This window comes from Acanthopagrus latus, chromosome 9, assembly GCF_904848185.1.
Source record: "Acanthopagrus latus isolate v.2019 chromosome 9, fAcaLat1.1, whole genome shotgun sequence".
Classification (NCBI taxonomy): Eukaryota; Metazoa; Chordata; class Actinopteri; order Spariformes; family Sparidae; genus Acanthopagrus; species Acanthopagrus latus.
This window is the reverse complement of record NC_051047.1, coordinates 4,390,879-4,530,300: the sequence shown is the minus strand read 5'-3', so window position 1 is coordinate 4,530,300 and position 139,422 is coordinate 4,390,879. Positions and strand designations below refer to the sequence as shown.

Here is a 139,422-nt window from a genome sequence, read left to right as displayed (position 1 = left end):
ATAGCTGCAGTTTTATTAAGGATCTATTGTATAGATGTATAATTTAATAATAAAAGTGAATATATTGCTAATCCTCTGTTTTAAAATGGCTTGATTTCAATAACGTTCAACAGGATCTTGTTATCAAGATGCTTAAAGGCTCCCGTGGCAACCAAAAAGAAATCCTAAGGAAAAGTCTCACATTGTTCATGGTTTTTGCAGTGAAGAAGCCAGTGAGGGATCACGTCTTTGTTCCTACACCAGTTGGACAGGTTTATGTCCCTACTATAATGTTGCATTAGTTGTTTTGTTTACCAGATACAGCTGCCAAAAGGGTCGAGTGGTTGAAGGAAAAGACCCCCTGTCTACATCGTGTGGAGCTAAGATGGAGCTGGTGAACAATTTTATGTTCCTGGGAATCAACATAGACTTGTTGTGGCTGGCACACATCACCAGGGAGATAGCAAGAAAAAAAAGCAAAGAATTAAGAGGGCTAAGTTCCTGCTTCGACTTCATCAGAAAGCATTCTGACTGGAAACATTGCAAACTGACATGGTTCATCAAGGCCCAGGAGAGGAAGGCTCTACAGCGGTTGATTAAAACCACCAGAACATTACTACAGAGCATCAGTGACATCAGTGAAGTGAAATGTCTGCACAGAGCCCAAAGATACTAAAAGACAACACCCACCCAGCATCTAGAAGTATCTGCTGCCATAACACCAGACTACAGAGCAGGGTGTTTAACTCCTGAACTCATCCTCAATACTACAACATGACTAGTTTATCTATTCACTAGTCTAGTTTTTAATCTTCGTGTGTGCAATACACACCCATTATGAAATCAGAAGATGAGCTAAAAATCCTTAAAACTAAGACTGCGATGATTTCAAAACCATAAAAGATTTTAAAAAGCTGAATACATGCCCAATAGTTCAAGCCAAAAACGCTTTTGCATTGAAAATAATGTCACCTGCTGGTCATTTTTGATGTGTGAGTTACAGGGGCCAGTCTACACCACCTTTTTGAATTTCATTGACATAAGTGTTATGGTGTGGGTACAGTGCCAGATATTAAATTACACTGCCACCACAGCGCCACCCAGTGGCAGATTGGTAAGTCCTTCGTTAAATGCCCTCAGGAGGCCATTAGCAATGATTATATCAAATTTGGTGTCAATCCGCCCAACCGATGTGGAGATATAAAATACTTAATTTAAAGAGCGCCACCTTGTGGTCATCAGCCAAAATCTTGCACAGTCTCAGGGGCTCATGTGGAAGTAGAAACCTGAGTTTCATATCATTTGACCATACCAATGTGGAGATATGCATCACTTCCTGTTTTTATCCAAATCTGCAGGAAGTTGTTATCTAATAACTTGAGTATTGTTTGTTTGGAGTATTGTTTGGACTTTTAATATTTTTTTGTCAGGAGGGTCCACAGATGCTATGCGCAAAGTTTCGTGCACATCGGTGAAATCTCCTGGGAGGAGTCAGTGAAAAAGTAGGTGTGCGACATTTCGCGAATTTGCGAAAAAAAGGCAGAAATGAGTGCGGCTTATATCACAAAATTCAGCACAATTCAAGGAATGCGTGGAAGGTGAATGTGAAACAAAGTATATGGGAGTTCTAAGGCAAAACCCACTTTCTTTGATTATAGCGCCACCTAGTGGTGGAAATTCACAATGATAGATTGTAAAAAAATTTAGCAGGTGTGACATATATCCCAAGTTTGATGAGTTTTGGGGCATTTTCAGGCAGTGGAAAATGCAATCATTTGGGACAAGGAATAAAAAAAGAAACCCTTGAAAACTTTGCTTGGGCCCTAATTATATAACTAAATTTCACACACTATTATGTTGTTGTCATTGCACAGAAACATTGGTGTCTAAAGCTGCTATTTCATTTCTTTTCCATCTCATGGATTCCATCTCTTACAGAGTGTTTGGTCAGTAACCCATGTCTCTCCTCCTCCTGCTCATGCATAAAAAAGGGAAATTAAATGGTCTGGTATCCCTGCCCACTTTATCCAATCAGGACAGGGAACTTCATGATAGGCGGTCCTGTTTGCCCAGGCATCACACAGAGAGCAGGATCTTCCTGTTCTGGTATCTGGCAGCAATTTCAGCGCTCACGCTGGCAGCTTATACTACAAAATGGGTAGAGAAGGGAGGAGAGTGATCACTGTAAAACTGACAGGAGGTCAGCTAAAACGACAACACTTACAGCAGCTTCAAGAAGTTCAGAACTGCATCAAAATACTCGTACTGATGGATAATTATGCTAAGTAGCTGACCTAAATCCCATCCAAATATCAGAGGGCTTCTTGATGAGGATGAATTAAACCAAACAGTGTTACATTTACGCTGTTGTGATAACTGAAAACGCTTCAAGATTTGTTGGATGGCTTGAAGTAAAATGTACTTGCAATTTCACAATGTGGCCATGACTTACAGTAGTTTACACCAATCAGGCACAGCATTAAAACCGCCCACCTAATGATGTGTGGGTCCTCATTGTGCTGCCATGGATTCGGTGAAGGTTCTTTTGGTTCCTGTGAGTTGGGGGCTGGGGCCTCCATGGATTGGGTATGTTCCAACGCAATTCATGGATGCTCAATCGGATTGGGATATTGGGAGTTTGGAGGCGGGGTCAACACCTTCAGCTTTTTGTTATGTTCCCTAAGCTGTTGATGAGCTGTTTTTACGGTGTGACCATCAGGGAGTGCTTTTGGACTTGGTGTGCAATGATGCTCTGGTGGGTGGTGCGTGTCAAACAGCATCCACATGAATTTCAGGGCCCATGAGTGGTCACATGGTTGTGCTTATCAACTACTCCTTCCCTCATGGCCTAACTTTTCTCCAAGTGAAAATGTAACCAATAGGTAATGGTAGTTTGGAGCATACTAGTAAAGACTTCAGTGGGTAGCTGCTACAGTCAAACATCAATGGCAAAAAACTAAAACAGTTTTGACTTGCATCCCTGTGACTTGCAGGACTGACATCAGTAAATTAATTTGACATTTTTAGGAGTTACAAGAGTTTCCTTTTATCAATCTTTTGGGGTTACCCCATTTGCATTTGCTTCCTTTCAGTACTTATGAGCTGAGTTAATTACAAGTCAGCAAATAAGTACAACTGCATACATAATTTCCCTTAAAATAGGTTTTAATGATTACATAAAGTATTTGGTATATCCATCAGTGAGGGCTACTTACACCAAGCAGCAGTGAAAGCAACTGAAACTCCATCCTTGCTACATCCAACAGCTATTATTTTAGAATCAGTGGTAATTATAGTTTAGAACCAACCAGTACCCTCTGTGTACACATGAAGGACCGGCAAATTATCAGATGACCTTTAAAAAGCATCTAGCATAAACATATGTCTACACATACTGTATCCTCCAGTGACAGCATATCAGGAGTGACACATACAGAGAGACTTTAAAAAGCAGCCAACAGGCTAAACCAAGTTCAACTGTAGCTTATGTAATTATATTCATATCTACTTAAACATGGACAATTGAGGACAACCACTTGATGTGTTTGAGTGCACAAACAAAAACAAGTAAAATGTCACGTCTTTGTTGGTTTGCTTGTTTGTTTTAATTCACTGAATTCATTTTTAACTGTTGTAGATTGATGCAGATTTCCACAGTTTCTGTGGCAAATATCTGGTAAATCCTTCACGTTTGGAAGCAGGTTACATTTTGCTCTTCATAACCTTTGGACTGGATGCACGTTTTCCTGTACATAGTCATTTGACTGTCACTTTGAATCGCATTGGATGTGCTATGTTGAGTAACGCTTAAGATTAAAGCCTGCAACGCACAGTGTAATTGTTCCCAGAGTACAGGGTAATGCGACTGCTGATGACAGTTGCACTGTGACAGGACATAAAATCAATCATCTTCTGCAACAGCCTCATTATTAAAAACCTCTTCTTCTATCTCTACTCCATAGTAATATTAATGAACAGCACTCTGTCTAACAATGTCAGTCCACATTTACCTTAACCACCTCAGGCTAAAGATTGTGGTGGTTATTCATTACAATGTCGTATGACTTGTTTTATGGAAATCTTTCTACTGGTCTGACGCACTTATTCTGTCCATCAGGAACTATGAAAGGCATAGGAGAAAGACATGTGGAGAGGTTAAACATAGAATATGAGAGAGAATATAAGAGTTTGCCCTAAAATGTCTAAGAACAACCAGACCTTTGTTGTATACTTTGTTGAGTTGTGTACTTTATCATACAAAATGTTTCCAACAGTTGTCAAACCAGATAAATCTACAAGTTTACTCAAGGTAACGGGATGTTTAGTTTGGACCCTCGTTGCTACTTCCAGGATAGGGAAATTGGCTTAAAACACTAAACTTGACAATGAATACAATTTCAAAGGTCCCATATTATGAAAAGCATGTTTTCTCTGGTTTCTACATAGATAAGCTGGTCCTCCCTAAACCTGCCAACACCCAGAATGAGGAAAACAAATGAGTCCTGCATGGCCTCTGCAGCCCACCCACTGGTAAAACAGCGCTCCTACAGGCTGTTCAGATTCAGCTCCTGTCCTTACGTAATGAAAGGAGAGATTTTCATAGGCAGGCCTCCTCCCTGGATGATAGGAGATATCTGAGAGGGGGGCGTTCATCCCCGAGGTGAAGTTCGGTATGTCCAGTGGTGAGACAGAAGTGTTTCGCAATGTCGTCACTCAGAGTTAGACACGCAAATTACTCTGTTGTTGGCAGTAAAAATCGACATCAGTGCCTATATTCTGTCCCAGCTACAGAACAACAGAGGAGCCAGTGGTTGTGTTTCATCTCTAATGACAACGTGCCAGCTGCGGTTCATGTTGGCTTGCATGTGTGTGCTAACCACTTCACATCGTACTGTTTCAGTAATGAGTCTCAGTACAAAGCTGGCTTTGCCTCAACACTGACCCTCATAAAAGGATCAGTTCCAACCATACCGGACCCAGCAACTGCACCTGAGCCACAGGTAAGTGTTGCTGCGGTTTGATAGTATTTACAGTTGCCTACGAGTGGTAAGGTCAGCTGGAAATTGGCTAACTAGTTAGCTCCGCGTCAGTCTGCTATGCAGTGACATTTGAACCAAGTTTAAATAACATTACGATGGAGCCTGGTTGTCACAGTAAAAAGTCTGGAAATGTGCAGACTGGAGACACAGACAATGTGAACACTGTCCAAGAGTTGTTGAGACTGTGTTGGAGACAAACAGCTTTTGCAAGTTGGTAGCCATCAGCTACATGGTTAACTGTACCAACACATAGAACAAACTAACATTATTCAGACACACTAACCATTCTGAAACGTCCTGCTGCAGCCACAGAGTCTGTACTTCTTCAGGAGCCTCTCCTTCTGGGTCCAGTTCTGGGTTAAACTGGTAGTGTTGAACGAAAGCTTCTTTGCGAGCCATAGCAATACATCCACCATAAACATTAGCGCATGCTACTGCTAGCATAAGCAGCTGAGAGGGGCGTGTAGCAGACAAGGCAGGTGTTGACAGACGGAGCTCATTAGCATTTAAAGGTGCAGGCACAGAAACAGCCTGCTCTCAGTAGAGCTCACTTGAGTGACGTTTAGACAGCTGAAATTCAGGACCACGGATGGGTCTGGGGCAATGCATATCAAATACAGTGTTGTTGAACCTCTGACAGCTGTGTGAAATTGATGAAAAACAGTATAATATGGGACCTTTAAAACATTACCTTGTTTGTGAACATTTGTGCCTGAGTTACATCAGATAGATTTTCATCAGCAGTGGTGTTTTTTAATACTGTAGTCATCAACAGCAAATGTTAAAAAAAAAAGTATCTTGGATGACAGAATGTCTGTCATTAGGACAAGGTTTTTGTCAAGTACAAGACATCCAAACCTAAGCAGAGTTATGTAGTTTATGCTATTCAATGCAGCCAGGACTGCACAGATGTGTACATTGGACACAAAATTGGTCTATTGGAGACGAAACAATCTCTTCATAAACAAATGGCACAACACAGTACGGCCAACTCAGGTCAAAACTCTCTGAACTCATCTGAGGGAGAGAAGTCATTCCTTTGAGGACAGCGATGTAAACATCTTGGCCAGAGAAGGCAGATAGTTTGAAAGAGGAGTAAAAGAATCCATCTGTGTCAAACTAGACAGTCTTTGGTCAGCGTAGGCGGCATAAGACATTACTTATCACCCACCTACAATGCAGTACTGAGTTCTCTCCCCAGAGAGCTTAACAACCATTCACACCTGGGCTCACCTAGACCTAACATCCCACATGAGGGCCGGTTGGGTCAACGAGCCACAAGTGTCCTCCACAAGAACCCATACGTGTCTGTAAGGACACTCCCACACAGGGTTTAAAAGCCTGCAACTCCCCTCCAGTCAGAGAGAACTGAAGAAGCCTCTTGGATGAGAGGTGAAACATCTTCAGGAAACTGAAACAAGTCCACTTGCCAACAATACAACACTTAAAACTACCATGACCTGTATGACTGAGAACATTCGTCAACATTTTTCATTTGGTTCAATATTATGTTTCTCGCATGCTTACTATTGCTGCTAATAATGAGCAAATATGGCACAGCAGGGCTAAAAGTAAACACAAATTCCTCACACTATTGCTACATATTTAACTGGCTTATACCATAAGCATCTGAGTGTACATGAGAGGAAGGAAAATACTTAAACGGCCTTTTGAAATCAGCTCTCATAACAGTTTTGGGGGTGTAGTGGAAGACGGGACTTTCCCACCATTGCTGTGGGATTTCTGAAGTGCTGGAACTATTAAACAGGGGTTTATAGTGAGATGTGTGTTCATTGGATTAAGTCTGCTGCACTATGGTATCATTACATGCATACGCCTGCCATATTATTAATCAGTCATGCGGCAAAATGCAAAACTATGCACATTAGAGATTTGTGCAATATCTGTTGATCCTAGGTCAAGTCTAATCAGCCCTTTGCCCTCCAGACAAGTTGAATCTTCACGTCTCTGGGCAGAGGAGTTTAGCTCAAGCTACAAATTCTCATTTTCTCAAGTCAAATCCAAAATCCCAAGTCCACAACTTTCCATGAAAGGGTAAGGATAGCTATTTAAAACCACTCTTACATAGTATAAAATCTGACATAAAATTGCATGAGACCAGCACATGCAAAGGTTGTGTTTTATCTAAATACAGAAGCATTCCTGTGAAGAGTGAACCTTGTTGGCAGCAGGGACATTATCAAGTTGCCATGCTGACAAAAACTGCATGTGACTATGTAACATGCAATTATGTGTACTTCACCTCTGTAACGGCTTTTTGTCAACGGACGGGTAAAATTGCCAGTGTGAGAGACTTTGCTGGGTGCTTTTGATGTGCTCTGCTCCTCGCCTGCTGCACGACAAAGGTGTTGATGCCTGTCAGCTTACAGTCTCCTGTTGTCTAGCCAGGTTCCCATTTTGTCCACCATTCATTGAATATGCAGCAAATACAGTGCAACCCTGTGCCCCAAGAGCCATGCTTGTATGCAGCTTTTATGCATAGCATAGTATGTCATAGAATGCATTAGTAATTACATTCAATGTGGTAACATATGGTGGCTTGAGGAGGTCAAGGTGAGGAGCAGGTCACTCTTTGTCTGTGTCCAGCAGTGTGGCAGCAGTTTCACATCGTGTCACAAAGGTGCATTTGTTGACAGCATTATCCTTTAACCCTCATTTTCCCCTGACCTTGCCCAAGAGGTGTGAGGATCCTGTCCATACTAACTATGCTCAGGCACATCCAATTGATCCTGCCACCCTGATTACTACATCTGTCAAGCTTTGCAGTCTTTCTTGGCATATATTCAGTCTACGGTCCGATGGCAGCTTTGCAATATGAGGTCTTTGTTTAAATAACGTGTCCTTGATTTAAGACAGAAGCAATCAACACCACCCTCTCATTCGTCAGCTGAAAGTCTCACACACACTGACAAGCAGGCAAGCAGGTATTTTCTCCACAACTCAGACTTTCTTTCTTTTTTTTTTTTTTTTTTTTTTTTTAATCTTGTCTCCGGAAACAAATTACGGAACTTCCACAGCGGCCACTAAGCAGGTAGGCGGCTGATGGACATCAGAAGCAGGCCCAGAGACGCAACAGACGCCAGCAGAGATGACAGGCAACCTCTCTCTCCAGGACAAAACCCTGCCTTTCCACCATGCATCTGTCCCTGCAGTCTCTACCATTACACAGTGAGAGGAAATAAAAGTACTCTCTCACAGCAACGTTGAGGGTTATCTATGTGCGAATCAGCCACCCGCCAAATTCAAACTACAAACAAGTCCGAACATAGCCGCTAACAATCCTATTAGCTGATTAATCTCAACCATAATTTAAGATCACCACATCTAGAAGATGGAGAAAAATCTTGATTTAATCAGGTACAATCATACAGTGTAGAACATATTGAAACTGGTTCTCTGCATCTAACCCATCCAGAGGCAGCAGTGGGCAACATACAGTGCCCAGGGACCAACTCCAGATTCTAAGCTAATGCCCTGGTCAAGGGCACTCACTCAGAAATTAACCTATTGTGCGTGTTTTGACAGTGGTGGAAGACGGAGTACCTGGAGGAAACCCACGCAAGCAGAGAACATGCAAACTGATTTGAACCCAGGACCTTCTTGCAGTGAGCCAACTCTGTGCCACCATGCTGCATCAGATTATACTCGTAGATACCAGGATACCACTCCGGAATATTTTCGTCAAGATCCGTGCATTATTCCCTTACAGATGAACGAAGATGTATTAAAACGATATTACGTTACAGCTGATATAGACAACTTTTCATATTTCCCCCATCCCAGACTGTGGCAAACGTAGTATCAGCTGCATTGCTACCACTAGCAGCATGGCTACAGTGTGTCTATCACTGGCCTTCATCACCTTCTTTGCACCATCAGCGAGTTCTTTTTATTTTGCAGTGTGGCATTAATACAGTTGTTCCAGCTGATCCACCACGGAGATAGCAACTGGGGGAGAAAATGCCCCTTTCTGTTTTGGTTGCACAATGGCAGACACATTTCCTTTGAGCCGTAACGTGCCTTTGCTTTTGCAGGAAAAGTCCTTCTTGGTGGGCAGAATAACATAGTGAAAGAGCTTTTAGCACCTTCTGAATGCCTAATTGGAATTAAATTGCTTAGTCTGAACTACTTATCATGTGCATTTGATGGTTACATGCATGATAATACATGTATCACAATATGCAGTAATTGCTGTAAGAGTGAAGGCTACAGCATAGCAAACAGTCAGCATTCTCACAAGTTGCTGATCTATAGGAGGCATGGAAACCCAGGAGCAGGTGGATGGAGGCAGATTAAAAGGCAAAAATGTAGGACCACGTATAATGTTATTTCATTTTAACACTGCTTTGTTTGGATGCTTCATGTTTCACATAATGGTCAGATTTGTGCTCTATCTGTTACAATATGTCTCACAGAGAAAGACTTGATGAGGGCTTATCGACGTGTTCTGCAAATGTTTCTCAGATGCACTTCTCAAATCCAATAAAGAGCCGGACAGAGCCACTAGTGTTACACTGAACTCTAATATAGAAGCATGTGGGACCAGCTCCCACACAGTGAACGCTCTAGTGCTGAAAGAGGCTGCTGTCTGATGTAACCTAACCCCCAAAATAATGTGGTTAGCAGTGGTGGAAGGTAACAATGTTGAAGAACTTGTACTTCACTACACTTTAGAGGTAAACATTGCTTCTGTGCCACTACTGCTACATTTATGGACACAGCTTTTGTTATTTTTCAGGTTTCATATAAAACCGATCTGGTTATTTGTTTATGAAATACAATGCATTGTTAAAGATCAGTTTCCAGGATTTGTGCCTTGCAGCCCCTTACAAGAAGAAGGTATCTGGTTCTCATAGTTCCGACACATCCTCATACCATCAATTGCCAGTGACTCCAAAACAACGTGACCACCGCAGAGTACCAGCTACAAGTGTACCGGGATCTTTGTCAAACACTCACAGTTTGGTAAGTCTTGGCACTAAAACTACTTGGTTGGTTTTTGGAAAACATAACAAACATACCGCAAACAATGAACCTACCTTCATGACGTAAGTATGTGGCCTCCTGGGTAAAGGTCTTGTGTTTGTTACACCCAACCATCTATCCCATCCACCACCTTATATGCCCTATGTTGCTCTCTGTACTTCTCCTGACTTCCTCCTTTGCTGCTGTAATAATTACTATGGCCCCTATAGGCTGTTGCCTAACAAGAATTTTAAATATGAGGGAAAAAAAGCTGCTTTCAACAGTCGACCTATCGTTTTTCTGATGAGGATGGGCTGTTTATTTTTCATTTACATGGCTGTTTGAGGCCAAAAGAAAACTTGTCTTTCCTCTTCATCTTAATAAGGAGGTTTTGAGGCAGTTTAATTGGTTGTTTGGCTGGATTTGACACACAGACCTGGCAACCCTGCATCAGATTCATCTTGTGATCCTTTAAGTTGGCCAACTCCAAGGCATATGTCATAAGGCCAAAATAAGTTGTATTGCAGAGGAAATTCATGATACTAATAATAATAATAACAATCCAACTAAATCAAACAAAATATTCTTTAATAAGAGTATTTACTGTGCCTGTGGAAAAAAAAACTTGGAAATGCTATACGGAAAATGGAATATGCACAACACTGTATACACTTAAATGATTAATTGTAATTATTAATCGCAAGGTAAAGGACAGAACAAAATATAGCATGGTTATAACTGTGTGTTTTCACAGTGTGTCAGAAGTAAATAAAATGTCGGCCCATCTTTATATTTTTAATTTGCAAAGTAGTTAGTTGATGGAGGTTGGCGGGTTGGTGATCATCACCACCAAAACACTCCGCTCTGCTCTACAGACACTTGCACTAAACACTGTATTGTTTTGGGGCGGGGTGGGTCGACAGTGGACCAATCCTCTGTGAGGCAAGAGGGGGACCGGACCTTTTAAAATAAAAACAAAAAAGCATTGTTTAGCATCTCTAATTGGCAAGTGTTTTGGATACATTTTAATATATCATCTCTAAATTATATGACCCCCCTGTCCACCCCTGTGAATTCTGCGTATATCTGGTGTTGAAGGGTTGTGCCTTTGTTTTACCTCTTGTTGGTTTGTAAAACAGGCAGTGCTGATGAAGTGGCCGTAGTTGCCCTGGTAAAAACACCAACCACTTAAGCTGTCACAGCAGCAGTGTGTCGGGCTTGTTAGGCAGAGATAGGCCAGGGGGCAGGATAGCGGCAGCCTGCCCTGCAGACAGCCAACCTGTCTATTCCCCCTAACAAGCCCAGAGACACTCAGCTACTGTAAGAGCAGCTCCAGTGGATGAGTGATCCTGATAAAAGCAACTGAGTATATGTTTAATACAGCTCAAAAGATGCAGGAAATTGACATCTGAGTTATCGTGTGAGTTAATAAAGCCCTTATAAATAACATCTGGGTCACACAAATCGGACAAATTAAATATCAAAATCGAATTCAGCCTGGAGCTTCTCCTTTTCATTTCCTATTTTTGATCTGAGCGTGAAATGAAAAGTACAAAAAATAAACGGGGCTCTTTTTTTTTTTTCATTTCCCAATTTAGGATTCTCACTTTAATAAGGAAAGAACAGATTGGTGATGTTCGTTCATTTTTTAAATTCTAGCCATGTCTTATAAATTGCCCCTCCAATGTTTCGTATTAAGAGGATGTTGAGCTGGGGAACACTGGAGCCGAGGAACATATATACTCTCCCATCAGAAGTCATAAAAGCTTGTAATATGCTTGTGAATTTTAGCGCACAACTTTGCATAGACGAGTGGTGCAGGCTATAGAGGTCCGAGAGAAGGCTCCATCTGTGCATAAAGAGGTTAAAATGCACAATTATCCATGCCAATCATGCTTAATTGGGCAGAAAATATATAGTACCAGACACAAGTTGTGATAAGTGATCCTCTATCAGTTTGAGGTGATGGAATGATAGAAGTAAAGTAATGACTCCATGTTGGTAACAGCCTCACAGCTGGTACTCATTTTTAAATCACCCCAGATGGATTCACATGTATCCCATTCGCCAACTGTTGCCCTTCATGTATTTGAATTTCTCCCTCTTTTGTTCCCGACACACTAACGAACACAAATACTCACACATGCCCTTGTCAGACAAAGCCGAGAAATGAGATGAAGTGGATAGAATCACCTCGGCTGCCTATTCATTAGACTCTGTACTTCCTGTTTTGACTTCAGGACCACCTACACAAACTCCTGGGAACACAGGTACTGTTTTTAGCATTAAAAAAAAAAAATGGGAGACAAAGTTTCTTCTCCACCAAACTCTTGAGTTAATGAGCTGTGGTGTATGGGATTCTCTTTTAAGCGCACTTTTAACTTTCGGCGTGTGAACTGCGTGACAGTTTTCAAACCGAGATATTACAGGATTCAATGTAAAGATGTGCATAATGACGGCAGCGCGGCTACATTTTCCACAGCACCAACCTCCCCATGAACCGAAACACAGATAACGCAGCAGCTCTATATGTGTGGGAGCCGTGCAGAATGCTGCAGGCGCTCATATTATATCTAATGACAGCCTGCAGATACGGAGCCAGCAGGGTTGAGGGATGGACAGACTTTTGAAACTAATTAAAGTGCTAAAAACATACACAAACTTCAGGATTATTTAGGCCTCTAAAAGGCAGAGTGCTGCACACAGACAGGTAGGAAACCACAGGAACAACATCTCTTTAGGACGAATGACAAGAGAAGCCCTCCATATGTTGATGCAGGTGGAACTGAGCCAACCTTAGTACTTTTCTGCCTGCAGACGTCCACTGATGAAATGCTTCCCGTGGAGGCTCCATACTCGGGGTAGAGATACACAGAATACAGCGAGCCACCAAGAGCTTTCGACAACTCCCACACTTGGCTGCCTGTGGGCAGATCCATCGAGCTGTCAATCCTAATGCAGTTCCCTGCTACCTCTGCTGTTGTTGTTTTCAGCTCACAGTGTAAACAGACTATTGCGGGAGCAGGTTCTGATTGGAGTTATTCGAGGAGTACGAAAACTAGGCTGCAAAGTATGGCTATTGAAATAAAAATATATGAGAGTCATCTGCCTTCATTATGTGCGTGGGCGCAAAAGATGAGACACCAGCAACAGTCTACACACTGTTAGATTGCTTACGTTGTCCCATATGCCAGGAAATAAGGAAATATCACAGCTAAAGTTTAACATTAAGCCCCCACGTGAAGTACAACACAGTAAACACACACTCTGTCGGTACATGCTTCTAAAGGACCATGTAGGTTACCACTCCTGCATGAAATGAAAAACATCCTTTCATTCTCCAGCGCGTATCGCTGAGGACGAAACGTGCCTGTGCGTTTTCCTGAGCGCGCTCTCGATGTCAGTTCTCAGCCGATCACCTGAAAGGCCTCCTGCAGATGTGCACATTATGAGCCAGGCAATTGGCTCCGGTGATTGGCGATGATTAGTGTATAATCACCTGAAACTAAGAGTTGTTCTGTTGTTGTTCCCCAAGAATCTGCAGAGGGAGTCGGCCATGTTTCAGCACCGTGTGAAACATGTATGGAGCCAAAACAGTGACAGGTAATTTTGGCATCGCAACCAAAAAGCCTGAAAGGAAAGACTGGCAGTGAATACACTGAAATGCTTTTTGTGTTCCTTTTTCTTTTTTTTTTTCAGTGACAATATGCATGTCTGTCTTTTGTCAGTAACGAGTCACTGCTTCTCACCTTCCTGTCACTGCTTTGGCTTGGAAAGGAGTGGTTGGGGGGGCAAGGATTATATGATTTGCATATCTGCATACTAATGAGGGAACATCAATGATTACCATATTAAACATTGCATAATGGATGAATGATTTGAAGGGAATTCTGTGTAATGATAATGCTAATAAAAGAAAAATAATGTATTTACAGTACAGTTTACATTCAGTTTGTCTGACTAATTGTGTGACTGTCAATATGGCTAAAGTGCAGCTACATAGCTGAGCCGTCCATGTCTAAAGCAGCAACAGGTTGGTCAGTGCCTGTAAATAGTCTGCGCCATCAAGTGTGGCAAACTAAATGAGCCACCAGCTGGCATTATCAAGTAAAATTATACATTCTGTAAAATGGAGTGGGGAACGGAAATACAATGGACCCATGACAAAACAAAGTAAACAGAGAATGACAGAGAAACAAGGCTCCCCATCACAGCCTGCTATTACTTTTTTTTTTGTTCTTTCCATAGCAGCACAACTGTGTCCTTAGGTGGTGGCTAACAGCTGCCAGCACTGTGAAGTACAAGAACAGCACAGCAATTAGGCACAAATATGCAAACTCGCATTGTCTCTTAAAATGCACCAAACGTCATATTAGCGCTGCCAACTCTGCCGACAGTTGAAGTCCCCCCCCCTTTAGAGATTGGAATCAAATCCCGGTGATATTTCTCCCACTGTGTGTCCGCCTGCGGTGTTCCGGTTCGCGGCGTTCCGGTTCGCGGCTGCGTCTCCATTAGGGCGTGTCACGGGTGACCTCGTCATGGCAGCCAGGTCATTTTATTTGTAGATGAGTTATAACTCGTTGTCAAATGTTTTTTTCTTGATAAGGGCCATGGACAGACGTTAAAAAAAAGAAAGAAAAGAAAATAGGCTTTGATATGGGGCACTCTGGACACCGGGGGCAAAGGGTCAGGTGCTCGAGCAGCCTCAGCTCCCCCCTCTCTCTCTCTCTCTCGAGTGACGGCATGCTGCAGCATTAAACAACTTAAACAGGCTGTGTGGCGAAAGAAAATAACTCCATGCTCGACCTGTTTCACCTCAAAAAGCCTATGCCCGCTCAGCGTCTTGGGCAGCCGAGGCTTTCCCTCGAGCTACTGGGGCGGCAGAGAGGCTGCTGATGTTAATGACAACACAGAGGAGCGCTCTGCCTCCCCCTCATTTTGTTATTCTCTTACCGGCAGGAGACTGTGAAATCTGTTCAAATCAATACATTTAACTTTTTTTAAAATGCAAACTCTGCAGACCATTAATCTTAATTGCCAGTTATATTTCAATTTCTATTTTGTCCGATGTGAAGCGTGGAGCAGGCTGTGTGCTAACGCAGTTTGTTTAAAAGGTTTAAGCAGTTTCTCCTCAGTCCATCAATCAAGAATTGATTCTAAATCAAATCAGACACTGAAGAACAATATTTGAAGCAATTGGTGTTGATATATTGACAGCATTTTAGCAACTTTACGGTGAATAACATTCTGCAATCTGATTGGTTGATTGCGAAGAATTCAACGTGGAAACAATCCCTTTGTCTGAGATATTCAGGAATAGATAAGTAGTAAAAAAACAACTGCATGGTTATGTCTGCGACAACATTTGGCCACTGGAACCGTCTTTACAATCCGATTGAACTTTGAAACGGGCTGTGCTACATCTTAATCATACTACATGTTTAAAATTAAGAGTTTGCCTCAGCAGGGAAACCAAAAGAAAAAGAATCAAGATTGTTTTTTTCATTCTCCAGCATGGTGCATGCACTCCTCCAAGTCAGAGTGGGGTGATTTAAGAGCATGATGTTTTATTCATTGCTCTTATTGCATGAAAGCCTTTTATGTACCCTCAAACTCTGTTTCTCCAATAATTAAGGAATTAAAGCAATAGTCTTCTCTTGACCGGCAGTGGTTCTTGAGTTCGTGGTGAGAGTGGGCAGCACACCACGGGTCACAAAATGGAACAGTAGGGCTTTAACACAATGAAACCAAACAAGTCTTATGATTAATTTGCACATGCATGTGCAGACTGAAAGGTAGCTCTGTGGCTGCTTAACATAGCCGATACATCTGATCATATTTACAGCGTAATCAGTGAACGATGTTAATGGCTCTGACTCTGTAACCTGCTTCCTCTCACTCACATTCACATCAACCCCTCATCAGCTCCATCACCGTAATGATAGTGATTACAAGTACAGAGTGCACAACAATGATAATTAGCATATTCTCAAAGCAAAATGCTAATGGCGCTGGTATCCGGTGTGTGTGTGTGTGTGTGTGTGTGTGTGTGCGCGCACACAGCGTACCCCTGTCACAAGCCTGCATGTCTCCTTTGCTGGCCAAGAAAAAAAGAATTCCAATTAACCAGCAGCTTGCTCTCAAGTGGAAGTGAGAGATTGAGAAATTCAGACAAAAGCACAGGCCCGGAACAGACTGGAATAACAATACAGGTCGTTGAAAAGATCTGTGGGAGCTGCGAGACATTTCTTTAACAACCGGCATTGTTTACCTCGGATGAAGTGAAAATAACCTCACTTGTGCTCACGGTGTCTTTAATAATCAATCAAAGTCAGCATAGCTGCACTAATTAATGCTTTACATCAACCATGTAGATAAATGAGAGAGGCGTCACACATGCTGACAAACTAAAAAAAAAAAAAAATTAAAAAATGATCATCCTCTGCAGTTCCAGTGTATTCCAGCTCATTGTTGTGCTGCTCACGGCAGGTGGACAAGGTTTGTCCAAGTCCATTTTGCAAGAGAAACGGCAGAAAATACGGGCGTATGGTGCGGCACGTGGCACAAAGCGGTTGTATTTAGACTCTGAATTAGCCGTCATCGTGCCCCCTTTTTGAAAATGTAATGCCCAGTCACTCATACGCTTCTGCCGCCGGGTCTGCCTCCGCTCTTACACTTCCTCACTGAGTAACAGTACCGGAAAGTGCTGGCTGTACATCAGCTGACTGTGTCCAAACTCACTGCGTAGGTACTATTTGGTGCACTGTACTGTTCACCATTGCATTTGAGCATCCAAGTCCTGAGTGTGAAAGTGTACCCGCAGTGTAGCGCCCTCAAAGAAGCCACACAGAAAAAGTAGTGTTTGAGGCAGTGCTCTCTGCAAAGAAACCCACGATGCAACGTGCCACGTACTACAGATGTGATAATTATGCCGTGCGAATCAGCAGCTGTTAGTATTGAAAAATGACAAGATTTGTCTGGAATCTCAGACAAATCTTGTCAAAATTACGGCTCATTACTGACTGAATCACATGCTCGGTGACTGTTAATTATGCGGCGAGTAGTTAATGAACGAGCAAAGGTTTTTTTTCAAAGACAGCCCATATGTTTACATGCATATGGAGGTGCATCTATACATACAGTTACTAGTTCAAGCAATGCCAGAATCAGTGAATAGATACAGTGCCTGATCTTGCCTTGGATGGATCTTTCTCGCACACCAGATGTTTCACCACCTCCCTAACACACAAGTAATGTCGGCTACATGATGGCGACGTTGCTCTGTCATTTTATAAATGACGTGATAATCCTTTTCACTCATTAGTCCAGCTCAATATGCACTGTTTGTTGTTGTGTCAGTATGTATCTAAAATACACACAATGATGATGTATTTTCTCTATCCTGGATTTTTCACTCAGTTGTTTTCTCGCCTTTGTTTCTAGTTTGCTTTCGTTTTCTTCAGTGTCACGTCATGAGCGCGCACACACAATGAATGCCCGGCGATGGCTTTAATGTGTTACAAGAAAAGGCAGGTACCTTCTACTGACACGGGGATTGAACGGTTATGCTGTCTGTCTTTTTAATGGGAAGGAAAGGTGTCCAGTTTGTGTTTCTGTAATTTTCTGTTTTAGCCTGATGTTTTGTCTCTTGTGTCCTGCGTTGCTGTTCAGTTCCTCCCTCTGTGTGAATTTCACACCTTTTTTCTGTGTTCACCTTCTCTTGTCTGTAGTCAGCCCTCGTGTGTGTGTGTGTGTGTGTGTGTGTGTGTGTGTGTAGTCTGTGTGCTCCCTCTTGTCTTTGTCAGTCCGTCCATTTCTTCTCCTGTGATTCTGTGTTTCGCCTGTTCCAGTGTCTTCCACTGTGCTCCTGTGTCTCCCCATGGTATATTCCTGTTTCATTGTCTCTTGTGTTTTCATTGATTTGTCTTTTGCTTTCGTGTTATACTCTACATTTTCAGTATTGCCACTTCTTGTTTGTTTTTTTCTTGTTTGTTCTTCAGCTTTTCATTAAAAGCTTGTTTTTAGTTCCCAGTTCTGCTTCCCTCTTTGGTGTTTTTGTATTTGGGTCCACACTGTATTTGTGTTAAACGTGCCAGAAAGGCGCCATTTGTGCATTATTATGGATCCCGCTGCCTGTCTTGCGAGACCCGTCCCGTTCTGCTTCTGATTGGCTTGTGTCCATTGTTGTCACATGAGGAAAGCCTAAGACAGCTTTGTGGTCCTAGTTCTACGTGCAAAACACATCCATCAAGTTTTTCAACCGGAGAAGCCGAGAAAAGCCGTAAAGTTCCCATGATCGGTGCCTTGTGCCCATCAAAAAGCACTTGAGATTTTCGTGGCCCTGGTAGTCTGCTGGACAGCAGAGGGAGGGAGACAGGTGGGGCCCATGCCCAGTGCAGAGTGTCTGTTCTTGGGTGTGCTCCCATGTCCACACACCACTCAGCGCCCTGGTAGTCCGTGTGTGTGTTTAATCACACCACAAACGAGACACGAAAATAGCTTGCTAGCATGCTAAGCATCAGTGTATGTTCAGTGGTTGTCTGGTGTGAATAGGTTGGGCCAGTGTTTGCCAGCAGATTAGGAGCTATAGAGTCTCTGGTAAGCACACAACCTATCTGGTGGTCACAGCTGCAGTTTCTTAGGACTAGGTAGCACACCAGTGGCAGGGCAGCATGGCACCAGCCCTCCGGACAGCCAGCCTGTCCGCTCTGCCCAGCCCAGAGACACTTTAGCAGACCCATAGAGTCAAAGGTACAGTGTGTAATATATAGAATATTTAGTGGAATCTAGCGTAGCAACAGTCCCTCGCTCATCCCTCCCTTTCCGTAGACGTTGGAGAAGCTCCAGCAGCTACAGTGGCCCTCAGAAACAAGAAACTCATTTGAACATGACAGCTCAGGGAAGGTAAGCAGCAGACCAGGAAGAAGGCCCAAGAAGTTGTTTTGTTTACAGGGGAAACTCCAGCTCATAAACCGCCATGTCTACCAGAGCCACTATGAGTTAACAGTAAGAGTGTAGAGAAACGCGTCAGTGTTCATAACAACATGCATGTTTTTGCAACTGTTAAATACATAGACAGTGTTTCTGTTTGATACAGCACAAACCTTTGTCAATAGAAACGATCTACCTTTTCTTTCTGAAGGTCAATGTCCTTGTGTTTTCTGTTTCACTGTGTTATTTCTGATTTGTTTTGTGAGTTGTTGTGTTTTATTTGCCATTGTGTATGCCTAATTATTGTCCTGCACTGCCGTTCCACCGTAGTGCCTCAAGGAACATCCAAAGCTTGTTTTAAGACAACTTACAGGAATAAAAAACTCTTAAATTAAAACACTTTCACAACATGAGGAACATAAACTTCCGCTGACAACCACAACCACATGGCTCTGTGAAGATTGCATATTACCGCAACGGGACAAACACATCAGTCACTGCTCATCAACTGGTGCAAGCTGTGCAACTTTATTGGAAAAATATGAGTTTGCTTTGTTTTCATAATGTTTCATTAATTGATGATTTTTCAGCTCTCAGAACACCTCAGAAACAGAAATGTATCCAGTGGCTGCATTTCATAAGCAATCAGTCTACAGAACAGAAGCTATTAACTTGTTCGATCAGAATCACTTATGTTTCTTAAATTATAAAGTCATGTAGCAGGTGGTACACATTCACCACTATGTCTCATCACCAGCCAAACATGAAGTGTTTGTTTTGATAACATGGGAAGCCTAGCTATGGTTATTAGAATCATAAATTAACGTCCATCTAGCACAACAGGCAGCTTAATCCCAGCTCCATGCTGGAAGACGTGGAGGTACAGCTGTTCAATCTGTTTGTGTGAAATGTCAGACACACATATCCATTAGGAAGTCATTTTGTTTTCACAACAAGGTGGCTGGCTTGAGATAAAATAATCATTCTGTTATCAACGAAATGAGCTGTCTGGCCCATTTGTTGTTTTTTTTTTTCCTGATCATGTAATGATCATGTTGTTTCACACTCAAAGTAACACCACACTGTTATCTTGTGATCATGACACAGCAAGTGGACATTAGACCAAATGACACAATGAAATGGGACCTGGAGAGACTACAAATAGTACAAACAGGAGGCGTCTTCATTAAATTATGTAAATGAGTAACAATCATGTGGCGACTGTAGATAAGCGGTTGGGAGCATTGTTCGATTTCACAGGAAGTGTGATTTCAGAATATTGTAGCGCTTCACTTATTGAGATCATCAAGGGCCATGAAAAAGTACATCTAAAAGAATAGTTTGGGGAAACACGGTGAAGACAATTGGCTAGAGGGTCTAGGAAGGTTGGCAGGAGGCAGGCTCAGAGACCTTGTCAATGATTTAAAAAGCTAACTTATTTAACAGTGCAACCAAAGTACACTTGTAACAAATAGGAAAAGGAAAAACAAACCGTTAACTCAGCTGAGAAATACAGAACTCATATCGAACTTGAGGCGAAATCATGTGCACAAAGCTCCACAGACATCCCTCTCTCCTGACTGACAAGCAACAACTCCCCTAAACATCGGTTTTTACTCAGAGCCATAGGGGTAGCGAAACCTGAAATGGACCATCTGCCAAGAGACAATCATCACCAAAGAAATAACCAATGTAACATTTAGAGGTGTAATTTGTAAGAAACTGACAGATTTTGAAGTGGCACTCGCTGTACTCTTTGCTGTTGCTTACTTTGGCTGGAGCAACTGTCACTGGCAAGTAGCTCAGTTAGCCGAGGAGCTAAGTGGCCCTGTTAGCTGACGGGAGCGTGCCTGCGCTGCCATCTGGGGAGTCACAGCAGGCAGCAGGGTTCAGCTCCACAGGGCTCATCAGTCTCCTAGTGAACACAGCTTTACACCAGATTGAGACCCAACACAGCCTTACACACAGCCACGAATTATGTCAGTTTGAAAACAGGGTATACAGTATGGAGGTGATTTACAGAAGCTCTGACTCCAATTTTACTCTATGAATGAAGGATTTTATCAACCAAACAATCGTTGAAGGACAAACCAAGACTGTTTGGGGAGTTTTGCTTTGTTTCTGTAGAGTTTGAATGAAGTGTGTTTTATGATGAATGAACAAGGTAAAAGAGAGAAACTTGAATTCAGACCATGCAGCTGAATTTTTTTTGTATGGAAGATGGGTTTTGCTATTGACATTGTCAGTTTATTATGTTCCGTTATCTTTAGGAACACAGTGGTATTAGATATCTCTGGAACACAGTACATAGATGTTATTTACATAACGTCAATTATGTTGATTACATTAGTTAATTTTTGAATGTCTTTAACTAAAATTCTGGCCATATCTTATACTGTATATTGTCCCTTCTACCGACTACAAGGTCTGTATTCCTGATATGGAAGCTCACACATAGAAACTCCAGATTTAAAGGTGCAGTGTGCAATATATTGTGTAATCAGCAGTATCCAGTGGTAAGGTTCTAGAAATTCAACACTCACTTGCTCACCCCTCCCTTTCAAAGATGTTGGATAAACTCCAGAAGCTACTTTGGCCTTCACAGACACAGATTTTATGAATATACACGTTTCATTAATTTGACTGTCTTTGACACACCCCCAGCCCTAAATATCTTGGTTAGTTATCACTCCATGTGTTATCTTAATTCAACAGATAAGGAATAAATCTAAATAAATCTTGCTAATTCTACATTACCTCCGGTCCTATATAATACTGTTGATTGTAATCAGGGGTGTAGTGCTATTTGTTTCAATACCGGAGCACACCTAGACATGCTCATGCATGCATACAAAAGCCTGACTAATCATGGGAATATTTTTTTCATCAAGCATAGTTTATCAGTGTGATAGTCAGATGAAATGATCGATGCCACTCTTTTGTGTCTTCATACTAAGCTAAATAATCATCCCCTGGCTGTAGCTTCAGAATCATTATAAAGAAATTAGGGTGGTATTGATTCTCTCATCTAACTCTACACATGAAAGCAAATATCTGTATTTTCCACAGATTCCAAACACATATGCTGTCACAGTATTACTTTGAATTGGTTTGAATTTGATGACAGAAGATGCAATGTGTGCTGATCAGCCTCTCTGTTTTTACGCAGACATTTCAGACAAGTTAATTCATCAAGTTTCTGCTTAAGAGAGACCAGGTGCCAAGATAAAATGTTGGCAGCAAACCACTCTATGAATCATAGGTTACATACCATATTGACATTTCTACAAAATGAGGTCAGATTCACATTATATGTCAAGGAACTGACTTTCATATCTGGAGAAGAACTTGGGCCAACTTCTAGCCATGTCTATGGCAACAAAACACGCATATTTATTTATTTTGTTAGCTCCAGCCAGTTTTACTTCTTTTTCAGTGGTTATGGTTCTTCGTGAAACAGACAATGGGGGCATGGAAATTCATTTCCAGGCAACCAGCCATTCTAGCAAGATCAACAACAATAGCGTGAATATGCGCATGAATTGCAATACCATGGTTATTAGCACGGATAGCTATAGCATGAATAAGGTAGCAATGTCAAGGATATAAGCATTAATAGCAGTACCATGGACATTATCAGGGATATCAATATGATGGTCATTAGCATGGATAGCAATACCATGGTTATTAGAATGGTGCACCAAGCTTGGAGGATGACATTTGACGGGCAGATTCCATTACAGGTGTACATCTTTGTTCCATTTTAGCCACATTTTATTGAAAAGTTATTTGCCAGAGAATATTAGGCAAAACAATGTGGCTCATCAGGGTTGTCAGGAAGGTGACATTTCCTAACCCTCACTAAGTGTTTTTTTGTGCTTAAACTAAACCAGGCCATAAGCACAACATGAAAAAGAAAATGAACCTAAAGAAACATAATTTTGCAACATAAAGAAATGTGAAGTTTCAACATAACTGTGGTCTGACAGCCACTGCCAACACTTATTGGTGTGATTGGCTTGTAGAAGACCTCTACTTTCCCCCTCAATCTGCCTCATGAAGCAATCATCCCCTCCTTAACCTAACTGTGTTGTCGCATTTTGGTTTAAATCTAGATTGAATGAAATTGTAAGTAAAATTCAGCCTAACATTGTTATTTAGACGGATGAGATTTCACCTAAAATTCCTCCCTTGTGCATCTTAAACGCGATGAAGCACGTCCTTGCACCGTCTAATTCCCAAACTTGACTTCTTATTCTTAGTGAAAGGGCAGTAGGTCCGGCAAGATAATTCCAGCTCTCACAGGGGAAGATTAACAACCCCACAGAAGGCTTGGCTGTAGCCTGTCAATCAGGAGACTCACTGCTCCTTTTCACTGCTTTGTTCTTTGAGCAGATTCAAAGGGCACCTACTCATTTCCATCGCTTGCAACTCCCTTAGAATATCCTCGCTGAAGTGATCCAGGAGAAAGAATTGAGAACGAAAAAAAAAAAAAAAACACCATGGCAATTTTAAGACGAAACAAAGGAATAGTTGTCATTCATCTCATGATCTTATTGCTCCACAAGTATGAGAGGCAAAGCTTTAATAAGAGAAAGCAAGGCAAAGATAAGGAAATGGCGTGGAAATTACATTTGCTATACGGCCATTTGTACCAGTCACAAGATAACGAAGGAAATTTCTATTCACATTGTCGTCCTCTGCAGAGTTATCGAGAAGCAATTGCAAATATATCCTGCGAGCTCATATCACTCACATTAATTAGCAGGAGATTCCAAGACATGAAGTATGTGTATTGGACCATTTGTTAGATATACCCTGTGCAACTAATGCAATCACATTTTCACTCGTGAAAAGATTGTGAGGAAACATCGAAGAACAAAGAAAAGGAAGTCTGCGCTTGAGCAGAATATCCTTTGAAAACGCCAAGATGGCATATTGTCGTGTTACGGGAAGACACAGTGCCAAACGCGAGTCTGTTTGAAAAGGGCTGCAAATCAATCAGTGTGCTCCTCTGTCTTTTTTTTTTTTCCTCTTGGAAGTGTGCTGTCCTCGAGCTGAGGAGCACCTGATTCAGCTGCATATTGCCGGAGGATGCACGGAGAACCCTGTTTCATGTGTCAAAAGAAGTGTCACGAAGCAGTGACTGAAGCAGCTCAGTGACAGACAGCACAGAAGACCGGGGGACAATTACAGCTTGGAAATGGCACACAGGGTGCTGTTTTGCACAAAGAACTAGCTGCATTTAGCCCATTCTTCCAGTGCGCTGTGCATCCACAGTGCCACTTGGGCACCCTGTTCCTTTTATGCTGCCACGTCTCCACTGTCACACAGCAGACAGGAAGTCAACAGCGGTGATGAATGCAGAAAGATAATTGCCACGGAAATTACGTGTTTGTGTTAGTAATGCAATGTAATGTGAAATTACCCTCGAATAACAACAATATAGTTATAACAAAAAACACTGAAATTGAACTCAACATGACTGAATGACAATAATATCCTGCTTTATTCCAATGAAGAGTTAATAAATAGCTGGTGAGTTCTCGAATGCATTGTCAGGACGCTTCCCGCTGGTTTCTCTTTAACTTCTGCTGATCATGCTGTTTTCATTTCCAAACGCTGTCTAACTTCTGCAGGTCAGCGGTGCATTCAAGGACATTTTTAACCATTCACATTTTCACCAATTCTATAACAATGCTGCTCCGTCTGTCACACTCCCAACACAATTATATGTATATATATATATATATATATATATATATATATATATATATATATATATATATATATATATATATATATATATATATATATATATATATGACAATATATGAAAATTTCATAGTTGGACTGATCTGTTGTAGTGATAGAAATTGTTTAAAATGAAAAAGTAAATAGTTAAAAAATGACCAGCTATTTATTAAACGGCTTACTGGAAAATACATGGGGTAATTATTGTAATATAATATTGTGATATTGTGTTATCTGGTTATTTATATTTGAAACAAAGATTTTCAAATATATTGCTTGGTAACTACCACTTACCATGTACTTACCAGTTTGCAAGCCAGTAAAATGAGGTGTTATGTAATGTTCTAATTCAGGAACTGGCAGCAGGTGCCTACAGGGGAAAACATTGATTTTAAGAAAATAGGCTTCAAGAAACTGACATGGAGATACTGAAGCCAGAATACGGGACCCAGAAACTTTTTCATTGATCAGCAAATAAACTTGCCTGAAATTAAAGGCTGCTGGTTGTGCCTCTTCTGCTCATCTTCCATAATCAATATATGGTTATGGTTAAGGTTACAGCTTTGCTCATATTAAAAATTTTGCTGATGTTGGCTGACCTACTGGCTGGCCCTGTTTTTAGATATCAGCAGTGAGCCCACGCAGCTCTTCAGGCTCATATATTCTGCAGAAAAATATCGGTAACACTTTTGAGAATCAGACAGAATGAAAATAACGGGTCAGATCAATGGTGCACGGCATCAATAACACGTACAGTGGAATGCCGCTGGAAACATCTATCAGTACTGGAGGCGCTTTCACTCCAATATCATATTTGAACCACAGGAACACATAAAGTACCGGAGGTGACAGATTGTCAATAATCCTTTTATATGACTTGTCAGGCTGTATGACAGAGGACTCTGTCAAAACAGATGGCTCATGTTTTTTCTTTTCACTCTGTGATGTTAGCTGCCTGTGTGAACATTCAAAATTAACTACAACGAGGTGAAGTGTGTTGGTTTCAAACCAGGCACCCGCCCCGTCACTACATTTACGTTTGCAACAAATAGCGCTCAGATAGATGCACAAGTAAAATCGTGGGTGATGTTCTGGTGCGTCGGGGTTTTGGGAGCAAAAGTTTCAGTCCTCTGCAGTGAAAATGCTAGTTGTCAGAGCTCTAAGGCTTGAATAAACATCAAACTGAGTACAAAAGATGGAGACAGAAGTCAAATGCATGGGCCTGTGGCCATCGAAATGGTTAAGGAAAGGCTTGCAAGTGATAATGATGTCGCTTATTTCTCAGTGCCACAGAAACAAGTGCTGCAAAAATAAACAAATAAATAAAAAACGATTAAAAACACCACGCTGAAGTCACACTGTTACACAGTGACATGTTCCTTCATAACCATGAACATGGGCAAGGTGGTTTGTATTTCAGTCAATCCCACATAAACCATCCTGCTGCTCACTAGTGCAATAAATAACTTCTTGTTCTATTACACAGCTAAAAAGGATTCCCCAACAAGTACACTGTTCATTCCTGTTCGAGTATAATTTGCTGATTCAGGAAACTACCTTGTCTTTCTTTAATTATGTCACTATGTCTTTGTGAGCCATTTTCAAAAAGATACATGCCCTCAGTAGGAAGGAAAGGGCTTCAGTAGCACAGAGTCTGGGCAGCGGGAGAGCATTTGTGGACGGTTGTTTGCTTTGGACTTTTCCTGGGATTTATCGACAATAGGAAAGTAAAGGGCAAATGCAATATGTCACAATTCTGCATTCAAAAATCTAAAAATGAAAGTAAAGTAAAGAATGGTGGTTGGTGATGGTTCTGCTGCTTCCCTTCAATTCAAAGGGACTGAGAGAGTCGGTCCTCACCCGAGGGCTGGCAATATCATATATCAGTTATTGAATAGAAGCATATTGGGTATATAGTCTTCACTCTTTGGAGCCACATGGACTTCTATTGTTTCTCCCTTTCTTCTATGAAGAGATTATATTTCATCATGAGTATATTTCTGCTCTTTGTGTCTGATATTTATGATTTCTTTGGGATTCATAAGCATTCTGACTTTTGTAATGTAGTTATGTGTTACCCTCTTCTAATTTATATTGTTTCTACTTATTTCTATCAGCTTGATGTTTATCTCACAAGGAAAGTGGTGTACTTTGTACTCTGATTTATATTTAGGATGAATTGTGTGCATTATGTATCTTGTTTTCTGGATGGATCAGCCAGTTTTTTACTCAGATACATATTTTTTGTATCCTATTATCTTACAGTTATGAAACTCTGCTGAGGTTTTGTTCAGTGAAGTTGTGGTTGTTGACTCGCTGTATTCTCTGCTCATCAGCACCCGATTATCTGAAGAAACACCTGGTGGCAATCAAGCACGCAGAGCGAATCTGGTAAATCTGATGTTGTTCTTAATATAATGTGTTATAAGGTAGTGCCAATGGTACCTTTTGTTTGTTGGAATATGAATGTTATTTCAGTCCATTGTGGTTTATGCTGCACTGGGTGGCACTCAGGAGATAAGCACAGCTGTGCAAAAGGTATCAATCTGTAGTTTTTGTCTGAAAACAACTAAACCTGTGTTATATATTGAGAAGATGTGTACTGACATTACACTAAATGTTCAAACCCAGAGAAGTCTGTACACTTGTTCTTGGAGAGAGACAGGCAGAGAGGAAAGAGGCTGGTGATCGTGACTAAACATAATGTGACTAAAACTTTGAACATTACCTAATCTATGAACATTTCTGCATGAATCACATAGACACAAGCTACTTACAGGTTGTGTTTTGTTATTGATTGAGAGACCACTCGTGGCAGAAATAACATTCCATTTTAAGGAGAGAGGTCCATTGTGACTATTACAGAGCGTTTATGTAAGAAAGAGGAAAAAAAGAAAATCACAGAGTAAACGGAGAATCAGCTAAATGCAGTTTTGGTTAAAAAAAATAAAATAAAAAAAATACAGCATTTAGTGGTTTAAATCAATACATTTTCAGATATTGAATCAGTAGCAGAGCAAGTCTGTAACTATGGTTCACACACTCCTGTCTACATCAGTGGAGCTGAGGTGGAGCAGGTGAACTGTTACAGGTTTCTGGGAATTACCATCACTGATGGTATCTTGATCATCACACATCACCACCCTGGGAAAAAAAAATAAAATAAATAAAGAACCTCGGAAGGCTCAATTCCAGAGCAAGATACTGGTAAACTTTTAGAGGAGCATAGAAAGCACCCTGTCTGCAAACATCAGAGACTGGACATTAAGGCTCTACAGCGGCTGATTAAAACCACCGGAACATCACTGGTAACATCTATAGAGCATCAGTGAACCCGGAGATACTACAAGACAGCACCCACCCAGCCACAGTCTGTTCACCCTGCTGCCATCTGACAACAGATACAGAAGCATCTGCTGCTGTACCACCAGACTACAGAGCAGCTTCATTCTCCAAGCTGTGAGACTCATCAATTCATCATCAGCACTCCTTTTTTCTAAAACAGATGACTCAAGGACTCAAACATTTCATTTTTTTAAACCCTTGTGATTTGGAAAATAACACTAAATGAACTTTGTAACCTTTACCTTGTGTTTTGTTGCCCATTCAAACAATGAAGCATATTGACTGCTGCTGCTCTTGATTTCACCAGTGAGTGGATGCTCCTCTATAGCACACACTGCTAAGATTAATGGGTGTTGCTGTATTTAGAGCCACATGAAAATGTTAAAAAAAATTTAAAAAGATGATTTCAAAGTTGAAATGATTCAGACTGATATCACACACCTGTATCATTTTCATCCACGTTTCTATTAATGTCCTCTTACCTGCCAAGCTAGGCGTCTTTGTTAGTGAAAAACAGAAGGAAAGGAAAAACTTTGAAGTGGTGATGTGTCGCGGGGAAAAAAATGTTCACGACCGCATCTTCTCACTTCGCAACTCTACGCGCCTATCTTCAGCCAAAGTGAGGAAAGGAAGTGTTGGCACACATTTCACACCCATATCTCTGAAGCGGATATGCCCAGAGCTACCTCCATGCTGTCAAAACAAGGCCCTCTTCTCATCACTGCCCCTCTGACTGCATGTTTCCAGATAGCAACACTGCCATCTGCTGCCCCCACGCTGCAGCCTGACGAGTAATCATTACACCGACTTCCTTTGCAAAGCCTCTCACGCTCAGCCTGAGAATGACATGAAGAAAGGATTTTAATGAGCAGTTATGTTGAGGTGCCTAATGAATGGTAATAAGCCTTGTTGATTTCAGCGACTTCCCCTTCCTTTACGCTCCTGCTCTGGTTTTCTGTTCCAGGCTCGGGGGCTCCCATGATACCGAGCAGCAGCAGCCACAGCTCGCTGCAGCTGAGAGATCAACCCCAGCGCCAATAATCTTCCCCCAGCTTCATCACAGAGTCATGGCAGGGCTTCCCAAGGCATTTTCTATGGTACGAAATTTCCTTTTTGGCGCAACATGTTCAATATCAGTCTGCTGGATAGCGTTAAATTAGTTTTAATCCTGGAAGCTGTGACTTACAGATGAAAGTTTAAAGTCGGCTTTTAGGGAAGTGCTCTGCGGGGATGTCAATTTACCAAATCCCTAACACATGACAAAGTTCCTGTATCATCATTTGCCTCCAAAAACCCAGAGAACCATTCAGTTTCTTGGTACAAGCTCAGGCCAGTGATTAATGACAGGATTTTTTTTAATCTCCAAAATTCTAGTCTTCATTTATATTTAACCGCACATTGCTGAATCTCTTGTGCCAAGGCGAGGCAGGGAGGGATTAGATGAAGGAGCTCCAGCTACATATTCAGTATACGTCAGAAAATGTGATAAATGAATGTTGACAGTTTGGTATTATTTGTTCAAAGTGAAACAGCTTACATGTACAAAGTATGTGATTTGACTACCATTAAGGGTTTGACTAACATATTCTCCCCCCCCATAGTCCCACCATGAGTCATGCATTACATTACTAGAATAAAGTTGAAATGAATTCAAAACAATATGCTGTGAGCCATTTAAATTAAAGCATGATGAAGTGATTTGTTTGGCCACAGCGGGTGGGGAAAATTAGTCCCCTAATGAAGTTAGTTGTGTTGGCAAACAATTTGCTGACTCACACATCTTGCATATGCAGGGCAACATTAACATTTAACTGGAGATGAACGATACAAGACCAACAGTCACTGCTTGTACTCACAGTCTCCATCAGACACAGGACTCAGATCATTTCATCTGAGTCTCATGGGAGACCTAAGACACGTTTTTCATGTGCAAGTTAAGTTTAGTCTAGTCAAGTCCTTAGGTAAAGGCGAGTCCCACCCAGTATCAACAGCTGAACCTGCAGTATCCAGTCTCTGTACAGACAGAAGAGAAGGTATGCACTGAATTCATTTGTTATTGATATTCAGGGGAAAAGTGCATTCAAACAAAAACATGTAACTATAAACAAATAACTATAAACTTAGACATAAAGTGAGCAAAGGTGAGTCATTTTTTCCATTTTATTGGTATTCTTTAATATTGCTTCTTATCTGATATCATTCTCATGTACCCATTCTGTTTATTTGCTCTGTGAATCTGTCCCTTATTTCTTTTTGTTATCACACTTTTGCACCTATTCAGTTTTTCATTTGTGCTCTCGACATCATTGAAAATGAGAACTTGCCCTCAGTGGTTTCTGGGGATTTGAATAAAAGCTGAATGAATGTAAGTCTTCTTGTCCCAAGTCTTAACCTCCTAGTCCAAGTTGAGTCTCAAGTCTCTTGTTTTGTGCCAAGTCAGGCTGCAAGTCATTAACTGTGTCTCAAATCAACCCAACCTCCATTCACATTGGCTCCAGTGTCCACCCACTAAATATGTGATTCTTTAGTTGCGACATGCTAAACTTCTTTTACCAGCTAGCTGCTTATTTCGTTTTCTCTGTCTGGAGCCATTAGCATGCAGTGGATTGAAAATGGGAGCAGTGAACCTTAATCAAAACAGAGAAGTTTAGGCTAAATAATTAGCCATATGATGCTAACATGCTGTGTGGAGTAAAGGGAAACAGCAGATTAGGGTTAATTCTGTGACACATTTCACGTCACTCCATAACTTGGTCCAATGTTAATAAAGATACAGATTCTGAACTCTGAATTCTGAGATTCTTGTGGGGCCTAAAACAGAGGATTCTTTCTTTCTCGGATGTCGAGCTGTCTTGTGTGGATAGTTTAAACTGTGACGTTACCAGTTCAGAACTGGTAAATGTATTTTTTCCAGTAAGCCAGATTGGCTTCATTAAACTGTCACACGCTTCTCGCCTTTTGCGCTTTTTAGTCATTTTAAAATAAGTTTTTATCTGATTATGAAACAGTCTCAGTTTATTTCTGATACCTCTTTATGATACTACATTAGCAGACGAGGCCGTCAGAGTGCAGATTTCTCCAAACTTATTATAGCTATTCCTTAAACCTCACCCTGGGTCTGATTCTGACTTTCTGACTCCGGGTCACATAAGTTACGATAATTAAAACTATTTTTGAGGGTGACGTGCCGAGGATGAACTGAGGAGTCTCACAGCCTGAGGAAAGAAGCTGCTCTGTAGTCAGCTGGTTTGGTCTGGTGCAGTCTTTCTTTGACAGCCTCCGTAGGGGTCGCCAGAATTGACAAAAAATTAAAAAACCCTGCAGCTCACCACCACGAGGTGAACCTAACTCCCAGCGATAATCAGTTTTCCAGTATGTAACTATTGGGCATTAAAGACATGGACTGTGGCTGTATCTCACCCTAGTATAAGCCGCTGGATCCCTGTCCCACTTAAGCTCGCCACTTATGCTTATTTTCTCCTCGTTTTTCGGGTTTCAGTACCATGAAGTAGCAATAAGTTGGTTCTGCTTCCAGATCAGCTCCGCCTATGAAATGTCTATACAGTTACAACTCAATTCTACCAAAAACCGCCACCGTTCCTCCCGTCTGAGAGGACCTCTGTGTTACATTACACCAGACAGGACTCTGTGCCAACTCCTCTCCTCCAGAGTGCATGTTTTCCATCCTCCATTAGCTCAATGTGACTACACCGGGCTGCTGCACTGTCAATTATTCACACTCTTTTTGTCTGAGTAGCCCTGATGCCCTGGCACTGGCAGTTCAACGAGACAACCTCTTTTTTCAGCTCCTGGCAGGCATCTGGCCTCCGCTGTCTGCCGACTGTCCAGGCCAACTAACGGCTGGATTTCTCACTCTGTTACACTTTGAGCGACCTGCGATCAACTTTTGTTTTTTTTGCTTGTTGGTTAGTTTGGTTCACACTTAACTCACAACTTTTTGTTGATACAGCCATCAGTTTGCATTGGATGTACGGTAATGTAGGTCACCAGATACATGAAGTATTGGATTTTGTGTATGGTGGGAAACCTTTGGGGAGCGCGTTTCTTTGTTTTTCCCGCCGCTCCGTTACTTTCACTTCCCTATCATCTCTTTGCCTCTGCAGTTCCTGGGGCAGTTTGAGCTTGTTATGGGGGATGTAAAAGCCTCACCGACCTGAACCATAGCATCTGCTCAGCCAGAAATCTCCCCACTGCTCTCAGAGACTTCCCATTCAACACAAAGTATTTGGATCTGTCCAGGGATGTTCTGACAGAGCTCTCCCGGGGCTCCTTTGTGGCGTTTTTGGGTCTGTTGTAGAGTGCTGGAGAGAGAATAACACAATTTCTGTGGAAGGCAGAGCTTTCATCAACCTCCAAGGTTTACAGAGGCTGAAGCGGCTCTCTGCTATCCGGAGGGAGACTTCCTCACACAACTTGCTCTGGATCAAAACTACTCCGTCTCGCTGTCCTGGAAAAAAGGAGAACTTTTGAGAACCTGGAACCTCTTGTGACGCCTCGTCATCCAGCACGTCAAGTCCAAGCATACTGTGATAATTAGGAGCCAGTCACTTATATGACAATATAATCAAAGGGCTGCTAATTACCGCTTCTTCTTTTCAAAGTCCATGACTGCTCTTTGATATTTTTAGGCCTATTATTACAAATTGCAGATCCCCTCCTCTTTTGGTTGAGGACTCATTTACGGTGAGATGATAGATATCATTTTTAATTAAATACAGGTGGCAGAGTTCTTTTTATACTGCGATCAGCGAAGCAGTCTGGTTAGAGGGTTCAGCCACTATACATCATGCAGTAATTCGGAGGAAAGGGTTTAGCTTTATTGCCTTTTCTTTTCATCCCAGGCAGGAGATAATCGAAAGCAGCTTGTGTTGCAGCATCAGGGCTGTGACCCATGGTAACGGTGGGTGATGTGTTGGTCTAATGTGGCACTTGAGCTCTACTGAATGTGGGTCCTCGTCAAAAAAAAAACTATGGATCAAGACAAGCTAGGATTTCAAAGAAGTTTTCAAAGTCATCTAGTATCATAGCTTGTATCAAGAGTGGAGCAATCGTCAAACTGAAGGCCCCCCATGTGAAGACCAAACAAAGTTCAATAACATAGTGTATGTATGTATGAATTACTGTAAGCTGCTTTGGACAAAAATCTGCAAAACTCCTGAACGTAATTTTCTAATTTCCTTATAAAATATGGATGTATTATGATAATCAAAAGTAGGCCAGTATGACTCGCCTAATGTGGGACAGTGATATAAAGTGTGTGGAGCAGCTGATAACAATAACAATAGTTACTCACAAAGTTTTGGTCTTCTAATTCATTGGATTTGAGCACATTATATTCAATAACTGGGGTGCCTTCATCTCTGTGTATCTCTTATGTATTTTTGTGCTTGTATGTATGCATGAAGGGAGTGTGGCCCAGTCCCATTTCCACGTCTTACCCCTACCCCTCATTTTCGAGTGAACCCCTTGCTACCACAGAACAGAATCAACATGGGCGTCCTAAGCTGCGGTGGTTTCTCTTGTGTTACACTGTTGGTCCTGCCATTGTCACGAGGCCATTTGCGGTCTATTCAGCGGTGATAGAAATCCATGGACGCACCAATTCGTTATAACAATCATGCTATCAATCAAGTCATCAAATTACAAGCCGCTATCGTTAGCAGTGCTTTATGGACCAACATCCTACACTGGCGGTCTGCGCTGACAATACAGGAGCAGTACCAAGATCAGCAACTTCACTGCTGGACTTGAGTTACATTTCAGAAGTCATATATCAAAATGTGGGACTGTCATGCACAAATGTATAGAGACAGTGTTATTATATGAATTCACTTGATTTAGGGCTTATAATACAGACTTTTTCACTGTACTGGGTGTGGATTCAAAGAATCCACACTCACATTAGGATGATTCACCCTACATGAATTGTCATGAATTATTTACCCTTTAAATAGTGGTCCCTCTTTAGCGCTGACAAATAATGTATTACTATTATAAATTTATTAATGTGTTTGACTGTTTTGCCCCCCCCAAAAAATTCAAGTGCAGTTAAACATTTTCATTCGGTTGCACTGGTGTGCCTGATATTTAGCAGGTCTGGTGCCCTAGGCGACATTAGGATTTGGATGGTTGCACTGCAATTAAATGGCTGCACATGCTCGACGGTATGGGTCATTATTTTTCCATATTGGTCAGAGAATGTCAAACACTGTAGGTAGGAGGAGGGACACTGAACAGCAGCAGCTGTTAGCCAAATAAGCTAACTTTAAAAAACTTTAACACATGTGTGAACATGTGTGCCTGAGTCACAGCAGATAGATGCTCATCAGCAGCGCTGGTTGTGTAATGGTGTATACATCAGTGCAGCAAGTTTGACGGCAGGAACGTTGATCTTTACTCGTGCAGTGTTTATCAGCCCCAAACAGCCAGATTACGTTACTGTACACTAGCCGTAAGCAAATGTTAGCGAGCATTCAGTACACACCGAGAGTGTGTTTGTCTGTGTGGTTAAATAAAGAAACACCCATGTTGTGCAAATAGCAAGTGCACTTGTGCCCACCTGTGCGCCCCCGGGGGTGTTGGTTTTAATTTAATCTGGTCTTAAATTAAGACTAACACGGCACTCCGAGCCACACGTAAAATCAGGCCCAAAGGCGCAGTGTGTTTCCTGCTATTTAAAGGACGCATTATTCAGACAGTGAGATGCGCCTTCACAGGAGGGCTGGCAGCGCATGTACACACTGTTTGAGTCAGTGGTGAATAATCAATGAAGTTTATCAGCTGTTCCTCAGACACAAAAGCGCATGTAAATGTATAGATTGCCATGTTATTTCTGCAACTGGAGGGTTGCTACAGGTTATGTCATTTATATTTTCTTCACTGAGGACGCATCACTCCCCTCTCATCCCACTGGTTATTGATCAAGCCGATCAAGCAGCTCCCCCCCTCCTCCTCAGTTGAATATCAGTGTTTTTTTTTCATATGCAGTCACTGTTTAAATGCTCCAGGTCCTGGCATGCTTGACTATAAAAGGGAATGGGATATGACACTTTAGTTAGTTTAATCTGTTAAGCCCAGTACACCCATGACTAGTGGAGAGTCCAAATACGGCCTCTTTATGCTGTGCGCTTCACTTTGCACCCACATCATCTGAATTTAACTAGCAAAATGGACTTGGACACGCCCTTAACGCAGTTGGCCATGGCCAGATGTTTTAGACCATTCTCCAGAAGGGGCTGGCTTTAATTCAGACTGGCCGGCTCAGGCCCACCAGTGGAGAATAAAAGCAACGGAAGTGTGGAGGGGCGCCCACTAGCTCAGTTGGTAGAGCAGGTGTCATGTACAGAGGCTTTGTCCTCGCTGCAGCAGCCCGGGGGTTTGAGTCCGACCTGCAGCCCTTTGCTACGAGTCACCGCCCCCTCTCTCCTCAAGTGTCTTGTTATCTCTGTGCTGTCCTATCAAAAAAGCCATGAAACGGTCAAAAGAAAACTTTATTGGAAGTTTTCAGTAACTTTTTGGTGTCTGTTCACCCAACATTAGCTGTTACTACTGATGATAATAGTAAACATAATTATATCTTATCTATCAGTGTAATCAAAAATGATGCTTAGGTAACATGATCACATGATTTGGAGTTCAACAGAGTACTGCTGTGACTGGTCAGTATTTTGGCCCTGCCCTTTAACTGCAGACTTTCCTGGTAGTTAATATAAAGTACCACATGAATCAATTAAAGTGTTTTCATGCATGAAGGGAAGATAATTCACGTCCCCTTTATTTCCGAAACTCCTATAAAAATTGTTCAGATGGCGGAGAAGAGGATGCCTCAGCACAGGAAGTTCAGCCTGCAGCAGGAGCTGCTGATCCAGTTCTACACTGCATCAGGCCGTCTGTTTTCATTTCATCCATGACCGTCTGGTTTGGATTAGCCACCAAATACGACATGATTTAACACTCAGGACTACAGCGGATATCATCGGTGCCAACTCCATTATATTCTCCTAGAGTGAGGAACCAGGCAGGAAACATCACATCGGACCTATCACAGCCTGGTTACATCACTTCTCTCCTCTAGTAGAACACTCAGAACACCAAAACAACCAAACACAACAGCAGTCAAATGATGTCAACAATCCAGTAACACTAAAACATCCACGTACCTACAAATGACATATCTGCTGTTTGAAATAAGCAGCACTGTGCTTTAACATGTGTTTATATTTCATCGGTGTCAAATGTAAACCCTGCATGTTGTGTACAGTATGTACTCTACACAGATGCCCACTTCATGTTTATAAAGTAATCCATTACAATAGTTACTCAGGTTATTCCAGCTCTTTTTGCACTCTGCACCTCACTCTATTGACCTCTTAATTTGTGTGCATATCACTGACATACCACCTGTCATGATCATTAGGACGTCTTTATGAAGATTTATGGCTGCTGTCAGTGAGTGTCATTGTATCCTTTTTCATGGGGGTTAGGGTAAATTGACCAAATGACACTAATGACAAAAGCCATTACACATAAACATTTACATTTATGCCAGAATCATGTCAGTCTTACTGCTGTTATTTACAATTTACAGAAAATATTGCATATAGACGTTGTATCTTTTTTTATTTTTTTATATTTTTCTATATTTTTCTACATCATCTACCTGAATGTATATTTTAGTTATATGCTTATGCTTACTTCTTTTTTTAAGTTCAACTTTCGTTATGCTACAAAGGAGAAATGTGGCATGCGGAGGATGAGTTCAGAAGTCTCACAGCCGGGATAATGAAGCTGCTCTGTAGTCTGGTGGTACAGCAGCAGATACTTGTGTATCTGTTGTCAGATGGCAGCAGGGTGAACAGAGTGTATCTGGGTGGGTGTTGTCTTTTAGTATCTTTGGCCTCTGTGGAGACATCTCACTTCACTGATGTCGCTGATGCTCTGTAGATGGTACCACTGATGTTCTGGTGGTTTCAATCAGCCGCTGTAGAGCCTTCCTGTCCTGGGCTGTGATGAACCATGTCAGTTTGTGACGTCGAAGTACAGCATCTAAAATAAAGCATTCTTGTGTGTGACATCTGCGTTTTCAGCCCCTCTTCAGCAATGCTCATAAAACATGTTAAACGAACGACTAAAGGGGTGATAGAAATGAAAAGACAAAGAAAAAAAACAGGTGAAAGAAGTTAAAATATAGTTTATATATGTTGTAATGTGTATATATTACCTGTTCACATTGTCCATTTCTGTCTTCCAGGACTGTGTGTTACATAGAGAGGGATTTAAAACCAGAGTCAGGTTCCTTGTCTGTGTCCACATAAATGGCCTACAAGCTGACTGTGACTGACCTGCTGACGGAGAGACTGTCTCTGGTCAGGATTCAGCCCATCATTCAGACTATTCGGTTTTGATCATTATCTAACCAGGCTCATGGTAACATAGTGAGCTACATTTAAAACTCATTAATAATAGCTGTATGCTAATTGCTTCCACAGCAGCACAAGAAAAACGAAACTCAAAGTCTCATTATTCTCTTTGTGTGTCTCTGCGTGTGCTCGGGGCCTTATATGGCCTGAGAGCTAGCCTCCAGGTCAAACTACTCAGCCACCATGTGGCCATTCAACTGCCAAGCACAGCATCATAATTCAGGTCCTACTTACAGACCACTTCCACCTGGAGAGTTAAAAGGAGAGCAGTTCTCCCTCACATCCATGTTAAATGTGTCATCCGGTGCATCCGGTTGAGTTCTTGGCCCTCTATGACTAATCGTTCTCATATTTTGCTTCTCCTTTATTCTCAGAGGTTTTCTTGTGTCTCCAGTTCTCCAAGGCCCTTCATATGCAGGCTGTTGGATGTGTTGCAACCTGTTCACCATTCACTGGCGAGGTATCTATCATAGCTAGATTAGATTATATAGCCTGGGCACTCCACTCGACTGTTGATGTGAAGAGGGAATAAAATGGAAATAAATGTGACAGGCAAAACATCATTATGAAAAAAAACAACATTTTGTAAAAAAATAAACTTTAATTAAACTTGACTAAGAGGATGAAAATGATAAAACATTACAAACTGAGTATGAGAATATTGCATTTTATTGAATCTGTTACATGTAGAGACAGCAATGTGTCGACAGAGAACGGGCTTCTGCAAAAGATCCTAATTGACACCCCCGTATCTGCCTGTGTTCATAAGAACTCGCAATATTCAATTCAATTCAATTAGTGGCAAACCCATCTCTGTCATGGTTTTAATTTGTTTTCGGTATAAATAGTAGGTAGCAATCTTCAACAAAAGGATATGCATTCCCAGTACAATAGCGTAAGTAAGTCATTCAACGGCAATATCCAACACATTGCTGTTAAATATATATACAACATGTTTCTGTCATTACATATGCTGATATCTGCTTTACAGTTTGAGTGAAAGGTTGTATCTTTCAAATCAGATTTTATCTACACAGCCCAAAATCACACAAATCACACTGCCTCAGTGGGGTTTACAATCTGTGCACCCTCTGTCCTCAGAATCTTGATTCCAGTGAGGAAAAACTTGCCATATTAAAAAAAAAAACCCTTTTTAACAGGGAAAAAAGAAACCTCAGGAAGAGCCACAGAGGAGGAAAGACAGACATACAGTAGATGTTGCATGAAATCTTTGAAAAATGTCTATGAATTTCAGAATATGTCAGTAATTGCTGTGTTCCCCTTTGCTTTAAAGCTGTAGTCTGTGGCTCCACCCAGTGGCCCGAATTTGATTTGCAAGAATCCACCGCTCCCGGATCAGTACTACCAATCAGAGCCGAGGTGAGTGTCTGAGAAGTGCCACTCATTTTCATGCATCATGCAGCCCCCCTCCCTCACACAGTGCGAACTGGGTGGTGCCCCTCCCCCATGCAGGCACAGTGCCTGCTCTCACCTGGTCAGATACTCTCATGACAGAACTGTAAACAATGGTGGAGAACAGACAACAACAACAGAGCCAAAGAATGCCCTGCCATTACCCATGTCAAAGAGAAGAAATAAGAAGACTGACGAAGGAAAGCAGTGAAAAAGCAAACAATTAGAGACTCAAGAGCGACGCAGAGTTAGCGGCTCTTCTGCTGGACAAGTAAGGACCCCTGCTTGATAAATGTTTCATTCTATGTTCTAACCACAAGGCTATGGTGGCAGTGGTTACAGTACGATGTTGCAGTCGAGCTACGTAGCTTGCTGCTAAATCTAGCTTGTTAGCTTGTATACTAACTCCGATGTTTAGCTATGTCTTTATGGCTACTGGTTAGCAAAAGTGTCTTTCAGGTGACCGGGCAGTTATAACATTAGTTTGTGTTCAGGACGCTCTGAAATGGATGAATTGGTTTAAAGAAATGTTACTCATGCTTCAGAAAGGCAGCATGGCAAAAATATTGCAGCTGATATTGATTAGCTGGTAACTCCGTCTACTGCAATTAGTTGAATGTGACATCATGGGTATAACATCGTGGTCTGTTGGACTGCCCAGTACATGTACAAGTACTTCGCAACTAGTAGCTAGTGTGCACTAGGGCTGCAAAAGTTGTGAAATTCTGAACACCGATGTTTACAATAACAATGATGGCGGTTTTGTTTTTGTGTTTATTAATTGGTGATTCTGTTACAGGGACACACACACACACAAAAACAACTCATTATATAAAATATAGCTGAACTATTGGAAAGCCTTTTCTCTATACTATCTTTGAATGTCCCCTAAATTAAAAAGTTCAAGTTCAGTAAGTTCAGCTTTTTGCAAACTGATGGCAGGGATCATAAAGCTCATGGATATGCCAGTGTGAAACTGATGTGACCACAGATGAACATTGTCACTGCTGCCAGTGGGTGGTTGTCTGATTTGCAGATAGCAGCCAGCAAGATGTATTTCTGCCAATACAAATGTTCAGTGGATGTGTAGTATTGGAGCATCCCTAGTTACATGTATTTTACTCCGTTTGTGTAACATTGGTCATTCTGGACCTCCAAACTGTTGGCTGACCCATACAGGCATTATATTTTTTGCTAACAAACGTTAGAGAAAATTGTTGCATGCTGTTCTTTTGTTACAGATTACTCTGTCACTACTTTTTACGAAACCTGGCAGAGTAATCTTGTGCGGTGCAACAGTCCCAACTAGATTACAGTTTATGGACTGAGGGACCTTGTGAAAACCAATGGTGATGTTCCTTGACTGTGCTACAAATAGTGCAGTATCTTATTTTTCAGCTCATGTACTTTTTGCATTAAATTGACTTAATTGACTGAGTGGCATGTTTTGGTTGCACTTCACTTATTTGCATTATATGTTTATCACATGGTCACCGTCAATTCCATACTTATCTTCCGCACTTATCTCAGTAAGCTTTAGTTAAAAGGACATATTTGTTAGAAATGTAGATTTTTGAGTCTCAGTCCAAACCCACTTATCCCCTGCAATCCCGAAGTATTGACGATCAGTATTGACAATCAGTATTTGACAAGTCAGGAAATGAGACCCAATTTCTATCTTCCTTTATCTCTGGCATTCAGAGTCAGGAGAAAAGACAAAGACATTTTTTATTATTATTGATTCAAAATTTATTCTTTTAACACATACATATTATTTAAGATGTACAAGAGAAGACAACTGGATCAATTATGGACCAGTCATTCAGGGAGCTGATCAGCCAATGACTAGGGTTGATTCAGAGATGGGCCTGTGGACTCGTTCACTTTAGCCAGACGTATTTGTCTCCCACATCTGTGTTATAACCGCGGGCGTACTTCTTCCCAGGGAGCTGCAAGGACAAAAACAGAAAACAAGACTGAACATTAAAAACAGCAGAATCACACACACAGACGTCTTAGGCTTGCTGGGAAAGTATAATTAAGTCTGGAAGGAGGAAACACCCGAAATATAATTTTGCTGTAAAGTGAACTGATTCTAATTGAAATAGCAGGAAGCATCTAATCAAGATAATTGGGTTGCCTGCAGGGTTCAATTTGATGCTTTTAGCACTAAATATAAAGACATTAAAATATTTTTTTGTTGTTGATTAATCAGTTTGAATGAAATCATGTATATAAAAAGAAACTAATCAACTATTTGCTTGATACAACCTAGACCGTTCACTGTTGCACAATATTTTTCATAAAGTGCACAATGGAAGCTGCAATACATCAACGTTGCAAATGTCCTTCCGTGACTTTACTTTGTCAACTCAAATGTGCTGTGGGAGATTACGCCACCACGTGTCACACTTCTCATTCTCTCCACTGAGAGCCAGGCTCAGAACTAAATGTCAGGTCACAGCCTCCTGTAGCATTACACAGCCTCATTTTTGCAGCAGGGGAAGACAAAAAAAGTCTCCAGTCAATAAACAGAAAGGTCAGACCCAAATGTTTCACTGAAAGACTGATGATACCAAAAGCCTTGCAGAATATTCCACATCTGGCATTTGCCTTCTTGTAACTACGAGGCGTTCAATATTTCAGCAGAAGAAAATTAGTTCCATCGCACTGACAGTGCAGCACAGGCGTCACATGGCAAAGGGTAGAGAAATAAAATGATCCAATATAAAGACAACAGCGAGGGTTTAGGCATAGGCAGGGTACCTCAGAAGGATTTTATAGGTTTCAATAAATAAAGACAATCTTATTTATCCTCTGATAATAACAAAGCATTAAACTAAAGGCCAACTCGCACTCTTGCCTCTTCTGCCTGCCTGACTGACTGACTGAAGGATGGATTCAAAAAGGAATTCTTACATAACAAACTGGCCTCAAAAAGCCTCACTTTTTTCTTTTGAAAAATGGCAGTATGTAGATGCAGGTACCAGGTTTGTTTCCAACACACTGCTTGAGTCTCTGAATCATAGCGAACTACTGCTAGCAACATTTGCAGAGTTCGCTAAATGTGGTGCGGTTCCACCGAGACTTAGAGAGTTAATACTGCTCCGACCAACTCAGCACACGCAGACTTGTTTTTCCTGCTGTAATGGGATTGGGTGTCATACATTTGTTTTCAATTTTCCATTTAATTTCTTTTTCAGCACCGGCAACTATGCCATGGTCAGACTATCAAGTCTCAATTTTTAAGCATCAATAGATTATTGGTTTTATTACATGGCAACTGTCTTTTATTTATTTAAATTCTTCTATAACAAGATATAAGCTGCATTGGATAAAACCACCTTATTTCTTTATTCTAAAATACAGCCCATATGTTCAAAGTTATGTAATTATAATATCACTAAGATCTTAATAACAGTTACGAATATAACAAGTCAATTTGGAACCGGCACATAAGAAATGAGATGAGTTGGGAGGCAGAAGGATTCTGTAACAGTGCATATAACTGGCCTGGGGCTAAGAGCTGACCCTGGGATAACTTAGCCCCTTTTCACACACAGACCGCAGGGTTAACCTCAGCCCGGGCCCTGGGGGGGGTGATCCACACTTCCACACTTCTACTTGCCCTTTATAAAATGTCTGGTGTAACATGCAGCTAATGATAAAGAAAAAAATCCACTGTTGACTGTTGAGCTACTACTGTTTACTGTAGCCCTGTTTCACACTGGAACCTCTCAGCCCCCTGCACTTAGTTCTGATGATCAGAATTGAAAGTCAATTTTGAGTCATTATTCTATTTAAAATCAAAACTGTCACACCCCTGGTACTGAGAATACACATCTGGGAAAGGGTTATGCCGTTACATAGTTCATCAAATGTAAAACATCCCTCTGTATACATCTGGGTGGCATTTTTCTATTGAGTGAATTAATTCATATCGCTGGAAGTGATAAAAGGACACAGGGTACAATTAAGGCATCCTTATAAATGATGACTACTGGCTGATTCATTAACAGATTACTTAAAAATCATGTCTTATTAGGAAAAAAAAATAGAGAGAGATATATACATCTATTTTAGTTCAGCTATTTTGTAAACCAGCAGCTTTTTTTCCCTTGACACCCTGTTCACATCCACTGTTGGAAGCTCATCAGTGAAACCAAACTCTGACGTGTGGGCCACTGAGATGCTCCACTGGAGCAGTTGGGGTTAAAGGCCTTGCCCAAGGGCACTTCAGGGGTGGTGATTACAGCGCAGCAAGCCCAACCTTTCACTTGCACCCGGATCTCTCCTTGGAATTAAACCAACATCCCTGCAGTGACGAGCTTGCTTCCGTAACCTTTAGGCCACCACTGCTTCTGCTGCACCAACGCCAACTGTCTCACCACACTCACTTGAAATACTATTCTCAAACTAAACAATAACTGAACAAAACTGAATAAATACCAGTGTTCACTTGGCTTTCTGCACTCAAAAAAAAGAAGAAGAAAAAAAAGAAAAAGAAAACACACCGTCTCAATTTCAGCACTTCTCAGATAACCGTGCCTCCAGTGTGCTGCTGCTTTCGGAAAACGCTTTGAACTATTTTATTATGCGGAGGATGAAGAAGGACCTTCCTGCCACAACAGAGCCACATTTAACATTCCTCTCCACAGATACAAAGTGCTGCAGAACACCGCACTTTGAAGATACACACTGCGACTAACTATGGAACACCATACACAACCAAAAAGAAAAACCATTCTAATGCAGCTACGTGTTCACCCTGTTAGAAATAGAAATAAACCTAAAATCAGACTGGCCTCAATAATTAGAATTAAAGTCAATCACTCAGGATTTACACACTGTCCACTGCTTCATACAATAGCTACCCAGCATGCCATGCGTACAACCTGCACTGCAAGTTGAAGAACGACCTCGTTGTATACATTTTATATCCCAGTTCTCAGTTATTAGATTATGTTGCTAGTAGCAGGGTCCAGCAATATGCACCAGGCACAATAAGAATGAACGTCTTGTCTCTACGTACGGATCTATAGGCGTAGTATTTTTCATCGTAGTCGTGGGCTCCGATGCAAATCTCTGGGAGAAACATAGGTATGTGGGTCAAGGTCGACACCCTCTGTTTGTCCTCCACGCTGCAAAACAAAACAAAAAAAAGGACAGAAAAAGATTCAGCTTGTAGCAGGGTGTCGGAAACCTGCATGCACAATTCAGAAAGGCGCAGCGTACAAAAGGCAATCAGAACCAATCTGCATGTTCACTCGTCTGCGTGATTCATTTCAGGTGCTTTGTATATTTATCTGTAATGACTGTGACAAAGTGAGGCTGTGAGATGTTGGTGTGACAGACTTCACCAGATGGTGATCCTCCTCTGTCTAATTTACATTTCAATGTGGAAAAAAACAAATCATGCTAATGGGAAACTCACAACATCCTCATGTGGTGGTAGGAGACATCATCCTGCTCCAGCCACGGCCCTTTGTCGAACTTCAAATACTCGATGTCTTCCGCCACCTGAGGACGGACACAATAAAGAAGCTTGCAAAAATAGTCATAGGCTTTAGGGTTGAAAATGAAATCCAAAAGAAGATATCGCCCAGCTGTCCACTACAGTCTTACCCTTTCAACATCTTGGGCTTGGGCTGCATCGTAAGCAAGCACTTCTGTTGTTTTGCTAAAAGAAAAAAAAACACACAGACTTTTAGCAAACACTCAAAGCCTGGTGAGACAAACAACTACTAACCAGACTCGAGGTTTTCTGTATCAAATCAAACAAGAATCTGGTTCAGATACTTGCCTGATTTGGGGCAGGAACGTCTTCTTGTAGGAATCCTCGATGCTCTTCAGATAACTCAGGGGCACGTTCTGAAGGTAGGCCTGACAAGAGAGGTTACATGTTTTAGGGTCATGCTTTTACTTCAGGGCGTCTGCAAGAAATGCCTTAATCGATCAGCCAGGGACGTTTTCAGCATGAGCGACCATGGCTGTGTTAGATACATCCAGTTCTGACCCAGTTAAATTCACACATATGCAACGTGACCACCAGCCGGGACTAAAAGTAAAAGGCTAAATATTTCATGTGATTTACCTCACTAATGTACACTTCATTTTCACCTCAGTGTGAGAGTCTTTAGTGCGTTCTTTCTGAGTGCTTTCTTGTGTGTTTCATCACAGGAGTCCACACTGACACAGCAGAGCAGAGACAGGAGCCACTCTCCAGTTTACGACATGACATATTGTTCCATAGATGGGCTGCCCTGTTTTCTTGTCAGCTGCAGCACATTACAGGCAGACTCCTTGTGTTTTTACCTTTCACAATCAGACCAGTATACATTGTGTAAGTGCTTAAAAGTTGTCGCAAATACTGTTTGACCTCTCAATCAAATGACCTACAATGCGTTAGATTTATTGGTATACAAGGCAATTCATTTTCACTTGGATGTCATTTGTAGAAAAAGAAAAAAAAGCCCAGTTCAGTTAGAGAGCACTCTATTTTGAAATTTGTTTGAGTGCGAGTGAGAAAAGGTCCTGTTACCTGGTGCTGTTTTGGAGGTATTTAATAGTGATGAATAGATCACAGAAATGTTTGTGTATGATGTTAACTGTAGCTCTTAGAAAGAAAGAAACTCCAAATCATCAGGAGAAACTTGGCAATGTGAATGGATGGACAAATTGCAGATTGGTGCGTCTGTAGTTGTAATATTCAAAAAAGAAACAAGAAAAAAAACAACACTTGTATTCATATTGTCCACTGTTGCAGCACCTACATTCACCCTCTGTCTGAACACGCTCTCTAGCCAGCTCTCACGGGGCTTGGCCAGAAACTCTCCCACCATGCCTCTGTTTCAGCCCTGTCGGTGCTGGGGGTGCAGCTGAGGACGGTGACTGCACAGTTGTGACGTCACAACTTTACACAAGTACTGCCAGCCTGTTGGAAGGCACAGTTTCTGAATACGGGTTGTAGGGGTGGGAATCTTTTGGCACCTCACGATTCGATTGGTATTCCATTCTGAGGTCTGACTCTGAGGTCAACGATTCGATTCTAAACCGATTATCCATGCATCTTTTGTGTACATTTCCATGCATGATTTACAATAATAATAATAATCATCATAATAATCAAATCTGAGTTTGCTAATCACTTCCTACTTTTGTGTTCATCATTAAAGAAAATCAACAGATTAATTAACTTAACATTTGATTAATATTTAATTAGTTAAATATTTCATTAAAGAAAAGGCTTTTCGTTGTCACAAACAGATTTGACTTGAACACAGAATCCTCCTGTTACAGGCAATGAGCATATCCATGAGAGTAAAACAGTATCCTGTATAAAAATAAATAAGCTTTCAATCCAATAATCAATGCAGTTTGCATTTCAACACATTATGGACCTATGTATCAGCTCTCATACTAAACACATGGCTACTTTTTAAACAGATTCATTTTTCTTCTCTGTCATTAAAGGAAAAGCTGCTCCAGTCAAAGATAAGAATAAGACTTCTATCACAAAATCCTACTGATATTGTTGAAAGGCAGCATATCCCAATGCTATGCTACTTTATGCCGACTGCATTTCAACACATTGTGCAACAATTTTTTGCACAACGTGCTGAAATACAAGCAGTGCGCAACAAAGTGCGACTGAATACAGACGCAAATCCTCTGCACAAGTAGCGATAGAGTCTGTAATTCGCTTCGCTCTTTCCGAGCTGGGTGGAAAATTTGATATCACTTGCTCGATGCTGAAAGCAACGACAGCCATGCTTCCACAAGCAGAGGCTGCCGGTTGAATGTTGTGTTGAGCTGTCTCATGTTTTTTTTTTGTTACGTCGCACCATCGACTGTCCGGGCGCTGCATTATCACAATTACGAGTTCCGCCTCTTGCGTTCTGTCAACAATACGTTGCCAATTAGCGTTTAGAAAATCGACTTTAGGCTTTTGTAAATCAATTCAGAATCGTCCACGTCGTGATGCATCTAAGAATTGATTATTTCTCCCACCCCTAACGGGTTGTGTGCATTTCTCTGTGGACTGAGCATCTTCTTATTTGCGAGTATTTATATAGTACCTAGAGCTAGAGCTAGACAAGGAAATCTCACTTTCTACAATATGGAACTTTTAATAAAGCATTAACAAGAAGCTTGCAGGCTGATTAAGGCAAACTTTAGACTACCCGTTTAATATTAACATCTGTATTTGGAATCAACATATCCAAGCCCTCTGAGGGTTTTTTTCTGTTCAGTTGTTCCAACAGGGAATCTGCCCTCTATCGAGAGTTAATGAACGAGACTGAAATGTTGTGACAGGTATGCCACATCCTACAGAGATCCTGTGGTTTCTGTGTGTCTCATTACCTTTCCGCTCTGTTTCAGCTTCTTCTGCACCTCCTCGGCTGGCAGGTCTACGTAGATGGTGAGGTGCGGAGGCAGGAACTCACAGATGCTAATGCCTTTGACCTCATTGTAGTGCTGCACACCTGCAAGCCAAAAGATGTGCGTTAAAGAAATGCATATTGTGTGTTTTCCAAATTGTCCATGTTTATATGAATGAAACATGATGAAAACAGAGCTGAATAGTCAGCACTTTTTTTTTCATCTAATTGTTCACATTTGCTGCTATATGTCAGCGTATCACTGCTGAACACTCACACTCCTTCCTGATGTATCCATGCTTGGACATGGCCTCCAGGAAGACCATGTCACTGAAGGGAGAACGCTCCAGGATCACTCCTTGGCCTTAAACACAGATGACCATGACACAGATGAGTAATTCTGATAATGTCCTGTCATACGTCATCCATTTCTAAATATTTATACTAAAATATATGTTGTGATATTAGTGCTGCAATCTTACCTGTGGTGAGTAGGTGTTCGACGGCGTCGGAGTACTGGAGAAGCCTCATCGTGTACATCCACAGCTGAAGCCTGTAGCTGTTTCCATCAGCAGCTTTGGGGTCCGTGTAGAACTTCTCCAGGCTGCACATTCCGTTGAAGTCGACGGGAAGTGGCTCCTTCTCCCCGGTCATCTTGTCCAGGTAGAAAGTGTCAGCTTCAGGCATGTAGAGCATCCCTGCACATACAGAATAAGACGTTAAGGCTTTTGACACAAATACTGTCCATGTCAATTTTTTTCTGGTCCTGGTGAGAAGGGTATCTTCATTTACATTTGCTGTTGATGCGTTTTTTTCTGCTGTCCACATTATATTCTCATACAATTATCCAAACAGCTTAGTTGGTGGCTGTGTTTTGTTTTTTTTTAACTAACAACACTCATCTATAATCCAATAGTATAACTGCCACTAAGATAACAATGAAGTAAATTCTCACTCTCATTGTTATTACATAATTGCCCAATTGCTATTATTTGAGCAGACAGCGATCCTTCGGCATAATCGTTTCAACCATTCATCTTCACCTGTATAACAACAGAGGTGCCATATTTCCATCTCCATCCCCATGTCGTTTTCCACCATTATAAGTGTGACTCTTTCAGTGTCGTCATCTTATTGCACCCCCTTCACTTGTTTTGGTTTAATGGCACCCAAGCGGAAAATCAATGGTACACACATTTTACCTTGAGGCGCTAGACTTCTAATATTTGCATAATTTTAGTGGATGGAAACACAGTTAACTTTGAACTTTAACATTTTCTATTGCATTTGCCATGGCATCATTACAGGAATATTTCACCCATTTTAGCCTCCTTTTGAGCCATCTGCATGACTTTAAACCTGGAGGAATGTGCGGTAGAGTGTGTGTGTGTTGGTGCAAACTCTAACAAAGACTCCCCACAGTGAGATAATTACCCAGCTTGTCAGCCAGCTTCTGGGCCAGTGCTCCTTTCCCTGAGGCCAAGTTGCCATCCACAGAGATGATTTTGCTGTACTGCTTTAACCGCGGCGTCGTCCTCTCACCCAGAGCGTAGGCCCACCAGCCATACCGCAGGCTTCTCACCGAGCTTGTGTGAACACCTGCCTGTATGACAAGAAAACACCAGCTTTTAATCGATAACAAGGGGTTAACACAGTCCAAAGCCAATTTAACCTACCAGTGGGCCCCCAGGCAAAAAAACTGGCCAATAACTTCTGCACACCTGTGGAGCTATAGGGACTTAGGAGAAGACAGCGATTGACAAAATCTGAACGTAAACCTCCTGCACACTGTCCTCCTCATTTGCATATTGGGAAAAACTGAACAACGCTGTTTCTACACATGGACCTTCATCAAGTTACTGTGCAAGACAAAAGGAGAGACCCTCTTAAAAAGGACCAATCATAAAACAATGAATCCCACCTGGACTAATGAAGTCACACTGCTGCCTGGAGACACTCATGAATCAGACAATACAATATATATTTACATGTATTAGGAACAATCAGTGTGACCTGACTGACCCACATTGGTCAACCAACCTATTTGAGATGGTCTCTCTTACTGTATAACAGCAGGTGAAGAGGACAGAGTGTGGGGGTTAGTTTATCATTGTTATTTAAAAAAAAAACTGAGACCAAATGAATGAAGTAAATATGAAACAAATTACCTTCTCAAAATTGTTGTTAACTGTGTTTAATCTATTCAACCCAAGTATTACTGGTATTGAAACTAGATATGACACAATAAGGCCCCTCTATAAAACAAGAATGGGTAATAGGGCCCTACTATTTCAGTTTTTATAGCGTTCTGGTGACACACACAACTGACCTAATCAGTAAAGATTACCCCAAAGTAAATGCTGCACTGACAGCCTCTTTGTTCAGTTGGTAATTCTTCCTCAACCATGACAGAAAAATGATTTTACTATTCTCCCTGTCTAAAACTGACGGTGTCAACTGCAGACCACATGCAACAGAATTCAATGACAACATGAAGAGGATTACAACAAGCACTGTTCACAAATGAGATTCTCACTGATTTCAATTGTCAGTCTGCCTTCAAGCTGCTGCTGGTTAAACTGATGCAGTGCAGCATGAGATGCTGCTGCTGAGTATTGAGGTTTAATGAGAGGTGTATTTTCGTCTGCCATGCATCAATGACAGTAGACTGGTGTTTAGGTGTAGCTCATTAACAGATAACTAAGTGTACGACTGTCTGTGATGATGACTTCTTCACAGATGGAAGCTCAGCACTCAGGACGAGATTCGCTGAAGTTATGATGGGAAACTAGATTTAGAAGATGGTTTCGTCCCGTATAAAAGGTCGGTCGCTGAGAGAGACGGCTGACTTCTGTAAGTCCACCACAATACATGGGAAAATGCCATTTCAACAACACGTAGACGGAGTGTTGAGGTAACGTTAACACGCGGGGCTACTGACAGGACATTGCAAACATAACGGGACTAATGACCACTGTGCACAAGCTCAGCACATTATCTAGTTGAAACTCTGCATTAGGCGACACCGGCTCTTGCTTGCTTAGCCAAATGTCACATTTACAAAGCGGAACCGTGACAAGCTTGACTCGGAACTTCGATTAAAAAAAAAAAATGTATTCAGAATTAACATAGATGAAGTGACAGCTCGTCCTGGCTCTCGGCTGTCAACAACATTGCAGATAAAGCCAGCAGGTATCATGTTGGAGACCGAGTGTGATGCTAGCGGCTAGGAAGCTAGCTAGCAAAGTTAGCTTGTCCTTGATACTTTGAGCGGTTCTGCAGGACAGGTAGAGACCCGTCCCCCCGTGCTGTGTGCCCTCACCTTCTGTGTTATGGTCACCGATTTAAAAGCAGTTGTTCCCGATGGGATGACCAGTCGGATCACCCGCAGGGCCATGATTAACTGTCCTCCAAAGACCCTCCGACCTGACCCGAAAATCACCGCAACTCGGCGACTGAATAATACGTCAGAGGCAAGGGCTTACTCGAAGTGTTGTCTCACACGTTATACGTATAGTTATGTCTAGTCTTTGCCTTTGTATTATTATTACATGACAACATCAAAATATACTCTTATTATGACATACAGTAAATACAAGAACACTAATAGATGAACTAAAGTGAAACTGGATACCTTATATTTTACGAAACTATTTTATCAGGCAAAATAACATCCTGCCGCATTTTAATAAACTGATGATCAGTTTTTTGTTTTGTCTATAGAAAATAGTGAAATGGCAATAGTTAGAATATGATTACATTATCCAATGTCTAAAAGTACACTAACAGATGGAATGACGTGAAATCAAATCAATTGATCAAATCAGTCAATCAAATCCCTACAAAATTAATTATTTAAGAAATCCAGCAGCATGTCAATAAATCACTAATCGATCATTTGATGGTCTATAAAATGGGGGGAAATGAAAATCTTTAAATTCCAAGTCAGCTAATGGCATATTTCACTTGAAAACATTTTTCTTTTTTCAAAATAGTTGACAGTTAAACTCAATCAACGTAATGATTAGCTGGCTAACTGGACATCTCAAATTAAATACCGAGATAAAATGCGTTTCCTCCCACACCACTTGTGATCTCCATCTTTGTATTCAAATATCTTTTAAAGTGGCCACTGGGAATACAGTGTAGTAGCCAGGATCCACGTCAGGTGTGTGTCCCTGTCTTTCCACCAGCAGGTGGCAATATTGAATTTGAAAATTTGTTTTATAGAACCCTGCCTCACAACTGATATCAGTAAATCCCAAAACTGTCTGTTATGAAAAAGATGTTTACAATGGTAATGTAACCATCTGCAATGAGGATGGTCTGCAAAGAATGATACAGTTAACCGTTCTATTCTCTTCCCACTGGTTTCACCCTGGTAGTAATGACCTCACACACGTGCAGTCACCCGCTTTGGTTAAATGTATCCGGCCGTACACTTTCCCCTACAGTCACACACCTGAATTCTCAAGATTTACACAACACCTCCAGTCTGTCAGCATATGAGCATGACTCACAGGCTGTTTCCTCTGTCGGCTAGGAAACCACCAATGTAAACAGGGCCGATAGTCAGCTACACCACTTCATATTTCATAGACTGTTCAGTATGAGCCCCCACGTTTCAGCTTTGAGCAGCCGAGTCTGCTGCTTATACACCCCTCCTGTTAAAATCCAACAGAACTGTCTGAATTCAATATGAGAAAAAAAAAAAAAAATCAGTTCAGCTAGTGTGGACAATGCCCACAACACCAACAATAGCCGTCTCCTTTTAGCATCTGTTTCCAATCTTCTCGTCAAAGTCTTCCTCTCCCTGCAATTTGTCAAACACACACCTTGGATGTTACATCATGTGTTATTTGCCAGCTTCTTTGTAATCTATGACACATGATGAACATAAGCCTCAGTGCTGGCCCCCCAAGGCCACAATGTTTATCACATGCGACCACATGAAAGTGCTGGGCATAACATACAACACGTTAAATAAAATAGATTACAGCTACACTACTGTGTTTTTGAGGGATGAGTCATGATGCAAACATGTCTCAAATAATTTTTTTCAATCCACATCAAAAGAAAATGTTTTTAATGAGTAAGTTGTGTTCATTCAGGCTTTATCAGCAAAACAGTCACTGAATATTTTATGTATCAATATCCCCTTGTGGTAATGACAGCATGATTAACTTTGTGAAGTGTATGCTAAGGAAACTCAAAGTGCTTGGTTACAGCTTTGGAATCAAGACAGGATGTGTCTGCTTTTTTTTTTTTTTTTTTTTTTTTTCATATTTTACCGAAACCACTTATTTCCCCTAACATTAACAAAAGAGACTCCATTGTCAAAGCTCTGCAATTTGAATCATCCGCCCCAACCACCTCAATGACTTCTCAGTGGGACGGGAACATGGCAGTCTGTGGGCTGGAAAAATCTTGCCATTGAACAGAATCCAGGCAGGAATTCTCCCAAAGATTGTTAGGGTAAATAGGTTTGAATGTTTGGTAGTATTTAGAAACATGGGCATCATTATAATCAGAAAGGATTTATCCTGTGGAAAGTACAGCGTACTTGGCAAATTTAACGGATTCATGGATTTGGTGCAACCGCCATTTTGGACCAACCAGCCGTCTAATTTCTTGATTTTCTAAACAAAGTTTGAATGTTGAACAGATTTTTTTCTTTTCTTTTCAATTTCGCTGATGGAAAAAGAACTGGCAAAAAAAAAAGTTTCCTTTCAAGGAAAAGTTCATTCAGAAAAGAAAATTGAGTCATGCTGATGGAAAGTCAGGTCAAATTTCATAGTCGACTTAACATTTCTGGAGCTTCACAGCAAAACAGCGTAGCACCATTCTCCTAAATAACTGAAGTTACTGGAGGGGAAAAATATCCATAGCTCCATAAAGCTTGTCTGGCATCACACAAGTCTCCATGAGTGTCATTATTCACACCCTTCTAAATGCTGAACTCCTCACTGCAAGCTGTCAAGTTAAAAGCATTAGCATGCACTCTGTCTGAAGTGGGTGCACAAGCTTGACTGACGCGTCAAAGGGTGTAATAACGTTGTCCAAAGCAATCTAGGATCTCAGGGTTTGCAGAGATTTGGAAAACCACAGAGCCATTTATTTATCATTTTATTTTTGTTTTTTTATCAGCTATTTTTTATTTTTTTTCATTTTGTTTGTTTTAAAGGCACCCCAGTTACTTCAGTTGTCCAGGAGAACGCTCCGAAACAATTTTACTCTGAATCTCTAAACTGTTTTGTGGACTAAGAAAGATTCACCTGACTTCCCATTAGCACAAAGATGAGTAGATAATAGCTGCGGTTTCACCTATGCTCTAATAGACGATGTAGCACACACACACACTGTGAACATGCAAAGGGGGGGGGGGGGGAGGGGCAGTGCTGTAAAGGAAATGTTTGCAAGCACTAGATCTTTGCAGCCAACGCTGAGAGACAAATTCATTCAGCACACACTCACACACACAGCTACAGTACAGAAACAACATTTTCCTGTGTACACATCCTGACACACAAACGCGCACACACACACACACACACACACACACACACACACACACACACACACACACACACAGGAACCGGAGTAATTAGTCAACAGTAAAACAACAATACTCCACATTCAGGTCTCACGGCTGAAGCCCTGTGAGGCCAGCTGAGGGGTTTGGCAAACTATCTGTGCCAAATTTCCCCTGGTTTTACAGCACGTTTTATTTCACTCTGCAGTATGGACTGGTTCATCGGCACTGTTTATCATTAAAACAGCTCAATAGCATGGCAACCAGAATAGGTAGATTTTCTTCTCTGTTCACACCTGCCTCACAGCAGACATAGACAGCTCCTGCAGCAGTCACTGCTTCATCTACACTTAACACAGGTCATAAAAGAAATATATTTACAGGAAATCTATCATTGTTAGTATTTATACTTCCCTTTGTGATGTGCAAAATTTACAACTGAAACACACAAATGACTGCGCATAAAAATGTCAGCATGGTGTCTAAACTCCCTGCTCTTGAAGTGTGTGTTTGACAGACACTGTTGTTCCACAGCACAGTGCGCAGCTTAGAGAACATCTATCATAATAAGTATTTCAAATCCATTTTCCCAATTATTTGTGTGTTCAAATCTGAAATTGGCAGCAGTGTTTTAAAGTTACTGCTTGACTGACATCTGCTGGCTCACGCTCGGATGATTTCCCCTCGTTGTCATTTCTGTTATACTAGCAGCCAGAATTGTGCTATGTCAGTGTTGGAACATGTAGCGTTACACTAAAGGCTATTTTCTGAAAGTGAACAAGCACAGGACACAAAATAATTTAACAGAAGCAGTTTTTAGGCGGCACATTTGCTCCAAGGTAAGGGCAGCAATGTGCCTTTCTGTCTTTCTAAAACGGATGCGCAATATTCCTGCTTTTCCAAAAAGCCGCCCCTGAGGTAGGCATAAACACGTGATGTGTGTGAAGCACGAAGTTTGGCTATGAACAGTGACAAAGAATTTGTATTCAAAATAAGAGCTTTACATTGCACCCCACTGGAGTTTAAAACTGGGTTTTTAGCGGGGGGCTTTTAAATTGAAAGTAGCGACCATCGTTGCTTTCCGCTACAACAAGAAGCGGACACAACCAAACAGCTACAGAGACCGAGGAGACACTACCATCTCATGGATCTCAGCGGCTGTCCAGTTGCTCATCTTGACGAGCACAGATGAAGTGATGGACTGACTGCTGTGATCAGCTGTTTCCTGGTTTTAAAACTCCCCGGCTGTGGGTCGCACAACAGTGCAGGTCATTGACACCTGCGTCCATCTCACTGGCACATTGACGCCTCGTTTTTAGACAGCGATGGAGGTGGAAATAAGTCTACCCTCTGAGGTGGCAAACTGGGGGTCTGTTTTACCGCCTCTGTATAAAATCACGGACCGAGCTGCAAAAAAGACGGCCAAATTGGTGGCTTGCTGCCCTGTATAAAAACGGCTAGTGTTTTGCACTTTACCTGGCGTGCACTGGTCTTTGAGAGTCTGATGTACAATAGATTGCCATATTGTCTATTGCCATAATCCAGGACAGATAAAAAGACAGCTTCAGTGATCCATTTCCTACAGAACATGGGGAAAGTAGTTCTGTTTCTGTATAAATAACCATTTTTTGGCCGTGGCTTGCTAAACAAGTGTGTTATGAAATTTTAATGTGGGTTTCTGATTCAACCAGATGCACAAATAATTGTCTTCAGAAACACTTTAAATACTGTGTCCTGTTAGAGTGGTGACATGCAAACCAGGGTCTGTGATATCTCTGGCTCTTGAGACTCTCATGAATTTGGTTTTAGAAAAGGCTTAAAAAGAGATTCTTGCAGTTTGTCAAAAGCTTGCTGGACAATAGTTATGGCTTTATGTGCAGATTTATCACAGCAGCACTGGATTGTATCATCAGCATAAAGATGGCCGTTACAATTTGTTACAGAGGATGTAATTTTGTTAGTATAGATTGTCAATAAGACAGGACCCAGGGTTGCACCTTGTGGAACCCCTTTAGACAATGATAAAAACATGGAACAGTCATTTCCTACAGTCACACATTGTTGTTTATGAGACAGGTCATCCTTGAATCAATTACAGGAATTACAATCAAAACCAACCAATCACTTAACCTCTGTATAAGCAAAGCATGGTCAACAGTGTCAAAATGTTTTGTTAGATCCACAAAGAGGGCAGCACAGTATTTCCCTTTATCAGCAGTAGATATCATATCATTAGTAACTAAGGTAGTCGCAGTAACAGGACTATGCTTATCTCTGAAACCAGACTGGTGAGGACTCAACACAGGATATATTGAGGGGAATGATTTGAGCTGATTATTGACTAATGATTCCAGGACTTTAGCAGGATAAGGCAGCTTAGAAATTGGTCTAAAGTTGTTGATGTCAGCTTTATCATCACCTTTATGCAGTGGGAGAACATGTGCAGTTTTACAGATCTTAGGGATAACCCCAGAAAAAAATGGATAGATAAAAAAAGATAAGTAATTTGATCAAGAAATTGATGCAGCACAGAGCATTAACAAGTATGTGTCTATCTATCTATTTATCCTCCCATGTTGCTTTCCTGATACTTTTACCTTCAAGTGCCTCCCTAACAATAGAGGAAGTGAAGTTCTGGTTGAAGGTGTGATTTGAAGGTGTGTGTATATATATATATATATATATATATATATATATATATATATATATATATATATATATATATATATATATATATATATATATATATATATATATATATATATATATATATATATATATATATATATATATATATATATATATATATATATATATATATATATATAAATGTGGCTTCCAGGAGTTACCTGTGATACACTTGGTCCACAACTGTGTTTGGGTGGGTGGTTCATGTCAAGTGGCATCCACATTAATGCAAGGACCAAAAGTTTCCCTGCAGAACAGTTGCAATTTCACATGATGATCAGTGTCATTCACATCACCTATTGGTGACGTTTCCCTTTTGTTCCCGGCTAAAAATGCCATCTTATTTCATCCTTAAAGATAGCCATGATGCACATGTTTATTTGCATTAAGTGCAGGGCTATGACAAACACAAGTGGTCACTCGAGATGAATGTAGAGAAACATGTGAGAGCCAGGTGTGAACATATATATGTTGTCCTTATAAGATCCACTTTTTTGCATATATTGCACAATGATGGCTATTTCCTGTAGCTGACAGTACAGCAGTTGTTTAAAATTAGGGGATGACTGAGTTCTTGGTAAGACATTCAATAAGTTGATGCTCATGCTTCAGAATCATCTTTTAGCACCAAACTAAGATCACGATCCTCCCTTAACGTTAAGCAAGAGTTAAGTCTATAAAGGACTACTGCATGTGTACTTACATACTTCCTGTAGAGAGCATCGCCCTGGTGACAGGAAAATCGTACGCAAAAAAGTGCAGCTGTCGGTTTTTTTTTTTTTTTCTTTTTTTTTTTTTAACAGTGGGGTCTCTCCCTCTGGCTCCAGCAGAAACACAGTAGTCACTTCCATACTTATCTAATAACATCAACACTTAAAACAGTCTGACCACACAAGTGCAAATGAACAGAAAGCATGACACTCACACGGAGCTTTTTATGACCTGATGTTCATTTAAACGGAGCTGTGGTTGAGGGTATAATGGATGTCAGTTACATCTCACTGTGTTAAAAACTGCCCTCCTGTGCTTCACACGCGATGCTTCCCTTCCCAGAGGGCAGGAGTCCTGCTTCTCGTCAAGCCTCTGCCTGTTTGAAAAGGACTCCGCGGAGTGCTGCTGGCCGGCAGAATATGCGATGGTCCACACAGGATTTTCAACACCAGCTGCTTCAGGTGCAGCATCAGTTCTTCCAGAGACTCATTCCCTAGAACAAAACACTCACACTAATAAAGTTTAAACAGTGAAAATGAACACTCTCATTTCTATGTAGATTACAGTACACAGTTGAGTAATGAAAGTGCCTCCAATTTTCATTTAAATGTACGTTTAATGAATCCATCTGCCTCTCAAGGTAACATTAAACTAGTTTTGTCAAATGTGAATTTGTATTTTGGTCCACATACCTGACAGTGTCCAGGGCTCAGTGCCTCAGCTTCATATACTTTGTCTGAACTGTTCAAATGATGAAATCGCAACAGTCAAACACAGCACTGTAATGACTTTGAGGGAAGTTATGCAGTGGGTGGAGGACTAAAAAAAAAAAGAAAAAGGCAGTGAGGTTGCTCACTGAGCTGGCCGTCCCTAAATGAAAACCACTGTTGGGCTGAATAAAACATTACTCTAAAGTTAGTGTGAAATAAAGACATTGAGCCTGGTGTTGATGGCCCGTCACACAGGAATGTACTGGGGCCAAATAAACAAGCGCACAACGTGGGATAAATGCATGGGAACTGTTGCACAGCGCTCACCAGCAACCACACACCAGATTCTGTGGTGCGTCCGCTGCCATTTTCACAACTCCCATGTTCTTCGGTGCTAGGCTGCTTTGTTGTTCTGTTGAACACGGGGGTCTCTGTCGCTACACAAAGCCAGGTTAGCTTCAGCCAGTCTAATTTCATCTGTCGCACAAAGCCATCTGGTACTTAAGTATCCAAACTAAAAAACTATTGTGAGAAGTAGCCCAAAGATACTAAAAGACAACACCACTCAGCTACAGTCTGTTCACCCTGCTGCCATCTGACAACAGATACACAAGTATCTGCTGCCATAACACCAGACTACAGAGCAGCTTCATTCTCCAGGCTACAATTTTGTATTTTCTCTATGAATAATTCAAAATGTATCCATCGATACAAATGCTCTCTTTAGTCATCACTGGCTTCACAACACGGTAAACACAGGACAAATTAAAAGTCATGTTTTGTCATTTGGTGCGGCTGATTGCTGCCATGGACACAAAGGTTTTGTTTTGGGTGTTTAGGCTCGTATCTAACTGGCTAAAGACTAATCTACATACTAATCAAGAGTGGCCTAACACTACAGAGCAGCCTGAGATCTCTATTTAACTGACCAGAGAAGGGTTGATTCTGATGTTTTGTATTATATAAACCTTAAAGTAAGCTTCCCTCTAGGCTGGTGCATGGAATTTTTCCGATGATTCTGAAATCAAACACCACTACCTCATTGAAAAAAAGTGATGTGATTACAGAAGAACTACCACAACATTGCAGATAAATGCCCACAACAACACAGGTGTGAGTGATTAGTGGCTTACAAAGTGTGTTGATTAAGATATGTATCAGAGTAAATAACGTGCGTCAATCATCAAGCCAGTAACTCAGCTGCTCTAGTCTTTATGAGATGCTTGGCACAGTCGTGCTTGTTAATTCAGATGCAAATGTGGCAGACAACAGCGCATGTTTTGACAATAGTGACAGAAACAATCCAAGTGTGTCTGTAAAAACACTGAGAGCTGGCTCACTAACGGCAGCAAAAACAAACGGCAACCCTCTCCTGTCAAAGCAGCTAATCAAGTGGTGTGTTTAATGCTGAAATGTGACACACGGTAAGAGTACCGCTTTGTGTGTGAGCCGTCTCCATGGGAACTAGCAGCAACATGTGTCTAGCTGTCACCGATGTGTGGCGAGGCGATGTCCTTCCACACAACCAAAAGCTGCTTTCAAAAAAGCTAAAGAGCTCTATACATCAAACGGCTAAACAGATTCTGTCATTCAGAGGTAGACAAAACAATGGAAACACCTGCAGCACGGCGTGACACACACTCAACAGCATCTCAACCTGCGGCCTCCAAACTCATCATACGGCTGGATCAACATCAATCTGGAACAGCTTCAACTAGTGTTGTGTCATTTTCCTAAACAGCAGAAGCAGGTGGAAAACATCATAACGCATAACTCAAAACTCCAGGGGCCAAGAAATCACAAATTAATCTGATCTTTTAATTAATCTTTTTTTGCACACTTGTTTAAGCCAAAGTCTTCACTGTAACTGCTAAGCTAAAAGCATGAGTGCTGTACCTGTCTGAAGTGGTTGCACAAGCTTGACCGTGCATCAAGGGTATAAATGACGTCTTTTCAAATCAATTTGGGATCTCAGGGCTTCTGGACAGTTGGAATAACTGGTTGTTTCTCTATGTTTTAAAACTGTCCCCATCTACTTTAGGAGAATGCTACAACGTTGTTTTGCTGTGAAGCCCCCGAAAAGTTTTCATGACAAAACTTCACCTGACTTTCCATTGTTACGAGGGCGACTAGATAATGACTGAATTTTCATTTTCAGGTGAACCTATAAAGACAATCAACAGTGTTGAAGAAACAGTTGTGATGAGAACAGAGCCATTATTTAAATTTTTCTCCAGTCTTACATCAGTCATTCAATCATAACACCAAACATGAGATTCATTCAGTCATTGTAATCGGTTTCAATCAGAAATAGTGAGTTTTGCATGAAATAATACTTCATTGTCGAAACAACAGCCCTGCAGATGATTGGCATTATAGCCCCATTAACCCCCCCCCCCCCCAGTTTGTTGGGGTAATCTGAAATGTTTAGCACATTGTGACGTCTTTGGTCCATGTGCAATTTTTCACATGGACAAACTTTAATTTCCCCAAAACAAATTCAGCCTCAAAGCTATTTTGTGACTATCAGCAAACCTGCAAATGCTGTTGTTCCTGACACTCAGGCTAAGGTAGGGAGGACCAATATATACTGTGTCTTTATCAGCACAACACATGATTGCACAAGAGTTTTCTAATGGTCGATTAGCCTATCAACACAACAAACTTAGATTAGCTAACAACAGAATGTGTCATTGGACAACAGCAGTGATGGTTGCTGAAGATAATCCTCTGTACATGTAGACAGTCCACTAAAATAATCCTAAATCGTATTGTCTCAACTGTATTTCTAAAAACAATGCTTTTATTTTTATTAAAAAATGACATTTCTGTGACCCCAAACTTTTGAATGGTAGTGTAACAGTATAAAATATGTCTTTATAAGCAAAGCTATAACTGGTGACAAATACTGCAAAACACTCTGCTTAGAAACAGATGCTGTTTCCCATGGTTTGAGTTAGGCTCCTTAGTCCTAATAACTTTAAAGGGAGGTCTCACTACTGCAGCATACAGTGAAAGTCCAGACAATAGTGGTCTAACAATGCTGTGGAAGCAGTTTGGGGAAGGCCCTTTCCTGTTTCAACATGATGATGATGCCCTTGTGCACAAAGCCATGTCTGTATAGAAAATGTTTTTTTCCCAGTTTGGTGTGAAAGAGATTCAAGCCCACTGGACATCCCAGAGGGGGAACATCGGCCGGCAGCAGCGGCTGATAGCACTGACGCTTTTGTAAGCTGGATGGGAGCAAATAATGCAGTCAGGGTCCAGAACCCGGTGGTGGACAGGTGCATATCAATGCCAACTGTTGGGGGGGTCAGCTGCTAAATCACTTACAGAGGTTGAGTGACAGTTCTGGTGATGGAAAAAAAAAATATATACAGTATATATGTAGCATGAACTAGGGGCATAGTTTGAGTTAGAAGCCCCCACCACTATGTAGCGTAATGACTCACAGTACTCCATACACACCCCTGTATAAAACCTGTAGCAGTGTTTCATAATCAGCAGGCGATCTGAGGGGCGATGCAAGCTTCCTTTTTAGCAAATGATCCCCTTTCGCCCTGCAAACGGCTCGGATCAAATGAGCCTGACCAGACTTTGACTCGCTGGACAAGGTCTTGCTTGAAGCTCTGTGCCAGCTATCCTGATGCGTAATTCATTCATTCATTAACATGCTGAGTACGTTTTAATATATCTTAATTGGCCCCCCCCCCCCCCCCTTTTTTTTTTATCAGCCACTCTTTTATTAGTTTACATAAATCAACTGTCATGGTTGTGAAAGCATTAAACATTCTCAACAGATGAAACAAAAAAAGTACCTGGGCATTGTAAGGTATGAGTACATGTATAAATGGATGATTACAAGACATGGAATATAGTGGGAAAATATTGAGTTAAATTAAGTTATATATAATGATATTAGAGAGGCTTTGGTGTCTGTGCTCAGAAAGTTCCAAGCGAGGAACATATTTTCCCAACCGAGTGAAAAAGTCCCACTGTGGATGTGACAGAAGCAGAAGTGATCAGGCGCTCTCAACCAGTCCACCTTAAAACACAGCTCTGACACAATGTACATACACATTTCCTGTAAACGCCCCGTGCAAAGAACCAAGAAGAAAAACTCCAGTGACTCTGACTGACAGTGGTAAGGCTGCGGTGTGGATCCAGAGGTTTGGGAGGGGGGTTGGACAACTGGGCTGAATTCTGGGCCAAACTTTGTCTGAGTTTCCTTCCTCCTCCCTCGCAGAGCAGCTCGGCAGCGGTGCTCAGTCGGCCGCGGCAGGTCTCACCCTCAAGGTCAGCGACAGTGACCGCCCACGGGAGTGTGTCAACGCGGCAGCGAACCTGCGCGGAGCTCGTCGGACATGGAGGTCTGACCCAGCGGGAGGAGGAGGAGGACACACGACGAGACCGCCGGCCTGCGTGGCGGAGCAGTGAACGTTAGCCTAACGTCAAGTTTGTGAGCTTTATAACTTCAATGCCGAGTGACACCATGTTGGGACACCCAGGGTCTTACGCTAACAAGAAGAGGAAGAAGCCCGTCGTCAAACAGTAAGTCACACACTCTTCTGTTTAATGAGTCCGGGCTGCAGTTTTATTTGTTTTTGTTTCGTTTTTTTCCTCCCTTTGTAGTTATTCTGACCGTATGTGTGACTCCAACCTGTTGGCGGTACGTGTTATAAGTTGGAGTTAAAGTAGAGTCAGCTAATATTTGTGCCAGTGCCGTGAACGCACCGACAGGCATGTCTGTCTGTCCATCAAAAGTTAGAGACGCGCGCAGTAAAAAAAAATTAATTAAAATTTAAAAAAATTTTTTAAAAAATCCGCGAGCCGTAACGTCACGTCAGAGAATCAAAATGTCAACTTTATTTACATCTGAAAGCAGAAGTTGAGGGGTGGTGAGGAGGAGGAGGGGGGGCAACAACCCGGTAGTGAGGGCTTTGTGCCGCCGCTGGTCTCCTCCGGGTTTTTATGTTTTGCGGACTACCTTAAGAAAGTGTGCTGCCTGGATCTGGCATGGATCTCTTGCCCTCTCGCATTAATCACAATCAAGTTGGAGAGTCGGCTGCTGCTCTCACGCGATGCTCCGAGGAGGGCGGGGGGAGGGGGGGCTTCGGGTATGTTATTGTAATCTGATACGGCCTCTGGGATCACTGCTGCCTCTGTGTGTGTGTGACTGAGCGTAAGTGCGTGAGTGAGTGTGTGTGTGTGCGTGCTGCCGTGCCTGTTCCTCTCCTTATCCCTCTCCTCTGTCGTATTCTCGCGTTTGTGAAAGTGTGTTTCAGCACGAACCCTGACTGTACACTGAGTTGGAAGTACGGTAAGTATAAAGTATGAACACAACAACAGAGAGGAGTTTCCTGCCTCCTCATCAACGTGGACTAGCAGTTGGAAAAGTAAATGTACAAGCAGTGTGTTAGCGTTGCAAGCCTAACTGTAAATCTTTGGCTAGCTCATGATACGGTCAGCGATGGCTTTTTTGATTCTCCATTATTACGTTTTATGTTTCACATCTAGGGCATTTGGCAGTTGTGTTTGTCCAAAGCGAATTACAGTATATGGGGTTCAGGATCCAGACCAGGGGAATCGAACCAGCGACCTTCTGACATCAAAATGCAGGCTCTACCCCCTGAGGCCATGTACACACGCACCAAAACAATCTCTTTTTCCTCTGTTCCTTCCTCAGCATTGTTTCGAGAATATTTGCGTCCAAACGGATTCACTGAAAACGACTCAAAACGCTATATGAATGCAGTTCATATTCCAGGCCTGTAGGTGGCGCTTGAAATTCACCAAAAACAGAGAAGAAGAGACGGAGCATGCGCCTAAAGCTTGCGCGCTGTATACAAAAAGATAGTAGACGGAGAAACCGAACACAACGAGAAGAAGACGAAAATGGCTAGTGCAAGGATACCAGAATCGTTTGTGTGGACCGATAATGAGGTCGAACTGCTGCTGCGACTCACACTCGACTACAAGGCGAGTAAGTTGCAAGAAACGCAAACACAAGCAGGCAGTCCGCCATTACTGTTGTTGTTATGAGTGTCGCAGGGTTCAGAGATCAAAGGCTAGAGGTCGAGGGGTGGGGCGATGGCGTCATGGAAACTGAAAGTGTGCCGATTCGCCGTCCACACGAAATTGCAGGGGCTGTGGGGGCCATGGTTTTAGAAGACGCTGAGCAGAGGCAGAGTTACGTTCTTCACCGCAGAGTTTCGTTAACTTGTTGAATGTGTTTGTTAGCTCGTTAGCATTTGTCAGCTGGTTTCGTATGTTGCTGCTGACTGCTGCTCTGCTCCATTAACATCACGTTGCAAAAATCGCAAATCTCATGTGAATCGATTTTTTTACCCACCCTTACATTACAGTCCTCTGAGGGTCCTCTGCTTAGGGTTCCAGTTACGTAACCAGTTGGGTTTATGAAAATAAAGAGAAATGTCTGTCTCATTCTCAAGAGGAGAATTTGACATCTCCAAAAACCTGTTAAACCCATTGTGTACTACCTGTATATCAGACAAGGTTAGAAACTAGCAGATTAAAGCGATGAAGCGCCTGTCATCCATAGTTCCACGCATAAAGGAACAGTTCACCTAATAATTAAAATTCAGTCATTAAGTAACCACCTCCATGCTAATGGGAATTTGGGGAAGGTAACATCATCCATACAATATTTTTGAAGTTTCACAGCAAGAGCTTTGCAGCATTCTCCTGAACAACTGAAGCAGCAGGAGACAAATGGGTGACATTACTGACACTCCTTCTGACTTTGAGTAACATGTGACTGAATGTGACTTTTGGCCCAAAGATTAAGGGGCCGTCCACACGGAAACGCTCTTTTGTGTAAACGCATGTTTTGCATCATTTTGGCCGACCATCCACACGGATCCTGTAGACGCAGTGCCTGAAAACGCACTTTTTTGAAACCAGGTCTGGTAAAATCCGAAAACGTGGCGTGCGTTTTCGTGTGGACAGCAAATCCACATACTTTCCGAAATGATGACGCCATCACCCCACCCCTCGACCTCTTGCCTCCGAGTTCTGAACCCTGCAACAACAACAATGCGGGCTACATGCTTGTGTTCGTGCCGCAGAAGATATTGAGCCTTTCTTGCAACTTACCCGCCTTGTAGTCGAGTGTGAGTCACAGCAGCAGTCCGACCTCATTATCAGTCCACACAAACGATTCTGGTTTCCTTGCACTAGCCTTATTCATCTTCTTCTTGTTGTGTTCGGTTTCTCCGTCTACTGTCTGTTTACAACATGCAAGCTTAATGCACATGCATAATGACTAAACATTATTTTTTTTGAGTGAACTGCTTCTTTAAGTAGTACTAGAAGTACAACGTTTGTCTTTAAGATTTAACAATAGTGTATAGTTAAACCAGGTACCCTTTCTTCCATATATAAACCAAAGGCCTTGCCCACAATGACAATCCAAAACACAGCCCCGCTGTTATCTTTAAATTGATTGACATCTCTTTTAATATAGGGATTAACAAGTGAAAATAACAGAAATCCAAGTAAAGGTTTGTTGACTTAAGTACTGTAAACATGTAGCTAAAGATCTAAAGATCTGCGTGCTTATAGTGATCTTGCAAATTGCGTTAAGGCCGTTCCCAGTGTGAATCCCAAAATAAAAAGGTGGTCTGTGTGCAGACGTCTGTGTTTCTGAAGATGTGGGACTGCACTGAGGACTGAGGTTTCCTGGACGGCCAGCTGGGCTCAGCTGCACAAAGGCACCATTGAGCCTGACTGTAAAAAGCTGTGGTCACTACATAGGAGCATTCCATGGCAGATCTGGCCATCCAAATTCTCTGTTTTATTACCCACATGCCTTCTGTGTTATTATTGTGCTAGTAGTGTCATTATCTATTCTGCGTGCAGTTTTTCAGAAGACCCTCACAGAAACGTTGTTTTCCATCTGTGACAAGTTTAACGCTGAGTTATGTTCTCGTCACGAGCTCACATACAGTATGTACACTGACTGTAGTTTTCTAAATCGATATCTAAACAACGGGGACTTATTGTAATGGTTTTGTTGCACCAGCTTTGTGACAAAGGAAGGAAATGATTTTGAGCCTGCCTTGTCCGTTTCAAGTACTGTTTTTCAACAGTAGCAGCATTCCCACAGATTGTTGTGAAGTATGGGTTAATTATAGTGTATAGGCCTCATTAAACCATCTCCATTCCCCACTCAAGAGACCGCAGTGGTAGGCCAGTGTGTGTGCATGTGTACTTAAGTAGCACTAAGGGGATTAGTGAGGTATACGCTTTGTAGTATGATTATGCATTTATTTTAGCAAGCAGTGGTATCCACAATAAGTCGAGATGATATCTTTCATACCAAGTGCTCCTTGCCCGGTAATCTGAAGGGATTGTGAGACACTCTCACAGGCAGACGTGCTGATAAGAGATTTGGCAGACCACCAAAACACTCCCGCTGAACAACAAAGTTGCCCTTTGTTCTTTGCCCTTTGTTTCATTTTCAAAGAGGAGCGCTCACACACACCAGTTACACACTTTTATCACTGTCTAACACTCCTTTAGGAAAAGCTTAATTTGCACTGACATACTTACTATAAAAATGGCAATAAAACCAAAGAAATAAACAGGTAACAGGAGAATAACTAATGCTTTAGTTTATTAGTTTATTACTTGTTTTTTTATGTTAAAGTTGTGTTAAAATATGTGAGCAAAACTCATTTTATTATTGTTTATCATTATCGTTTAAAAGCTGTGATTCTTCTCAGTCTATTATATATCAACATGTTATGGGGGGCAAACTTGTGGTCATTATTAACTGACACAGCTCATTATTTGTGTCATTATGAGCCCAATTAGGGAAAGGACAGGAGAGGAGACTTCAGCCTCTGTCTATTACATCTAGATGCCTCCCAAATCAGGGAGCCAATCTTGAGCTGTTTCGCTCACAGAGTACAAACGTTCCCTCACGCATCACCTTCACATGCCTGATTTTAATGCGAGCAGGTTTTGAGACTTTAAATGCCGCAGAGGATCTTCATTATTTATGCTTCGCCAGTCTTTTGCCCCTTATTCTGTAAGTCCAATGCACACCAAAAAAACCTGAAGTGTTCAAATACAGACTTAGATGTTGATTAGCACTGTAACAGTAGAAGCTTTGAAGTCTTGAAGCTCTTGTCAGCCCTACTGGGTACGCAGGTTTTTTACTCCTTGTAGGCTAAGAGATGTAATGTTTTTAAGACACGCGTCACTGTGTATCACCATCTCTGGAAATGAAAAAAAAACACTGTGGGTGCATGGCAGTCAGATAAAGGCATCCAGCGTGCCATGGAACATAAAGGGGCTGCTTCCCAGATCATCAGAAATCTCAGTCCAAACCACTCTCGGAGCTTTTAAAAACCTTGGCAGAAAACTGACCTGAAGCCAGTGTTTTGAGAGTTGGCTCTAAAGAGATTGTGGCTCACTCCCTCCCAGAGGATGGCACTTTCAACAGACTTCTCACTTCTTATAGAAACCTCTGCATCCAACTTTCCGCTGTGTATTCAAGTTTCAAACATTGTTTCACATATAGTTGATTCAGAGCACAATACTTGAATGACACACCATCGCCTCTCTTTAGCTCTGAAGTTCCTCTAGACACAGCTAAATTGACCAATTTACTGACATAGTGAAGCCTTTTTTTTGGTATGTTCATGTAGCCTTTTCATTTTCTTTTGCGCTGTATGATTCAACTGGAAAACAGCATTCACCCTCTATTCTGGGGAGTGAGCTGAAGTGTTTTTTCAGTCAGCATGGGCATTAAGTAATAGAAAACCACGATTCTGGCATGATTGCAGAGTGTTTCAAGTGTTTGGTGAAAATTGCTGTAGGATATGTTAAGTAGAACTATTTATGTTGTAACCACTTCATCCTATTTGTTCTCTTACAAAATATGTTATTCACTGTGAGTTCTGTTTTGTTTTCCACCTCTGTCTGGAAAACTCTTTGCAGGATAGAGTCCACTTTTGTAAACTATCCTACTTCCAAAATTGCAGCCAAACATGTGTATGGAGAGCACTCTTTTCATACTTTTGAGCCACTGAGTCATGCTTGTGGTTCAAATGATTCATCTACTTTGAGCAGACAAATGTGTGTCAGTGTCATTACAGCAGAGTTAACAAGGGCTGCCTGGACTCTGAGATCGAGGTGTTTGGGTTCACTCCTCTCTTTTGCTTTCAAGATAAGTAATCCAACTAGAAATCATCAGTCAAACATCCCTCATTTCAACAATGAAAGTCCTGATGTCTGCTGCTCAACCCCGTGATCCATAGCAAATCTAGGTGGAAAAGAATGTTCTGAATACTGACTTTTGTATTCTTGAGACACTTCTTGAGAGTGAGATCAGTCCCGCTTCTCTGAGAGGTACAGCTCGGATCAGACGCAATCAAGGTTGCATTCCCTGCAGACTATTCAGTGGTAGAGTAGGACATTCTATGGTCTATCATTACCCAAAAAAATAATTTTTGGGAAAGATCTGATCAAATATATTGTGATGTCTGATGTTATTGTATAGAATCAGATCAGTCTCAATATTAACAAAGGCTCATAGAAGGATTCACAGCTGGGTTGGGCCAGTTAGTAATGATGCCTTCGTTCATCGCCATTGACTATTGAGTCCTGATCATCGTAACATTGTGATTTAAAAGGCTTCCACAACAGAGAGCTCAGATACTATAGCTAGTGTCTGAGTTGCTTTAAGGCAGAAGATGTTTTTTGTTTTTGAAATGTGGGAGAGAAACTGAAAATATGTTTTTTGCTGCATTTTGTCTTTGTGTCCTGTTTATTAATTTCTTATTAAAACAGCTTATCACCCATCGATGACTTACATTGGGGTCCAAAAGACAATCGTAATATTGTCATGCAAACCTGAACATTTTAAGAAAGCTCAAGGATTCAGAGATTAAGTTGAAGTGTCAGACGTAAAGTTGTTATCTTAGCAAGTGTATTCTCGGCATCAGAACTTGGTTTGACTAAAAGAGACTAGATCATTTATATGCAAAGCATGATTAGGTAGACCCAAAGTGATCCCACCATCAGAAGATCGGTCCCTCAGAGTTAGCAATGAGACTTCATCACCGATACACAATTGACTAAATAAACAATGCAAGACTTCAATCAGCAGAAGTGCAAGATGATTGTCCCCACAAAGTTAATAAATAAATGAATACATATTTTAATCTAGTAAATCATAAACCTAAGATACTACACACTATCATAAGTTTGATTTACTATGTCATAAATGTTAGATGCCTATGATACTCTTGAGACTTCCTGTTCTGGTTTTTTACCAGGTTGAAATAAGCTTTAATATATTTTGAGGTGAGTGGTTTCTTAAAACTAGGTTGTTTATATCAAACAAATATATAGGCTTTTTAGGACCTGGAAGCTGTAAGACAGTCTGTCTTTCTTAGCAGGTGTGTAGTGTAGGAATGTCAACATTTGAGTTTTGGTCCTCGCCCTTGCTCCCTTTCACTGACACTTGGTTAAACCCTCGGTGTAGCATGTGTGGCTGATTTGTGAGTAATGACATGTATTTCCAGCAAGCCTTGTGAGTTATTTTGCACTTGAGCATGGGTGGTCTTCAACCCTGTTACCCTTAAAGTGAAAGTCAAGCAGAGCAAATAAAGCTGCTGTCACGGTAAAAACTGGTTTCCAATTTGACAAGCTACAGTCAATGGAATGACTTGTGGTACTGCTGTATGTTTTGCATGCTGGTGCCTGTCTGTATTTTTTCTTGGCTGAAGATTGTTTCTTCCAGAAAAAAAAAAAAACATCCAACTTTGTTATTTTCCTCTTTAGAGGTTTAGAGGTCGATAAGGGCTATAAACAATTGTAATGAACTTTTATTTTCAAACAAAGCGTTAGAAGCTAGCTACTGTAGCTTTTGGTTGTCAAATGCAAACAATTGAGAATGCAAAAATTTTAAACAGCAGCTTTCCTTGTTTTATCCCTGTCAACTCAATTTTACTTCCCAATGGGTAGTGCATTTAGAAGGCCAAGGCAAATACAAAACCTTCAGCTATCAAAATATTTTATCATAGCCGAGTGGCTTCAATGAATTGATGAGTTGTCAACCTCGAAATTAATCGCCAACTGTCAATCGGCAGCCAGTGAAACGGTTTGAGTATATTTGTTAAGAAAGAAAAGTCAGAATTCTTGGCAGCCTACAGCTAAATTTCCAGATTCTTCTCCTTTGTGCACAAAGATGAACAACTGACTGGTTCAGAGTTCACTCTTAAGGCAAGGACTGAACTGACTTTAACAGATAACATTGCCTAAGATACTTTATTGATTTGTTTTGGAAGAGGGTTCCTTCAGGACCGATTTGAGGTACTATCTTTTTTTGTTGTTTGTTGTTAAAATCACTAAAGGGTGGTATTTTTGGTCGAACTCTGGAATCTTTGTTTTTTGGTAATGATTTGAACTACTACTATTTTATTAAGTAGATTAATTAATTTAGTAATTAAGTAAAATTGATTTGATTTGATAGTGGTCAGTGCTTATGTTTTTTATTTTAAAGAATCAAATTGATCCAAACGCCGGATTTGGGAAGTATGAATACCTGAACTGAAGTATTCATCAGTCTCATTTATGACTGCTTCTTTTTTGCTCCCTGAGAGGGGTCAAAGCTGTTTGGAACATTGCTTAGAATATAGCTTACGTTTAATAGGCATGTATCATACTGCACCCAACAACAGATGGCATGCTGTGGCAGGGCCGGTTAGCCAGGCCTGAACTGAATCACTTGTGGTCTACAGTCTTCATCACAGGCTTTCACAATCAGCACAATTAACATTTGAGTAACCAGCTATGTTTTTATTTCTTTTTACTCCACAGTAAGAAGCTCTCTGATGGTAATGAAGTCGTTAAATCAAACCCGTCAAAACGCCACCGGGATCGGCTGAATGGGGAGCTCGACCGGCTCACGGAGCTCTTGCCTTTTTCTGAGGACATCCGCTCTCGTCTGGACAAACTGTCTGTCCTTCGTCTCAGCGTGGGATACCTGAGAGTGAAGAGCCACTTCAAAGGTGAGGACCAGCGTCTGTCAGATACCAGCTTACTGTATAATTGTGTCTCCCTGAATTTCCCTCATGTAGCCATTTCAAAATTATTTCAACACTGGCTACCATCATGAACCTGGGACACCAGTTTTTACGGCACCCTCACCTTTTGTTGTCCTTATGGTTGCCTTTTTAGTTTAGTTTTAAGGCGTGTGCAGTGTTTCAGTCTTTTTAAATCCACTCCTCTTGAGAACCTAAGAATTAGGACTATATGGATTAAGACATACATGTACATTCAGTCAATCTTCAATAGACTGAGTTACAAAGAATTCAAGTTTGTTAAGTAGGAAAGCACAATTTTGGAAACTGGGCCAGCACCTACAATCATTAAATCTCAAACTTACTTGAGATGAACAATGTGAACGTGCCGCCATACACCCGACAGACAAGACAGGAATGAGAAGCATGCAGTAATCTTGTTTTAGGAAACAACGCATCCTAAATACTTGGAATCTTACTCCACCCTCTCTAAAAGCAGACCAGCACTAGTCACTTTGAAAAAAAACATTATATTTTAGTTTTTTTAAGCCCTCATAAATTGATTACACTTGCAGGCACGCTGGCTTTCAAAATCCAATGATATCATGTGTGAGTCAGTTATATGTGAATCATGCATATGATTTCTCCACCTCCCACTGATGATAGTTGTCTTTGAGTTGCACAGACATTTTAACTGATGTGTTAGCAGATGGGCCGCTGAGTAAGTTGCCTGGTTGCCTGCGGCTTCACTGAGGTCGTTATCTGTCTTTCCTCTATTGCTTTTTAAAAATGTTTTCTCTGCATTATTTTGCACATGTGACTTCTAATAGTGGATCTGTTGCACTTGTCCTGTCTCCGTCAACAAAAACCTTCATGAATTACTGATGGAGTAGTGACTCACTGCTGTCCACAAAAATACAAATGAAATAGCTTGAAATATAGCGAATGTGTGTCAGTTAAGATTTGCACTGAAGTGGTCTAGTTGCACAAAATGTATTCCAGCATAAAGATACTATCAGGACCTTTATTGTCTTATGCATTTTCTGTTTTTATTACTTGATAAACATAATGAAAGAAAGACCTTTTAAAAGGCTTCAGACTGTATTTATCTTCTTAGCCAAGTGGTTAGCAGTGTGAACATCCAGTATGAAAGAACACGGTACATGCAGTCACGGGAGTTGTGACATTCCAGCGCAGCTTGTTCTCACACCCTTTTGCCTACTTTTTTTGCTATACAGGTGAGATGGACTGAAGTAGCATAGTTACACTGTCACTGTATAATAAACTTCCCTCTGGCTTTGGGGAAATTACATTGCACCTACATGGTCATGTAGGTTTAAAAATGGCAGGCACATTATTGACGCATTAGTATCTTGAGGCAGCAGAAAGTGACTGCTGTAGATAGTAGTTAGTGATGCAGTATTAGCCAGCTAATTAAAGGCACATTATTCAGATGCCTCCCTTAATGGAGAAGTGCATTTCTGCTGCTGGGGAATAACTGCAGGTAATGTCGTTAATATGTTCTTCAATAAAGATGTGTTATTTCACCCACCACCACTATTAATCAGAATGATCCTTTTTTATGCCCCACTCTATCCACTAACTAAGATGCACATATTACTTACACACACATCAGCACCTGTCCTCCTCAGTTAAATATCAGAACCTCACTTGAGGGTTGGAGGGTGATGAGCTGGGGAAACACTGTCAGAGCTGCGGAGGCAGGTAGCCGATGGGACCGCGGTTATGTCTATGTTTATGTCAGACAAAAATGTACCATGCAGTCCCAGAAACAATGGCACTTTTTCAGCTTAACTATGATTGCACTATTTTATAACTTAACACATTGTGTGCCTTTGTTTACATTTCAATTCGAACTAGAACTTCCTTAACGTTTTTGAATTTAGAAATTATCAACAGGTACTCCTAATGACTTATTTGTTTATTACTACTTATTACTGAATCGATATCAAAGCATTTAAATCAATATTGAATCGAATCGATATTGAATCAAATTGCGACGTAAAGAATCGAAATCAAATCGAATTGTGAGGTTCTTAACAATACCCAGCCCTATCCCTGAGTGTTACTGTTTAAATAGCAATGCATCGGGTCCTGGCTCACCCGGCTTTGAAAGGGAATGGATGATGACACTCCCATTGTTTTAATTTATGTTATGCCCTAAACACACTTTTAACTAATTAAGAGTCTAAATACACCCCGATTCACCTTACTTTACAACCATTATACCATTGGACACGCCTTAAATGTACTTGTGCCACACACTTAATGACTGTGTGCCATAGATTGTTTTAATAGGGCCCCATGTGTTTTATCAGGAGCAACAAAAGTTTGTCAGCTTATATCTCTCTATGCCTTTTGACAGGTACAGTACCCGCTCAGATCAAGACCGTTATCCATGCTAATAGATAGTTCTGAAATATTTTTTAAAAAAGGGTAGGTTTTACATGGCTTGCTTTGACTGCATTATGTATGGACAGGCAGCACAAATATCAGTGGAGTCATGTCACACTCCTGTCAAACACCTGTGGCCAGGTGTAAAATTATTTTTAAACACTGGAATGAGAACATGACAATGCTTTTTCCTAATATTACGGATTTAAAATGCCCTTTTTTTCACTAGAACTTACGGCCACGGTGAGTCAAACCATTCCGCGCTGATTTGCCTTCCCACTAGCAGTTTTACTGCACTGAGTAGGGCCAAGCTGCTGCTGCCCCACCTCCAATCAGGCCGCGGTGACGACTCGCGACTGCAGCCAATCCGTAACAAGCCTCCGTCTCCTCCTGAAATCGATACTCAACTCATGTCTGTGCAAGAAACCAGAAAGAAAGATGTTTTTAAAAGTCAGTGTGTTGAGCTCTCCGTACTTTTGTAGCTTCTAACTGAATCTTTTTAGTCTCTATCGTCCTGTAATGCTGCTGGATAATAAAAGTTTTTAAATGACCAAGTGACGGGGGCTTTTATTGTGAAGAAGTTACAGGAAATGAAATGTGTTTGGTACTGAATTAGCGGACACACTTAGCGGGATTGGGACAAGCGCGTCAATGGTTTAAGCAGGTAGCCCATTTTTCCTCTTTGTGCAGCTTCATACAATGCAGACATCATCCTCCAGGTTCTCAGTGTTTATGCCTTTGCTAGTCTCACTGACACTTACTCTCTCTTACTATGCCTCTCCCTTCAGTTCCTTTGACATCAGCAGTGATCAGGCACACTGAAAAAATGGTCTGTGCCCTGTAGCAGTGAAGGCAAGGTTCAAAATCACATGCCACATCACACTGCCAATGTGCAGCCTATCACCTTGTGCTGCTCTGTAACTATCTCCACTCACCATAGACCAGTTTACGAGTTTATATAATTTTTTTGTCTCAGTGTGTAATAAGAAGTTCTCTTCTACAGACACACGGTGTGATTAAATGGTCTGCTTCTCATTGATTTGTGCATACACATAAGATTATCCAAGTCAGACAGCACCACTAAAATGAGTCACTTCTAGGATTATTCCATTAATATTTCAGGTAGGCAGGTAATGTAGGCATTCATTTTTAGAAGGAGAATGTGTGAATTAAAAACCAAAACCGTATCTCTGGTTCTGCTCTATCAATTTGAATGATTTGTTTTTTTTAAACCATCCATAATGTCTTACAGTCTTATAGGAGTACAGTGCTAAACTAGTGGACCACTTTTCAAAACCTGGTCGCTACTTTACCCTCAACACAATGAGCCACTGATTGACATCACTGGAGGTAATTTATCAGATTACATGCATTGCAGCCTTCTCTGTAAACACAAAAGACCTTGTACTATTTATTTATTTTATTTTCGTTACAAATACAGTAGTACTCCTCAAGACCTGTGAAAACACTGTAAGGTGTAAAATTGCTAGAATTGAAAATCCTTCATCCCACGAGTGAAACATGAAAAATAATTGTCTTTTAATATGTCATGTTACCTTTCGGGGGTACATCTGGTACAGGAGGCCAGATCCAGATATGTGTTGTGATACTGGCTCGGATCGGTTCCATAATAAAGTGAATTTGATTTGTTATTAATCAGAAAGTGCACTGTAATGATTAATATAGTAAATAACTATATGATATGGTCTACAGAGGCAGGATCAAATGATGAGGAAAGCTCAGTGGAGAATGACTGGTATCAAAAAATATATAGTTTCAAAGTCATGATAGCCTGAGTCATCATCTTATCACTCTTATCAGAAAAGCCAGGGTTGGAGGAGCAAAGTCCTGACAAGTTTAAAGCCCTCCACCCTCTATACACACATATATTACCAAATCAGCAGACAGTTCACCCAAAATAAGCCTCGGTGAGAAAGTGCAGAAAGCAAACACACACATTTACAGATACACACAGCACAGCTGTGCAGAATGATAAGCTCTAAACTTCCTCAGACTTGGTGTCAATCATATCAAGTTGAATGAGTTGATGAATTTGCAAAATGAGATGATGGCTGTATACATCAGTGGATTTCCAAACATGGTCTTTAGTTAATGTCTGCTCTTAGGGTTTGTCTCAGTCAAAACATAAGCCTGGGATGGGTTTTCAAGTGTGGACATGTCTAGAGTCATGATAAGGATCCCATAAATCGTTAGGTGGAAGAAAAAGCACCAGAGAAATGAGCAAACATAAGCAATTTGAGGGGAAGCGAGGGAGATTTAAAGACCCGATAATGAAACAAGCTATTTATGGCAGCCTTGAAATGGCAGATCTCTCTGAGTAAGCTGCACTGTTCGCCTCATTGCGTGACTTTATGAGGCAGTGCTGGATATTTTGAAAGGCTTGTGGCTCACTGCTGCTGACATATTTGTGTGACGCTGTTAGAAATTTGAGAAAAATGTGGACTGGCTTTCCAAGCTCATTGAAAACATCCAGGGCCTGTTAGCAATCATAGTTGATGTGGTAACACCGTATCATGTATTATGATTTGATATAATTTGGTATTTGGGATATCTGAACCATATAAGTATAAACCCATACACATAACACGAGAGAATGAAAAGCTTTAGAAAAACATTTAAACATTTTGTCCTGGCAAGAATGTTCAACTTGGATGAGAGTGTCTGTGTGGGGAAGCCCAGTCTTGTTTGATACTGATCCTAGTGGGCTCGTTATGAGGGTATTTTTTGGAAGGTGCGTGTTTTACTTATACGCACCCTTATTAAAACCTCAGCATAATTCAGCTGTCAACCCTGCACCATTATATGCAAGAGGGGAACATCTTACAGGGGTGACAGAAGTTGCCTGTTGGATCTTGATTCCTGACTCGCCTTTCAGTATATCGTGAGAATGCAAGCAACCACTGGGAGACAGATTTAATCATGTTTTCATTTTTTCCAATTTCCCTCCTCTGGAAGATTTGTGCTCTCCAACTTTAACCACAGTGCTACATCTCCCCTTCATATCCAAACTCCTCTTTTCTGGATTCCCTCGTTGGCCGGGGCTGAGCTCGCCCACCAAGGCATTCTGTGACATTTAGAGTCTTCCAAAAATGCTGTTGTTTGTTTATGCGTCGAACCAAAATCAGCCGTCGTCCCACTCTTAGTTTGGTTTAGGGATCAGAAACACAGCTGATGTACTATTACATTCATTCAAGGACTACGATTCAGATCTGTTGGAGTTCGGAAGGAATTTGAATATATAAACAGTGATTGTCCAGGAAAGAAAATTAGCTTTTAGTGTTCATTGTAATTTGCATGACCAGACGTCAAACATTTAAATTAGTCTCATCTATAAATAGTTTTAACATCCAAGTAGTTAATTCAATTTCCAAGTTTTACCCCCACCCCTTGTTTTTGACTGCCTCTCAGAACAGTGTTACAAGGAGTGGTTGTTTAGATCTCCCCCTGTGAAATGTGACAATCCTTAAAGACCCTCATACATCATCAGATGTCTTTGATGGCGTATGTAAACAGGCTCGACTGAACATGTCCGGTATGGCGTCTTCAGCTGTGGTGATTGCTCTTGCGTTTCTGTGGCAACCCTGATGTTATCGCATTTCATTTGACATATATCTGATGGAGACACAATTTGTAATGAATTCATACATTCACTTTTTAAGTCATCAAATTAAAGATTACAATGCTTCATTCAACACATCCCCATACCTAAACTGATTAGGTCAATTGTCACCTGTCATGTGTCACTGTTCGCAAAAAAAAAACCCCAAAACCATTAGCAACCCTGCCAAATCTGCACTGATATCAGAGAAGCCGTATCAACTGCAGCTTCCTTACTGCTAGACTCAAAACGTAAAAAGATATGAAAGACTTTTGACACTTTTCAATGTTGCGCTCCCCCCCTTTGATGGCGTGTGGGAGTGTCATGAAGAAATTAGCAGTAACAATGTAACATTAGCCAGGTATATTGTTAACTACCAAGATATCAGCAAACTGGTAGTGTTGAAGAAGTGTCATGAAGAAAATACTACAATACACAAAGACAATGGAGAGCTCATATCCCTAATTTTATTTGTCCATTTGGAGGGCCATGTGGCCCCAACCCCTCACCATACTCTACTGTCCCAACAAAAATCAGGACATGCTACACCTATGAGTGAGGGCGCAAAACAGATGGGTAGGACTCAGTTGGAGGGGCAACGGGCGCACTGGGGTCGGGCCATAGTATGTGATGCGTCAGCGCTAACGTTAATCATCTTGTTGGGGGCAAAGTTGGTTTTCCCACCTCAAACTCGAGCCATGATTCCATTGCTTTGACTGACTGAATGATAAGAATCATTTTTGCAATATGACATACAAGGCATGCCTAACACCACAACAAGTGCCCGTCCAAAACTGTTGACATTACTTTTCAGGCAGATAAAAGGAGTCCAGACAGACAAAAATAGCTCAGTGTTGATTAGACAAACAGATGCCCCCAGACTCCACCACCACCACCACATTGTATCTTGAATAGCATATAATCACTGTTTGTTTTGATAATCAAGGTCTGCTCGTGGGTTTTGTTCTGCAGCACACAGACCTTTTAAACCCACTGGGCTTGCTGAAGGTGTTTTGGGACCCTAAACAAGCTGTGATAACAAACACAGCAACAGTGAAGTACAACAGATGACAATTAAGTCAGAGAAAAAACTAACTACCCTAACTACCTAGTGCAACTGACTGTTCCACAGTGTCATTGTAAAATGATTTTGTTAACTTGTTATTTTAGCACAAAATCACAATATTTTGCAATAACACTGCCAACCAACCATCCAGCCACTTCCTATGTAAATTTATTATGCATAATAAGTCTTGGCCTGGCTGTACAAACCTCTGTTTTCTATCCAAAGCTGCTCTTTCTTTCTTTTCCTTGATATGCCTAGATGACACTTTTGTCTTGTTGTGGAAAAAAAACGAGGCTTTTTCCTTCCCCTGCAGTCATGGAAGTAAACTCTGACATTAATCAAAGGAGTAATGGAAGGTTGAACCTATGGACTGAGTGACCCAGCTCATTGGCTGCTATTTGTTGCAAGCACTGCCCTTTCCTGCACATCTGCGTGAGAACAGAGATCTCTGTACAGGATCTACTGGAACTAAATGTTTTCAAATCAAGATAATATTCCCCTATGCATTGCTGGCATGCTTTATACTCTCGCTGACTCTGGCAGACTTCCAGCCGTGACAGCATTTCCTTTTTTTCTCTCTTTAGTTTCAGCGTGTCTGAACTCTACCACAGGCATATGCTTTCAAGTAGACACCTTGTGTATAGGTTATTTTAGTTCAACTTAAACTATTCAAAGCTTCAAGCTTGACTGGGCCTACTTTATATGTATGCTGTTTTTCTTTACATTAACTTGTTTCCATGAATGGCCAGAATGGATTGCATGTAGAAAAACTCCAGCCAAGTATGTGGGGTTCCCTTAATTACACCACGATGAAAGGATGTCAAATCCTTTAAATGCTACCTCATTCCCTGAGTGACAGGGATGTTTGCCTGGAGTGAATCTTGCATTAAAGCATGCCCCGCATTTCACCAATCCTATAATGGCCTCTTTTCTGAAACAGGAAGCTAAAGTTCGATGCTGAAAAGTGGCCTCTCTTGGTGTCAGATTACACATTGGCTTGAATAAGAGTTTGAAGGTATTGGAAGAAGCTTTTAGGGGCGGCTGGGAAATGTTTTGGGACTGTGTCTGTACTCTTGAATATGTTAAATGGGATGTTTTAGCCAACATTAAAGAGCCATGAATTGTAAATTACCCAGTGGTACATTCTTTGTCTTGCTCTTTGTTTTGTAGTAATCAGATCCCCCAGGCAAAACTTTGTGCTTTCAACTATTCATGGATGTTGCAGTGTTACCACCACAGAGACCTGAGGTTTTGATTCTTGATAGCAGTACTTCTGGCTAAGTCATGCATTTAAAGAAACACAAGCAGAAAAGCGGCAGTGGCGACTCCTACTGGTTTGGTCAGGGAACCTTCAGTTCTACAACGAAGAGCATGAATCTCATTTGCCTTACGGCCCATGTAATGGCAGCAGATAAAAACAAGCAGTACATGAAACAATACATGATCAAACTAATTATTAACACATACTTTGCAAGCTGAACTAACTCTACTGAATCAGCAGTGTTATCACTGGATAAATTAGTAGAAACAGAAACAGAAACGGAACATACTGTAGCACTGAAGTGAAGACAGTCTCACTGTGGTTATATATTGGTATATGGTATATAGTATATTGTGGTATATGGTTATATATTAAAACAGCTGCTCATCTCAGAGAAAAAGTGAATGAATGGATACAAGTGACCTAAACTGAGTAAAACAAATGCAGTGTCCACCTCTAGAGCAGGCAGATGCTTCTTTCTCAAGCTACCCACATGTGCTGTTCAGAGGTAACCATTTTTAAATGATATAAAATGATTAAAGGATTTTTAAAAATTGCTGTCAGTTTCCTTTCAGTTTACCACTTGTTAATCAATTGGCTTTTTTTTTCTTTTTCAGAAATCCTTTTTGATTTGTTTAGGAAGAGAGTTTAATCGGGACAGGAATTTTGCAACAACCTGAAATCTTACCTCATTTCATCTCATCTCAGTTCATTGTAAAATCCCCAAAGTTTTTTTAAAGATATTTAAGCCCAGCCAATGTATCTTTTGGTCAGTATTAGCAGTGGAAATTGACCTATCACAGCAATCGTATCAGTTTTCAAGAACAGTACAGAAAGCTATGCTTGGGGTGACTTGGATGGTACATTTCCAGCAAAGTTTAGGCAATAAATGTATTGTTAAACTGCAAGAAATGTGTGTATATTGGCTTATGTATCAATACTGAAACTTGTCACTCCATCATATCAGTACTAGCATGGGCCCAAAAAACTGCAGATCGATCAGGCTATAGTAGGTTTTTATTGGCAAATTCTGGTCGTCCTGTTGATTATTTTCTTATTAAACCAGCTCAGTTAGGAGAACCCAAGACACTCTTTTCCTACGGACTGCTGTTTCTCTCAGTAGCGCTGTTTTTAAACACAGTTTTCTTAACTTAGCTTCCTTGGCTAGTCGGCCAGCGTTGTGTTATGCATTTGAGGCTGAACAAAGCTAAGTGACGGACATGTGGTGCGGTGATGGAGGCGCATTTAAACCAGGCAGATGGATGTATGTCAGTGGTTATGGGAGATAGTTTCCTCTGCAGGGCGGGACAGTTGGACATTCATGTCAGAGCAACGGTGGGGAAACAGCGGCGGCCACAGTGGTGAGCTAATACACAACTGCTGTCTTACGACAACACTGAGGGGACACGCTGCCTCAGATTCATGAAAAACGATGCCATCGTCCATCTTAATACAGTGTTTCACTGTAGACATTATCATATGCCAATTCATCAGACATCACCCAACCCTAAATTGCATAGCTGTCAGCTGTCAAAAAAGTTGTTTTAAATAGAGGCATGAAATTACAGTAAAGAAACTAAATAATCAATACAAGCCATGGATTTGCAGTTACGTAACATCTCTGTCAACAATATAAAAAATATGTTGTGCTGTTGTTGGTCACATGTGAGCATCCCTCTCCTGCCCAGTGTGTATGTTTGATGTCGGTGGGAATCTGTGTTTTCCTTCTGTCACTGCCTCCCACACACTCACAGGAATGTCTTTCCAACCTCTGGTCAAGCTCTGGCCAAGAATCATCAAACATATTTCTCCTCAGCATTGACAACTGTAAGTGCACTGCAAGTGCACAAGTCTGCTGCAGCGTAAGCTGTTACGCTGGAAGCAGCTGAAAAGAATGGGGAGGGAGAACAAGATTCCACCACTGGGGAAGAGAGCTAGCATGAAAACAAACAGACGGCCACAAAGAGGCCCTGTTACTCACGCAAACACTGGAGAGAGCAAAACAATACAATGTTAGGGATATGGTGGATGATCCAGCTATGGAATTGAAGCAGCATGGTCTTCATTTAACTGTCTGTGTTTTGCTGGAGCAGTAAAAATTCATGGTGTGTGTGAACATATGGATTCATTGCTAATATGATTTTAATTTCCGTCTGATAGTGTGCCTTTGATGAATGCTACTGATTTATTTCCTGCACTGGCTGCACATGTAACTCGTGTTCATGCTACCAGTGGCTCTTTGCATGGATTGCATTGTTTGTCAGGCCTGCAGCTTTGTGTGGTGTGGATTGTCTGGCTGTGCAGGTTTGAGTGTTTGCGTAAAAACTCAATTCTGGCTGGCTCTATGTGTCTGGGTTTAAAGGGGGAGTGTTCAGGGGCCCCCTCCCTCCTTAAAGAAGTTGCGTGACAGGACTGTACGGATGGGTTGGGAGAGGCCATATCCTGGGATTTTCCTGTAGTGGCCTTCCAGATAAGGGAAGCGCTCTTGTCAGCTATTGCTTACAAAAAGCCCCCAGGGGCAGATGCACGAGGGCTGAGTGTGTTTGTGTGTGTTATTTCTGTGTGTGTGTTCTGTGTGTGCAGCTATGCAGGCTGCCAGATTCAGTTCTGCAGCAATGAGAAAACCTGTCTTCTGGTGGGGGACCAACAAACAAAGCTCGAGCCATGCCAAATAGCTAACTGTGCTTTTTTTCTGCACAACCCCATACAATCCCATTTCTAATTTCTACCCCTTGTTTTTGACTGCCACCTTGCCCCTCAGAAGAGAGTTACAAGGGGTATTGTTTGAAATCTCTCTTTATGAAATGGAAGAGACCTTAAAAACCCTCATATGTCATCAGTAGTTGGTGAAGGCGTTTATGTAAACAAACGCGACTGGACATTTCCAACATAGCGCCTTCAGTTGTGGTGATTTCTCTTGTCTCAACCATGGCAACCCTTCTGTTATCACAATGCCATTTGGCATTTTTCTGATTGAGATAACAAAAAAAAAGTTAAGACCCTCACAATTCATTCACAACTTACTCTTCAACACTGCTTCATTACTTGGACACTAGTGGTACTTTATAGGCTAGCATTACTACCCTGCCAGTGTGCACTGATATAAGAGGAGCAGCACAAACTGCGACATCTTCACTGCTGGACTTAATATACGTTTCAGGTGTCTTGTGTCTTCAAAGGAGGGGGACACACATTGAAACTATGTATGCACAAATCAACAACATCAGTAATAATATAATGTTGGCTGGCTAGCTAGTTAGCTACCGAGACATTAGCAAACTAGTAGTGATTGTTTTAAACGACCATAATAGATGACAAACAGTCCTCATAGCCCCTTTGGTTTGAAGTGTGCCTCTGAAAAAACCCCTGTATCCCGACAAGAATCAGGACACCCTATCTTGAGATGTAGATATGCAAAACAGGGGTGTGGTGCTAAGGGGTAAGGGGTAAAGGGGTGTTCATAAAATAGTCATGTCTTGTATACTAGTTTTATAATAAATCTATTAATGTGAATTTGAAGCTTGTAATTAGTGAGTTGCTGCTACAGTGATGTACAAATGCTTTTTTTCAGCTTGCTGTTTGTTTGCCACAGCTGACCTTCATTTTATTTGCAAACTGTTGCATCATTTTCTGGCTTAAACCTTGCAACTCAAGCATGCTCACTATCAACATGCATAATTATACCCAAGTTACCACGCAATAGGAACTGCCCTGAATTTGAGAAGCAGTCTACACATGTCATCTTGGGCAGCTCAGAAAATGTTGATGAACAGTGAGCTAGACCTGAGTGACTAGTCGTCGGGTGTTTCATACAAGGCACTTGCATAAGATACAAAAGCTAAATCCAAAGTAAACAGTGGAAGGGAATAGCTGAATGTGAGGTAGGCTCTTATTCTGTTGGGAAATGCCAGGCACTTGTGCAACTATAATGCCAGCTGATGCAACTTCTACCTACACTGGCAGTTTAGTTGTCTGCTTGCAAGAAAGGACCTCACACGTCTCCCTGATACACAAACACAACAGAGCCGTTGCCAAGTTTTTTTTTTAAACCCTTACCTGAAAACGGTTGTCTTAACTGGTTTTCTCCTCTCAGCAGCTCGGGTGAATGCTGGTAGTGTCCAATGGCTTCATGTTCTTTAAGTCACAGGACCTTTTTAAATGGTACAGATGAAGCCCTCACTTGAGAAGTCTGAGTACAGTCACACATGTGGTTGGTGGACATTAGTGGCCTAATCACATTAACAGAATCCACAGAGTTTATATCACCCAGACTTTGGAGAGTTATCTGTGTTTATCTCACACTTCAACATGTCGAGGCAAATGAGACAAGTCACGTCCTCAGCCATCAAATAGTTTTTACTGCGTCATGAGTAATCCAACAAGCCACATACTGAAATGTGCATCCTAGATGTGTAAAAGAGAGGCATGATGCAGCATTTGATGCTACTGTCATGTGACAAGTAAACTATATAAAAGACCAGTTATTTGTTCCCCTCATGCTGCGTGTACACTTGCACTTGCGAGCCCAGAGACCGCTCATTCACTAAAACCAACAACAATCCTTGTTTGATTTCTGATTTTGTTCCCGCTAAGTAAAACGTTTAACACTTTACTGCAGTAATTTGTGACTTAATAATACCATTACATAATTAATTTCAGTGTAATTGCAATACAGACATTTCAGACATGGTTAAATAACTTCTAAGTGATTATTGCTCTGTACTTTGTTGTAGTGAGATGACAGTGAGCCATCATTCGTCCTGGTTGGGAGTGTATTTTCAGTAGTCCATGATATTTTTATATAAGTAGTCTAGACCTAGTCTAGCGAGGTAAGAAGACAAACCAGTTTAGCTTTATTTTCTGAAACAAGATCATTCAAACCAAATAAAATGTAATCTTCATTATATTACCCAAACTGTCTCTGTCAAGTGTAGATTTTACCCATGCTAATGCATGGTACAACTTTGACCGAGTCCATTTATGACAATGGATTGTACATGCAGCCTTTTAGATAATGTGGATTTGTGTACAGTTGATTTCCAACACAAGTTCGAGTGATGATGGAGCGTACCCAGATCACAGCAATAACTGTGTCTTGGTGAAACTGGTAAACAAAATAATCGTTGACACCTCCTCTGTCTTGTCCCCCTCTGTGCAGCGACCATGAAGACCAGTAACGGCAGTGGGTTGTTTTCCGGAGTGAAAGGGCACAACGGGAACAACATGGACATCATGGGCTTCTCTGAAGGGGACCTACTGCTCCAGGTATGAGTGCATCTATTCAGACACTTGTACAACACACTTGGTACAATGTACCTCAAAGGCTCATGTTACAACTAACATTTGTGATACATTTATTATTTATTTGTATTATTTACATTTTTTGTTTGTGTTTTTACAGCAAGCGGCAAAAACATGCAAAAACATGCAAATAAGATGGTTCAGAATAAGAATGATGATGTATTCCTCTTTGAAAATATGTAATACTGTAAAACATCTTGGTAATGAGCAGCACGTGTCACACTACTGATGCTTTTAGTTGTTTATGTGTCATTACTGAGTTCACCTGAGTTCAACTTGAAAAGTGGCCAGATTAATGAGACTCTAACTTGTTCAGTGTTCCGCCCTTATAACAATATGCAAGTGCCAACAAAAACCACATGGTGCCCATCCCATGAGTCCAGCTGAACCTGCCTTTAGTCCTTTACATGACTGGTTGTTGTAGCACATTTAATCTATTCACATAAGGCAGCAGTCACAGAAAGTCATCATTCAGAGAAAATCCTTCCCACAACTTCACTGCCACACACTTCCAAACTACAACATAACACACATGCCTTCAATAAAAATGTGCCAAATAAGGTTGAATAAGATGAAGCTTCAGGGAAAATTTTGTCAAATAATATGCAAAGTTCATAATGCATGCTGCAAAGTGCATTTAAAATAAGATTTGATTTGGTGTCAAATCACTATTATAATATATTCAATACTTTTTGTATAATAATGGACATTAGAGATTAAACTGTGCTCAAATTTGAGTGTTATCTAACTTTAAGACCAATTAACTGGTCTAATTTTAAACTTTAGTTTAAATGGCAGGAACATTTGATGTTAAGAACATCCCCAGTAGTTACACACACTAAATATAATTTCAGTGTAAACAGCCTTGAAGGAATCACTTATCCTTCAAAGCTAAGCACTGTCCACTGGATTTAGGCTGTGGTCAGGAGTCAAAAGGCACATCACACAACATGCATTTACCCACGCAGATGGACTTCCAACACAGGATAAAGCTGTGTAGCTATGCGAGAGGCAGCTCACCTAAACATTAAAATAAGCAAAGAGCACAATCTCACAGCAGAAGCAGATAACCAGAGTACTAGTTCAAGCCAGTAGTGTAAATACACCTTTTAACAGTGACGGTGAGAGTTACAATGAATACAAAGTCCCACAGCCTGATTGATAAGTGAACAGCCTGAGGCTAGCAGGTGCCATTAGACATTGTGTATTTGTGTGCTAGGTGTGTTTTTTAGAGCTAATCCAGCTCAACACACTCAGGAGGAAGTTTTGACAGGTGAGGCTGCTTGTGGCGGCACTTCTTGCCAAAGCTTGGCCACGCTTTGTTGTTCTCAACAAAACCTGTGCCTGTCAAATGCCCTGCACTTTGTTTATTATACATGGGTACATTTCACACTTTGTTTTGCATTGTGATCACAACTAGCAGTGATTATGCAATACAAATGTAATACAAAGGGCCATTGAGAAGCAGCAGCTGTTGAAATTATTTTTGGATCATAAATAAATAGCAGGATTTACAATTCAGTGTTCCCTGCAAAGCATCAACAAGTAGCAATTTCAAGTTAAAGCCCTTGTGATTTTGCCAGATTCTGATTTAATTTGTTCTCTGGTGAAAGTTGAATCTCAAAAATGGTACTCATAAGTCGAGCCTGTAGTTTCGGCATATTCTGAGCTGTCCTGCTCTGCTTAACTGCTCTCTGGGAACAGCAAACACTACAGCTTCACAGTACATGTAAAATAAACTGCAGAATGTGTTGATGAAAATATTTGTTCCTCACACCCTTCCACGTGACTCTAGTAGCCTCACACACTGATAAAAAGTTGTGAATATGAACAATGTGCAATAATATTATTAGTAGAGTAAACTTTCAACATCTTAGTCATTGTGGTCCCTTTTAAAAAGAATTACCTGTACCAATCTATGCTATGAAGAAGGCCATTTCAACCAAACATAAGTCAAAGCAAAAATTAGGTAGTTTCTTATTAAGTAATGATTTATTTCAAACGTGTCTGCGCCCTATAGCATGTGTTTATCGTTGTGCCATTATGTGATTGTGTCTTTTATGTATGTGCTCGCCTCCTCTGCCTGAATGTATCAGCAACATACCTGTCATGTGTACATTTACTATAAAGGTACTTTAAGGTACCCTGTGTGAGTGCTGACTGACTCGTTGTTCCTTGTGCAGGCGTTGAACGGGTTTGTGATCGTGGTCACCTCAGAGGGATTGGTGTTTTATGTCTCCTCTACAATCAAGGACTTCCTGGGCTTCCATCAGGTGAGATTCTGGCCTTCAGACCATCTTAAAGTTATATTGGATACAATATGTACTTAGTGTCAACAACACATTATTTGACCAATTGGTATTTTCCTCCTTTTGCTGTCAACAGCATGTTGTTCATCATAGATGTTAAGTTGGTTTGGAGAAAAGGCAGTCATCAGATGATTCAGTGGCCCCCTTTGTGGTCAGTTTGGAAGCATGTGCATCAGGAGCATGTCTTTAAAACCTTACTACAATGTTGCAGTATAAACCAGAATATTAGAGGGTAATGCCATTAAATGAATAAAGTATTATATCTGCCAATGCACCATCAGTGCCGAAATTTCATTGGCTGCCTTTCCTTTTTTGGAAAATTAAATAGTTTATCTGAGAAAAGGACCAAAAAAGGCAATATTCAAGTGCAGAGTATGTATTTGAAAGCAGAGGGAACTTTCTACAGCAGGGTTACCTAAACTCAAATTCAGTGGCTAGGCAACAGAGTAAGAGCAAACACCTGTCAGACTGTAATGTTTTGTTAAGATGCAGAATGGTCAAAGAAAGATCAAAGACCAAATATCACTTTTGCCTGTGGAAAATAAAAAAGTATAAACATTATTAATTATTTATTTGTGAGACTCATCTAACGGGCTGTGGGTCCCACTTTGGCCAGCCTGTTCTAAAGGGAGAAACAGCAGGAGTTCTCAAGAATTCATTATTTATCAGACTTTTGATTTGTCTGCCTATCCATCCCTCTGTCCAATTTAAGGTTAATTTGTTTCTGTAAAAAGGTCAGTGACCAGCACATCCAGAGAGGAGTCTTCATTAGTTTAAACACTATCACCCTCCTCTGGATTTGTAATGAACTGCATTAGACATGAGCTTCTGTGCTTCCACTACCTGCTATGAAACGATCTCACCCTCTTCCATGTAAATGTAAATGTACAAGTAGTGTAATCAGTAATGTATTGCCCTAATCAGACGGTAAAATTGTAAAGGTGCTAATCACTTTCAAATGAAAGTATATATATTAGTATATGATATATTGAATGTAATGCAATAGATAAATACCCCTCAGTTAGTCTTTCTGAATGACTTGACGTTTTGAAGTGTTGTCTTCTCTCTTCTACCAACAGTCAGATGTGGTTCATCAGAGCGTGTTTGAGCTCATCCATACTGATGACAGGGCGTTGTTCAGACAGCAGCTTCACTTTGCTCTAAACCCACCGACTGTCAGTGCAGGAGGAGATGGTAAGAACTGTGAATGAAAATTGCCTCATTTTTTTCTGAGTCAGTCTCATCATCTCTGTTTTGAACAGGGTCAGTGGTTCATTGTTCAGTTGAATGGTTCTGATAATGAAATATGGTATCTCTACCTGTGTTCTTAGTCCTGCAGGCTTGTGGTAGTACAGTGATGTACTCTCCTGAGCAGCTACCCCCAGAGAATTCCTCCTTTCTGGAGAGGAGCTTTGCGTGTCGCTTCCGCTGCCTCCTGGACAACTCCTCTGGCTTTCTGGTCGGTACAATGTTTTAAATATTGTCATAAAACAGCTTACCTTCACTGGAACTGAAACGCTTATCTGATAAATATCTTTTGAACTGTTTTGTGTCGTTCAGCTGTTTCCATGCAAAGCCCTTTGAAATCTCCCTGGTTACTCATCTCATGTGTTCATACCAAACCAGGCTCTGAAGTTCCAGGGGAGACTGAAGTACATTCATGGCCATAGGGTCAATGGGACCTGTAACAAACCTCAGCTGGCACTATTTGCCATTGCTATGCCTGTCCAGCCTCCAACCATTGTGGAGATCAGAGCAAAAATGCTCCTCTTTCAGAGCAAGCACAAGCTGGACTTCACTCCCATGGGCATCGATAGCAGGTGCTACAAATTCTTCAATTCTTCCTTTTTATGTATTCGTTTGTCAAGAGAATTCTTTATACAGGTGATCAAAACTGTCATTTTTGAAATAAACCGTGCAGCAGAGAATTCCAGATGCTCCTTCCTAAAGCACCATCTTGCAATTCAAGGAGCTTATCACAAAACATTTAACTGTGACTCCTTTCTTCATCGGTTGCTGGCTAACTTAAGTTTGATTTTATTTCTTCTTTTTTTGTCTCTCTGCAGGGGAAAGATTGTACTGGGCTATTCAGAGACTGAACTGTGTATGAAAGGCTCTGGGTACCAATTCATCCATGCAGCTGATATGATGTACTGCGCTGACAGCCACCTGCGCAGTATGTTGGCAATTTATTCACAGTATTTGGTATCTGATGGAAATGCACTTTGCTTATCCCATCTAGAGTTATTTTCTCACTACAAAGGCAGTCCAGTGAAAAATATTTGAACCATTTTCACCTCATTTATGAGATGTTATTAAGCACCCATTAGAAGAGCCACCACCTCCACTGATTAATTTGTCAGTTGAAGAATTAATTAGGAGCAGAAGAATTGATCACAACAAAATGAATCACTCTCATATTATTGAACTAACAGACATGGTTGAAGAATAAGGACTAAACATATATACATATGTACATATATACAACTGGAGTGGATGAATGAATTGTACATATATTTTTACCAGTACTTAACTATTGGCAACAGAATGGATAAATGTTATCAAAGACAGTTCAAATATGCAAAATAAGGAATACTTCACTAAGATCAATGAAAGTAAAAAAACATTTAAGAATCAGCTCTGCATTGACTCTCAGACAAAATGCATGAACATGGTTATTTCCTGCTTTACTGTGGCGATAGATGGTCTGGTCCAGATAATAACCGCTGTACAGTAGGTTCAAAGCAGCTGGTCTCACTTCTTCAGGATGAAGAGTCCAGGCCCAGACAACTGATTTCATTCTTGCATTTTAGATTTAGCCCTAAGTAAAAAAGTGAAAAACAGAAGCCCGTATGCCTATAACACTTGTTGGCTGTATGGTCAAATAGAGGGGCTTCACCACAGAGAAAAAAGCCAAGTGTTAGGACAAGAGGATGAGACAAAAAGAGACAGCGGCGCAGGAGAGAGAGCAAGGATGTATTTTATAGTTTTATTTTATTTATTAATTTTTTCGAAGAGAGAGGATCCTTGGCCCACTTTTACTGATAACTCATTAATTACTATTGCTAATAATATAATAAAACTAGGGCGGCTGTAGCTCAGCGGGTAGAGCAGGTCGACTAGTGATCGGAAGGTCACTGGTTCAAATCCCAGCTCCGGGCAGTGTCCTTGAGTGAGATACTGAACCCCACGTTGCTCATCAGTGATGAGCTGGCGACTTATCCAGGGAGTACCCTGCCCTCGCCCTGACACAAGGCTGGGATTGGCTCCAGCAGCAACACCCCGCAACCCCATGGAAAGGGATAAGCGGTTCGGACAATGACATAATAAAACTAATTCAAGTTATTAATTAAACATAGATAATTATATAATAATAATGGCCGTCCTCTGATTAATCCTTATATCGCTCAGTGTTAATCTAAGGGCCCTGACAACAACAAACCAGTATCAGAGCACTAGCAGTGATAAAAGCGAACAGCTTAGCTGAACAGCCAATCAATTCAGTCATAGGGATTTCTCTCACTAACGGCCTCTGATGCTGATTCAACATGCTCAGTTGGCCAAAAAAGCAGCTGGTAAGATCCGACTAGTGGCAGTGGTGTGGGACACACTGCAACAACTAGGACCACACTTACTGTTGGCTGACACTGGCTGACTGCAGCCCGTCACCCTGGTGTGTCAGGGCTAGATCCCCTTGTATTTTTCACAGTGACATTTTGCCTGCAATTGTGAAGGAACTTGCTCTTTCATGTCACTCAGTGGATGAACAAGTTTTATTTTAATGATGTTATGGTATTATAACGGTATTGTATCATCTCAAGGTTACCTGTAAGAATAGTTCCGACAGATATTTGCTGCCTGCCTCCACACTGATAACATCTTATTGTGTGTTGCTTTCTATCACAGTGATTAAAACAGGAGAGACCGGTCTGATTGTGTTCAGGCTACTGAGTAAGTCAGGTGGCTGGGTGTGGGTGAAGTCCAATGCCAAGCTCATCTACAAAGGAGGAAGACCTGAATTCATCATTGCATATCAGAGAGCTTTGGTGTGAGTATTTGATCCTTTTAAACGTCACTGTCAGACAAATTGTCAACTGGGTCAGGACAAAATGATCACTACTTGTTTATAAATAAGCTTAGTTCTACTCTGATCTTGGTTTTAGTGATGTAACGTATGCTATTTGGCCTGTTTCAGCAACGCTGAGGGGGAGGAATATCTGCGACAGAGGAGGCTGCAGCTTCCCTTCAGCTTCACCACAGGAGAGGCCGTCCTCTACAACACCGGTCCCACAGTGGATATCACACAGTTTCAGTTCAGTGATATGTTCAGTTCCAGTGACGTGCCCAAGGATGAGTCACCGGGCTCTTTGCTGGACTGCTTCCTGAAACAGGATAAATCAGTCTACACCCAGACAGTGGACTCTCCCTTACCTATGGATCATGTGTTCATGGACAGCCAGGCCTTGGTCAGCATTGCCAGTGACGCATGGCAGGAAAACGGGCCCACAGTCCCAACAGGTAACCCTGTTGTAGTGAAGGAGGAGGCCAAACAGGCAGTGATGAATGTGATCGACAACCTGGGGACAATAGCTCAAAATGGTGACCTGTGCTCAGTGTTGGAGAACCTTGACATGGCTGATACAGAGCTGATGGAGTGGGAGAATGCCCTGAAGAGATTAAGTCAGGAGGACGAACGGCAGAACGTCAGTTCTGAGCTGGACAGCATCGTCACCAATGACATATTTGACTATATTGATACTGTTTTGTTCAAGGAGAAGAAAGAAGATTGTCTGAACAGCAGCCCTCCCAGCTGCCTCACAGGAGTCCACCATCATCAGCAGGATCTGTTCACGCAGACTGCCCGGCTGTCAGACACTGGACTCTGTGAGCCGCAGTTGTTTCCGACGCCGAGTCCTGATCATACATACTCTCCAACAAATGGTAGCTACCCACTCCAGCAGAATACAATGACTGGAGCAGTGACTACAGGGACAAGCTTAACAGAGTCTGCTCACACATTGAGCAGCACTCAGAAACTCTCCCATCATGCTCCCCTGATTACTCAGGTGGACACCAACCTGCCCCCTCATCCGGAGCTGCAGGACATTTTCAACATGTCTGTCGAGCTCCTGCAGCTCACCGTCCCCGATGCCCTTGCTCATGATGCCTCAGCCCTGTTTCAGTCCTGTGGGCAGGCACACGGCGGCTGCCCTCAGGGGACTTACAGACAGACACAGTCCAGCCAGCTTCCACTTTGTCCTCAAAACAATTTGCAAGCTCCTGCAATGGCAGCCAACCGACAGCTGCTGCAGAGCTCTGTGAAACAACCAAACAATGTAGTCCCTGGCGCAATGGACATTTTGCCACCCCTGATTCCTTGTAATGACTTTGTTTCTTCCAGCACACCTAATATTCCCATTCCCTTTGCCCCAGGACGTCGACAAGGAAGCCCCCCTTTGGAAACACACAACCACCAGGGTCAGCAGTGGCCACAGAGCCAGCAGCACAAGCTGCTTCATGCTGGCGCCATGCAAAATGGACATGAGCTGGTGCCAGCATGCCACAGCCAAACTTCAGACAGCCAGACATTCCCCCATGCTGGCCATATCCCAAGGACTGTCACTGGACTGAACCACACTCAGCAGGGAGGGCTGGCATGTGGCCAGGCAGTTACTCGTAGCAGCTGCATGTTCGACCAGCACTTTTCTTCCAGTCTAGCAGGAGGGGACGTCCTGGCTCTCTCAGGGTCTTCAGGCCCCAGGGGGACCGACCCACCTCTGGATCAGAGTCCTCCTCAAGGTTCCTGCTACTTCCAGTGGGGCCACAGCGAGCCTGTGGTCGGCACATCAGCCATCAGCCAGGAGAACGCAGACATCAGTCCGCTGACTGCTCCGCCTAGCATGCCCTCCTCAGAACACACATTCAGCCTGCAGCACTACCTGGAGAGCCACAGACAGACACAAGTCAACATGTCCCACTGTGGGCTGAATAACTTCTCCCAACAGTTACATTACAAGAGGACATAAAACGTTAGGGGGGGCAAATTAATGAGAAAGAATTATTTTCAGGCCATAAATAGATATATGATCAGTTAAATTAATCAGTTGGTTTAATCTATACAATGTCAGCATACAGGAACAAATGCCAGTTTCCAAAAGGCCAAAGTCACACATTCAAATCTCTTGTCAAACCCAAAGATAAACTGTCTACTGTGATAGAAAACAAAGAAATGTGGCATTTAAGAAGCTGGAATCACTAAAATAAATTTTCCGTCATCAGTTCTGTAATCCATTAGTGACTAATATGTTTCAGTACTAATTAAATGTCATAAAGACAAAACATTGAAAAACAAAAAAAGAATTCAAAGTGGAATTGTAAACCAGACGTTTACATCAATTATCAGTATCAATATGTTTTATCAGTTGCATTTTCTTTACATTTTTATTATGGCTTCATGATTACTACACGTCAACAATCATCTGTTTTTGAAATATGATAAAACAAAAAAAAACAAACAAAAAACTTGCAAACTTCTACTTCATATTTGCCATGTACGTTCATGTACATGTATCCTCTCTGGTCTGTTCAGCGCGATCGGTGTCTGAACACGAGAATATTTGCCGATCCTCCTTGCGATGCAGCGTAGAGCCAAGCCACGTTATTACCTCTGTTGCAGCAAATCCAGGAGAAGAGCAAAACACAGTATAGTTTGCCTGTATCAGTGCTTATCTTCAGAATATCATGTGTTTTATATCACTGTTTCAATACGTGCTCTTTCTAGTCTGTAATGTTTAACAGCTGTTGGTTGACAGTTTTGAGTGAAGATACACTATGATGATAATAATGAAGTATATAGCCACAAGTGCGTTTAGCAGGATGGGGGTGGAGCCAGAGAGGAGGATTGGTCAAGTAAATCCAAATAGCCAAATGAATATATTTTCCATAAGGAAAAGCAGGCGTCACATCCTTGTTCACTCAGCCAGGAACATTCATTTATTTCCCAAGTATGAATATATAAAAAGAAAAAAAAAAGAATGAACAGGATGTTTGTAATCATTTTGAACTTTGATGCTGACAAAGTGTAGACTTTTCCCACTGAACAGCTGTACCTTCAACGTAATATTATTACTGACAAAATAACCAGTATATATTTTAAATGTAATCCTTAAATGTGGTCGGCGTATGTGTTTGCTGTACTTGTGCTGTTCGTTTCACCAGCATATCGGCTTCGGCTCACCAATATCTCGTATGTGCAGATCGTATCGGCAGAGTGACACGTGTTTGTGCTGCAGTAGAAATGTGATTTTGTGGAGAACCACTTGCGGATGCAGACGTGTCTCACATCTCATCCTGCAGTGGGGAATGCAACGTGTAATGAAATGATGGACTCCTTCACCCCTTTGAAATGGTTCATCCCTTGATACACAGACTTGAAAGGACGCAGTCCCTAAATCTGAACACAGCTGATGAATTGAAACAGCCTCCATGCCTACAACTGTGTGTTGCTCTCTACAAATAACTAAAGTTAAATGAACTATAAATGTACCATTAACAATGAGTATCAAGTGTTACAACTGCACACTTGCCACCCATACACGTTCAGTCACAGATGCAGGTTGACCAACAGCACCCCTCGCCCATTATATTCCTCCCATGTTTTATGATCCTGCATAGGAAGATAAAATATATTGCCACGTACATTTTCTCGCCTTCATGTTGAATAGGCAGCTGGAGAGTGTCATTACAAAATTTCCTGTTTCTGCCTTCTTATATAAGCATCCTTAACATCACATTTTCTTCAGTAGCTTTTGTTTTTCCAAGGCGATCATTTAGAGCTGCACCGCTGTAAGGGAAGCCATGTCCTATCCTCACTGTAAGGTTTGATCCTTAATTGCATTTCAAGGCTTTGTGGATGTGTTTGCCTCAACTCAGATGTCCTGAACAATGGAAACAAGGGAAAAAACACAGAAGTTGTGACCCAGAGTGTGTCCTCAGACCATTTGTAAAACTTCTATTGTGCATTTGTTTCAAATGTAAAAACCTTTGTTTTCCCATAACAAATCCAAACAGCAGGTTTAAAAGTTAAATCTTTGAAAAATGTCCATGGATTTTTGAATCTTTGAGAATTTGGTTTGTCCCCCTTGTGCTTTAATGACAGCATGCACTCGAGTTTGCAAGGACTCCACAAGTTTGTGCAAAACCTGCTGACTCGTGATCCCAGCATGATTTCAGTGTACCAAAGAGGTTTAACCACACCTCAACGCTTTGACACAACTGCTTGAAGACCAAAGAAAGACCAAGGAGTCCTGACTGTCATTGGCTTTCCTCCACAGTCACCTGACCTTAGCTACACTAAACATGTGTGGGGGCACTTGAAGACCTAGAACGCCAACGATCTGTGACATCACAGGTAGCTCTGTGGAACACTGTCAAATCATGCTGCGATAACCCGAGTCCGCAGGTTTTGCACCAACTTGTAGAGTCCATGCAGCTTGAGCGCAAAAAACACATGAACTTTTCTCAAAGATTCAAGATTACACATTTAAGTTGTTAACTGATGTTACCATTTATAGTGGGACAAAAGTATTACATTGGAAACAAGTGCAAAATAGAAGCATTTTGACTAGTGGTGTCTCTAAAAGAGATGGTGAGGTTGATGTTTCCTTCATTGATGAACAGAATGAAAATGTAACCAAGCAGATTTACAGTCAACAATGTGCAGCTGTTACCTGGTGTAACAATGCATTGTTGATCTCCTTCTTATCCAACTGTATAATATCCACATTAAAAACACAGCATTAATGGTTTGGATTAACACAAGCAAGTACAGCATTAACATGGCAGCTTTACCGTATTCCTGCTGCACTGTGGGAAATGCCTCAGTATTTAACCTCTCCATAAGAATCAACTGTGCGTGTTTTGGAAGTACCTTTTAGCACCATGCTTAAAAATGGAATATGGCCATCTTAAGTGATGGAAAAAAAAAAAACCTGTAAGCCTTTGGGCACAGATGAATATGGCCTCCTTTCTCGAGTCCTGGTTGCTCATTGTTCTTTGGTGTAGAGGATCTCAGTGTGAAGCAGGCTGAGAACAGCCTATTGACAGCCTGTGATGTTGGACTGACTGTAGTCACCACTAAAAAAGAAAAAAAGAACCTGGAGCCAAGCGTTGTATTCACTTTGATGTTTTGATGTTAACATGTGCCTGAACATTTGCTATATTTCTGTTTTTTGTTAAAAAAAATTTTAAAAAAAGTTAAACTGTTCAGTTTAATGTTATCCACTTCTATTTCACCAAGTAATTATATCTATATCAGCCTATAAGTTAAACAAATAATCAGCTTCTGTCTATTGTTAAATACTTTTTCATAAATACGTGTGTGCAACAGTTGAAACTGTGTGTTGCTGGTTCTTTTTTTGAAAGTGGATCAGAGATCGAGTGTACCTGTGGTGACTCACATCATCGGTGGCACCTATATCGTTGTCACTCATGTATTCATAAAGTGTTAAATTAGATGATCCGTGAGTCATTCATAATTGTCTTCAAAAGGCTCATTGAGTGAGGATGCAAGTGTGATTCCTCCATTCTGACTAGCATTAAAGCAAGATGTGCACATGTAAGGTTAGCTAAGCAGAAAGCTCCCCGGGTATGTTGGAAGTAGAAAGGTGGAGAGGGGGAAACAACACTGTCATGTGACAAAAAGGGGAAAAAGAAGACAGGCTGGATTGAAAATCAACAATGGTTTGCCCACCAGAGGGCTCTCTGTCCCTGTCCTCAGCCTCCAGTGTCTGCTGTACACAGCTCCACATAGGCTCCATGTAACTCACCTCGCACTGGGCTCAGCCCTGAGAATCTTAGGAGTCTGTGCTCACATATCATCAATATTGCAATACAATAAAGTTATATGACTGAGTAAACAAATGCTATTATTGCTTCAGACATTCAGTTTAAAGGTAAAGAATTCTGCAGACAGTTGATTGCTGAGTTCCCCAGGCTGTCAAGTTCTGATGCTCTGGTTTGTGGATCGGTCAGAGCCAGCGCCGGTACAAGACTGAGACTGTCTTTCACCAGAATGATGGGACAATGGTGTGATCTGACTGTCATGTTATGTCACTTCAGCTACAGTGCCTAAAGGAACAGTTCATTGAAAAAGAAAAAAAACAGCATAATTTAGGCTAAAATGGCCACAAAAAAACATTACACTACAATAGTAAAGTAAGATTAGCATTGAACAAATAAGCACAACTTAAGGTTTCGCAAAATGAATCCAGTGAGAATGCTCCCAAAAAATTCTCAAAAGGATTTGTGAAACCTTAAAAAATGTATGAAATGTGCTGTGTGGTAGTTCAGACTTAAAATGTGTCATTTGAATGTCTTAAAAGTCAGATAGTTTAAAAACCGTGTTTTCTCCAGTTCTTTTCATAAAGACAGAAGTTGGTGGTCTTTTGGACGCACTACCATGTGTGATACACAGACAAAAATGAGTTGCCAGGTCTGTCCTGCCTCATGAAACCTCTTTGCACCTCAAGGGGTGGTCTGATAGTATAACCCCTGTAGTTTCACTGAGGAGATGTGTGTGAGTGTGACTGTTTTACACACTCTCTTACATTTTAGTGTGTTAAATTAACATATTAATCAAGGAATCACAAGAAAGGACATATTTTCCCTCTTAATTAAATAATACCACGTTACAACATCTGATTTAAGGTTTGAGCTTAACTGCTTCATCAACTCAGCAAAACCCACCGTCACCTCTGGTTTGGTAGAAATAAATCCTCAGTTGACAGAGTAGATGTGGAAATACTCTCGCTCTACGGGTCAATTTTCGCCACCTGCTGCTGACCAACTATCTGCTCCCTGCCACTTCACCTCCAATCTGTCTCTGCCTGCCGTGTCATCTTGTCCCTGGAGTCAGTTCTGGTCACAGTGACTGTAAATCACCTCTGTTGATCCAGGTCAAAGTCCAGGCCAATCAAGTCAGTTAACTGGGTGACTAGAAAAAAGAGAATGTGCAGGAAAAAATAAAACTGCCCTTCACATATTGTCTGAGTTCCCTTTATGTCTGTGACATAACCCTAACCCTAACCCTTATGAAGTCCATATGACTGTCTACAGGTCAGCCTGAGACTCCAAATGTCGGGATGAAATGCCACTTGCAGCCGGTGTCTTCCACACCCACTCACAGTATATCCCTACTAGAATGCGAGGCAGGTATTGTGCTTGCACCAGGTTTTAAAGAGTTGAAGTACTAAAAGTACAGTACGTATGTTTGTTTCAGTATGTTACACTGAAACAAACATATTGATGATATAGCCGATAAGCAATCACACTGTTCCTAAAGTCTTTACTCCAGAAAAAATTGTGCTTGTTAACTTTCATTACAATCTGCCTATCATAATAGCAATATGTGCAAAGTTGTTATTTTGTCGAGAGGATGAAATGAAATAGAATCATCAAGTGTCAAAGTGAGATTATGGTAATGGACAGCTAATGACAATTATGAGCTCTTTCTCTGGACCAAGGCCAACATACAGAAAGACCTTCATTCATCAAAGCTTTGTGACTTCAATCATATTTGAAAACAATACACAGTATGCCATTCTGAAAAGGAGAAAAGATCTGCTTTACAAGCAAAACAGCAAATATACAGTATGGACTCGACTACGGTAGAACGTATCAGTATGTTGGCCTACTTTTCTTTCTACATGTGCTGTGGGGGTCTTAAGTGCCCTAAGGGTCTGATCGGGTCATGTGACGCAATATGTGCGTTGCCTTTGCCGAACATCCAGACATCTGTCTTTGTCTGCTGTCAAAACACAATCTTGTTGAACCTCTGCAGCTCAGCTCTATTTCCACCAGTCTGACAAGATACTGTTCATGATGCTTGAGCTGTCCAGCTGTCAGCTGCAGCACTGCGGTCACAACTAGGTCTAAGTCATGCATCCAGGTCACTCCAAAGCACCCAAGACTGTTTAGATTCTTATTCACTTGAACAATTTCTTGTTGATTTATTATGTGAACCCTTAGGTTACATTTTCTGATTATATTATTTCCCAACATTTAGGTGTAAATGCTGTTTCAGTTCATACTTCACCCTGCTAAGAGTTTTCTTGAACTGACAGAGTTGGCTACTGAACACTCAATGACAATACATTCGAGTACTGACTGAAATAATAGTTCATTTATTCTTTATTTTTGTTTTTGAAAATAATACAAATTTATACATCCTGGTTTGAATATGGAAACTTTTTTCTATATCTTTCAAATATGATGTCAACGTTTTATATAGTTACAAAGTGGACAAACTTGAACTGTGGCATACATGTAGTAGGCAGACAGCTGTTAGTGGTATTGAAGAGTAAGGAGCACATGCTAGCATGTAGCTGGGCCCAAGTGACATCAGCAGGTACAGTATGTTCACATGCTGACGTTAGCAGTGCTCTTTTATTTTTGATCTGTGGGAATGCTGTTTACCTCTCTTCTGTGTGTGTGTGAGTAGCCCCGCTCTGCCCTCGGTCAAACAGACACACACACCTGCAGTTTAAAAAAAAAATGTAATCCTGTATTGTATAATCTGCAACTAGATATTGGACTTCCTCACAAGCAGACCCCAGAGAGTTTGGATTGGCAGTCACAATCTCTACATTAGTGCTCAACACCGGAGCCCCCCAGAGCTGTGTGCAGAGGTGGATTTCACCGTTCGATGTCGAGATTAAGTTCCCATCGGTCAGTTCGGCAGGAAGAATTGTTCAGATCGTTTGTTCATTCGTTCAGTCGCGTTTCCGTTACAACGTCGTTTAGAGGTGAATCGTTAAATGCACTGTTCTCAGCTCCTCGTTCTCAAACGGTCATGCTAACGGTCAACATAACACTGTTCAATGCAAATACATAGCAGCAACTTCATGATTACTTTTAGACAACACAAAAGTGGACATTGTGTATACTCACCTTGACATTAAATTGACATGTACTGAAGGTAAGCCGAGGGTGACTGACTGACTGAATGAGAACAATGAGCTACGAACGAAATGACTTTTTTTTTTTTTTTTTCATGGAAATGGTTGCTATGCTTTCCTGTTTCTCATTGGCTAAAGTTTGACGACAGCATCCTAGACTCAGCATATGATTGGCTGGCTCTCAGTCCTCTTCACCACTCTGATAACTAAACAGTGAACACCACAGTGACTAGTCTGTGAGAACGAAAGAGCCAACGAGAGAGAAGTGAAACAAGGGATAAGGTCAGTTTGTTCCTGTTAAAGAGTCGTTCCTTTGAACTGATTCATTTGCAACCGAGCCATCCTTAATGCACAGCCCCCTCCTGTTCACACTGTAGCCATTACTGCACTCCCAGAGATCTTATCTGGAGGAAATCAACAGTCTCGCAGAGTGGTGCACAGAGAACAATCTACTGCTCAACATCGGCAAAAGCAAGGAGCTGATTGTTGAGTTTAGAGAGAAGGAGGCAAAGATCCACACTGCTTTCTACATCAGTGGAGCTGAGGTGGAGCAGGTGAATAGTTAGAGGTTTAGAAATCTTGGTCATCACCAACCTGGTAAAATAACAAAACAGAAAAGGGCTCTACTTCATAAGAACACTAAAGATGGCTACATTTCAGAGCCAATAATTGTCAAGTTTTACAGGGGAGCAACAAAAAGCATGCCGACTGGAAACATCACAAACTGACATGGTTCATCACGGCCCAGGACAGGAAGGCTCTGCAGCGGCTGACTGAAACCACCAGAACATCAGTGGTACCATCTACAGAGCATCAGTGACATCAGTGAAGTGAGATGTCTGCACAGAGGGCAAAGATACTAAAAGACAACACCCACCCAGACACACTCTGTTCACCCTGCTGCCATCTGACAACAGACACAGAAGTATCTGCTGCTGTACCACCAGACTATAGGCTGTGAGGGGTGCATGTAGCTTGGGAAATTACAGATATTTAGTTTAAAATCTTCTATCCCATGAATATTAAATAAATCTTGAATCTTGAATTATTTTAAATCCTGCATCATTTACATCTATGTTTAATAACGCTTTTTCACTAGAAACACCTGCCGGCTGCAGCCGAGAGTGCCCAGTGTGGCCCAAAACAGGACATTCCGTTGATGTTGCGTGTACAGAACAGAACGACAGAAACACTGCTTACAGATTTCAATGAACAAAAGCAAATTATATAAAACAATAAAATATACAAAATGTTATGTGAGGAATGTGGATCAAGGAGGACTACAAAGCAGGCCGTCCACGGTGGTGACCTGGAGGAGGACCGGCCATGCCCGACGAACAGTCAGCGAAGAAATATAAAAACGCATGAAGATTTACATTTTATTAAAGAGGGCGATGATCCATGGGGGTGTGGTGGTGCAGATCCATCAATACGTGAGGCAGTTATCATCACACTGGTCCAACACTTCTCATTATGACACACTGCTCTTACAAAAACATCTATTAGCCTTAAAAATGACACTCTGCCTGAGAGGATACCTGACAGCACGCCCTTCCTGTTTCCCACCACGTCACCAGAGATAACCCCGCCCCCAGCTGGCCCTCCTCTGCAGGTACAGGCCCGCTCAGCTCCCCTGAATGTACAGCTGAATTCAGTTACATTATTTAAAGTCTAACCCCTGACCCACATTCAGCTCGGGCCACTGCAGGCTCAACGTAAAACCTCCCATCACCCCTCTGAGCGCTGATTGGACGGCCGGGCCCGCACGGGAGCGCGCCGCCGGGGACGCGCTAGGCCCGTGTTTCCAGGAGACTCTCCGACGTGCCCGCGCCTCACCCCGTGCCCTGCGAAGCTTTAACCGAGCGCGCGGCCGTTAAAAAAATAAAAAAAATCTGTGTCAGGCGTGCCCGCCAGAGGAATGCGCGCGCCCGCGGCCCCCCCCCCCCCTCCTCGTCCTCGCAGCTCGTGTCCGGCGCTAATTGGAGTGGAGCGCCGCTGCAGATTATAAAATGTAAATAGCCTCCATGAAGCTTTTCCTGCGTTTATCTCAAGTTGTCCCGCTGCTGCGTGAGTGCAGCGCGGCGGTGCCGAGGACCTGAGAAGCTGCCGGCCTGTCTGCTCACCAGCCTCATCCCTCCTCTCCTCCCGTCAGGATGCCAACTCAACATCGCCTTTTCTCTTCTACTTGGAACAAGTTGATCTCTCTCCGAAGAGGCTGATGGGACAGCGACTGTGTGGGTTATTGGGTTTTTGTTTTTGTTTTTGTTTTTTCTTGCATTTCTCTCCCAGCGGGTCGGATTCTGCTGCGTGCTGCGTCACTTGATTTTTTTGGCCGATTTTTAATTTTTTTTTTTGATTTGAAGACTTCAGTGGAGCGGCCCGGAAAAGAAGATATATAGCCTACATTTAAACAAAAAAGAAAAAAGAAAACGAGGCGAAGACGACCTGCTCGACCAAACTTATTCCATTTTCGTGTCCGCCTGGTTTTATTCGGGGTTTTTTTTGTTGTTGTTTGACTTTTATTTTCTTAATTTTTATTTTGTTTTAATCTTGAGATGTGTTCACGGTCCTGATCTGGAAGATTAGAGCAGAGTATAACCGTTGGTGGCTTACATGTAGCGGAGACAAGAGGCTGTGTGTGTCTGAGGGATCCATCAGAGGCTTATATAAGAGGAGCCGTCATGTATGCAGGACGCAAGAGGAGAAAACCAGTCCAGAGGGCGTAAGTTGATTTTTATTTGATTGATTTATTTCTTTTAATTCTTCTTTCATTTTCACCATGTTATTGACTCGCTGTGGGCTCATGTGACAGGTCAGATGGACTTGTGGAGCCGGTGTCAGCTACTGAAGCCCGAGCGGAGGAACAGTTTCATCGATTCAGAAAAAATAAATAAATACAAATAATTAAAAAAAAAGATCTAGCTCGCGTCTTTACGCAAACGCATCTCCGTGCACCTGCGCGGTGTGTGAGGCCCGTGTGTGTGTGTGTGTGTGTGTGTGTGTGTGTGTGTGTGTGTGTGTGTGTGTGTGTGAGTGGAGATGTCGCAGGCTGTGTGTGCACGCAGCGCACGGCTGTTTAATGCCTGCAGATTACTGCAGGCCTGCAGCCGCGGCCTGGCTCTAACCTTCAGCGCTCTCTTGATTTCCACTCGCAGAGCCGCGTTTGTCCGCAAGTAATGACAAGATCAAATATATATATATATATATATATATATATATGTATTTTTCATTTTCATTATTAAGAACGAATGATGACATAAAAGCCCCGACTCGCCCTCACGCACGGTGTTGCGCCATTTTCTGTCAAACCGCCCTTCAGTGGCTCAGAGGCGGCCGTGCGTTTTCCTGTCAGGTTGTGTTGATTGGTGCGGGGAAGCTTTCTAATGTTTAATATTTACTCGCTGAAATCACACATTTATTAGGCTAAAATCCCAACACGAATCTATGTTTAGATTAAAGGCCCTGGATCCCTGCTCGTCTTTAGTTCACGTTCATTTTGGACGCGCAGCGATGCCACGGTGAGATCATCCGAATTAAAGATGGAGATGCAGTTCTGAAGTCTGAGCAGGTGCAGCACACCTAGAATAACGAAACACTGTCAGACAGATTTTTTTGTATAATAAAGTGCAAACAGACAATGAATCCACACAGAGCTCAGTGAAGAGCGCACAGTGAGACACATGAGGCCTGCTGCTGCCTGAGGAGAACACTGCTGACCTGCTGCCAGTGCCGGTAAATGATGCTGCTGCTGCTGCTGCAGGTTTAGGTTGAACACGATGGTTTTAATTTTAAGGCCCCAAACTGATCTGCAGTGCCCGATAACTCCTGAAAAACCAACAAGGCGAATCATGAAAAATCCCCATAATCCTTTGCTGTGATGGGACAGATTCAGGAGAGAACAGGACTGACTGCAGGTCTCTGACAGAGACGCTCCAGTCCGAGTTTTGCTTGAATTTTCTTCTGCTTGCATTCTGCTTTTCATGTTCAAACACACACACACACACACACACACACACACACACACACACACACACACACACACGGATATGTTTTGATAATTGATTTATTTCTTGTAGATGTTTTCCCATTTAGAAGGTCTGCTGCTTTTCTGGGTTTCCTCTTTGAATCGGTTGTATTTATCTATAACGTGTTAATAACAATGACCACATCCAAGTCACATAACAGTCACATTATCAGCATAGCATGGTGAAAGTGGTCCTGCTAATTATGGTTTGAAAAATAAAGAAGATATAAATATATATATATATATATATATATATATATATATATATATATATATATATATATAGCTTCATTGATTTGGATGTTGCTCTGGACCGTTCTGTGATTCCAGTAAGATTTATATGAATTGTGCAGCCCTGGTGAAAAAAAAAAAAAATGATTGAATTGAATGAGCAGTTTGAATACTTTTTACTTAATAAACCTACAACTCCTGACATCTTAGAGCAGACAGGTAGTCAAAAAAATACATAAAACCAGTGGATTAATTATGTGTAAAAAGAATTGTTTATTACAGCAATATAGCAGCACACACACACACACACACACACACACTGTTCCCTATAGAAGGCCAAAACTACCTTCTGTGTTGTTAAAATGCAAAATGGTTCAAAGATCCCAAGTCGCCATCCTCAAGTTGTGATTAAATGACTTTGTGTGCAAAGTGTTACCCATGCTACAGTGCTCACATGATGGAAAATAATAATCAGTGATTGCACATATTTAAAGACAATTTTTACATCAGAAATGATGAAACAGATTTATTTTAAAACGTGTTTTTTCACTCGACACAACTAGTGAGAAAATGAAACCTTATGGTGGAGCAAACAGACAGAAATGCATCCAAATGAATACGATCCAAAGATTATTAATGTTTTACAATTCTATTAAAGGTTTCTATGAAATGTTTGTAAGAAAAAAAAACATAGAAATTAGCTTTTATGTTCATTTATATGTGACGTTCAATGTATGTGAATTTATCTCCCTAACAAGGCCAAATAGTAAAAGATTATCTTCTGTTTTTAAATCAAGCCGTCCACACGAGCAGACTGTGTGGTCTCTTGAACCCGATCACGTGACACAGTGTCGACTTCTGTGTGTTGCCATGAAGCACAATGTTGCGTAACACACTGTATGTGTCGCCTGTGTGGAGCGGCGGAGCTCGACCTTTACCCTCGCAGGTGACACGGTGTGTGAGTGTGTGAGCACTCTTCCACCAGAGGGATTTCTTTTTACGCCGCGCCGTTACTTGAACACTTCTTAAAGCTAAAACAGTTTAACAGAAAAAAAGTCAACCTGAGTTTGTGCTGCAGAAATCTTCTTTTTTCCTTTTTTTTTCCTTATTTGTTTAATCTGTAGATTTTTGCTGTGATCTCTGATCAGACTGCTGCTCTAATAGAAGTCTGGTTGTTGTAGATGACGACTCGATGGTCAGTAACGTGCAAGTAATGTGCAAATATTAAAGGATGTTTGGATCTTCAGATTTCTCTCCAGGGTTGTGTGAATTGATGCTGAGATAAAGTCTGTGGCTCACTTGAGCTGAGAAACATTTTGTTTGAACACAAATATGTCTACTGTTATTCTTATTATTTTTGTGTGTGGTATAAATGCAGTATGTCCTTACTTGTTAAGAGCAGGGCATGATTTTCGTCTCATATTGACTAGCAGATCTTTCATCACAGCTCTGAACAGGGTTTCACCACAGCGAGTCGTCTTGTCTGTACTAACTGTTGTGCCTTTAGTTTGGCCTTTTGCATTTTGAAACAAATGAACCTGCTCACGGTGCGTGTAGCTTCAGAGAGAAAATGTCCAAATATCAACAAGGCCACAAAGGCCTAACAGTCCCCTTCTGTACTCACTCATACCAGCCAGCGAAACACACCTGATTTGCTCATCACCAAAAAAAAAATAAATTAAAAAAAAAAAAAAAATGAACTTGTAATGTTGAAGAAAGTGAGAAAATAAATCCTGAATCCGTCCCTTTATCAGGATCCATAACGAAAGCTAATGGGGTCTGTTCCAGGCAGAGACGCTTCCTCCATTCAAGTTTGTGGAAATCAGTGTTTGTGGGTTTTTGTGTAATTTCTGTTGACAAACCAACAAACATACAAAAGAACATGGATGGAAAAACACGGCCTCCCTTGGTGAGGTGATGAAACCTTACCTCTGCATTGCTCTGGGAAGAAGGTGTGATTTATATCGTTTGGTGAATTTGATATCTAATGTAATGTTTCTCTGAGGCAGTCAGCACTAAGTGTCTCCACTCAGTGATGGTACAATATGTTGAATTGAACATATCTCCAGTTAACTATTAACATGACTAAAACTGACTTGTTTGTCATTGAAGTAATATTGTATTATTAATAGTATCTTTGTTAAACGTGAGCACAACAGATCAGCACTAACATTAACAAAGGAAATCAGAGGTTGTGAGAAATCACTAAGAAATCACAGTAGTCAGAGCCGAGTACAGGCCGATACGACAGTGAAGAGATGTACTTTGGGAAATATGTGGAAGCAGCCGTGGGCCTCTGCGGGGGGCTCAGGAGAGAAAATACCCTTTTCCACCATGTTGGCAGTACAGAATCAGATTATTCCGACACTTTGTTGGAGCCTATTCTGAATTAAATATCTAAATGGAATTGTTGTGCAGTACTTTGACACAATTTCCTCAAATTTTAGTTCATCACATTTGTGCATAAATGTGCTGTAATAATGTCACAAATGAATATAGAGCGCTTGCTGTCACTCCCTGTTGTGAAGCTGATGGCGGTCAGCTAACAATGACACACACGCACAATAGGAAACTATTAAATGGGTCAAAGAACAAAGTTTGGAAAAGGCTTTTTTAATACTTCAAGACGCCCTTCCTAACATTACACAGCGCTCAAATCCTCAGAAATGTATGTAATATAATCCCAAAATGTAATTCTTTAATCCCAGATCTAGAACAATCGCAGCACATTTTTAGAATCTGATCCCCAAAACGTCGTTAGCTCAAAGATATAAACTTTGTAAAGCGGTGGTTGACGGGCTAATGACAGCTAATGATGCCGTTGTGACCTCTCGCTTCATTTATAATCCGTCAGGGTGAAGCAGGCGCCGTCTGAAGGGGCCAAGTCCAACCCGTCCAAACGGCACCGAGACCGGCTGAACGGGGAGCTGGAGCGCCTGGCCAGCCTGCTGCCTTTCCCCGAGGAGGTCACCGCCACTCTGGACAAACTCTCCATCCTCCGCCTGAGTGTCAGCTACCTGAGGGCCAAGAACTTCTTCTCCGGTAAATCCACCATCACCCGCTGTCATTGCTGCTCGGCGTAACAGCAGCACACTCCAGATTATTCCGACACCACTGTGATGCCGTGCATGTTGTATTGATTAGGTCGACTCTTTTGCATAGCAACAGTTAGATGGACACGTTGATCTCGCCTGTCGCGTCATGTGATATCATCTTGTTTGATTTGAAACTAAATAGACAATGGTAATATCAAGTGAATGAATGAGGAAGTGGTTGGTTTGAATGCTGGTCTATCAGCTTGTACATGTTCAACACAGGGAAATAATCAACATGGATACTGTGGACGGAAGAGAACAGTTATATATGATGCATAAACTGAATCAGCGTGACGTCATGCTAACAGTAACAGTCACTTCCAGGTAGACACCTGGCAGCTAATTTGCATTGTGGGAAATATGTGAAATACTCAGCAAATCAGTTTTTCTCTGTTGTCCTTTTCAGTGGTCACTGAGACGTTCAGTCTGAAGATAAAGTGCACAGCGTGGTCTGACCTGATCTGATGTTTCTGCCGTGCTCATTTCATGGACTGTGTTGCAGATTTGAAAGTTCTACCTAGCTTGTGTAAACTAAAGCTAAAATGTTTCTTTAGTCTGTGGCCTTACAGCTAAATTGCATTGAGTCTTGGATGGATTAGCGGTTAGCTTACCTGAAAGCATGTGAATAAGACTGATTGAAGTCACGGTTGTTGTTGTTTTTGTGCTGTGACCCGGTTAATCTAGCAGTGGCCCTGCTTTCGGCCCTTAAAGCGACAGTTTACGCCACACTCAAAAACACCAGTTCTTCCTCTTGCCTGCACTGTTGTTTACCCGCTTATTGTTTCTGTGTGATCTGCTGAGTTTTGGTAGATGTTGGTTGTAGAGATGAGAGGCTGATGAAACTAGATGGCATTAAAAAAAAATGAATAAATAAAAATCAATCTAACTTCTCTACCCAGAAATCATGATCCAGTTAGTCAAGATAATCCATAGAGCCAGCTCAGTGCCTCCCTCTGCGCAGTGATACGGGAAGAATATAGTTCCTACATGAAACTTTTAGGAGATTTAATTGTGTTGCTGAGTCATCATTTGTGGCTCAATTGCATTTTTTTTAAATTTGATTTGTTCAACACCACAGCTGCTACCCCCAAAATTCTGCAGCTCGCACTAAAACGATCAAGATTGATAAGCAGCATAGAAGACGAATTGCACCATTTTGCTTTTGGGGTGAACTAACCCTTTAAATTGCCCTCAGCCTGGAAAAGCCAGTCAACTGAACTTCAACTGAAGTTTGTAGCTGACACCGATCGATCTTCACCATGGTTAACGTCGCAAGTGAACATCTCCCCACATTGGTCTTTTCGGCAGTACTGATGCTCAAAATTCAAACGAAAGAGAAGCGAGGGCTGAATTGAAACAGTTAAAAGTGGGCGGCTGCTTCTAAATGCCCTCAGGTTTTTTTTTTTTTAGCTCCGGTCGCTTTATGACAGTGTCACAACAGTGGAGCCGCTCGCTCGGTATTTGTGCTGGATGTGTTTCCCAACATCTCAAGGCTCATCTCGTCAACTGGAGACCACCACGCCGAGAGGAGAGCAACCAGCCACCGCCTTTATTCAGATGATTTCATCCAAGGGAAAGGTCCTCAATATTTCATTGAGACCCATGTTATGTGTGTGTGTGTGTGTGTGTGTGTGTGTGAGAGAGAGAGTGAGAGAGAGAGACATCACTTATTGGAGGATCAGGAGATGGAGCTTTGCTTGGCGTCCATTAAAACTGTTGCACCGGCGCGCGGGGGAAGAGTGGCATGCCGACGGGTGGATGTGTGCGGCCGTCCCTACTATGGCGAGCAGACACATTGTTATTTTAGGCGCCGATCTTTCAAAGAGAATGCTGCAATGCGGCCGTCGGATGCTCTTGAAGCATGAATAATTGAGAGAAACCCTGGAGTTTAAAGAATTTATGAAATGGAGGCAGAGCAGTGTTTGTTTAAGGCAGCGGCTCTTTGCGACGGCCGTTCGGGGTGAGCCGGACAGGACGCAGCAGCGGCGGCGATATGACTGTTTTCGGGCGGACGGAGCAAAAAGCATTTCAGATTTCGTACGGCGTGTGTGCGCTCTTGTGTGTGTGTCATACGGCTGCCCGGTTCACATATAGTTTCTATAGGTGGAGACTTTCGTGCCCTGCAGAAACACAAGCAAGCTGATGTTTCCTCAGACAATCGGCTATTATGATCATTTCAGAGCCATCAATACGAGTTGTGTTAATGTTCCCATTCACTGACATATGGAAGGATGCATCGGCCATTCAGCCTGTCACAGTGAATTATTGATACTGGATTTTAGTACCAATAGGTCAAAGTGTAGCCTATGGACAAGCCCTCTTGTCTAACTGCATTAGCCTACTTCCTGGACAGTCTCTAAGTAATTAACGAGCTCAGTGTTCTTACATTAGGGAGGCAGCTCCTCGGGGAGAAGCCCCCCGAGGACCCTGCGGACCCCTGAGGGCCCGTCGCTGCTGGCGGCCTCCGTGGTCAGCCATAAATAGTTGTGTGTAAACAGATCAAACCCTGCTTGCCTTGGTCATCATCAGGGGTGTGCGGTCAGAGGAGTGGCGACTCCGCTCTGTTTGGACGTCGCCCACGTGAAATATTAAAGCGCCTTCCATTTGCGCTGTGCTGTGGGGAGGTTTCCTACCTGGATATGTTGTTTTACACGCTCTATTGTTTGACAGAATGCCGTACTCCATGCGCCCCGTGTGTGGCTGAACGTGTCGTAGGAGTTGAACAAAGCCCGTGCAGAGCGAGGTTAATCTGCCTGACAGTATTATCCAGCCCAGCTGCCTTCTTTGTTATTGTCAGGAGCTACAATGGGCTCGTCCCTCTCGGCCAGTCTGAGGAGAGGGGCGTTAACTCTCCTAAAACCGATAACGCCGGGATGGCCCCACCGTGGGTGCGAGGCAGCTCTCGGCCACAAGAGCCGTCTTCACAGCTGCCGTCTGCCTCGTGGATCATCATGCTCCATGTGTGACAACAGGACGGGAGGCAGCTGATGAGTTAAATATGGAAATATCGGTGTCCCCGGAGGAGCTGGCGTGCCGCAATGCACTTGAAGGTGACAGACGCGGAACCAACTCGTTCTCAAAGACTGGCGCTGGTGGCTTTCTAACATTTGTAAGAGTTGTTGAGCGAGGGGCCACCTGCAGTGTGTCCAGCAGTGTTGGTCCTGTCACAGATAATCCAGTGCGGAGAATCCGTGATACGCTTATTAGTATTAGTCTGCTCTCTCCTCTTCATCCATGTGTCGGCCGGGTTTTTCCAGTTTGCTGATTGTATTCATGCTCTACAGGGGATGAACGTTTCGTGTCCTCCAGCGCCAAACCTTTAAGACAAACTGAAGCCACGAGATACATCTCATTTTTTAACCGCACGTAAAACGCTCTCGAGGTGGTGGTCACTTGTCCTCTCATACACTGGTGTCCCTCTGTGAGTCTGACTGGCCTTCTGCTTTTAGCTCACTAACTTTTTAGACACTTTTTAACTGCGCAGATTTTTCAAAACTTGTGTGGAGATGGACGTCAGACACTGATGTCACCGCCAGACCCAAACGGAATTCTTCTCAGTTTTCAGCACTGATCCAGAGTGAAAAATCTGTTTTTGAAAACAAAAATAAGCCAACATGGATGCAAACAACTTACAACTATTATTTCATATACACCTGCCCCACAAATGTAGTACTTTCCTCAGCTGTAAATCCAATTTTTGACTCAATGTCACACTGCAGCACAAAATTTTTGACGCTGATGCTAACTGAAAATGACACACGACACCATGTCCCACACATGGGGATGGGGATGCGTTAATGTTCTGCGTTTTACAGGCAGCATCTCCTTTAAAATAAACATAAGTCGACATCCGCATGTCATGCAGGAGCACTGAGTAAAAGTAGTCGTGTCAAAATATTACTTTGGAAAAAGCAAAAGTCGTCCAATTGAATAACACTTCAGTAAAAGCCATGAAGTATCTGACATTAAATATTATTATATTATATTATATTAAATGTACACAAGTATCACAGTAATATCTGATATCGATATGTAAAAAATGTAAAAATGTCTTACTTTAGCCCTGACGCAGCCTCTGAGTGACAGAGTAACTATTAAATAAATGATCAGATGATGCTCCCCCATAACGACTTCCCTGTGAGGTGTTTCGTCCACCTGCTGAGTGGCTGCTCATTTTAGGTTAAGAGGTAAAGCGTTTAAAGGAATAGAGCACGTATGATGGCGCTCCACTGGATGAGCGGCGGTCAATCCTCCGTGGCGAGGATCGGACCTGCGGGGACATTTTTAACAGTGTTTGTGGTGGAAAAAAAACCCTGACCAGATCCCGGATGACACAACTAAGCCAATAAGGGCTCTCCTGGGTTTCTTGGAACAGTCAGCATTTCCAAAAGCCAGTTGGCTTGATTATCCTTTTTCCTCTTCGCCCCCTCGTTCACACCTGACCCCCCTCTGGTTCCTCTCCACAATGGTTCCCTGAGTTTCGGTGGCGGGCTGCGAGAACCAAAACCCCGCCATCACTTGACCGCTGTTGCATAACCGGCACTCTCGCAGATGCACGTCAGATGGTCACCACTGTGCTTCACGTAACACTGCAGTCCACCGTTTAAACCTGTCGTGGACAGGATTTGAAATGATGATTAATCTTGTGATTTTATCGTACAGCAACAACAAGCCTGTTGTTAAAGTGAACTGCAGAAACACTCTATTGTAAATATAGATGGAGATTAGGAGACATAATCCCTGTGGCTGCAGAGGGATTCACTTCTCCGTGCTGGCTGAGCGTTGCTGGAGGTAACGCTCCCTCTGTTCAGTATGTTCAGTATAGTGCTCGAAAACCCTGTCAGGTTTTAATAAAACCTCAAAGAAAGACACCTGGAATAGTTTGATGGGGTGAAATGTGGATCTTATTTTCACTGGTGTTCGATTTAGCAGTTTAAATCAAAGCTGCACTGATCAATGCTTTCATGTGAGCAGTGTGTAAAGGAGCTGTGTCCCTCGAGCCCACAGGAAAAGCTCCCTTGCCTCCTTCCCTTGCCTCCTTCCCTTGCCTCCCTCCCTTGCTCCCTTGCTCCTTGACCGCTGCAGGTCTACACTGGCAGCAGAGAGCTGTCAGCCGGATGATCTTCAGACGTGGTTGTTCTAAACTAAATTTCTCTGCAGTTCACCTTCGCTGAAATCAAAAGCAGGAATCCTCTCTTGTTTATGTGTTTATGGGTTTGTTCCAAATTGATTTGTGGAATAAGTCACTTGTATCACTTCCTATCTCTTTAAAGAAGACTACGAAAATGTAAATTGTCGGACATAAAAACAGTGATCCACTGATCTATGAATCCAGACTGGATGGTCTAACAATGGTAGAGCCATCAGTGCTGTGTTTTTTGTTTTTTTTTCATTGTATTGTTTTTTTTGCTTTTTTTTTTTTTAATGGAATATTGAATTGTGACCTAAAATCATATCATTTATCTGGAGAATCTTGACAGCCCTGGTTGCAATGTGGCTAACAAGTCAGTTATTGCATCTTTGAGTAAAAGGTTGTGATACTCCCCCTGTCACCGAACAATGGACTGTATTGTTTGAACTTGTTTGAGGATCCGACAGCACAGAGCACTGGTACTGAGCATCTCACCAGAAACGCTGTCAGTTATCAAGTATTATGATAGTAGTATATATCTAATATAGCCAATGATTACCTGAACTCCTGAATGTTTTCGCCTGAAACTTGTACAAGGCTCCCTGAGCTTCAAATCACAAGGAACAAAAGAACAACGGAGCAGCAGAGGAGAAATGAATCTTTCACAAGTTTCCATATGGTCGACCATTATATCTATTATAAAAGCTCCGGGTTTGAAATGTCTTCCATTAATAGAGAGACAGCAAACATGGACCTGCACAGCACACACATTATGCAACTCCCGCTGGATCAGGACATGGATATAGAAAATGAATTATGTAAAACGCTACTCTGGCTGTAGTAGAATGTGGCTTTGTCGTACGCGGGAAGCCAGCGTGCACGCTGGAGCTGGACTAATGTAGCAGGACTGACGCTGGAGTGGGATCCTGCGTCTCGTCTTTTCTCTCTGTTTTGCAAAAAACTATTATTATTGTCGAATAATGCAGCTGTCACGTCAGTTCACTCGAACGATGCCAGCGCTGATGCAACTGCAGCGCGCGTTGCTACGCCTGAAAGGAAACAGCGTCCATACATGGCCGCCATGACACGGCACGCATACGGCTGGCACACAGCTGGACGTATGTGTCAGAGCTGCAGGCCGCCGAGGAAGCCTTGTGACATATCATGATAACCATAACGGGATAGCTCTGTATGGGTGGGGGTGGGGGGTGTTTGTTATTTGAAGTGCCGCCTCCCCTCCCCCTCCTTCCTGTAGGTCATCTATCTGCAAACAAATGAACGGCAGAGCGGAGCGGTGCGGGCTACACAATGAGCAGTGGGTCATCCCCTTCATGACGACCCTGCCTCCCCTCCCTCTGCCCGTCCTTCCCTTCCGTCCTTCCCCTGCAGGGCTTAACCCCATCCCCCCCCCAGCCCCGCTGATCACGGCACGGCACAGCCAGGAATGCAGGCCACCAAAGGGAGAACCTGGTAATCAGCGGTGACCCCTCCCCATCATACCCCGCCCAAATCCTGGTGAGACCTCCTCCTCCTCCTCCCACCTCTGTGGATCGCCTCTCATAAGCAAATATGCAACCATGTGATCTCAAAAAAAAAAAAAAAAAAAACCTCGGGAGACACGAAAGCAGCACAGGGTGCGTGCTTTCCCCCCTGCATTAGTGGCCGCGTGTTCATGTTCAGCCTCTATATGTGTGGCTGTGTGTGTGTGTGTGTGTGTGTGTGTTGCGTGCATCCATGTGTATGTCAGTAGATGTGGGGGCGGTATGTGTGCATCGCGTGTTCATTTACCGCAGCGTTCGGGGGGGTTGAAGGAGTTGAAACATTCTATATTTACTCGCTGCCATTCACACTCTGCTGGAATAATTAACACACAAACACACTCGCGCACACACAGCGTGCACGCTCCCAAGTAATCACTGCTGCGCACAAGTGAGTTGTAGCTTGTTAAGAGTCGAAGCGTTGACTGATGGGATATTACTCTGTGTTTGCGTTGTCACGTGACGGCATGTAGTGCTCTGACAGGCTCAAAGACCTGCTCCACTCGTGTATTCAGGCATACAAAATAACTCTCAGATATCTGATTAGATTTTACAGTGGGACCAAACTGAATCATGGCGTAATGATATGATTGTAAATAGCACTTCTGGAAAAAGCAGACGTAGCTGCAGTAGATCTTCTCCGGTGCAAACAGTGAGTCACAACATAATTTAACCTAAAAACTAGTTGAACTCCTGCTGCACTGTGTTGGGGGAAAAAAAAGAGGGAAAAATAGAAAGAAAATGGGTTACAGTTCTATTTTTAGTGATTTACAAAAACAGAACGCATGCATCTACAGCGTGTGAATTGTCAGTACTGATCTGAATCTCCCCAGCTACAGCGCTGAGAGCCTGAGCTGCACTTCCTGATTGGCTGCTAACGTGTTCGTGAACAGATTAACACCTGAGCTGTGCAGAAAGTTTTAAAGTGCGCTGCAGTGACTTCAGACTTCTGAAAGACTTCAGTGGTCTTTCTTGTTGTATGTCGCCGAACAACAGTGTTAGTAAGTTGAGCCACCAGAGGTATACTGCCACAAAGCAAGTTCATCGTAGCCCGGCTTTCTCTGTGTCAGCTGGCTCAACGAAACCTAAAACCCCAATAAGAGATCATGAGACCTCAACAGTGGTTTGGTGCATAACATGACTCCTCTTCCACATTATTACGGATATGTAAAACTATGACAATATATGTGTGTGTGTGTGTGTTTTTATATATATATATATATATATATATATATATATATATATATATATATATGTATATATATATATATACACATACGTATGTATATACACACACACATAAGCAAATTAACTGGAAAACCATTATTATAATACAATATGAATATAATATGAAATAATATATTTATTAAAACCTGTTGTGTTTATTTGATTTGCAGCCCATGACAATGTTTGACTGCCAGGCTTAGCTGGTACTTTACCTCCTACAATGACACAATCTCAGATGCATTCAGAAAGAGTTATGGAGACATTCTTTGTTTTCCTAAGCAAAGACTAATGACAGCCAAGCAAGTGGCCTTTTAATGCTGTCACTTAAGAATTTCTATTTTTAACAGAATAGTGTGTGGAACTGGTTTATGCTGCGTATTTGTCCCCATGCAAATAAACACTAAATTGATAAACAAATCAGTTTACTACTGTGCAGTCTGATTGAAATAACTTGTATGTCAAATATGCATTATGCAAATAATAAACTTCTCCGTAATACTTTAAATTTCTCTGTGGTGCAACCAGGAGACCGTTGCACAGCTGGACCAGTTGTTTCGTCACTGTCAACTTTCTGAAGGTGCACTGTTGGCTCAGGTCACATGGTGGTTGGAGATAACAACCAAACCTCGAGAAACAAAAGTAGAATGATCTCCACTGATAGGGATTCGGATGACAAAGAGAAGTGGACCCAGCAGAGAGTGTTTTTGCGCAGACATTTGTGCAATGTTCATGCAACAAGGAACCCACTGGGTGGGTGGAATAACGCAAACAGAGGTAAGTCTGTTAAATGGCACGAGGACACAAGACTGCATGTAAATACACTCTATAAGAGAGGCGAGGTGCGATGCGTTCGGTGGCCGATGGCTGACGGCCTTCTCAGCCGGGAAAAAGTCAAAGTAATTCCTTGTTTTGCCGTCGTCCTCGCTGCCTGCGCTCTGAATCAGTCCTGGCGTGGATCCAAAACAAACTGCGCTGCCTCCTCCCTCCTCTGTGTGTCCAGTGCGGGCCATGTGTGTGAGGCGTGTCCTCTAATCGTCAGCATTAACACAGCGGCTGAGGATGTCCAACACCGCTGGGCTCTGCCGCCGTGGCCCAGAACCACCACCCCTCCCTCCCCCAACCCTGGTTTAATACGCTGGGTTAATGCTGTCCAAATATAGCACTGTTTCATGATGCAGACTTCTGCTTTTGTTATCCCACGTGACCCGAGCACAGACACATAATATGTTGTGTAAACAAGCAAGTTCATCCTGAGTACGACTTCCTCTGCTCGGTCACTGACGGTCGAATGCAGACAGCGGGTCGTTCTCAATGATTTTTTTTTTAGGAGTGTTTTTATAAATTGATTGGTTGATTATATTCTAATGTTATACCAACATTACTCTAGTCTGCGCCACGCTGTTCTTCTCAAAATAACTGAGTCGTGATCATCAGGAGGTGGTGTTGGTTGTAACAGCAGGTCAACATTAACATTTCATCCCAGATCTGTCCTGTGATTGGTCACAAAAAATCCAAGCCTCCCCCTGGCAGCCTCACGAGTGTGTTGTTTGGTTATCGTGGGAACACGCCGCCCTGTGACAGCGCTCTGGAAACATGGGTTGGGGCTGGAAGTATAAGCGGTCCAAGTACAGAACATCCCTGCTAATCCTGTTGTAAATAGCACGATGGGACAAACTGAAAATGGTCAAATATTTTATAAATATTTTCAGTGTGCTTAAAAAAATTTTTGGGCCTCAGCCTCCAGCGAATTAAAGCCCTCTGCGAGATAAACCCTGACGAACCCAGGCCAAGTCTTGCTCTCTGTGGAGCAGTGTCAGGAAGCTTTATGCTGAAGGCTCCATGATGAAGGCCAGGACCGGAGCCAAGATGGCCTCTGGGTCACAGTCCCAGGACTGAAGATATGTCCTTTGAAAGTGTTGTGACAACTGGACTTAGTTAGTTCGTTTGGTTAGGTTTTGTGGTGGTCTGACATTGTTTCCAGAAAACTACATTGATACTCCGAGAGGAGAGTAAATTACTGTCTTTTTCTAGTTTTGAAAAGCAGCCCACTGATCTGCACTGTACACCTGTAACAATGTTGGAGGGTTTGAAAACAAGAGAGATCACCTTTTTTTTTTTTTAAATTTTATTCTTTCATCCTTTTTAAAACCTAGCACCAGCATTACCCACAATGCAACTTTGCCAGTCAGAGGCAATTGATTAGATAACATGCAGCTTCCTCTGCAGCTACAAAAGACTTTAAACTATTGTTCCCGTTGAGTACTGTGGTCTTGGTTAACTCGAGTGCTACTGCATTAGTGAGTATTAGTTTTCCTAATGAGAGATGTAAAAGATGAGGGAGTTTTTTTTTCTTCACACTGTGGCTCCTCAGTGTGTTAGCTACATAATTATGCTAGCTATATGCTAGCAAATGTAATGCCAATGAAGCCCCCTGGAGGAGCACTGGGTTTTGTTGCTAATCTGATAGTGGTCAAACTGTGTAATCACAGCGGCACATGATGCACGATGGCCCCAAAAACAGTTAATGGCGAATGTCTGTCGTGCACGTGCTCTTTGGGCTGTACTATGCAAACAGTGCAAAAGCTTCAAGACATTGTTCTCACGGGTGATTATAAATGATTTGAGATGAGGATCTTCTGCAGAGGATGGCGCATGACTGGAGGAGGCTACTCAGTGAATGCAGTTTGACGTGCAATTTCAGTTATAGGGGCTCTGTAATTATGTATCACGTTACACCAGAATTTATTTTGTACCCAAAAAGAAAAACCTAAATAAGTACCTAAAAAAACCCCACAGAACTGAAGAGGTCATGTGACTTGAACTTGATTTCTTCAGAGTCTTGTTTTGTTCTTCTTTCTACAAAGTTTTGTTACCTAAGCCTTGACTGGAGAAATGAATGACTTGGATGGATGATGCCGAGTGGAAATGACCATCATAATAAACTTCTCGGATCGAGCTGCATCACTACCTTCTAGAAAACACCGTGCAATAAGAAAATGCCTCCAAGGGCAGCTGAAGTATGACAAACAGTCTGATTTTCAGGGTCACTGCTCGTTTGTCAGGTTTGATCCATCACCTCCAGTGCTGGGTTGACTGATCATGCCCGTTAAGTCCTGCTTTCCATCACTGTGCTGCAGCTCCAGTTCATACAGCATGATAAAAAATGTGCCTGAGAGTTTGCAGAAATGGATTTAAGGGATGGCAGCAATTCAAACTCCTGTAAGAAAAAGAGAGATTTAAGGCAGCGGAGTAGTCTGATGCTTTCCCTTTTTGCCATTGTTTCCTAGAATAGAAAGAAGACGTGTCTGTTGACATCTACAGTCCACTGTTGTCTTTCAATTCTGCAGAGCTGCAAATTCACTTTTTTTTTCCGCAAATGAATGCATGCAGACTTGATGGCTTTGACTTGAGAAGATTTCAGAGTTCTGGTGGTTTCAGAACAATTCATTGTTGCAGTCAGAGCGAAAGAGGGTATAATAACTTAAACTGCATTTTTCACATCCACATCACATTTGCTGTGGATGTGTAGTGATGGGTTCAAGCTTAAACGCCTCAAAAGCTGAAGATACACTGTAAAAAAAATCGCTGTGAAAAGAGTGACTGTACACTGTTTCACAGTAGAACACTGTGTGTTCAGTCAATAACCACAGCCAACAAAAGCGCACTGTGAACTCCTGCTGCAGAACAATCACTGCAGTGAAATATGGCCTCTAAAACATGAGATGAACAAGGAATGTACTGTAGAAAATCACAGTAACCAGTAACATATATTAAATTACAGTAAACAACAATGTACTGTAAAAAGAAAATGAAGTTACCACGCTGTACCACAAACCAAAATGTGCAATTTGATTTGTTTTAATCAATTTGTCAGCGGGGAAAAAAAAAATAGAAGTGATCATGCAGAATGAAGCTGATGAAAAAGAAGAGCGGTCTCATCTGGACTCATTTGACACGAGGCCGATCGGCGTGGTGCTGTTTGTTGTCCACTAGCTTCGGAGCTCCATTATGCAGGGATGCATGCATGGGAAAGTCAAGCTGTTCCATTCAGCTCACTGGAAATGCCTCTGGGTGGTTGCTGGAGCGCTCTTGTGCCACATATATATGATGGCAGCGAGAATGTAAATTTTTCATTATGTACACTTGTGCCCACTGAAGCTTGATAACAAGATCTGCTCTTTGTCCTCCTCTGGCCATTCAAGAGGCTCTGTGTTGGCCCACTTTCTCCGGCTGGATTATGCCCCTGACGCTGCCGCATACCTGTGGTTCCTGAGGTGTAAACTAGCAAAGTGCAGCAAACACAGCGCTGCCACAACACACGCACGCAGATAGTGACAATGGGTAGTGCTCATTTTTTGGCCTAAGAATAAAAATCCAGTGGACAGAGAGCCCTGTGTTTTTTTACATTCTAACCATTGTGTCGTCATGACCAGTAAGGAATTATCACATGGATGTTAGTTATGATTAACCTTTATTTTTTTGGTGATCATTGGTTAAATACACAGATGCCTCTGTGGTGATTTATCATCTCAGATCAGCTGACATGATGGCAAAACACAACAAGATCACAGTAGTCTACAGGGAAGTGACCAAACTAAATAAAGGCGCTGTAGTGATACTGAGACTCATGATGTATTCATCCACAGGTTCACACTCCCCAGCTCATTAAATACAGCAGTTTGATCAGTGGCCTGGAGCTTCAAACTATGATGCTCCTCTGGTGTCAGTTTTGCACACCAAGAGCCCCACAATCAAGTTAGCAATAACGCGTTATATGCAACATCTGGTTAGACTTTTAAACAAAATATTGCTGACTGTATATTAGTGAAGATTATGACCAAAGACTTTTGGACTGTTATCTATGTTGTCAGACAGTCACGGCTCTGTTAGGCTCAGGCACCACTACTACTTTTTTAAGATAAGGAAAAGATCACCAAACCATCCCCTGACTGAGGCTCTTAGAGGGGCGCTGGACACTGGAGCTACACACTAGTGGCCGGTCAAAAGATGATCTGACCAATCACAGCCTTTGATGGAGCTGCAGCAGTCTCATCAGAACTGGACAGCATGTCTTCATTAAGAGAAGAGGAAAGAATGGCATTGATGGTGTCTTGATGATTTTTTGTCTCTTCTCCGACGGGCCTTTGTGAGAGTTTTAATTTAGCAGCTGGCGCAGCTGGTAGAGCTCTCCTACTGATCTGATTGGCTGAAGTTAGCCTCTGATAGACGGTTATTGACAGATGGTTCATCCAATCACCATACAAGTATATTCTGAAAGTGCCGGGCCTTTTCCAAACCGTTTCTATTGGCTCCTTCCTAGATGGATTTATGAAACAGGCACGTTTTGTGTGGGATCACAAGTGAGCAAAGCGTATTTAACTGAGATGAAGTATTTAGAAAACTAAATACATAAAATGTACATAAAAAATTGAATACACTTTCGGGCAGTTGATAGTCAAAGAAAATGTGAATACTAGACAATATTGTGCCAACATATCATTATCTTTTATTTGGATCTCCATTAGCTTTGGCAAAGCCACTACTATTCTTCCTATTCTGTGCAGACACACATATATATGTGTGTGTGTGTGTGTGTGTGTGTGTACATGTGTGTACTGTGAGTCCCTCCTGTGTTTCTTTATGGGACAAAAACGGCCGTTCTGCAGCATATCTAACATATGTGATGCATTGCCCTCTCCATTGACTCGTCAGTATGTCAGATTATGTCACACATTGTTCTCAGCAGCCCTCTTAAAGCTGATCCAAGAGGTCTGTATGGGAATAAGGTCAGGGGTGTCCAACCAAAGCTGTGTCTCGTGTGAAGGTACGAGCCACGTCAGACTCCCCCACACAAAGCCCGTATGCTCTCCAGTGTCTGCTCCGACACTCGGATGGACTCCTTGTTAACCCCGTTTGCAGACAACAAAAGATCTGACCCAGAACCCAGTCACCCAATCATGTCATACACCACCTTCAGGGCCAAAGGTCATCGCGGGTCAGAGCACGGTGCTCCCGCAGGGGTCAGAGATTAATGTGCTTGACCACTGCTCTCTTTCTCATGACATCACCGCAGCTCATCGTCTCACATATTAGAAATAGGATGATATAAGCTGGGCTCTATGCGTTTATCTTATTATCGTTTATCGGCTGATAATCTATTGTCGGCTGTCAGCAATGTCTCAAGGTGATGTCTGAAGGCATCAACTCAGAAAAGCTGCGTTGCACCGCATATATTGGTCAATGTAAATACGATTGATTAGATTTGATTTTGATAAATCAGGTTTTTTCTTTGTTATTTTGCAACAATCAGACTCATTCAGATCGCCGGCCATACAGTTCAGTTTGACATTCCAGATGTTAGTCAAAAAGATATTAAACATTCATCTGTAAATAAAATTATCTTAATGTTCATGCTGTTTTACTATTTATTAGTAAAAAAAAAATATCCTTTTGATGTGCAATATACCTGATCACTAACCATTACCATTCATTATAATACTTTACGATAGAATCTGTGCCTGCTTTTGGCATGTGTTCCACCATTAAAAGTGTTAGATCTGGTCTTCTGATGTGGAGAGTCAGTAGTTACCAGCGTTAGATGCCCGTCAGCTCATGTGCAGCGTACGGAACGGACAGGGAAGCAGAGCACTTTTACACTTTGAAAAACATGCATCACTTTTTTCTCCACGAGCAGTGACCACTCGGCTTATCCACACCACCAGCCTGCAAACCTCTCACACGCCTCAGAGCAGCAGAGCTGAGGGGAAGGAGGAAGGGGGAAAAAAAAAAATGAGTTGTGATGTCAGCTGGGAGAAGGGAGAGTCCCATTAGGATGAGAACAGCTGGGCCACCAGCCAATGGAGGGACTGGGAGGGGAGGCAGAGGGGACTTGGGGGGAGGGGCTGGGGGAGTGGTGACGCTGGCGGGGGAGAGAGGAGGGTGGTCGGGCTGAGCTGAGCGGGCAGTAAAGTTCAAACGTGTAGTGACGCCTGAAGGAAGTGTTGCCTCATCTCACTCGAATGTGGCTAAAAGAAGCATCTCTGGGGAAACGGAGCGCTTCTCTTCACCAGCTCACAGTGTTAGTCCACGTGCGAAAGCTGAACACACACAAACACACTTGAATACATTTGTGCAACATAGCTGTCTCTTCTACAGAGATGTTGAGTCTTCATTTGATTTCTTAACCTTTGTCTTGTGTCGACTGCTGGTGGACAGCATCCGTACTGCCGCAATTGTCCTTAAATGACAGGAAACAGAAATAAGCACACCACATGAGAAAATACTGAACGTTTAATGTGTATCACCCATTAGTCTCTAAAGTAAAAGATGATTAGTGTCAAAATATGAAGGACAAAAGTAAAAGAAGTCATTTTTACGAATATGTCAGAATATTATTTTGTTGTATTAATGCTGTTTTTCATAGAAACATGAAGTGCACATATTACACAGATGTAAAGGTCCGGATTGAGTTGAATTAGACTTTCAGATTGCATGTGATGAATGTTTAATGAGCTGGGAGCGGGCTGCATGCAGCGTCTTTAGCGTGCTACTCATAAGACAACCTGACAGTCACAGCAGTGCTTTGCAAACATTATCACAGGACTAAAACGCTGTCTGCCTCTCCCCACCTCCACCTCCACCTCCACCTCCACCTCCACCTCCACCTCCACCACCCTCCCCGTCTGTCCCTCTGTACAGTCACCCTGAACGGTCGGAACGGAGCGACTCCGGCCGGCATGAATGATGGCGACGGTAAAACAGCGGGATCGGTGGAGACCAAGATTCCTGAAGGCGATCTTCTGCTGCAGGTAAGAATTCAAGCTGTGTTTGTTGTTGCTTGAACTCAAACTGTCATATTATCCTATAAGGAAAGGGACTGGTGACGGACAGCTACACTGATTTTATTTGTCTGTCCGCTCCAGTGTTTTGTCTTCTTCCTGACCAGCGCCAAGAATCTATTTAGGCCAGTGACCAGAAGCCGAGATGCTCAGAGAAGCTTACCGCTCAATATGTCTGTCACAGTCTGCTGTGACCTCATCAAACATTAGTCTACTTTAAAGTTAAGCGTGTCTACTGCTCAGCTGCTGGGCAGAGATGAAGAGCTATCTGTTTGGTGGAACATTTTAAAGAATTCTGCTGAAAATGGATTCTTTTGAACAGAAATGGGAGGTTTCAAAATGTGTTGATTAAAAGAGTAAATTTCCACCCATCAGCCCAATCACAAATAAAAATAATTGAGTTATAATACTATATTATTATTATTATTATTATTATTATTATTATTATTATTATTATTATTATTATTATTATTATTATATTTTAGACAATAGTGTGTGTCAGACAACTGTTTTTAATGTTGCGTTTGGTTAGGTTTAGGCACAAAAGGGTTAGGTCGGAGTGGAAATGTGTTTTGGGTTTAAATAGACTACATATGGTGGAGATTTGTTTTTTAATGGTGACAATTTTAACCACTTGGTTAAAAGCAAAGTTCACCCGAAATCTTTTTAGCGCTCCTCCTCCATCTAGATGGTTTTGGTGGGCGTTGCAGAGTTGCAGTGCTGAGATGTCAGCCTTCCCTCCAGTATAATGGAGCTAGTCGGCGCTCGGGTTGGGCTGCTCAGAGCACCGAAACAACACATTTGAAAAACTCAACAGCAGTGTCTCTTTACAGAGATCATGACCCACCCACTCAAGACAGACACAGAGAAGACCTTGTTGTTAGCTTCCTGTGGGCACTTGAGTCAGTCTAGCTAACAGAGCAAGCTAACAGAGCAAGCTAACAGAGCAAGCTAACCTCATCACCTGGCGTCAGTGGTGATGCTCTTGTGTCTGAATGGGAGCAAATCCCTGCAGCAGGTTCTGCAAAAAAAACAAACAAACTTCAAACCAGACGAGTAGAGGTTGTCCTAGCATCAGATTCTATTTCACTTAGTTTTGGAATGACATGTTCAGCAGTCACACATGGAGGTGACGTTCAGGTGTCTGCATACATCATAGAATTACAAGCAATAACGCCAAGCGGAGTGAAAGACGAGAGATTAGGTTTAAACGATGTAACGCTGAACACCGAGCCCGGTTTTTTGAACGTGTTTGTAAAGAGCTGCTCCAGAGGGCTGTTAGCTGTACTGTGACAGGCAACATTTGGATCTGATGAAATCCAATTAACGGTCATGAATAAACCACCTCTATGTAAAACATGCGTCTGTTTGAATATCTTGTACTCAGCGGTTCAGCTTTTTAAGAAAAAAGGCAACCATCAGACGTGGTTTCCGTTCCAGTGGAACCGGGGGAAGGTCTCCCCTGGTTCGCGGCGGTTCAGTGCCCTCTGTACTGTATGTGTGATTGAGTGGAGCGCGCGCTCACTGGCTGCCAGATCTTTTTGGGATCTGCTGGAGTCATTGATTTTCCAGTCCAGTTCCTCCCAATGTACATTGCACTGGCATTCCAGGAGAGGAGAGGAAACAGCCTGACCGCCATACACCCTAACCCTACCAGGGAGGTTTAATTATTATGATAAGCCTACATTTCCCCAGCTTGTTGGTAATGAGAAATGAAAGCTCATTTGGAGAAAAAGAGGGTGAGTGTTCCACGGGGGATCTTCCTCCTCCTCCTAATCGGCGGGATGAGAGGGGAGACGGGCGGCGAGCAGTTCACAGGCTGAGGAATGTCAGGTTTATTTCCCGAAAGTCTGAGCGGGTTCCTTTGCTGTTCTTCACATCAGACGGTGGTGAATTATAAAGGAGCTGTGAGCCCATCAATTATTCACTCTCGGGAAAAAAAATGGAGGAATCGTGGCAGAGTGTCTTAATTGTGCCTCTGACTTTTCAGTCATCATTTTAGGAATAAACACAAGCTGAGCCGAGTCATATTTGCTCCCACCACGCAGAACGACAAAATCCTACTTCGGAGTGAAATTTGCGAGCCGCTGCTCTTCTTCTGCTCACACTCATGAGTGAATCGAGTCATTTCCAGCCGGGAGGTTAATGAGTGCACATGAGTAGGCTATCTGGTATTAAAAGACGTGGCCTCATTCTGACGGCTGCGCGGGGCTCTCACATCACATCCAGCAGCAACAGCGCAGTTCACCATGTTTTCCAACTTTAAACACACTTTGCGGGAAACGACGTCAGAATCGATTTCAGTTCATTCAAAGTGGGAGCGTCAGTGAAACCTTCAGATCATTAGACAGAATGTATTATCTGTGTGGCAGCAGTTACTGTGGAAATCTCAACCTTGACATTTTGTGTGTTTGTGTTTACTGTGGAGGAAGCGTGGCTGATGATTGTGGTGAATCACTGGTTCCCCCCCCATGGGCTGATTTGGAAAAGAGATGACTGTGCTTCTGTGTGTGGCTGTGTGAGGACAGTTGTGTGTGTGTGCATGTGTGTGTGTAGTGTGTGTTGGTTCATGTCTATTTGTGTGTTTGTTTGCAAAAACGTCTGCGTGCCGAGGGAGGGGCGAGTGTTCGTTAAGTGAGGTGGAAATGTTGGACCAGCTGTTCCCCTTCGAAGAGAAACAGTGATTGTGCTCCATTTCACAGAGCAGGCTTCCTCGATTTTCACAAGGAAGGTCTCCTCCTTTCCTTTCCTTTCCTTTCCTTTCCTTTCCTTTCCTTTCCTTTCCGATCTATCGCAAACCTAACACAAACAGCAGCTGTAGAAAGAAAAGGAGAAAAAAAAACTTTTTTTTTTAATTTACAGAAATAGAAGGAACAATAGATCACAATAATGTATGTATGCCCATATGTTTCATACATATTTTTGAACTGAGGCCCTCATTTATAAATGTAAATATGTAGAAAACAAATCATTGTTCTAGCCATCTTTAACTAACAGTGTGACATTATTAAAGTCATCTCACCTCATGTGCACTGGATGCACTGGACTTCTGCGACAGCTGGGACTATAAGCAGCAATGTCTCCACACTTCACCTTCTACAAAGGGAGAAGGCCTGGTTTGCTGTACACAGGAGTACATCAACCATTGTTTGAAGGTAGTTATAGAAGTAGCTGTTGTAAGAGTTAAATGTTAGTGATATTTGTTTTCCATAACCACGGCAACCTGTTGGAAACATCCCTGGTGTATTAGATATGGTACGATATGCTTCCAGCAATTACATGTTCATGACGATAGAAGTTAGAACATGACTCTTTTTCGACTACATTAGTTTTAGCTAGGTGTATATAATGTGTGGAGACTGAGTGCATTTATATTAGTCATCATTGCTCTAACATGCCTCGGTGCTGACAGCAGCTGTGGCCAGAGGCATCCAACCGTCCCATTCTGAGGAACGCCATGAGGGAATTTCTTCAGATCTGGACTTCGCACTCGAGGATGAGCTGATTTGGTCACTGTGATCTCAGAAGACATATTTTTGGCCATAACTCATTAAATGATACATTAACGATGACCAAATTTCACACAAATGTCTGATTGGATAAAATGATGAAGTGAGGACGTTTTAAATCCAGAGGTCGAAGGTCAGCTTCGCTGTGACCTCATAATGTTCTGCAGAAACACTTGTGTGGCCATCATTAAACGCCAAGACCTGGGGAGCAGAAGGAGAGACTGATTCTGTGACTCCAGTCCTGATCTTGAATTGAGGTTGAAGTGAAGACAGCATGATTCGCTGGGATCACTGCAACTTGACCAGTTGGTGGAGACACGACCACGATTCCACATTTTTTCATGTAAACAAAAACTTGTTGCAGCAGCCTGTTTATGCTGGAAATATGAGAGCATGGGTAGTCCAAAATGTTACCTGCTGAGCGTGAGACTGTAGTATGCTATTTGTCAGTGACACACATTATGTAGGAATCTGCAATACAAATATAGGGTCGACTTCATGTCGGAGCCTGAAATGTCTGGCATCAGGCTCCCTCACAGACCCCCCTCTCATATCCAGCGTTTTGGTCATTGGGCAGCAGCCAAATGTTGCCGACACCATCATAATAACAGCAGACAACTTTTGACAATTGCATCCTGGTTCTTCACTCTCTTACCTGAAATCTCTCACACAAAGACAGATGATGGTGCTGAATCATTTGCAAGACACGATGTCTCTGCTAACTGTCTTCGTACTTGCCTTGTTTGTCCCACAGGCTCTCAATGGTTTTGTCCTGGTCATCACTGCTGGCGGGATCATCTTCTACTCCTCACACACCATCCAGGACTACCTGGGCTTCCACCAGGTACTGTAGCACTGCCAGTCTGTCTATCACCTCAGATCACTGTCTCAACACTGTCCTGACACGATGACACAATTGGAAATAGAAATGAGCTAAAGGTACAGGGAACTTCTGTCGTTCTTATATTTGTTTGAGGAAATGTGACAGAGAAATCCCCGCTGTGGTCTCTCCATAGCTCATACACCACCAACACCTGCGGCTGCACTTACCAGTCTGTGTTTAATAGTCCAGCCTGTAAGGAAAGGCTGACTTCAGAGGACTCTGTGTGATGGATGACTATGATGAGCATGCAGAGGATCAGATGACTGACAGATACAGCAAACAACAATTATGTACTTGTATAACTATATAACCAGGCTGAGTGGAATCAGAGGTGACACAGACAGATTAAGTGGCACTGAAACTTGAAAATAAAACTCACTCAGCAACAGTGTCTCCTTTTGTTATAAGGTTAGGGATGATTGATCCTTTCGACAGTCGGTAATGAGTTGAGCTGCAGACAAGCTGCCACAGCAGGCTGGATTCACAGGGAGGGGTCCATCTCTGCTCCCTCTGCTTCCTTTGTTAGCCTCCAAAACGTCGAGGAAATGGACTTGGGCTCAAGTTGAATTCTACGATTGAATAAAAATGTTTTGTGACACATTCGTCAGATAATGACTGGTTGTCCGTGTTCGATCTAAACACCAGCAACCGATCGCAAAGAAAAGAAGAAAAAAAAACATCCCAAAGTGTCAGGGGGAATGAGAATGTATTAAAATTGTGAAGTCATTATATTTAAAAGAGGCACAAATCTATAGAAACACACATGTTGCGACATTAAACATGTAGCGGCTCTGTTTTTAGGAGCTGATAGATGGGTCTGGACGGATGGCTTGCGTGCAGCATCAGCTGGGAGCGGCTCGGGGGTCTTGTTTGATCCATTGGTCTCCTCCCTGCGTGGTGCAGAGTCAGAGGCTCGTACAGCTGCAGGAACACCTGACCTATTTATAGCGTGGCCTTTTTACAAACCAGCGGGCACAGCAGTGGGCTGCAGTGTGCGGCACATCCCTGCCTCACAGCTCCGCTGAGCGGCACACACTGAGACTCTCTGAACAGATGAGTGCACCTGCGCCGTGACTTTTAGGAGCGGCGCAACAGCGAAATTTTGCTTCCGACCACAGTGTTTTCAAGAAGCACATTGTACGGGGAGAGTGTTCTCACACATACTGCTGGAGCTGCTTACACCGTGGCTGCTGCCACAACTACTAACTGAGACTGCTGCTAACTACACTGAAGGGCTAGTCCCCATAGATCCTGCAGTGACTCTTAGCAACCATGCCAAGCAACACTTTAATAGTAATGTGTAAAACCACCTAGTAAGGTGGCTGTTCAGACCTGGTGTTATTACCCCGTGCTGAGTGATCTGATCACAGCTGGACAGCTATAAGTACAGGTGTGGACACCCCCAAGATGAGTTGAGGACGCATTTGAGATCCGATCGGTCATTTTTGCTGTGATCCACCAAGACGACCAGCTATAGAGACGTTTGACGCCAAACCTACATGGATTAAGTAAAGTTATTCTAGATATCCTAGGAGCCTTTTTTGGTTATACTCGTAGAAAAAAACACTGCTTGTGGCTGTAATAAGCCCATGTACGCCCCTTAAGGAAAACACTGGAAAAGCTTCCTGTCGGTACACACCTGCCTACACACCTACACACATGCTTTCCATTCATCGCATATGACTGGAGGCTTCCGCAGGGTGAGGTGGATATATTAACTCAAGCTATCAGCGAGGTAGGAGCATACACCGTCCCCAAGTCTCAAAAAGGAGCCGCTTCATGTTCAGTATGAAGCACACGGCCCCTAACAACAGAGCTGCAGCAGTAGGAGCAGCATCCCTCTGTGGCTAATGTGAACACAAAGCAGCACACTGGAGTAACCGTCGAGCTCTGCAGCCTTCTCAGACCTGGGTGCACATGAGTCGGCTGTGTTTATGTGATTGTGGCATTTGATAGAATTTTTTGTTTACGTATCTGTTGGCCTGCAAAGCGAAGAGAGCATGTCGAACATAGCGAGCTAGCCACTAACACGGCTCCCGGCTGGCGGGTGAGAGCTGAGGGACGGTCGGTGTAGTCAGGCAAGCGCGTTCATGTATTTTTGAAGAGCGGCTCTGGAGGGAGGGAGCGGGATGTTTTCGGGTTGGACTCTTTGAAACTGCAGCTCGCTTTCGCTGGTTTCCTGCATTCTCAACCAACCCCAGCTTTAATTCAGACATGTGAGCCTTTTGGAGTTTGTGTTTTGTTGCTCAGAGAAATAACTCACTCAGCTATGTTCTAACTGACTTCTGTGTACGATGATGAGTCAGTGTTAACCCCCAAACTTTTCCAGGTTTGTCAGGTTTGCCTACATCCTGCACGCCTCCACTTGCGTGTCACTCGTAAAAAAAACTTTCTTCCTCTTCTTCTCGTTTCTCTTCAGACGGATGTTATGCACCAGAGTGTGTACGAACTGGTCCATACAGAGGACCAGCAGGAGCTCAGGAGAAACTTGCACTGGGCTTTGAACCCTCCACCCGCTGCTGCATCTGCCATCACCCAGGACTCCCCCGAAGGTACTCGCTCTCTCCTCCTACACGGGGCGAGACTGAGAGAGCATGTCTGGACTGAATACAGGTTTATTAGCTGAAACACTCTCTGAGAGGCAAATGGAAAAAAAAAAAAAAAAAACATGAATAACATACCAGAGACAAGTTGTGTTTTTTTTTCGCTGAAGGGTCAGTTTCTTGTGTCAGTTAGCTCCTAGCAGTGTTTCAGACATTTCTGACCACTTAATTGCAAACTTTAGTGAAATCCGTCTCTGTGACCTGGAACTCATACATCCCAGTGGTGGCCCTGAGTTAAACAGTGCTGTGAACAGGTACAGTGTGCTGCCCCCCACCCCCCACACAGTCTGTGTACACATACATTTGGGCATCAATATCAGACGATTAAGTAGACACAGTTAAGGCATTAAGCTTTAAGACCATCCCCCGGGTCAGGTCACATGACCCCGTAATCTTCACTGTGGCTTATGAGGTGAAGTGGTCCCAGATCTGTATTTGGGTTTTAAGATGCTTATGTTTGTGTGCTTTGGTTCTGAGCGGTGTGTTTATGGTAAGACCCCCACAGCCTTGACACAGCTCACCCGCTGCTGAACTGAGGACTGTTGACAGTCTCCTAACATGCTGTCAGCTGGTGTGTTGAGGTACGGTTAGCTCCAGGCCAGGTTACATAACTACACTGTAATATGGAGGGCAGTCAGTGACGTGAAACAACGTCAAAGTACAGCTGACGGATTAATACTTTTCACATCCCCTTTTTTATTCTTATTTGTGTGTGTTTAGCCACTGCACAGCAGATTTTGCTGTACAATGACAATGAATGACAATAAAGGATTTTTTTTTCCCTATTCTAATATCGATGGCAGGATGCTGGGCCACTGTTTACCCTTAAAATTAAGACATTCCAACTCCAGGAATCAAGAAACAAAAGCTGAGAAGCGTTCACTATGGAGGTGTTTACTGCTAGAGCTGCAACAATTAATTCATTAGTCAAAAGAAAATGAATCACCAGATATAGATATTCGGTTGTTTCAGTCATTTTAAATTTTTCAATCTGGAACATTAGCTTGTTCCAGCTTCTTAAATGTGAGGATTTCTTTTTTTATTTGTCACTCTTATTAAATGAAGAGTCTTTGGGTTTTGGACTGTTGGTTGGACAACAGCTTTTATTATGAACATTTCTCACAACATTAAAAGTACATGTACAAACCAAGACATGAAATGGCACTAAGACCATCTGTAGCTTTTGCAACGTGACATGTGCCACAAGGGACCGGATCACATTCTCGAGTTCACAAGTGGACGCAGTGTTGCAAACACAGAGAGACTGGAAGCTGTGGAGGATTGTTATTTCACTGGGCTTTTCACACAGAGCCCTCAGATTAAACTGACTTAACTTTACACTCGCCACTCACAGTCGTTGTCACTGACATCAGCTCGTATTTTTTTTGTAAATACAGAGATGGAACCAGACAGCAGCTCATCTCTGGTCAGCTACAACCCCGAGCAGCTTCCCCCGGAGAACTCATCCTTCCTGGAGAGGAGCTTTGTGTGCCGCTTCCGCTGCCTTCTGGACAACTCCTCTGGATTTCTGGTGGGTTAAAGACGTGGATGTGCTTGTTGTACGTACTACCAGTGTGGTTAAGGCGTGTCGACCAGCAAGAAAATGACTGTTGTTGTCCTCCGGAGGTTAGCTTTGCTGCTGAAGCGTCAGTGATATCAGGACGAGGGACATTTTTTATTGAAAGAAGAGCAGAGATCTGTTAAAGAAAAAAACAAAAAAAACATCTGGACCATCACTTCAGAGTCATATCCCACCTGAGATTTCCACCTGCTTCAACAGATGTGCTTTCCCGCTCATGTCGGTAACTCTGTCCAACAACACCAAGAGGGTTCTGTAGAAATTCGTCTTGACTTACGCACATAGTAAATGAGACACGTGTGCTTCCCATAGATTAGAGAAGACTGTTATATTGAGGGTAGAAATGGTCAAAAAAGTGATGAACAATTTGTTGACGGTCTAGACATGATACAAGTGTACAAACGATAGAATTGGTGTGTAATAATATGTACATACATTGCTGGCTGATTAATAATGATGCAGGTTAGCAACAGTGATAGAGACACACAGACATCAGCTGGGAGCTGCGTCACACAGAGTTCATAGATGCATTTCCATGAGTGTGGGGGGAACATGCTTATTGCAGGTTGCAGGTGGTGCCCATGTCTCTGCATATAAAAGTGTTGGAAGTGCCCACATTATGGAAGGTGATTCAACATTTTGCCCGCTGTGGAATTATCACATTTTGATTCGTAGAGACAACAAAACAGCAGCAGTTCACGTAAATTGCCAAGGGGAGTGAGCTCAGCTCAGCTTCCCTGTATAGCCCGACAGATATTGCTCTAGCTCTCCGTCAGAGTGGTGTACACGCCTAGTAAACTGAACACAGCAGCCTCTCGGCTCATGCAGAGCTGTCCTGTTTTCTGCTCTGCTCTATACATGACTGTTACAATGCATTACTATTGCTTCTGCCTCTCAGTAGGCTTTATTTTCCCCCCTCTTCACCTTTAGCAATTACCAGGTGTTGTAGCGTTTCTGTGCCACATGTTGGCAGTGATGGGTTGTGACTGGGCTGTGACACAGTGACAGTCTGGACTGGTTGTTGCTGTATGTGAAGTTGGTGTGTGTTTGAGCTTGAGTGCCGGATGGACCCTTTGGTTGATGGACGTCCTGCTTTGCCCCCGTCCAACTAGACGTAACTATGAAGGGCGAAGCCTTTAGTGATGCACCGTAACTCCAAATCCTGAGATGATAATAATAAAAGCAACATTCGGGACATTTGTATTGCACTTATCAAAGTCAGCATGACAAAGTGCTTCACAATAAACACACAAACACAATGATGAAATACAAAGTAATAAAAGAGAAATGTAATTAATAAAAATGGGTTGATTCAAATCATCAAGATAAAAAGTTACTGAAACAATGGGTGCATTAAGATAGAGCTATGCCACATGTCAAGAATACAATACAGTGTAACTGAAAAGAAAAAAGAAACCTAAAATCTTAAACACTGTAGGCAGGCCTTTTAATAGAAATAAGTGTTTAAAATGATTTAAAAGAGGACGCTGGTGTAGCCGGCTGTAGTTCTTCAAGCATGTTGTTTCACAGCTGAGGAGCCCGAACAGCAAACTCTCAGTCTCCTCACCCAGTATGTCACAGACTTTGGCATTTAAACGGCTCCCTGCTTTGCTTTAGTCCTTAAATATAGTTTACAGTGTGTCCAACTAATGCCTTGAAATAATAACTGCCAATATTGGATAGTTATGTAAAAGTAAATTAAGCTACTGTGTGGCTGAGTGAGGTCCTGTCAGATACTCACACATTGAACGGACTTTACTTGAAAGACAGCTTTTTCAAACTCCATTTTTTAAAATAATTTCTGTACAGGCTTTGAACATTCAGGGCCGACTGAAGTTTCTGCATGGACAGAGCCAGCGGCAAGAAAACGGAGGGAAGGTCCTGTCACAGCTCGCACTTTTTGCCATTGCAACTCCTCTGCAGCCACCATCCATCCTGGAGATCAGGACCAAGAACATGATCTTCAGAACCAAACACAAGCTGGACTTCACCCCTCTGGCCTGTGACGCAAAGTAATCATACACATACCCACTCCATACACAGATGTGTAATCTCTTCATTCTTACCCCTTTGTATTCTCGCTTACATTATTGATTTTTGTGAAGACACAGCGATAGCACCAGGGTTTAAACGTTATATTCACGTAGTAGAAGCTTCATACTTGATTGAATTGGCATGTAATCATTTGAAGATCATTCACTGGATATGGATGTAAGCTGCGGCGTGTACCATGAATAATGTGTTGGTCTTTATGTACAGGGGGAAGATAGTGCTGGGGTACACGGAGGCTGAACTTCGTGTACGAGGATCTGGCTATCAGTTCATCCACGCGGCGGACATGTTGTACTGCGCAGAGAACCATGTCAGAAGTAAGTTGTATGGATGCACCCCGCTCTCCCTTCTGTCCTGTCATCACTCTACTGGCTCTATCTAATAAAGGTCTGACAGAATGTCAAAGGAAATAAAGATAAAAACACACTTTGACCTGACAAGACGCTTGCTGTTCAGTGAGAAGCTGTTTTTGTCATGATTCATCCATCCTCGATGTTTATCTGACCGACACATTTCAGATTTAGTCCTGTCATAAAAAAGTTGAGGAGGCCCGGTCCAACCTGGTCAGAGAGTTCAGACAGCTTTTGCAAGTAATCCTGATGGATTACGAAGCAGATTGAGCAAAGCTGTAGAGCTGCCAGAGGAGAGGATAGGGCCCACAAATCCACTGCATGAGCAAAGCATCAGAGATGATCCATACGGCAGCACCAAACACACAAACACTTCGGAGGTCAGATATCTAACTGGCCGCTCTCTGCAAGAGACAGTGTAGTTAAATCAAGATGTCAAAGCAAGTAGAACGTCTGCGGAAAGAAGAGGCAACTTGATCTGCTGTGTTGAGCCTCACATCGCATTATGTTGAAGAGGGTCTTCTGTGGCTTATTCAATTTACTTTTTGTGCTTCTCAAAAGTGTACAAGAGGAAGAGGGAACACCAGATTTATGAGCTCTGACATATTCCTGAAGGGATTTGAGGCACTTTTCTTCAACATCAAGAGCATTGCTGTTGATCCGAGGAGAACTCCACTTTTTCACCCTCAGTAATTTGCCATACAAAGCAGTGTAAGCACTGATCTGAATATATGTAATAACTTATCCATAGAGGATGTCAGTTAGTCGGGCCACCAAAGAAGTTGGTCCACTGAAATTCATAAGCTTCTCTCCATCTACTGGCCAGATTTCATAAGTGATTACATTTGAAGCTACAAATATGTGTCACCATGAATCATATCTTTGCTTTCAGTATGTTTATAGTCACATATACAGTTCACTTTTTAAAACTGTCTTTGTATTCCATATTTGCAGTGATGAAGACTGGAGAGAGCGGTCTGACAGTGTTCAGGCTCTTGACGAAGGAGAATCGCTGGAAATGGGTCCAGGCCAATGCCAGGCTGGTTTACAAGAACGGCAAACCCGACTACATTATCGCCACCCAGAGGCCTCTTTTGTATGTGTTTTTATCTGTTTATGTTGTGTTGTAAATCAATGAAACATAACAGTGGAGCAAAATGCTAAATTATCTGTGGAATTGTAGAAACTTCCTGCGTGTTTTAGGCCGAATCCCAATACTCTTAATGCTTTATTGCTGATTTGTGGATGACAGTCTCACAGTTTGACATATTTCATGTTGCATTCTCCCTCTTTGATGGCTTAAGATACCTGAAATTTGACTGAAGTCCAGAGGTGAAACTGCTGCACTCGGTACAGCTCCTCTATTAGTAGTGCAGGCTTGCAGGGCAGGAGCACAGGTTGTTAATGTTAGACTATAATAAGACTATAAAGCACTGCAAGCCACCAGGTAATGAAGCAGTGTTGTATTTATTTGATGATTTGATTAATAAGTTGTGAATGAATCTCCATCAGATAAATGGCATTGTGATGATAGCAGCATATCACCTCAGTAACAGAAAGTAGTCACCTTAGCTCAAGACGCCATGTTGGAAATGACTATCAATGATGAGGGTATGAGGGTCCTGTACCGTTGTCCCATTGTAACTACCCCTTGTAACTCTGCTCTGAGGGGCAAGGGGCAGTCAGAGCAGCTATAAATGTAAATAGGATTGAGCCTTAGACTGACTTATTTAAAATCATTCATAATATGATGTGATGATAGGAAACTATTTGCTATGTAAAGATTTACAGTAGGGGCAGCTGTAGCTCAGCGGGTAGAGCAGGTCGACTAGTGATGGGAAGGTCACTGGTTCAAATCCTAGCTCCAGGCTTGCAAGGTTGTTGAAGTGTCCTTGAGCAAGATACTGAATCCCAAATAGCTCCTGATGTCGGGTTGGCACCTTGCATTGCGGCCTCTGCATCAGAGTGAGTGCGACTTGTCCAGGGAGTACCCTGCCCTCGCCCAGAGACAGCTGGGATTGGCTCCAGCAAAAATCACCTGTGACACCATAAAAGGAATAAAGCGGTTACAGTGGATGGATGGAGATTTACAGTAATGGTAGAGAGTATGTGTAGTTGTGAGAGATGTGACTCAGACTCCCAGACAGTTATAAGACACCTTCAATCATGCAGAAGTGAACAAGAATGAAACCAGCAACCAAGCAACAAACTTTGATCCTTTGCACGTGAATTGCCATCCAGACATTAATCATGTTTTCTGTCTTTATAGGGATGAGGAGGGAGGAGAACATTTGCGGAAGCGCTCTATGCATCTACCCTTTACCTATGCTACAGGAGAGGCCCTGCTCTACCAGTCCAACCATCCCATAGCAGGCTTTAGAGATGGAGGCCACGAGAAAAACGGCAGTAAGTCAAAGAAGAGCCGGACTGAAAGGCTGGTGAGGGATGGTGTGGACCCTGGTTCTCTTCTCGGGGCTCTCATGAGTCAGGATGAGTCGGTGTATGTCTGCCAGCCCGCCATGGAGCCCAAGATGTCCTTCCACAGCAGCTTCTTTGGAGACATAATGGGCTTCTCTGATTCTGAACCCTCCAGCTTGCACAGGAGCTGGGACGAGCCGAGCAATGGTGTGCTGGGCCCTGGTATCACACAGGCAGGACCCAGCTTTGACCCTCTGCTGGCTACTCTCGACTCCCTCTCTCTGGATGGCCAAGGGGTTGGTGATTCAGAAGAGGTGGGTTGTTCAAACGGCGAGCTGTTTGGGGCTCTGGAAGGGCTGGGGCTGAGTGCTGAGGACCTAGAGCTGCTACTGCTTGATGAGCGGATGATTAGAGTTGAGATGGACCCTGAGCGAGTGCCCACCTTGGATGACTTGCTTACAAATGAGGAGATCCTTTCTTATATCTACGACTCCTTAGAGGGAAAGATTAATTCCTCAGAGCGTGGAGGACAGGCGCCTCCCAGTACTTCCTCAGCGACAGCCACAACGGTGTCAATACCTGAAAGTAATCCCACCCCTGACAATAATGTGCAAATGCAGTTTCCTCACAATAAGCCTCCCCTGGTGGAGCAGGCTCCCATTGTCCAGCTGTCCCAGCAGATGCAACAGCACCTCAATATGCGACCTGATAAAGTGGCGCATGACTGGGGCCAGCAGAGTAACCATTTGCCGAAAACAACAGTGAATGGAGACCTGCAAAATCAATCTATCCCCAACGGACAATGGACACCCCAAGGCATTCTAGCCAGTGCAGGGATACAACTGGATCATTTCAACACACAACAGACTATTTTCAATGGCAAGGCCTCAGAACTGGATGGAAAGCTTCTTGAGCAGAAAACGCATCAACGGTACCTTCAGCAGCAGCAGCAACCCAGGATGCAGAGCCAGCGCTCACAGCAGTGCCATGCCAAACAGAAGGCAGACCACCTCAACGGACTGTGTGATATCTCCAGCACAGAGCATTCAGCAGGGAAATCCCAGTGGCAGGCCTTTGGATTCAGTGAAAATCTGGGCAGCAATGCCTGCCTTGATAACAGCCAAAAACCTCTGACAAACACCTCACTAGATTCTTGCATGGATTACAGCATGCCTGATATTGACAATGTGGATTACACTATTAGTGAAAGTATGTTTGGAAGGAGTGGACAACAGCACAGGGCCGAGTCCACAGTTTCATCATTCCCAGGGATGAACCATAATCAGCAGCAGGAGCAGATCCCAGTTCCTTTGGCCCAGGTCATCTCCAGCCTTTCGCAGTGCCCACCCCCCAACACCTCCCTGGAGCAGATCTTAGGAGTGGGCAAGCCCTGCCGGCAGTTGGACCATTTTGGCATGGTGACCTCTGAGATCCCTCATGACCCCAGTCCCAAGGTGAGATTGCTGGAACACTGACAGGATGCTGTGGTGATGCGATCAGAACTCTCGAAAAAAGTTTGATCTTGGAAATTAATTGATGGGAAGAATGTGTGCAAGGTTGTAATGTAAGGTTTACCTCCTAGGTTATTAGGGCCTTTGACTGCATCTCAGCATGTTTTTTATAGTATCAAACGGCAAAATATTCCATACTGTTGGGGGAACAGATCTTAAAACTTTTCAAAATCACACGTTATTACCAGCATCCCTTTGGAGCGACCCTAACTAACACAGAACTGATTTTGAACATTTTGCTAGAGCTTTCTGTCTGTGGACAGATTTTTCACTGCACTGCATCACAAACATGATGGTTGCAGTCACTTTACGTTAAAGGGATATAGTTGAGATCGAAAATAAAGACCAAGTTTGCACTGACAGCTCAAGTAGTAATGTAGTAGTGACTGTTGAGTAGTTGGGTCAGAACATGAATATGTTGATGGTTCTCAATGGTGGCTTTTAATGATCTTACATTCAGGACTGTTGGTAGGAGAAATCAAGACATGTAATACAGGATCTTTCAATGGGATCACACCAGCTGTGATGCTGATTGACATGTTGACGCTCCCACCCATGAGTACTCAGTGGTCATTACTACATCGCATGAGTACTCAGCACTCATGGGTTGGACCACACCCAAGTTTGAACTCAAGTCTTTTATTTTCCCAACACACCTGTAAAGTTTCATGGTTGCAACTTTCACGGCTGTAATGCTATCACACTGACAAAATCTGTCCACATTAGACAAACATACACCTGGCAAAATACTCAAATCCACTACAGGGGTAGATCCCAATGTAATAGGTGTCTCTAGGTGCACATTTTTGCGATGATGACTCACACAAACACACACACACACACACACACACACACACACACACACTGACTCATGAAGTGAAAACAACACCAGCAACAATTCCATTCATGACACACAGAGGATGACTGTCAATGAGTTTGTTCACATTATGATTTTCCTTTCAATCTAAGACCAGCAACTGCGCCACCTAGAGAGTAATCCGACAACATTTTATGTATTTTATATAGGATACATCACGTTCTAATAGGCAGACGGACGTGAGATTTCAATGTTCATCTCTGCAATACTCTCTGTAACGCATCACCAATCCACTCATACCAACACTATGAGACTTGGACATGAGGGAGAGTTGAATACTTGATTTACCTGGTATTGTACTTGACAAAAGACAGCATACAGTATATACAATATATTGTATGTTTGTGTATCTCTACACCTTAATTTGAAATTTGTGAAACATAAGCTAAAGTACTTGAATTGAATAGACATTTGACAAAATCCTAAAAATACTGTGGTCACACAGATGTGTGGATGTATGGTTACTTTGTCTCAGAAAGTAGGAGGTATTTTAGCATCTTTATTCAGTGTCATCATGGAGTAGATACTGAGAGAATATTGCAACTCACCAGGGAAGGGAAGTTATTTAGTGCTTGTGTGCTCAAAGTACTTTGTTCTGTCAAATCATAAAAAATAACACACACAATTTTAAGCTATATGTGCATGCATATCTGTGTGTGTGT

General features: G+C 42.1%; 3 protein-coding genes across 5 annotated transcripts in view; 2 read left to right on the top strand and 1 right to left on the bottom strand.

The window, feature by feature from the left end:
* Positions 1 to 40,611: 40,611 nt before the first annotated feature.
* On the bottom strand, positions 40,612 to 50,748 carry ndufa10 (NADH:ubiquinone oxidoreductase subunit A10). Its single transcript, XM_037110771.1, has 10 exons — positions 50,591 to 50,748; positions 48,703 to 48,871; positions 47,751 to 47,966; positions 47,546 to 47,632; positions 47,252 to 47,373; positions 44,691 to 44,770; positions 44,513 to 44,567; positions 44,322 to 44,407; positions 43,920 to 44,028; positions 40,612 to 40,836 (listed from the first exon to the last, which is right to left on the bottom strand). Exons 1-10 carry the CDS (start codon positions 50,663 to 50,665, stop codon positions 40,768 to 40,770), a joined length of 1,068 nt encoding a protein of 355 aa, XP_036966666.1. The 5' UTR covers positions 50,666 to 50,748; the 3' UTR covers positions 40,612 to 40,767.
* An 11,019-nt stretch (positions 50,749 to 61,767) lies between these two features.
* Positions 61,768 to 93,418, top strand: LOC119025569 (aryl hydrocarbon receptor-like). Of its 3 annotated transcripts, XM_037109240.1 has the most exons (11): positions 61,768 to 62,053; positions 62,156 to 62,460; positions 70,765 to 70,955; positions 84,487 to 84,593; positions 86,813 to 86,902; positions 88,018 to 88,132; positions 88,270 to 88,397; positions 88,565 to 88,758; positions 89,005 to 89,114; positions 90,845 to 90,986; positions 91,134 to 93,418. In XM_037109240.1, the coding sequence occupies exons 2-11, from the start codon at positions 62,387 to 62,389 to the stop codon at positions 92,962 to 92,964; spliced, it is 2,982 nt and encodes a 993-aa protein (XP_036965135.1). In that variant the 5' UTR covers positions 61,768 to 62,053; positions 62,156 to 62,386; the 3' UTR covers positions 92,965 to 93,418. The 3 variants fall into 3 exon arrangements, with proteins under 3 accessions (XP_036965135.1, XP_036965134.1, XP_036965136.1); XM_037109239.1 differs by lacking the exon at positions 61,768 to 62,053 and having other exon boundaries at positions 62,060 to 62,460; XM_037109241.1 differs by lacking the exons at positions 61,768 to 62,053; positions 62,156 to 62,460 and adding an exon at positions 63,080 to 63,229.
* An 8,368-nt stretch (positions 93,419 to 101,786) lies between these two features.
* The window catches only part of LOC119026476 (aryl hydrocarbon receptor-like), a 42,030-nt gene continuing 4,394 nt past the window's right edge, over positions 101,787 to 139,422 (top strand). The window contains exons 1-10 of the mRNA XM_037110906.1: positions 101,787 to 102,616; positions 107,004 to 107,191; positions 122,839 to 122,948; positions 127,242 to 127,331; positions 129,790 to 129,922; positions 131,371 to 131,504; positions 133,362 to 133,564; positions 133,812 to 133,921; positions 134,909 to 135,050; positions 136,224 to 137,826. Of these exons, the coding sequence (XP_036966801.1) occupies positions 102,576 to 102,616; positions 107,004 to 107,191; positions 122,839 to 122,948; positions 127,242 to 127,331; positions 129,790 to 129,922; positions 131,371 to 131,504; positions 133,362 to 133,564; positions 133,812 to 133,921; positions 134,909 to 135,050; positions 136,224 to 137,826 (2,754 nt within the window). The 5' untranslated portion in view covers positions 101,787 to 102,575. The remainder of the gene's footprint in view (positions 102,617 to 107,003; positions 107,192 to 122,838; positions 122,949 to 127,241; positions 127,332 to 129,789; positions 129,923 to 131,370; positions 131,505 to 133,361; positions 133,565 to 133,811; positions 133,922 to 134,908; positions 135,051 to 136,223; positions 137,827 to 139,422) is intronic.

Excerpts from the sequence above, each read along its gene's own strand:
- ndufa10 (XM_037110771.1), bottom strand. The coding sequence starts at position 50,665 with ATGGCCCTGCGGGTGATCCGACTGGTCATCCCATCGGGAACAACTGCT. Across the intron at positions 48,872-50,590 it reads CGGTGACCATAACACAGAAG|GCAGGTGTTCACACAAGCTC; the intron begins GTGAGGGCACAC and ends CTTGTCATACAG. Across the intron at positions 40,837-43,919 it reads AATACTACGCCTATAGATCC|CTCCCTGGGAAGAAGTACGC; the intron begins GTACGTAGAGAC and ends TTGTCCTTGCAG.
- LOC119025569 (XM_037109240.1), top strand. The coding sequence starts at position 62,387 with ATGCCGAGTGACACCATGTTGGGACACCCAGGGTCTTACGCTAACAAG. Across the intron at positions 86,903-88,017 it reads ACTTCCTGGGCTTCCATCAG|TCAGATGTGGTTCATCAGAG; the intron begins GTGAGATTCTGG and ends TTCTACCAACAG. Across the intron at positions 88,398-88,564 it reads ACAACTCCTCTGGCTTTCTG|GCTCTGAAGTTCCAGGGGAG; the intron begins GTCGGTACAATG and ends ATACCAAACCAG.